At 30.3% G+C, this 144,179-nt stretch overlaps 6 protein-coding genes and 1 non-coding gene across 15 annotated transcripts; 3 read left to right on the forward strand and 4 right to left on the reverse strand.

Moving 5' to 3' along the window:
* Positions 1-27,845: 27,845 nt before the first annotated feature.
* Positions 27,846-66,594, forward strand: LOC129920544 (UDP-glucosyltransferase 2-like). 9 transcript variants are annotated; one of them, XM_056001877.1, is made up of 3 exons: positions 55,092-55,490; positions 55,557-55,882; positions 66,366-66,594. In XM_056001877.1, the coding sequence occupies exons 1-3, from the start codon at positions 55,206-55,208 to the stop codon at positions 66,577-66,579; spliced, it is 825 nt and encodes a 274-aa protein (XP_055857852.1). In that variant the 5' UTR covers positions 55,092-55,205; the 3' UTR covers positions 66,580-66,594. The 9 variants fall into 9 exon arrangements, with proteins under 9 accessions (XP_055857879.1, XP_055857846.1, XP_055857842.1 ...); XM_056001904.1 differs by lacking the exons at positions 55,092-55,490; positions 55,557-55,882 and adding an exon at positions 27,846-28,533 and having other exon boundaries at positions 66,380-66,491; XM_056001871.1 differs by lacking the exons at positions 55,092-55,490; positions 55,557-55,882 and adding an exon at positions 27,852-28,533.
* Positions 66,595-71,928: 5,334 nt separating this feature from the next.
* Positions 71,929-73,754, forward strand: LOC129921313 (uncharacterized). Its single transcript, XM_056003101.1, has 4 exons — positions 71,929-72,399; positions 72,455-72,620; positions 72,881-73,367; positions 73,438-73,754. Exons 1-4 carry the CDS (start codon positions 72,023-72,025, stop codon positions 73,581-73,583), a joined length of 1,176 nt encoding a protein of 391 aa, XP_055859076.1. The 5' UTR covers positions 71,929-72,022; the 3' UTR covers positions 73,584-73,754.
* Positions 73,755-80,882: 7,128 nt separating this feature from the next.
* On the forward strand, positions 80,883-95,635 carry LOC129912090 (vanin-like protein 1). The gene is made up of 3 exons (XM_055990201.1): positions 80,883-81,087; positions 93,940-95,291; positions 95,362-95,635. Exons 2-3 carry the CDS (start codon positions 94,111-94,113, stop codon positions 95,444-95,446), a joined length of 1,266 nt encoding a protein of 421 aa, XP_055846176.1. The 5' UTR covers positions 80,883-81,087; positions 93,940-94,110; the 3' UTR covers positions 95,447-95,635.
* A 2,020-nt stretch (positions 95,636-97,655) lies between these two features.
* LOC129912098 (UDP-glycosyltransferase UGT5-like) lies at positions 97,656-99,364 on the reverse strand. Its single transcript, XM_055990211.1, has 3 exons — positions 98,760-99,364; positions 98,532-98,700; positions 97,656-98,467 (listed from the first exon to the last, which is right to left on the reverse strand). The coding sequence occupies exons 1-3, from the start codon at positions 99,362-99,364 to the stop codon at positions 97,742-97,744; spliced, it is 1,500 nt and encodes a 499-aa protein (XP_055846186.1). The 3' UTR covers positions 97,656-97,741.
* Positions 99,365-102,430: 3,066 nt separating this feature from the next.
* LOC129912107 (UDP-glycosyltransferase UGT5-like) lies at positions 102,431-103,358 on the reverse strand. The gene is made up of 2 exons (XM_055990224.1): positions 103,239-103,358; positions 102,431-103,039 (listed from the first exon to the last, which is right to left on the reverse strand). The coding sequence occupies exons 1-2, from the start codon at positions 103,356-103,358 to the stop codon at positions 102,431-102,433; spliced, it is 729 nt and encodes a 242-aa protein (XP_055846199.1).
* Positions 103,359-105,434: 2,076 nt separating this feature from the next.
* On the reverse strand, positions 105,435-107,297 carry LOC129912112 (UDP-glycosyltransferase UGT5-like). Its single transcript, XM_055990235.1, has 3 exons — positions 106,520-107,297; positions 106,353-106,458; positions 105,435-106,227 (listed from the first exon to the last, which is right to left on the reverse strand). The coding sequence occupies exons 1-3, from the start codon at positions 107,206-107,208 to the stop codon at positions 105,499-105,501; spliced, it is 1,524 nt and encodes a 507-aa protein (XP_055846210.1). The 5' UTR covers positions 107,209-107,297; the 3' UTR covers positions 105,435-105,498.
* Positions 107,298-120,141: 12,844 nt separating this feature from the next.
* On the reverse strand, positions 120,142-120,214 carry Trnav-aac (transfer RNA valine (anticodon AAC)). Its single transcript has one exon. It is a non-coding gene; the product is annotated as a tRNA-Val (tRNA).
* Positions 120,215-144,179: the final 23,965 nt, after the last annotated feature.

Here is a 144,179-nt window from a genome sequence, read left to right on the forward strand (position 1 = left end):
TGCAGATTTTAATAATAATTATTAGTTAGTTTCTACATTTCACTTTTACTCGAAATAGAATTCAAACATGTATTTGAAAATTATCTTATTGATTTTATTTATTTTCGAAGTTATAACTAATAAAAATAAACTAATGCGATCAGTAAACTCATTTACTTTACTTCTGCTTCGATATCAGCTGAAATGGTTTCGAATAGTTTTCGAAAAAAATTAACAAAATTGATCGAAAAATCTATTTTAATCGGATTTTCATTTTCTATTTAATTTTAATTGATTTCTGACACCTATTGTGCACTCAATCCAACTCCAACTGGCTTTCGATTTTTATCTTTGACCATAAAATTAATGTTCTTCATATGAAAATGCTTCAAATAAATGTACAAGACAAAAAATTGTGAGAATAGATAATTTTTGAAATTCTTAAAGACTATAGGTAGGTTTGTTAAAAAGGTATATATGAAGGTACTTATATTTCTTAAATAGATAAAAAAAATATTAAATTGGTTAAAAATTGACGAATCTGTAGTTTTTTTTTCAATGTCGAAGTGAAGTCAAAATCGTGCTTTTTGAAATCATTTTGAATGCTTGAAAACAATATATATTTGAGAAAAATTAAGTTAGGTATATACCAAAAGTTATGTATTTCTAATTCGTCTTAAAAATTATTATAATCAAAACTACATATTTTTGAATAACCTAAATCAATTTGAGCTTATGCGCCGTTACTTGTGTCACTAATTATTAATTAATTAAATCATTCTGTAAAAATGAAATTTTCAAAGAAAATTTCCAATATAGCACGCTTATGGTTGTGTATGTCTTCAAATATTACCGGTGTGTAATCTATATGAATTACTCGTCCGGGCCATGAAAACCGGAAGGTGGGCAAAAAAAGTTACAGAACTTTAAAAAATTGTATAGACGCTTAATCAGTGGCGTAGCAACCGCTGTATCAGCTGTATCCATGTAACAGGGCCCCCGGGATATAGGGGCCCTAAAGATACAGAGCACAAACGCGTGCAAAAACATTCATTAAAATTTATAAGCTTAAAATATTTTATTAATAAAATTGTTATGATAATTATTTTTTGTACGCTCGTCCATGTTTCTTCGCGATAGTTTTTCTTCCCTACTACAACTTCAACATGCAATCACTTTTTCCAATTTGAGGACACGCAAATCAGGACAAAAGTGGGTCTCGCAAGTTCGTCTGTCAGTCTGTATAAGGAACTAAAGTTCAAAAAAAATTATTATCAGCATAAGAGTGGTGGTATATGGAACGGAAAAAATAAATTGCCCACAAACAAATTGGGGGATTATAAAAAGATCTAAAACTTTTACCTTTTTTAAATAACCTCAAAAATATTGAGAAAAATGAAAAAATGAGATTTATTGGGTTTCGATTTTTATCTTTTACAAAAATGGTTTGATTTTAACAAAATGTGGCGAAAAATTACTCTATGTTTTTTACCTATTTAAATGTTGTTTTATCAAAATATTATTTTTCAATAAAAGAGTTATCGAAAAAAGTTTTGATTTTTGAAGTTTTTGAAGTATTTGAAATTCCGTTATTTAGATTAAAACTTTTTTTTAGGCTATGTAGAAAAATTTCACTTTTATTTCAGAAAATATTGAGAAAAATTGAAAAAAAAACAAAAATACGATTTTTAAGATCGATTTTTGCATAAACTCAATTAGGTATACTTTTCTAATGGTCTTTGACATTCTGAATTTGAATCTAGCACTAGAATGCCTCTATCGTGGTCTACAAACCACTAATTCAATTTCAATGAAGTTTTTTATTAAAAAAGCATTATAGTAAATAATGCCACTTGGGCCACTTATTTCACCTATGAGGATGTTTATAACGATGAACAGAAAGCAAATTTGTGATTATTAGATGGCTCATGTACATCCTCATAGGTGAAATATTAAGTAGCTCAATATCTTATAATGAGGGTTACATATTGTACTAACAATCCTATTAATTTGATCCTTTTATCACAAACTGCACAATTATTTTTCATACTTTTACTTTTGCACCTCACTCCTTCAAAATATTAATTTGCATGAAAATTTAATAAAAAATAAAAGCAAACAATTTAAGTTTTGCATAAAAATTCGATATTCCATTTTTTGATTATTTTTGATTCTATACGATGTATAAAATATATATGCGGTTTAAAAAAATGCAAAAAATTCCCATGTGCTGCAATGGTACCATTTCAAAAGTGTTCTTTCTCGCTAAAAAAAACACCCTTTGACCGGAAATTATTTAATGGACATATTTTATTATTTTTTTCTATGGTATATGAAACGTCCACACGAAATTTTATCAACCTTCCACTTTTTTTCAAGGAGTACTTGGTAATATTCTGACTCTTGCTCTTTGAGTAAAAGACAATTCATAAAGAGTCCAATAACTTTTTACATGATGAGACATTTTGGTATTGATTTTATTAGATCGGGCGTCAGAAAATACCTAGAAATCATGTATCATATTAATACAAATGTTTCATTGCCTATACTATGATATGCAACAAATCGAGTGCAACACAGAAAAACTCTTGTATCTACCCTCCTGGATGGAATACAAGGTGGCCCAATATCTCAAAATAACTCTTATATTGAGTACTACCAATTATATAAAGTTCATGCTTTTATCAAGAAGTGCACGATTGAACTCTTTTTTAATGCTAAGCCGCCTCACTAAATCAAAACAAATTTTTTGAACTATGAAATTTTTGAAAATGGGATATTATTTTTTTAGATATTGATTAACATTTGCTAAAAAATTCGATGCTTTCAACTTTTGTATTCCAAAAAATTATATAAGGAGGGGAGGGGACCCCAAAATAATTTAGATACAGGGCCCCCACAGGGCTAGCTACGCCACTGCGCTTAATTCTATCAAATGGTTCTCCAGTGTTTATTGGGTATTGTTTACAAAAAATTCTTTAAGTGTTGCATATATACATATAGTGCTGAAAACTCTTGACCATTCTCAAAAAAAAAAAAAACTCGGTTGAAAACAAACAGAGCTAAAACACGTTATCTTAAAAAAATATGCATTATTTTCAAAGTCCTGGAATCATCTTTTGGTTGGAAAAGACTGCTCTGTTAAGCTAGAGAAACTGCCTCAAATGAAATAAATTGGGTGGTTTCATAGTTGTCAATCATTCCTTATAACTGTGTAAAGTCCAGTTTGTCTCTTAATTGCCTTCAAATTTCAACCAAATGTCCAACTAGATGGAGCATTTTTACCACTGTGGGACGCGTCTCCAAACTATTATTATTTTCACTCACTTAAACTTTTTTCCTCATGTATATTTTATTTCACGAATTTAATATTTTTCACACTTTCCATCGTTTGTTTTACTATAATTTTACGTATCTATTTGTATATTATGCATGTTTTTTTTTTTTTCACTGATTCAAAATAAAAATTTAACCAATACTGTTCCGGACTCGTCGAATGATCGACTTCGAATGCCGATGGTCAAGGTTGTTTCTTGATTGAACTTGTATTTTTAGGACCTAACTAGTATTATTTGGAGATTCGAAAGTCTCAGCCCAGATTAAAGAGCACAAAATTAGGGGACTTAAAAAGTATTTGGTGTTTTAATAGTCTCAAATTAGCTTAAATAGTTTTAATAGCATTAACCAAGCTTAATAAGATTTACAAGTATATAGTAAGGTCTAAAAATTTAGGACATAAATAGAATATATAGGATTAAACTAGTGTTTTCAGTTTTATAAGTCGGCATTCATCCGTCGTGAAGGTTTCTCAGGAGATACTGAGTTTAGTAAGTATACAAAGTTCATATTTAGGTTCATTTTAAAAGGAAAAGTACTTAAATAGATTCTATTAAGTACTTTGAGTAGTAAATTCGTACATAAAGTTCGACTCTGGAAATAGTACGTATACGCCACAGTGACCATTTGAGTTAAATTTTATCAATTGGTAGCTATTATATCGAAACCTTTAAGTTATTGTAGGGTGGGTGAAACTAAGAAACACATTTTTTTCAGAAGAAGTAAAATTAAAAAATAATTAACATTGAAACTGATAAATTAAGTAACTAAACCTCTGATCTCTAGCAGCGAGTTTTTCTTATAGGTCATGCCATTTAAAATGAATGAAGATACTGACCTTGCTTACCTTACGTACTTTGCTCTTATGTTAAAAGTTGCTTTAAATGTTAAATCTAAAGCTTTGTCACTCACATTGGTATTGCGATGACGCTGCTGGAAAAAAAAAATGCCAAAATTAAAAAGGCTATTTTTCTCCAAAACGGTTCTACCGATTTTAATTTAAAAAACACTTACAAATAAAGTACTAGTTTTGAAATAGAAAAAAAAGAAATATTTTTTTTTTTTCAGGCAGAAATAAAAATAACCATTTTTTGTATTTCTGACTTTCTCATAAACGAATAAGCCAATTTCAAAACTTCCGTGAAAGAATCAAAGGTGTGATTTACTTGAGGTTCTGAAAATTTCAGACATTTTAACTCTAAACAATTGATAAATCGTGTATCTACTTGAGGTGAGCATATCAACTTAAACCTTATTTTCATGAAAGCTCATTTAATTTCTGAATAAAAAAAAACCTTCCCTTAAATATGCAATCAATCCAATACATGTAACGAAAGATAAAATTATCCTTAAATTCTTATACACATCAACCCCAAAATGTCTATTATGTGTCAATCAGCATTGATATTTTATTCTATATATAAATCTTCTAAGGTTTAATGAACTTCTAAATCTTTTGTCCTTATTCAAATACCTATTTTCCAAGTATATATTGTATATACCTTATCCTCATTCATTCACAATTTTTAAATTGAAATTCCATCCTGTTAAATAGTCATCCTTTTTCTTTTGAGTAAAGGTAAGGTAAAAGCTTATTCTGCTGTCAGCACTCTCTTTATGCCAGAAAACACAAAAATGAGACAGGTGTTTAAATGCAAAGTTTATCCTCTGACAGGTTAATTCTCAACAACAACAACAAAACATCACAAAAAAAAATATACAATTTTTTTCTTTCTATACTGTTGCTGGTGCTGCTCTGGAATGTAGGTACATAAGGAACCATCATCATCATCAACATCATCCAGGAACCAGCAACAGCACCTAACCTAAACAAATATTTTAAAGAGAAAATATTTTCCTGATTTAAAATACATACGAGAATCAGGATGTATGTTTGTGTGTGTGTTTTTTTTTTTTTTTGGGGAATTTTTGTAGAGCTATGTATATCCTTTTGGTTGTATCCTTTTCAAAAATTCTATTTGGATACACATCGTTTTTTTACGTGCCAGCCTTCGTATAAACGCCACTCTATCAAGCCTTTTTTCGGGCTAGCTTTTTTTTCATACTCGTACAATATAGCAACATTTATTGTGAATCCCTACTAACACCAAATTCAATTTTCGTTGCACCACATATATTGTAGAGAAGGACCATATAGAGAACCTATAGTTTTTTTTTTTTTAATTTTTTTTTTTTGAGTTTTCTCTATAAGACTGAAACGTGAACAGGAATTTAAATTTTTTAAGTTTATGAAATCCAAATGGAAGCAGATTTACATTTATTTATGTTTTTTTTTTCATCCTTTTTTTGTCTGTGACTTTTTTTTTTGGCCATGGCCTAGTCCTATACACATCCTGGTGCGGTGACCGTAGTTTCTTTAAAGTCAAATTTTACAGCCTTCACTGGGACATTGTTATCTTTTTGCATATTGGTAGAATATTTTTGTCGGTACAAATAAATTAAACAGAGTTTGCATAGAAATGGAGCTCGTTCCTTGGAAATAAGGACAATATCCTAGTATTAAATCACTAGAAATGAATATCAAATTTAAAAAGAAACTGCATTTTTTTTTGTTATGATTTATTAACTCAACGCAAGATATGAAAGTTCAATGTATGTTCCCCCATAACTTCGTAAAAGCTTATCATAGTAAAATAAATGAGACTTCGTTTGGAACATCTTACTTGTTTTCTAGTTATAGGCTATATATCGTTCTCTAACATGACGCCCTCTAGTGACAAAAACCAGAAATTATCCAAATTTAATTTTTTAAATTAATTTTTATGTTTAAATATTTTGAGACCTTAATTTGACAAAGTATTTGCATTGCTATTGAACATTAGAAAAAAAAATATTTAGTTCATGGATTTTTCCTCTAGGGGGCGCTATATTAGAGCATGTTTTATATCAAATAATCAAAGGACAAGTAAGACCCTTCTAATCATACCTCATTTATAAAATTTTGATAAGTTGATCAGATGTTATAATGGAACATACATACTCACATACTAACAAATATGATTAAAACATAACCTTCCTTATGATAGGCTTGAGTCAAGCAAAATAAATAAAAATTAAAATATCACGAATATTGTCCGAATAAGTATCACAAGTTGCCACGGTACGTATCAAGAATTTATTGAATTTACCGATTTTTTTTCGGTAAGATTCATTTGTTAAAAATATCATAGAAAGCTTCATTTTACAGATGCTTTATACCATATGACTAACTTACAAGTAAGACGCTTCTAACGATATCTCATTTGTCAAACTATTAGAAGTTGTTTAGAAGTTATGAGGGAATAAACATACCTACTCACAAAAAACAAAAAAAAAAAAACAGCATTAAAACATAGCCTTCTTTTGATAGGCTTCAATCAGTTTAAATAAATATAAAATTAAATATCACGCTTTGCATAAGTAAACACCACGAGATGTCCCAATTAGTATCACGAGTTGTTCGGTATATATCATGGGTGACTCTGGTAAGTATCACGAAGTTTTTTCGTAAGATTTACTTGTTATTTCATGTTTTGCCTGTAAGTATTAGGAGCCAGTAAGTATTAAAAGTTTCCCTAGCAGTTGCAGCTATCACGGGTGGCCGTGGTAATCATCACAGGATGAATCCATAAGTATCACGAGTTTGAATGGGTACGTATCACGGGTTAACCCGTTACGATATTACGACTAAGTATCACGTATCTGTCATGAGTTGCCCTGTAAGGTATCACGTCTTTCGTTGGTAAGTATCACGGGCTTTCTCGGTAAATATCACGAGCTGTTTAAAAATGTATCACATAGTTTCCAGTGAGTGTATCGTCTACTATTTGTAAATATTTTCTATGGTAAGTATCAGATTTGGATCTGGTAAGAATCATAAGATGCCTGGGAAAGTACTACGGGTTGCAATGATAAGTATCACGAGTTGAACGGTTAGTACCACACAAGTTACATAGTAATTATCATGGTTTACTTCAGCATATATCACAGATTAAATCAGTAATTATCACGGCTTGCCTACGAAAAGTATCATAGACTGCCACGGAAAGTATCACAGCTGTCCGGCGGTATCACGGGTAGGTGTCAAGGGATGTCTCGGTGAGTATTTGTTATGGCACAAATCATGGGTTGTCAATATAAGTATCACAAGTGGCAGCGGTAAATATCACGGATTCCCTTTCAAAGTATCACGGTCTTCCAAAATTAACATCATGAGTTGGCCCCTCAAGTTTCACAGTTGCCTCGTTAAGTATCACTGGTTGCCCCCTATTAATATCACGAGTGGCCTCTATAAGGTATCTAAGGGTTTTCCTCGTAAGTATCACGAGTTGCTCCAGTTAGAACTATAAGTCGTACTGTGCAGTATCAGATATCTCCCGGTAAATATCACAGATTGCCATGATAAATATTCTGAGTGGGCGAGATAAATATAACGGTTTTTCTTTAAAAGTATCACAGGTTTCCCTTTCAAAGTATCACGGGCTTTCCCAGTTGCTCTGTTAAGTATCACGGGCTGCTCTGATAAAATATCACAAGTTTCAAATGTAAGTATCATAGCATGGGTTGCCCTGATAAAAATGGTATGTTGACCTAAAAAGTCTAGTTGGTTGTTACAATAAATATCACGAGTTACTGTATCATGGATTGCCCTGCTAAGTATAAAAGGTAGCAAGTAGATAAATGTTGAAAATTGAAAAAAAAAACACTATTTATGAATAAAAACCTTAGGAACCTACCGAACTTTGTCTTTCTTCTTTCAATAAAGTAAATAATTTCCAACCAAAATACCTGTTGAACCATAATTTCAACATCACAAAAGGATTTCCTGGCATAATTCCATATCCTTATCCTACTACAACTTAATGTAGACAAACACAAAGAGGCCTCTCTCCAACAGCAATAAAGTACCTAATTGCTTGCAATTTGGATTTTAATTGTCACACTTAATGCCATAAACTTAGGTTGGCTTTGCAACAATGCGAAACGTCTGATTCAACACCACCATAAACCCCAACAAACCCTTCCTACCGCTACCCTTATATCGTCTCTTTATTCCTTTCTACAATAATTAAGTCATTAGCGAGATAAATTTATACGACTTTTACCCAACTGAATTCAACTGTGGATTGCATAAAATTTATTAGACCCCTACAAACGCAGTTGGTGGATGCAACAAAAAAAAGTAGAAGACATAACTTTTTTATTGGCCACAAAATGCAACTTGAAAAAGTTAAAAATGAGAATTCAACTCTTTCCCGGGTTACACACAATTCCATTGGATTTTATGGAAGATAAAATCCCGTAGTTAAGTTTAAGATTGTGAAAAAGCTACCCTTTCCCATGTCGAACTTGATAGTTTTTTTTTTTTCTCGTCAAAATATCTTTGCCAGTTGTGAAGAAAAACTTTCAATAAATGTCTTGAGAGATAACGGTGGCGAGATAATTTCAGTTAAAATAACGAAAGACCGTTTCATATTACTTTCCTCCCTCAGCCCCATCATTTTGTACAAAAAAATAAACCTTTATAAAGTGTGCATTTAATGAACCATTTTGCAGACCGCAATCAGTGTGCGCCAAACTTTTAATTGCACACTAGACACCATCATACTACCATAGTACACCCGTTGCCATTACCCGGTATATAAACTCGTTTATAAAGTCTAGCGATGAACTTGCACGATATTGGCCATTTGGAAGCTCATAAAAACCGTATAACGCCATAGAAGCTAAATGGTGTTATAGTAGTTTTCTGGGTTATGTGCAATCTGAATTGGTTAATTTGGAGCATTCTTGTATAGCGTCTCGTCTGTGTAGATGCGATTCGATGGTATAAACCAGGTCAACTGGCAAGTTGTGTCTGAAATAAAACTTATGTGCACCTGAACACACAGTATGTAGTACCAAGCTACACCCAAACAACACGTCGTAGTCGTTGTGTAGATTTTCTGTAAAAGGGTTTTAGTCCTTTTTGATGAATTTCACCAGCGATAAAGGTTAATGAAATAAAATGCACGACTGGGTCGCACGAACTTGCTCTTAGAGTTAAAGTTGCTTAAATTTTTAAGACTTTTTATATAGAAATAAAAAAAAAAAAATTAAAATTCGTTTTTAAAAAAAAAACGAAATAAAATCTGAAATTAAATTGCCCTCCAAAACAAGTATGCAGTTTTGATTGATATATTAACATGAATTTTTAGAAAAAAACTTTTCAAAATCGTTAGAGCCGTTTTTTAAAAAACTAATTTTTTATAAATAATTTTTTGGAAAAAAAGTTTTAAAATAAAATTGGTATGCCATTTTGTAGAAATCACTAATCAACATCTAAAAACAAAATTTCAAAAAAATTCAATGTCCCGTTTTCGAAAATTTGATTTTTCAAAAAAAAAATTTCAAATTTTTTTTAAAAATCCAAAAATATTTTTTTTTTTAATTTTATTTGAAATTTGTGCATTGTGGACTTGTCCCGGACATGTCCCAGACATGTCCCGGACGTGTCCCGGACATGTCCCGGACGTGTCCCGGACATGTCCCGGACGTGTCCCAGACATGTCCCGGACGTGTCCCGGACATGTCCCGGACGTGTCCCAGACATGTCCCGGACGTGTCCCGGACATGTCCCGGACGTGTCCCGGACGTGTCCCGGACATGTCCCGGACGTGTCCCGGACGTGTCCCGGACATGTCCCGGACGTGTCCCGGACGTGTCTCGGACATGTCCCGGACGTGTCCCGAACATGTCCCGGCCGTGTCCCGGACGTGTCCCGGACGTGTCCCGGACATGTCCCGGACGTGTCCCGGACGTGTCCCGGACATGTCCCGGCCGTGTCCCGGACGTGTCCCGGACATGTCCCGGACGTGTCCCGGACATGTCCCGGACGTGTCCCGGACATGTCCCGGACGTGTCCCGGACATGTCCCGGACGTGTCCCGGACATGTCCCGGACGTGTCCCAGACATGTCCCGGACGTGTCCCGGACATGTCCCGGACGTGTCCCGGACATGTCCCGGACGTGTCCCGGACATGTCCCGGACCTGTATGGGACCTGTATGGGACAAGTTCTGGTACCTGTTTGTGTTTATATTTTTTTTTTTTTGACTGGCGAAATTCTCATGTCCTTTGAACATGAAAAAAACACTTGAGAACTATGAATCTAGGTCGCACTTCGTGGATGTAGGTAGAACCTCTCCATCTTCAATTATTTCTCAAGAGATTTCTCATAGCAAAGCAACAAAAATAGAGCAAAGAAAACAAAAGAATCGACTGTTTTGCGCAAACCTTTGAACACACAAAAAGAGAAAATCGTACTTTGTAGTTTTTTTTATTTTATTTGAAAAACTTAAATGTTGTTCAAAGGTTTATTTTAAGGGAAAGAGTTAGATTTTACTTTGTAAAATAACGTCTTTTACCTCAAACTAACTCCTTTTTTGTATGAATTTCTTCCCTCCGGCAAAAGAATTGGACGAAAATTGATCGTTAAACTATCTTCTAAAGGTGTTTTGTTTCTACATACAATCTCCAGGGAAAGACAATTTAAAAACAAAATAGAGAAAAAAAACTTACAAGAATCACAAACATCAGTTAATAAAAGATAAATTACAAAGCAAAAGAAAACTTGATACAAAAAAACGCGAAGAGCTCGCAATAAAAATTGCACAACGGCATTCCTTATTTTTTCTGTCCGTCGAAGACACATGACGGGACTGTGTCTTTTAAGTGAAAGACTTCTTTTTAACAAAACCATTGACGTTCCTCAAAAGAAATAACAAAACAATAAAACGAAATAATATACAACAACAAAAAAATAGCAACTAAATTGGAAATGCAATATGATTCAAGACAAGAACACTGGAATCCTTGAGATCATCTCTACAAAGACGAAATGAGAATAAAAACAGATAGAAACCGGATGCTGAGCTTTTGTTTCAAGGCGATATTATGGCAGAGAGGATTTAATCAGATGGGTTTGGAGATGGCCCAAAAAAAAAAGAGGGTTGAATTGAAGATGTTTTTGTTTTTAGCTTCAATTTCGTGTGCGTTTTCTTTCGTTTGTCTATGAAACTAGAAACGCACGTGCCGTCAAGGGCAATCATCAAAGAGATAAACACCGACAAGGGACCGATTAAAGCAATTTATATTAATGCCTCAAGGAGAAGCTCGCTTCCAAATTAGGTATCTACTTCAGATAGTAATTTTTCTTATTCTTGTTTTTTTTTTTTGGAGAAGGTTTTCGTATTACTAAAATGGAATATGATAAAGATGGGAATGAATGTAATGCGAATGCATGAATTAGTTCTTCTTTTCATGATGTTTGTAGGTACTTTGATATGTGCATACAAATCTTATCAGAATAATATATAATATAAAAGGCATTTGCAATAATCTTTGCCACCCAGAGGGAAGTAATTCATATAAGTTCGAGTTATTTTTTGAAAAAAGGATTTGGGGTAAGTTTATACCTAAGGGAATATTGAAAGCTTCTAAAACCGAAAAAAATTTTAAAATCGTCCGAAAAACTCGGCTGATACAGTCAGTAAAAATTCCTTAATTTCAAATAAAAAAAATTTCTTATGAAAAGTTGAATTTTTTTTTTATTGGAGCTTGTAAAAAGAACTATTTTTATTTCAATATAGTGCACAATTTGGAGACTTTTGGAAAGTTTTTTTTGACTTATTTGTTTTACTTTGGGCTGAGTTGCATTGGATTTCTTTGCTACAAAAAAAAATTGCAAATAACAAGCAAAACATAAACAAACAAGAAATTAATTTGAAGACAAGATTCTGCAACACCCTGCTAACAAATTTTCATTAAATAAACTTATTTCTTGAGTTAAAAAAAAAAGTCATGTTTGCAATCCACACGTGGTAGAAGTGAAACCTTAAAAAAATCTCCTTTAAATACATGTTTTTTATATGACAACCTACCTATATTAATTTTATATAATCTGAAAGCTTATTGTTTCAGCTCAAAATATTTATATCGTCCATTTCTATACAATATCTACAAAAAGAGCTTATTTTTTCAAACCAAATCACTTTTCATCAAAAAAAAGCAAAAAAATCAATATTTTTTCTCTTTTAACACCATTTTTTAAATGACAACCTATAGTAAATTTTATATCACCTGAAAGGTTATTTCACCTTTTATATGACGTATGAATCATTTCTACCACGCCTAGAAAAAAAAAATACGAATTTTTTAAAGCTAACTATGTCGAAATTTCAAGCTGAGATTACATTACTTCCTACACTGGTCATCGTCAACAGATCTCCACAGGTGTTTTGAGGTATTTTTCAAGTTTTTCAATTTAAGATTGTGTAACTTGTAGAGCTCGTACAGTTAATTGTGATATATCAAATTAAAGGATATGCTATTAGCATGCGTTTTAAAGTTAAATCAAATGTGCACTAGATCAAAAGATATAACGTGTGTAGAAAAATAACATCCGTTATCTCAGAATTTTGAATATGAAATTAATTGAAGTAATTGTACATTTATAGTTTATTTAATTACCTATTTACAGTACAAATTTCATTCATCCATCTATTAAAACAAAAAAGTTAGAACAAGTTGAATGTTCGTGTCACGTTTTCGTTTCATCTTGTTTCAAATCACTACGATACTAAAGAAGTTTTCACTTCAAAAATTATTTAAATACATGCCAAAAGTTATGAATTTTGCTACGGAATTTAAAAATCTGACCCACTGTGCACCGATAGGTATAATTGGTTGTAAATTTTTGCCTGACACTTGCCATTTTTCCTTCCTTCGATTTCTACTCTATATTTTTAATGTTTGTTGTTGTTTCGAATTTATTTGGGTTTTATCCAAATTAAAAAAAAACTCCGTTTCTGACCTAGTTCCAATTTTAGGAAAAATGATTTTTCAAAACATTTCTCATTTAAAAAATTGTTTCTAGTAATGCTTTTTTTTAATTTTTTTTTTTTTTATTAAATATGTTCTTTGAAAGTTGGAAGCAGTGGCGTATTGAGGGGGGGGGCTCAGGGGGCTCAAGCAACCCCAAGCCTTCCAGATCATGTTATTTTCTACCTAATTTCATTGTAATATATATGCTTGACTGAAACTTGTTCGTAAATCTTATAGATTTAGAGGCAGCTCAGATGCTCGAGCCCCCTCCAAATTCTGAAACGGCTATTTGTGTTTGTTTGAGTAAGAGCCATAGCTGTAGCTGGGGGTTGGGTGGTTTTTTTTCGGATTTAAGTCCAATTCGAAATTCTTCAGATCAGTTTTTAGTATAATACGTACGTCGAATAAAATCACCGTTTAATTTTGCAAAAGTTCTTATGTAATCTCAATAAACACTTTTTTCAAAAATTATATACTTCTCAAAGCTATTGGAAATAGAAATATTTGATATCTCAAAATCTTAGTGGTCATCATATGTAACTAATGGTTTCTTTCAGCAAATGCCAGTTTGGACTTCGAATTCGGATTAAAAAAGGAACATATTACGAAAAAATATATATTTCGAATTAAACATCTAAAATAATTTAATGGAAAATTAGTTTCTAGACTTTCACTTTCTGCATTTTTCACTCATTTAGATTTTCTGATCGAATTCAATTCACATTATTCCGGTTTGTAAATTTGGTGCCTTTTTCAATGAATCTGTAATTTTTGGAAAAAATATTATCATAACTTATTTGTGTCTCTTTATTTTTGCTTTTGAATTCTTCTTTTTTTCCATTAAAATTGCCTCCAGCATCCAGCAGTAATAATTTAACTTCAGAAACAAAATTAAAAAGGATGATCCTGCAGCTATGACAGTTCGAAGCAATTTCGAAGTTTTTGAAATTGATCCAAATGAAGAATATGATATTTTATTTCACGTGAAATTTAAAAGTGATTTCAATTCACTTTCGGTCGAATTGCGGAACATGGGCGTTTATGTCGAAAATGGTGTTTATCACACAAGAACTTTGAAAACAGGAGACAGTAGTACGAAGCTGTCGACGTCGATAGCAGTTAAATGCTACTATAAAACTTTCAGTACCGCAGCACAGAGCTTCACTCTCGATCAAAGGTGAATATATTAGAGAGACAAATTTTTCGTACCCCTCTAAAAAATGTTTGAAAAATTTTTTAGCCCCCTCAAAATTTTTTTCTGGATACTCCACTGGTTGGAAGCTGAAAGCCCAAAGGCCATCATAGTCGAAACACAAGAAAATTGAATTTTGAAAATTTTGTGGCCAATTTCACTGTCTTTTTTTGAACAAAGCACAATAAGCTCAGGTTTAGAAAAAAAAACATTTTCCTGACATAATTTTAATACAAGAACAAAGAAAGTGGAATTCAAATCATGGTTAATCTTTAAAAATACAGATAAAAAACCACGCCTCCTCGTGTAATGTAACTTGCAAGAAAAATGCGAATAATAAGTGCGTTTAAATTTAAGCTAAATTCCAGAATCCAGAAAAATCAGAATCCCACAAATCCAAAATCCCGAAAGCCCAAAATCGGGTGACTAAATCCATTTCCTGGCATTTATTGGAATGGAGTAGTGCTTTCCAAGGTGAAAAGTTAATTATCTGTGTTCTTAGAAATTCTTGCTCTTTAACTGTAGTACAATTTCACAGAATGCAGGGTAAGGATCCCTACAAAAATTAACTGTTGCATGGTATTGTTCAATTATTTTCATTTAAAGTTAAGCCATTAGAGACCTTATTTGATGCTTAAGGATTATTAACAACGTCCTTTTTCGGGACATAGAATCTGAATGTAACAAAATCATCAATTTTTTTTGTCTAAGTCTATTATTCTTCCATCATTACTCTTACTAAAACCTCCTCATCATCAAAAATACCAAAAATCATTTGCCCAAGATGTCAGCCTTAAAATAAGTTATCATCTATCTCACTCTACTCTCTAAATGAAAAATTGTTCTGCTTAACTTCCTCAATCTCAAAAAGTAACTAAATGAAATAACATTTAACAAAGCAACTTAACATTAATAACTTTGCTGTCTTTTATCCTGGAAGCTGGAAGCAGCCGGAAAGAAACTGTTTCACAAAAGTTCTAATTTGACCACAATCCAGACGACATAGAGCATCCTTTCTTTGATTATACTGATGTCGTGATGTCTTCTTTTTAGTTTTTGGTAGAAACGTTTCGCTTTTTCCAAACTAATAACAAAACTTATAAATGAAGTTAAATTGTTTTTCGAAAGTTTTTAGTCTTTCTTGTGTCTGCGGAAGTCTTTTCTTGCTAAATGGAATAAAATGGCCTCAACCAGATTTACTTTGCTAAAAATAATTGAAAACAGAGAAATAATATTAAACAAAAGAAAAACAGCAGCAAAAACCATTACACTATGGTTTTAGTTGTTATTTATGTTTAAATTGCATACTTTTAGGCTGACAAAAAAGAAAATCCCTCAGCAGGGGCATGAAATTTTTTTCTTTTCCTGTCAGAGTGGATAGAAATTGATTCTATTTAGCTTTCACTCAAAGCAACAGACTCAAGCATCAAACTTTTCATACACACACAAAGGAAAATGGAAAAACGTAAAAATAATAAAAGCCTAAGCTTATACACTGAAAATCAATTTGCGCCAAATTCAATAGCTCGCCGCCGCCATCACCATCAGCTAGCATCAGTGCAAATAGGGTTGTTGCACGTTTTAGTCTCTAAGCTGTCTCTGGCAGAAGTGTTTTCATGTTCGTGGTATGAGTTGGGTGTGGGGAGAGACCAAATTCTGTGTTGATGATTCCAAATAACAGTTTCCAAAAATATATTTCACACAAAGTTCCATACTGAAGTCCCTTACCCACACACACATGGTGGAATAAAAAATCCTTTTCGGACAATAACAAACAATAACAGATGATGATGATGAACGAAAAAAATAAAAATCAATTTCACTCCAACAAATCCGGTGGGTTAACTTTTTTGTTGTAAGCCTTGGCTAACAATAACGGCTTTTACGGCACATTGCTTTGAACATCCCGCAGAGTATGCTTCATTATGCGAACAAGAAGGATTTTCAACCGCATCATATAGCCAACACTAATACAACACAATAGATAGAGTAAGAGTGAGTGATAGAGAAGGAGAGGAAAAAAGGGGATGTGGTAGAAAATCTTCGTCAAGTAAATCCGATTTGGGGATGATAGGTCTTTAGGACACCTTTTCAGAAAACACGCAACAAGAAATGACCACCTTTTGTAAAAGCAAACACTCGTAAAGAAAGGAAGTCCTGTTGAAGGATAGATACACTCTACGAGCGGATGGTGAGGGTATTAGGAAGTTCATACAAATTCAATTTGGCATTAATATTGAGGTTCATCGGTCAGCGAGACAGTTTTGGGACTAGACGTCTTAAGATAAGATAAATATTGACAATCTGTGGTTAATTCTAAATTGGATTTTTTTTCAACCAGGAATTGATACTTTTTCTTATCGATATTTTGGAGTTACAAGGGTACATAGCGGATAGTCTTAAATATAAAAATTTCATAGGTATGAGAGTTAGTTATTGATAGGATTCAAGAGTATTAACATTGGTTATAAACTTCATTATAATGTACATTCTTCATTTATAATGACATCAAGACGGGATTCAACCCCAACTCCCATCAGCGGTATGCGGTATTCTGTTTAATTTACCAAAAGCTTATTGATTCGGATCACTACTTTTTTCTTGCAAAGTTTCGGATACAAATATCTATGGCCCCACAGCAAGTATATTGTAGGAAAGTTCGACGTAAAAAGAATTTAAGTGCAGTATACCGCTAGAAACTGAGCTGACCGAGTCCTCGTTATATTTTAGAGGACCCGCCATCAAGTACAATAAAGGAGATCAGTAGGAACAGTTCAAGGGGCCGTCAGAAGTGAAGTAACCAAAATCTCTGTTCAACGAAGAATATATGATAATTTGCTACCAAGAACTAGGCCTATGCTATAAATCTCTTCTTGAAGCAGGAACAAGAACTGCTGAGATCTACGCTCTGATGAGTGAGGAACACCAAATTTTAAAACGGAAGAAGAGCCAATACAAAAAATAAGCGGTCGAGTCTATCGAGGGATAATATCAGAAAATTTTATCTACAAAAGACTATCAGTCCAAAAAAAAAACCTGCGCCGGCCGTCACGAAAACCGGCATATAGTAGAGATACGGAGACGGTGTTGAAGATTAGGAAAGGCCACTTTTCCAAACCGTTAAACGGTGTGGAATTTTCTGAAGAATTGACTTAATTTGGCCAAAAACTTTGTCCTGGATCTTGTTTTTACCGACTTACAAAAAGGAGGAGGTATTCAAATTCTTTTTTTTTTTTAAGCTATTGCATAGATTTTAACGCAGGCCTGGCATGGGGAGCTAACCAAGAAATTTCGTAACGAAAAATTAGTACACCCCACACATAGATAGTTCGCTATACGTGTATGGTATGGTGTGTATGTATTTTATTATTTTCTTATGATTCTTGTTCAACTTCCTTAAGTCAGACAGAGAAGGTTATAAAAATTGTGTTAGACAACAAAGAGAGGAGTAAGGAAGAAGACCATAAAGGCTGTGTCTGTGTGTCTGCAGAATAAATCAGAAGCAAAAAAAAATTATCTCTATTTTCTTTTCTTTTCTCTTCCCATTCTTCTGTTTCTTGTTCAACTTCTTGTGATTTGTGAATTGTGGACGAGTAAAGCGTTGCATTACGCTTGCGTTATTTAATCAGAAGAGAAAAAGTATTCTTGTGTTTTCTTATTTTTTTTTTGTCTGGAGAAGTTTATGATATGAGATTGTGTGTATGCATGTTTTCAAATGTGAATGTGACCTTGTTGTCATAGCCGTATTTAGGGGGGGGGGGGGGGGTTGGGTGTTTAACCCCCCCCGAAATTTTTTTCATAAAATCAAAAGATACCTATATTATAAACATATACAAGTCTAATATGTGCAGCACTAAATGATTTGTTTTTGTATTTTAGTGATTTGATTACCTATATGAAAATCTCCCTTAAAATCACTACCAATTTTGCATCGTTGCAGAAGCTGTCGATGAAGTTTGTATAAAGGAAAACAAAAATTGTTTGGTCCATCACAAAGAGTTTTTATCTCTTTGACCATTTCCTTAGGCACTATGTTAATACCTTAAAATGCTCTTTTAAGAACCCTTTAAATACCACAAGTACTTATGCAGGGTTTTTGGTGCCGAGACTAAACTATGCTTTTTCAAAGGGTTTTGGTGGCCGAACTCGAATCCAAAGACGGACTTATTCGATCACATCTCGTTTTTGAAATATTACCCTTAAATCTATTTAAATCTTTCAGACATCTTTTCTACTGTCCGAGATATCTTCAGTTGCTTATTACCCACTTTTGTTTTATGTTAACCTTAAATCCAGTATGTAAGCGAAAATAAATGTATCGATTTTTTCAGAGACTGTAGTACCTACCAACGCCAGGAAATAACCTCGAAAACTGGTAAAAAGCGGGATTTTCGATTGTCTAACGGAAATATCTCAAAAACGCGATGTGATAGAATTTTTCTGAGTTCGGATTCGAGCTCAGCACATAAAAAACCTTTAGAAAAGTATATCTTGGTTTTTGTAACAAAAACCTTGCTGGCCATACTCAAAATAAAAAAAATGTAATTATACTTTTGCAATGGAAGAAAAACTTGTTTTTATTTCTAAAAATTATAAGAGAAAGTAACAGGACATTTTGTTCTTCTCAATATTCTTGTTTTTTGATCCCCTTTAATAAAAAAATAGTAGGGTGGCGCTGCAATACTCGGTTTTATATAAATAGCATTTTTATATGGTGCGATTATACTTTTGCAAAGCACTGTATTTACAACATTTCGTTATTATTTTGTTTCAAATTATATATATTAAACAATTTCAGTTTATTAAAATTTTCAAAGTGAAGTATAACACTGGTCAACAAAATTAAACTTCTTTTTTGTTACAGAAACCAGGGTATACTCTTTTATAGGTTTTTTTTTTTGTGTGCTGAGCTCGAAACCGAAGTCAGAAAAATTCGATCACATCAAGTTTTTGAGATATTCCCGTTAGAAAATCGAAAATGCCGCTTTTTACCAGTTTTCAGGGTTATTTTTTAGCGTTTACTTATTTCTTTTTAAATTGAATTTGTAACAGTTTCTAAAAGAATTAAGTTTTGTCTCTCTAAATCCGTTTAAATCTTTTAAATGTCTATTTTCTTCCTCGGGAAATCATAACTTGAAATCAAAGTGCTTGGGGCATCTCATATTTATTTGATTTTAATTGCAAATATCGAAAAGTTCTGTACCAATCGCTTTCAAATTTTGACACAATTCTTTTAGAAACTGTTACAAATTTTATTTAAAAAAAAATAAGTAAACGCTAAAAAATAACTTTGAAAACTGGTAAAAATCGGCATTTTCGATTTTCTAACGGGAATATCTCCAAAACGTGATGTGATAGAATTTTTCTGACTCGAATTTCTCGGATTCGAGCTCAGCCTATACCCTGGTTTCTGTAACAAAAACCTTGTTGACCAGTGTAATTAGCTCATGTCAAACAACTTGGATTATTTAAAATTTTGGTTTTTAAGTATTGCTAATTTCATTTAGAACTCAATAGATAGAATGTACCTGTCAATTTTCTGCTACAAAATTTCAGTGCAAGAAAAAGTACATTTTTCAATGTTTTATATATTAAATTTTAGAAATAATTTTTTTTATAAAGCCTTAGATTGGTTAAAATTTGTTTCTTAAAAAAAATTTTCTTGCTCGCTAACGCTCGCAATTTATATCAACCAACTTATCCCTCTTTGTACCTACAAAACTAGAGATGCCGCTGAATATTCGGCCATTTTTAAATTACGTTTACCGTAAGCAGGGCTTTTTTAAACTTTTAACTACAAATTCCTCTCCTAAAAATACTTAAAAAGGATATTGGCAAATTTTTCGCTTCTACACAGTTCAAATGACTATTTGATTTAGCGGGATTTAGAATCGACTGCAGTTACATATAGTTGATACAAAGTATTGTGATTTCTAAAAAAATTTTTGTTTGGGCTGAGCTAACCCCCCCCCGAAATGAAATCCTAGCTACGGCTATGCTTGTTGTTGTATATGAATTGATAGGTAGATAAAAAAAAACATAGTCATTGGTTTTGTGTAGTGTAGGTAAATAAATTATAATTGCATAAGTCGATAAAAAATGCAATGCAATAGCTTTACCGCTGCAGTCCTCGAGTGACACAAGTCTTTTTTTTAACTATTCAGTCTATTTCTGTGTTTCAAGCTTTTAAGTTCAAGTTCACAACACATCTCAATTATTACGAGTTACCTCATGTAAATCGACCCGATTGTGACGTAGATAACAGATTTGTGAATTTTGATGCAATTTTTAACTCTCAACTTTGGATTCAAAGAATTGGAATTTGGTCTTACGTTTATAGACCCCCACCTGGGAATTCCACGCTAAACACTTCAACAGTCCTTTAAAACTTCTGAAGCTGTCGATGTTATTATAAATAATAAGGTAGCTGCGTTTGATGACAGAACTATTTGCCCAAGAATATACATATTTCAATTGAGTATATCGCTGCTCACGATTTTTTTGCTGCTGCTGAAGTCGCTGCTATTGATTGCTGTAAATTATGTCTTCTAGACGTGAAAGTTATAATATTTACTACCAAAACTTAGGAGGTATTCGAACAAAATTAGATGATGTATATTCTTACTTTGCTTCTCGTGATTATGACATTATTGTACTAACGGAAACCTGGTTGAATGATAGCCACTATAAGAGGGATATTTTTAATACTCGACAATATAAAGTGTATCGTAAAGATCGTTGTTTCAAAACAACCGGTGCCAAACGGGGTGGTGGAGTATTAATTGCAATTAATACAAGGCTGGTCTCACAAGAAATATATTTATCATCTGACTACGAATCTCAATATCATGATATTGATCAATTAATTGTTAAAGTAACTTTCAAAAACGGTGTTAAAATTTATTTAAACGTGAGTTATATTCCACCAAGAAGTCCCCTTGAATTGTATAAAATTCATTTAAAAAATCTTCAACCAATCATTCGTAATTTACGTCCTTCTGATCATATTATTTGCCTAGGTGATTTTAATATTCCAAAAGTTGATTGGAGATTTCATCCACCGCGTTATGTTACAACTAACATTGAAAGATTCGTTGTTGATTATTTCAGAAAATACAATTTAATTCAGGAAAATACTATCGAAAATGATGACCAACGTATTCTAGATCTTGTTATTGTTGATAATGAACTTGAAGTTTTTATTAATGAGATAAAATCTCCTGCTGTTGATAATTCTTTGCACCATGTGGCCTTATCAATAAAATTTGATTTACAAGTTTTTGCTTCAAATCGAAATGGTAACTTTGCTTCTTGTTCTTCTTCTTTGACAAGAAGAGAACCTCCTTCTCAGAGAAGAAGAAAAAGATTTTCTCCTCAGAGAAGAAGAAGAAGATTTTCTCCTCAGAGAAGAAGAAGAAGATCTTCTCCTCAGAGAAGAAGAAGAAGATCTTCTCCTCAGAGAAGAAGAAGAAGATCTTCTCCCCAGAGAAGAAGAAGAAGATTTTCTCTTCAGAGAAGAAGAAGAAGATTTTCTCCCCAGAGAAGAGGAAGAAGATCTTCTCCTCAGAGAAAAAGAATATCTCCTCCTCAGAGAAGAAGAAGAAGATCTTCTCCCCAGAGAAGAAGAAGAAGATCTTCTCCTCAGAGAAGAAGAAGAAGATCTTCTCCTCAGAGAAGAAGAAGAAGATCTTCTCCTCAGAGAATAAGAAGAAAATCTTCTCCTCAGAGAAAAAGAAGATCTTCTCCTCAGAGAAGAGGAAGAAGATCTTCTCCTCAGAGAAGTAGATCACCTTCTTCATCTTCTTATTCTTCTTATACTTCTTATACTTCTTCTTCTTCTTCTTCTTCTTCTTCTTCTTCTTCTTCTTCTTCTTCTTCTTCTTCTTCTTCTTCTTCTTCTTCTTCTTCTTCTTCTTCAGATTATTAAATTATTTTGTAAGCAGGGTGTCCAAGAGACACTGTATGGTTTTGATATAAGCGCACTTCCCAGAAATAAAATTATTTGTTGATTATCTAATAAAATAAAAAATATATCTATAATCTACGAAATAAAGTTGTGTTTACATCACATATCTGAATAATATCATACATATCTCGTTTTTGCTTCATTATTCTAGACTTATTAAGTTTCTATTGTTTTTTAGGAGTTGCTTCTTTAAACAGCTCAGTTTTACCAAATTAATAAATATATGTATTTGAATAAATTTTGTCTTACAATTTTTTTCCATTTTTTTTTTTTTCTTCTGATTATGAAGTATCAATTTATAAATTAAAACAACAAATATAATAAAATTAAAAAAAATAAATTTATGAAAAAAATGCTGTTTTTATTTTTAAATACATACATAGCTCAGTAATACAAAACAATACAAACAAACCACCTTTGGGAGATCATTTGCTGACACCAGCCACCAGTGAGGGAAGTACTGTAATCTCAGTTTTGATTTTGACATGGTCTTTAAAAAATGTAACATTTTTTGTAAGTGTCGTTCTAATATAGTTGAGGCATTTTTCTAAAGGTAAAATAATGAGCTTTCCAATGATATAAAATTTATTAAAAGTTGTCAAATAAAAGAATGGACCAAATCGAAATGGAAGAATAAAAAGTTTATTTTGTTTTTTATTTTTTTGATAAAAATTTATTGCATTAAAAAAATTCCTTTTTTTTTATTTTTATTTTTTTTCTCTTGTTTGTTAGGGTCAATGTGGGTAAATGTAAACATGGGTAAATGAAAACATGGCTCATAACAAGCTTCAGTTGAATCTCTTTGATGCATACATAAGTACAAATCGCGGACGCATGTATCTTTTAACATATACGTCAAGCTCATTGCTGTCAAGAGAGAATTCATTCGACGAGCGTATTTTCCGTGAAAGATAATTTTTTAAAGTGGCAAACAAGTCGTTAGTCTTTCAGAAAAATTAAATATTTTTGCAGATTCAATTATGTCAGTATAATTTGCAAATACTTTTTTGTTTTTAATTTTGATGTAGATTCTATGTGATACAAGCTAATTTTAAAATACAGGACATTTATGTCGATTTGCATGTGTTTACATTTACCCCAGAATATTTTTCAAAATGGGTAAATGTAAACAACGTATTCTGGGGGTAAATATAAACAAATATTTTTGCTGAAATTATTGGTTTTTAATAAAAATAACGTATTTTAAGTCAATTACTATTGCTAAAGTGCCGCGGAGTCACATTTTAAAGTAGCCAACAACATCATTTTCAGTGGATGATGTTGCAAAATCGGTCTTTGACGTAAAAAAACAAAAAATTGACGTTCGGAGGTGCTCAGGATGCATATTGAGCGCCTATATAAAGAATCAAAGGAAGAAAATAAAAACTTTTATTGGAATTTGAAAAAGTTTTTGTCAAATACCTTCTTGAACGTTTTTCAAGTTGTTATCCATATGATAAAGAGGAAATTCTAAATTTTAAACCACGGTTTACATTTACCCCAAATTTGTAAAAAAACACAAACATGGTGGGGTATTTGTAAACATGCCATATTTGACAGTAATTTCAACAATTTGGGAAATATTTGTTTATATTTATAAAGAAGAATTGCCATCATTTCATATTTGCATTTGAAGATACCATTCAAGTTGTTCCGTGAAAACATATAAAAATCTAAAGTCGAAAGAAAAAAAAGACATGAAATTGTTTACATTTACCCACATTGACATTACCTCATAACTTTGGACTGAGTGAACTAATTTTGATAATTCTTTTTATAAACCTGGTGCCCGCAGTATTGTCCTATTTTAATGTCGTCCGGTTCTAGCTACATAAACTATGAGAAAAACTATAAAACCGTCGGTTTTGTTTTTTTCATAAAAATGATTATTTTTTAAAGTATGAAATATTTAAAAAAAAAACTGATTTTCAAAATAAAATAAAAACAAAAATTGGAAAGAATTTTAATAATTAAATACTATACCCTAATTAAGTTCAATGCTCTTATATGTTTTGAAATTAAAACAGAAAAACATATGCAAAATGTTATGTCGTTTTCGAGTAATTAAAAAGAACATACCTACCTACCGAAACTAGTTTTTTCTATGAAACCACTTTATTTTTTGTTTTACTATGACTAAGGCGCCTGCCGCAGATAAAATAAAAAAGAATTATCAAAATCCATTCACCCAGTCGAAAGTTCTGAGGTGAAAAACATATTAAAATTAATAACGAAGAAAAATAACAAAAATAATAAAAAATTACCTGGGCTTAACCCTTTATAAATTTGAAGTTGAGGTCACTTGAACTTCAAAATTGAATTATATTAAAATTTATTTATTTATTTGAAGTCATACACATAAAAAAAATGCAGATGAATTTAGAAGAGAACCTTCTCTTTCTTGGAAGGCGTGCGCGTGCCTTTGAACCAAACGGAGGGAGGGAAGGGGACGCTGATAGACCCTATCATCCCATAAAATTTTTTCGTATCTCAATTCAACCTACACGTTTTACCCTATATTTGAAAAACATGTGTTGTGAGAGGGAACGCTAACTCGTTCAAAAGCTTTATATAAAGCAAACATAGATATTTAATAGTTCTTCAACTTCTAAGCAACAATTTTTTGATAAACCAAAAAAAAAATAAAATAATGGTCATTGTAAGAAAAAGAACTGATCATAGCACTTTACGAAATTCATTATAATTCCTAAATGGTAGGTTTTAGACAAAAAGTTATTCAACATATTTTGTTTTTCTTTTACCAAAACTAAGCGAGCTACAAGCAAAAATCCAAAAAACGGTGCAAAGCAAAATAGCGCCCAAAGTTGTACATACCAATTCTTTGTGGAAAATGTAATAATTTTCTGTCATAATTATTTATTTTTCCTCGGACCTCCATGCAACCAAATCTAATTTCGACTTCACAGAACATCACCGAAGCCTTGCATTCTCTATCCATTAGGGTAAAAGCGGGTGAGATGGCGCGGCGGGAGGGATGGCGCACTTTAAATATCTTGTACATTTATTGCTCTAAAAATGTATGAAAAATATTTTTAGCTTTCTTTAAATATTTTAAATCGAAGTAGCCAGTATTAGTTTCTTTGACTGTGATACAAAAAATTAAAAAAAATTTCAAAGCAAATCATGTGATGATTTTTTTCGAATTTTTTTTTTTTTGCTCTTTTTTTTGTTCCGATATTTTGTGAGTCGTTGGGATCTTAGATGCCCTTGATACACTAATACATACAAGAGAGTATAAGTTATGCATTGCATGTGAAATCTGAGCTGTAGTTCTATCTGCTTTTTATGTGTGCTTACAAATAGGAATTATGCGAAAAAAGGTGAAATGGCGCAGTTTTTTGCGGGTGAAATGGCGCATTCCGTGCTAAATTTTTTTACTTGAGTATAGTGTCAGCATGTGCCATATCACCCTCAAAATATTTTTTTTAAGTATACTCGTAATTCAGCCAAGTTCAAATTTTCATTAAAACACACAATTTAGAATGAGGTTGTGTATGTGAACTTTTTAAACGTTTGCATTGACATAATTTGTACTTAAAAAACAAGTAAAAACTAAATAGCTTCAAATTTGAAGGAAACCCAACTTTTTAATACTACATTTTTATAAAAAAAGACGACTAGTTGCAATCTATTATATGGCATGCATTGGTGCTTCACTCCTGCATATCGGTTAACTATTTGTGGTTTGTGCAATGAATGTGGCAATAGAAACCTAAAACAAACTCGTGCACCATCTCACCTACCAAGGTATGCCATCTCACCCACCCTAGAGGGGGAGATGGTTTTTTTTAAGCTCTTTTGCTTTATTAATTTAAAAATATAAACTAAAAATATAAAATTCTCTAAAACATAATTATACGTTGCATATTGAATATAGTACATTTTTGCGTTGTTAGAAATATGAAATGTGGTTTAATTTGAAAAATATGCCAAAAACAAAAAAGGTATGCCATCTCACCCGCTTTTACCCTACATAGACAAAAGGGTGGACTTTTTCAGGATTTCTAGACCTAGTACTGCTGTCGTATGCTGTTTTTAAATCAATATGAACGGGGCGTAATCGATTGAAGATTTTAATTTTTCTTATTTCAAAAGTTATCATGTTATTGAATAGTAAATATAACCCTCTTATTGATCAGACCTTTCAAATTTCACAATATAGAAAATATATAAGTAATGCTAAAAATTTGCTTGTTGGCCCATACATTAACAAAAAAAATAAAATGCACGACTGGGTCGCACGAACTTGCTCTTAGTTAAAGTTGCTTAAATTTTTAAGACTTTGTATAGAAATTTGGAAAAAAAAATAAAATTCGTTTTTTTAAAAAATAAAATAAAATCTAAAATTAAATTGCCCTCCAAAACAAGTATGCAGTTTTGATTCATATATTAACATGCATTTTTAGAAAAAAAAATTTCAAAATCGTTAGAGCCGTTTTTAAAAAAACTAATTTTTTATAAATAATTTTTTGGAAAAAAAGTTTTAAAATAAAATTGGTATGCCATTTTGTAGAAATCACTAATCAACATCAAAAAACAAAATTTCAAAAAAATTCAATGTCCCGTTTTCGAAAATTTGATTTTTCAAACAAAAATTTTCAAATTTTTTTTAAAAATCCAAAAATTATTTTTTTGGAAATTTTATTTTTGGTTTATATTTTAATTATATAAATGTTTTTTCACAAAAAGTTTCGTTGAAATCAAAAAAGCAGTTTCGGAAATAATCGGATTTGAAAAAAACCGTTCTATGGCAGGTACCGTTAATAATCATTTTCAAAAAAAAATTTTTTCATTGAAAGATAGACCTTTGCTAAAAACTAACAATTGAATTTTTTAAACAAAATCGTTGGAGCCGTTTTCGAGATATTTCAATTTTACCTAAATCGGTATATGACAAGTACCGTTATTTTTGGTCCAAAAAAATTAATTCCAAAAACCCCTCTGGAGAGTCGCCAAATAACGCTACATACCGAGTTTGACATTAACCGGTCCATTCGTTTAGGCTGTAGCTCCTTATACAGACAGACAGACAGACAGACTGACAGACTGACAGACAGACGGACTTCCGGGACCCACTTTTTTGGTATTGTCTACCATCGTAATGTCATGGAAAAATGTTATCTCAACTTTTTTTTTTTTGTACGAATGCATAACTTGATATATAGTACCTATATCGCAAGTAAAAAACCTGCATGATAATAATTTTCGATAATTGTATTGCCTACTACGTCAATATTAATTTAAATATATTTTAATCAATAAAGTACTTAGCTTATCATCAATTAACCTGTTTTCTGGAATAATAAAACTAAGTAAAACAAAGATAAATAAACATAACCACCACTTGTCATATTCAGTTCATTTGCTTATCAAAATTGTCATTATCGATAACGATAATATCAGAAAATTTATTGTTAAGTGATAAAACAATAGTTTATTATCAGCTTATCTAAATTTTGAGTCAGTCTACAATCAGTAGCAGTGCCGACAATGTCCAAGCATTTTGCATTACAATTTATAATAATTTTCTCAACACTTATTCGGCTAAATAATTCAGCAAATGTTTTGTGTATGTTTACAAGTCCGGTTAAAAATCAGATTTACATATTTATGGGAGTAGCCAATACACTAATCGAACGTGGTCATAATGTTACAATTGTAACAATTATTCCAATTCCCAATGAATTGATAAAAAGTGAAAAACCATTTCGTCATATATTTTTGAAAACACCACCAGAATCTATAAGGACTTTGAATAATCAAATGATGGAATTGGATGAATTCGCTTCAAAATTCAAGATTATAAGAAATATTATTCTTATATTTAATTTATTTCCAAGGATTCAAGAAAATGCATTGAAAACGGTCATTTTTCAGGAATTTCTCAAAGAGGATAATCATTTTGATTTAATGGTTTTGGGATATTTTCATAATGATTTTATTGTGGGTGTGGCTGCAAGGTATCGGTGTGCTATTGCTGTTGTTAGCTTAGCAGCACCTTATGGTGCAATTAATCGAATGGTTGGTAATCCAGCTGAAACATCCTACGTGCAAATACCATTTTTTGGAAAAAGTCAACCAATGAGTTTTTTGGAAAGGACGAATAATGTCCTTTGGTCAGGATTGGAGCCGTTGTTGGAGATCTATGTGAATTATCAAATGGAACAAAGTTATAGGTAAGATTTGTTAAGCTTCATGTCGGAAAATGGCCCTAAATTATTGTTAATTTTAATTTAAACCAAAAAAAAAAAAAACATTGATAAAAATTTTTACTAATTTATTGAAAACACTAAAGATAATTTTATCTTATCTTGTATCTTGAAACCAACACATTTACAAGTTGAACCACAATCTACGAAATAATTATTATGCTATTAGTAAGCAATCGGTCGCTAGCTAAACCATGTCGGAACGTTTTTCATTTTTGCTGAGTCAAATTTTCATTCTAATGTGTCTTTTTCAAGTGAATCATTCAGCAAATGTTTTGTGTATGTTTACATCGCCACATATAACAAATTTAAAAATCTTCATGGCAGTGGCAAATACACTTATCGAAAGAGATCATAATCTCACAATTGTAACGACCATTCCCATTCCCATTGGTTTTATTCCGAAAAAGAATTTCCGACATATTTTCTTAGAAATCCCATTTGAAAGCGCAAGGGTCTTCACAGATGTTAACACGCAATTGGCAATTGATCCACTATCAAAAACTAATGATTTTAAGAGTTTTTTTCAAACTGTTCATATTTCAACTCGAATTCAACGGAATGCATTAATGCAGAGTGAATTTAAAGAATTCTTTGCGGAGGAGAATAAATTTGATTTAATGATACTTGGATATTTGTTAAATGACTTTATGGTTGGTGTTGCACCAAGATATGACTGTCCAATTGCAATTATAAGTTTAAGTGGACCATTTGGTGCAATAGGTGAATGGATTGGAAATCCATCAGCAATATCTTATGTGCAAGTGCCATTTGTTGGAAAGAGTCAACCAATGAGTTTTATTGAGAGGTTTCAAAATTTGATGTTGCATGCTTTTGAACCAGTGGTGCAGGCTTATTCAAATCAGATTATGGACGATATTTACAGGTAAATTTATTATTTTTGAAGTTATACTTCTTATGGGAGGGTGGGTATGAAAATTTACTTTTTGACAAGAATGTCAAAGGGATTATGACGCGATCACCCTGGGTAGCAGGGCTGTCGTTTCACCTTTAGAGTACGCAGTACTTTAGTATTTAAAAATGCAGTACGCCACAGTACGGCAAACATAAAACACACAACACGTAGCAAGTTACATGTTTCATGTGGCAAGTTGCATGTGGCAAGTTGTATGTGGCAAGTTGCATGTGGCAAGTTGTATGTGGCAAGTTGCGTGTGGCAAGTTGCATGTGGCAAATTGCGTGTGGCAAGTTGCATGTGGCAAGTTGCCAGGGTTGCAAAAAGCTAACATTTCAGCTCAGCTCACAGCTCAGCTCAAATTTGAGCTAGGTACCATAGCTTAGCTCATTTGAGCTGAGCTGAAAGTGAGCTGAGCTGAAAGTGAGCGCCCCAACTTCCAACGCCTATATCTCGGAATTTTGAAAAATATGAAAAAAATTTTTTTGATGCCAAAAGGTAGCGGGGACTCTAACCTACATTTGGGTACAACTTCCATCCCTGTAGGTACACGCGTTCTCAAACCAGGAGAACTTAAAGGTAAAAAAAAAGTTAAGCCCGATTCTGAAAAAATAGGCATGATGTGGCGGTTTAACATGCAAGGCGATTTTTTAAAAATCTGATAATGTGCAAAGCGTAGGCCCATGACACAAGCTATCATTTGGCATCACTCCCAAAAATTGCTCTCAGGCGGCTTAGCTTCCAGGAGCGTTCAAAGATTCGGGGATTTTTCGAAAAAAAAATTTACCCCAACCTTCAAACACGATTTTCTCGGAATTTTGAAAAAAATCGAAAAACCGGATTATACCACTTTCGGGTAGCTGAGAATATAAGCTTTCATATGGCACCACTCCCCTGTCTCTAGATCAAAGCCTTCCAACGCCTATATCTCGGAATTTTGAAAAAAATGAAAAAAAAATTTTTGATGCCAAAAGGTAGCGGGGACTCTAACCTACATTTGGGTACAACTTCCATCCCTGTAGGTACACGCGTTCTCAAACCAGGAGAACTTAAAGGTAAAAAAAAAGTTAAGCCCGATTCTGAAAAAATAGGCATGATGTGGCGGTTTAACATGCAAGGCGATTTTTTAAAAATCTGATAATGTGCAAAGCGTAGGCCCATGACACAAGCTATCATTTGGCATCACTCCCAAAAATTGCTCTCAAGCGGCTTAGCTTCCAGGAGCGTTCAAAGATTCGGGGATTTTTCGAAAAAAAAATTTACCCCAACTTTCTAACGCGATTTTCTCGGAATTTTGAAAAAAGTCGTAAAACCGGATTGTACCTGATTTTTTTTATGATTAAAAAAGAAATATTTTACTAAAAAAATAGAAATATATTTACTATTAACCCTAGAAAGATAATCTACGTCTGTAAGACGTATGGCGTGTAAAGAACTGTTTTATCTAATTCAATTCAAATTTCTGGGTTTTTGTTAAATTGATTTGATTTATTATATCACTTCTTTAAAATAATCTAAGTAATGAGTTAAATAAATATGACAAAAAGTGTTAACATAAGACCAAAAATCTTTTTTAGAATCATACGTCTCTGAGACGTATATTATGATTATCTTTCTAGGGTTAAAAAAACCAAGAGAAAGATCACGAAAAATTATCTGTTTTATATATAAAAATATCCATGTGTTAAAATAATTCCATTAATAACTAGAACCAAACATCTTAAGCTATGGTGTTATATAAAAGTTTAAAATATCTTCAAATTTCATTATACTTTCCAAATAAAAATCAATGTATCCTCTCACCCATCACAGCTCAGCTCAGCTCACTTTACTTTAGCTCACCCAACAGCTCAGCTAGCTCAAAATTTGAGCTGAGCTGTGAGCTGAGCTCAGCTCACTTTTGAGCTTTGTAGCAACCCTGCAAGTTCCATATTGCTACTACTAGTGCTGAAGCACACACAATTCTCATAAAATAACCATATCGCACATTTTATGCTCAATTCATTTAGTTTCAGCGTATACCGTACGTTCTGAACCGCACAACATGTGTAAATTTCACAGAATAAATTGAAAACTACATGGACGCAAGGAGGATGAAAGAATTAATTTATTGTTCACTTGATAAAAATGTAAAAAAACGATGTGTGGATTAATTAATTTAATAATAGAAATTAAAAATATCAAATGAAATTCATTTACATATACTGAATGAGAAGTATAACTTCAGTCGCGTGTACATGTGTAGCTAGAGTGACCGCAACTCCCATAGAAAAAAATTTTTGTCGAATTTTTTTCGGGGGAACCCCATAAAATGTTCCGCCTTTGCAGATTTTTAGATAGCCAAAATTTCAGCTCGATTGGATAAGTCTAAATGGTGCCGACACTCGCTCAAAGTATCAAAAATCTCTGTTTTTTCACTGTTTTTCGAAGAAAATTAGCTCTAGCTCCCAAACAGATCGGGTTATTTTCACTTTTTATATATTAAATGAAATGTAGTGTTATTACACATAATTCAGATTCAAAATTTGTTTAGTTTTACAAAAAAAAAAAATATTGTCATCAATTTAAATTTTCAGTACTTACCTCAAAAAGAGCTGAAGTGCAAACTCGATTTAAAATAAAACTTTCTATGTTATAGATTGATGTTACCTATCTAATTGAAATGCTTCTCGTATTATATATAATAATATATAATAATTTTATCAATTATAGAAGCACAGAGTAAAATTGACTGAAAAAAAAACAAAACAAAAAGGGCACCCAGTGGGGGTTGAACCTGCTATGCCTGGATTGATAGGCGAGCGCTTTAACATCGGGCTAACTCAATGTTGACAATTGTCGTGACAAACTAAAACAAATCTTAAGATATTCAACGAAGTGTTATGGAATTTTCAGGATTTAAGCTTTTAATAGAAAAAAAATTAAATTTTAGAGAAATAATTTTTCTGTTTATTTACGTTTTTTTTTATAGAAAAAAAATAATATGCAGTTGTAAAATACATATTTGTTGTTTTTTTTATGAAGTTTAAGCTTCACGAGTCGTTTCGTTGGTAGTTCAATAATTTTATTAAGATAAACTCTCGCTTTTTGCTAATTTTCCTTTGTATATAAAATAAATTAACTTAAAATAAAATGTGAGTATTAATTCTGTTGCGTTTTTGTTTTAAGATTAAAAGAAGTTTTAAGAATTGTTAGTGTTTTCCAGATATATTTTGTGTTCGTTGATATGGCATTGGCAGCAAACACCCGAGAAAAAATTTTTCTTGTAGGCTATCCGTCTCATCAAATTACAGGGTGTAAATTACCCTCAAATCGTCAAGTTTTGTCAACACTATTTTTTAATTTGCGAATTGTAAAATTTAATTTAAAGGAATCTGCAAGACTTGTCATTCGAGAGGTACTTATTTTTTGGGAAAAAGCCAGAATTCAAACAAAATATGAAAAAGATGCCATTGTTAAATTAGAAAAACTTTACAATGAGTGGAGAAATCACCAACGAAATAAAAACAAAACGCTTGAAAGCACCAAAAATAAAATAAAAGAATTTGCGTTGAAAATGGACGATCTCTTTGATATAGCACATCGAGATGCCTTGACCATTACATATCTGCGTTTTCATCGTAAAAATTTACTGCAAGGCTTGGTTTAATGCCCCAAGAGCTTATCTGGCTCCTAAACAAGATCTTGATCCTTTGCGTGATTTCATTGAATACCGCAAGATAGACAAAGACATTTCAGAGAAGGCTCTTGCTAAATTCTCAAACCATTTATGGTATTTGAGTTCAGAGCTGGTAGGTCTGGCGTTCTTTGACCCAACTTTACCAGATGGCGAAAAATCAGAAATGGCCAACATAATTTTAAAAAACAGCGAAACAGAAACCAACAGAATAGTAAATCCAAAGCTACATCCACATGAAATTGAACAATTTGTCACAGCAGGGTTAAAAAATATTGTGAACAAAGAAACATTGAACTTTTTCGGCCGATTGAAAATAGACACAAGTTTTCTCAAAGAACCCCCATTTTAAAGAAGGCTTTAAGAAAGTGAAAACACTTAAAGTCGTAAATGACATGGCAGAAAGAGGAGTCAAGTTAATAACCGATTTTAATAATCTTTTAACTAAAGATGAGGAACAAAAACAATATGTACTTCAGGTAGTCAGTGAGTGCCGAAAATTATATCCTGATGCTTCCAAAACTACTTTAAGTAAGTCACTTGATTAAATTTTTTAGTATTTACTTCAATAATTATGTATAAGAAATTAAACACGATGTTAAGTATTTTGTTTTTTAGAAATCTGTTAAATGTTTCGATTTTTTTTAAATAAAACAGTAAAAAAACAGTTTCATTTTAAATCGAGTTTGCACTTCAGCTCTTTTTGAGGTAAGTACTGAAAATTTAAATTGATGACAATATTTTTTTTTTTTGTAAAACTAAACAAATTTTGAATCTGAATTATGTGTAATAACACTACCTTTCATTTAATATATAAAAAGTGAAAATAACCCCATCTGTTTGGGAGCTAGAGCTAATTTTCTTCGAAAAACAGTGAAAAAACAGAGATTTTTGATACTTTGAGCGAGTGTCGGCACCATTTAGACTTATCCAATCGAGCTTAAATTTTGGCTATCTAAAAATCTGCAAAGGCGGAACATTTTATGGGGTTCCCCCGACCAAATTTCGAAAATCGATTTCTTGCGGACACTCTAATGTGTACACACACTCTTTTTTTTTCACTTTTAAAGCCTTAATTAACAAATATTTCAACATGGGCAATGCATTATCAAACTAACATAGAATGTGACTTCTGTAAAAGAATCTGTAAGCTGTTCCAGAAGCTTTCTATATTCAATTTTGGTAAAGTTATATACATTTTAGCTCAAATAAAAAGGTTAAAAAAGGTTTTAAAGATTTTAAAAGTCTTGTAGAAAATGTTGCCAAGTAAATTTTTCTTATTCAAATATCAAAAATATCTTTTGGGTATGTTTTTACATACCCACATTTTATAAAATTTTCGAACAAACTAAAGAAAAGGTGATTTATTTTTACTTGCTCTATAGGGCAAGTATTGGTGTCGTGTCGAAAAAAAAAAATTGAGGTTTTAATCAAAACCAACATTACGATGATGGAGAAGTGGGTCTCGCAATTCCGTTCGTGCGTCTGTGCGTCCATCTGTACACATTTCCACAGCCTAAACGGGTGGATGGTTTTTCTTCAAATTTGGTACAGATGATTTTTATGGGATTCTGAACGTTGATTTTTTTTTTGTTTTTTTATATCTCGTTTAGAACGTATACCTCCCATACAAAAAAAATACGATATTACGAATTTCACGAAAACGGCTCCAACGATTTTGATTAAACTTTTTATACGTAATATTTAAAGCAGTGGCAATAAAACTGCATTTTTATTTACAAAAAAAAATTTTTTATTAAACAAAATTTTGCCCTAAATGTCGGCTCTTCCCCAATATCAATTTTTTTTTTTAATTTAGATCCAGCTTTTAAAATCTACAAGTAGACTAACATAAAAGTGCTTTGAACAGCAAGAGCAAGTACGTGCGACCCCAGTCGTGCATTTTATTTTTTTTTTTGAAGTGAAAACTTCTTTAGTATCGTAATGATTTGAAACAAGATGAAACGAAAAAGCGACACGAAAAATCAATTGATTATAACTTTTTTGTTTTAATATGTAGATAGATGAATGAAATTGTTACTGTAGATAGGTAATTAAATAAACTATTATTGTGCAAAATTTCAATTAATTTCATATTCAATATCCTGAGATAATGGTAAAAAGATGTTGTTTTTCTAAACACGTTATATCTTTTGATCTAGGACAAATGACAAAAAAAAAAAAATTGTTACACTCATGAAACTTGGCAAAAAGTTTGCTTTTGGGATAAGAACCAAGGACAAAAAAGTCTATAAAAAAAAGTTGGGTGAAAGGGTGTTTTTTCGCGGACAAGAGGGAGGGGGAGAAGGTCAAAAATATACTGAAAAAAATTGTTAGTCGAATATCATCATATGACACATGTTTTCAAGGTATTTTTTGATGCTGAATCTAATGACATAAAAATAAAGTCAATACGATTGCTTTATGAAAAGTTATTGCCGATTAAAAAAGAGTGTGTGTACACATGTACACTCGACTGAAGTTATACTTCTCATTCAGTATACATATATAAATGAATTTCATTTGATTTTTTTAATTTCTATTATTAAATTAATTAATCCACACTTCGTTTTTTACATTTTTATCAAGTGAACAATAAATTAATTCTTTCATCCTCCTTGCGTCCATGTAGTTTTCAATTTAATCTGTGAACTTTACTCATGTTGTGCGGTTCAGAACGTACTATATATGGTTAACGAAAGTAAATGATTGCGCATAAAATGTGCGATATGGTAATTTTATGAGAATTGTGTGTGCTTCAGCACTAGTAGTAGCAATATGGAACTTGCAGGGTTGCTACAAAGCTCAAAAGTGAGCTGAGCTCAGCTCGCAGCTCAGCTCAAATTTTGAGCTAGCTCACTTTTGAGATATCTACCATAGCTCAGCTCATTTGAGCTGAGCTGAAAGTGAGCTGAGCTGATGGTTGAGCTGAGCTGTTGGGTGAGCTAAGGTAAAGTGAGCTGAGCTGAGCTGTGATGGGTGAGAGGATACATTGATTTTTATTTGGAAAGTATAATGAAATTTGAAGATATTTTAAACTTTTATATAACACCATAGCTTAAGATGTTTGGTTCTAGTTATTAATGGAATTATTTTAACACATAGATATTTTTATAAATAAGACAGATAATTTTTCGTGATCTTTTCTCTTGGTGTTTTTGATAGTAAATATATTTCTATTTTTTTTAGTAAAATATTTCTTTTTTTATCATAAAAAACAATTCCGGTACAATCCGGTTTTTCGACTTTTTTCAAAATTCCGAGAAAATCGCGTTTGAAAGTTGGGGTAAATTTTTTTTTCGAAAAATCCCCGAATCTTTAAACGCTCCTGGAAGCTAAACCACTTTAGAGCAATTTTTGGGAGTGATGCCAAATGATAGCTTGTGTCATGGGCCTACGCTTTGCACATTGTCAGATTTTTAAAAAATCGCCTTCCATGTCAAACCGCCACATCATGCCTATTTTTTCAGAATCGTGCCTATTTTTTTTTACTTTTAAGTTCTCCCGGTTTGAGAATGCGTGGACCTACAGGAATGGGAGTTGTACCCAAATGTAGGTTAGAGTCCCCGCTATATTTTGGCATCAAAAATTTTATTTTCATTTTCTTCAAAATTCCGCGATATAGGCGTTGGAACGCTTTGATCTAGAGACAGGGGAGTGGTGCCATATGAAAGCTTATATTCTCAGCTACTCGATTGTGGTATAATCCGGTTTTTTCGATTTTTTTCAAAATTTCGAGAAAATCGCGTTTGAAAGTTGGGGTAAAATTTTTTTTTCGAAAAATCCCCGAATCTTTGAATGCTCCTGGAAGCTAAACCGCTTGAGAGCAATTTTTGGGAGTGATACCCAATGATAGCTTGTGTCATGGGCCTACGCTTTGCACATTCTCAGATTTTTAAAAAATCATCTTCCATGTTAAACCGCCACATCATACCTATTTTTTCAGAATCGGACTTAACTTTTTTTTTACCTTTAAGTTCAAACGGTTTGAGAACGCGGGGACCTACAGGAATGGGAGTTGTACCCAAATGTAGGTTAGAGTCCCCGCTATCTTTTGGCATCAAAAATTTTATTTTCATTTTCTTCAAAATTCCGCGATATAGGCGTTGGAACGCTTTGATCTAGAGACAGGGGAGTGGTGCCATATGAAAGCTTATATTCTCAGCTAGCCGATAGTGGTATAATCCGGTTTTTCGAATTTTTTCAAAATTCCGAGAAAATCGCGTTTGAAAGTTGGGGTAAAATTTTTTTTCGAAAAATCCCCGAATCTTTGAACGGTCCTGGAAGCTAAACCGCTTGAGAGCAATTTTTGGGAGTGATGCCAAATGATAGCTTGTGTCATGGGCCTACGCTTTGCACATTTTCAGATTTTTAAAAAATCGCCTTCCATGTTAAACCGCCACATCATGCCTATTTTTTCAGAATCGTGCCTATTTTTTTTTTTACTTTTAAGTTCTCCCGGTTTGAGAGCGCGTGGACCTACAGGGATGGGAATTGTACCCAAATGTAGGTTAAAGTCCCCGCTACCTTTTGGCATCAAAAAATTTTATTTTCATTTTCTTCAAAATTCCGCGTTGGAACGCTTTGATCTAGAGACAGGGGAGTGGTGCCATATGAAAGCTTATATTCTCAGCTAGCCGATAGTGGTATAATCCGGTTTTTCGATTTTTTTCAAAATTCCGAGAAAATCGCGTTTGAAAGTTGGGGTAAAATTTTTTTTCGAAAAATCCCCGAATCTTTGAATGCTCCTGGAAGCTAAACCGCTTGAGAGCAATTTTTGGGAGTGATACCCAATGATAGCTTGTGTCATGGGCCTACGCTTTGCACATTCTCAGATTTTTAAAAAATCATCTTCCATGTTAAACCGCCACATCATACCTATTTTTTCAGAATCGGGCTTAACTTTTTTTTTACCTTTAAGTTCACCCGGTTTAAGAACGCGTGCACCTACAGGGATGGGAGTTGTACCCAAATGTAGGTTAGAGTCCTCGCTACCTTTTGGCATCAAAAAATTTTTTTTCATTTTTTTCAAAATTCCGAGATATAGGCGTTGGAAGTTGGGGCGCTCACTTTCAGCTCAGCTCACTTTCAGCTCAGCTCAAATGAGCTAAGCTAGCTCATTCAAATTTGAGCTGAGCTGTGAGCTGAGCTGAAATGTGAGCTTTTTGCAACCCTGGCAACTTGCCACATGGAAATTACCACATGCAACTTGCCACACGCAACTTGCCACATGCAACTTGCCACACGCAACTTGCCACATACAACTTGCCACATGCAACTTGCCACATGAAACATGTAACTTGCAACATGTTGTGTGTTTTATGTTTGCCGTACTGCGGCGTACTGCATTTTTAAATACTAAAGTACTGCCTACTCTAAAGGTGAAACGACAGCCCTGCTACCCAGGGTGATCGCGTCATAATCCCTTTGACATTCTTGTCAAAAAGTAAATTTTCATACCCACCCTCCCATAAGAAGTATAACTTCAAAAACAAGGGTGCTTGTTTTTTGACTTCAACAGGTAAAATATTACCAAAATCAATGTGAAAAACATGCTACACTGATGAAATTAGGGATGAAGGTTTTAGATAATGCAGGGACGAAGGTTTCATAAAAATTTTAAAATTATTTTTGGTGAAAGGGTGTTTTTTTTTATAGGTTAAATTGTGTGTGAGAAAGGTACATATCATAGCAGCTAACTTAAACTTTATTAATTTTTAAAACTTGGTGAAAAAGCTTTGATTGGTATATGAATTAAGAATCTATAAAAAGTACAAAATTATCTTGAGTGAAAGGGTATTTTTTTTTTTGAAGTTTTACTTCTTTTCCGGCGGTGGACTGTGAAAATTTACTTTTTGACAAGAACTGTCAAAAGGATTAGCAAGTAGCGCCACCTAGCTCTATTACAAGTACCAATCTTAAATAACTTAGCAGCTACATGGGCATAATTATTGCGCACATTATAATAATTAATGTTCACACGGTAGAAAGTGAATTTCTGGCCAAAAGTCCAGTATACAAATCGCGCTTTACTAAATTTTATCTCTACAATTGTAAATCGGAAATGCAAACAATTTAAAGATGATAATTTCGTTCAATTTTCTCAATTATATTTAACAATTAGATATTTCCTTATTTTTTAAATGAATTCAAAATTTGTTTAAGTTTGTGCTATTTGGTGTGCTTTTTTGTTTTTCTATATAGAGTTTTGCTCAAAAAAACGAAATCGAGACATTTGAAATCAAGACAATTTACGCATTAAAAACAACAACAACAACAACAACTTTAATTGTATAAATATTTGAAAAATCCAGATCATTATCCAGATTTTACTATTAGGTGTGTTTTTTTGTTTATCTATATAGATTTTGTGCAAAAAAACGACATCGAGATTTTTGAAATCAAAACAATTTACGTGTTAAAAACAACAAAAACTTTATCTGTATAGATTTTTGAAAAATCCAGATAAATATCCAGATTTTACTTTCTCTCGATAAAAACAGTAGTGCCAAGGTAGTTTAATTGTTGTGTTCATACAGAAATATCTGAAAATATTAACAAAAAAAAAAGCGGAGAAAACGAGGTTTGAAAAAAACTCTCATAGAAAAAAATAATCAAAAATTTGTTTGACATGGTTGCATTGAAATGTTAATATCTCGAGATATACGCAATGCACTTTTCAGATAAAAGTCTTAAATGGATCCTGATAAGATTGTTGAACAGATATGTATGTTAAATTACCAAAGTTTTTTCGAAAAATTAGAAATAATAATAAAAAAGTTTTCACATTTGATTTTTTAAAAATCGAAAAAAATTCAATATAGCTACCTTCAAACGCTTATAACACAAGAACGACGCAACTAATGTTAATGGTCATGGTCTTAAAATGTAGCTAAGAATATACAGATAATTTTTGGTTTTTTGTGAAAAAAAAATTTTTTTGAATCCAACATGGATGCCATGGCGATATGAAAATTTTTGTTTGCATCCAACATGGATGTAATGGCCTTCCCACTTCGGAGTTAAAGTAAAAAAAAAACAAAAGCAACATTTTTGACAGACAGCTGCCAAAGTATATGTACAGTGGTGCCAAATGTTTGCATGGATTTCAAAAATCTCGATGTCGTTTTTTTGCACAAAATCTATACAGATAAACAAAAAAACACAGCTATTATCTCGATGAAAACAGTAGTGCCAAGATACTTTATTTTTTGTTACCAATACCCAACTAAAATTTCAGCTTCGGTTAAGATATTACAAAAGCTACATTTCAGCTTCTTTTAAACTTTAGTAAGGTTGTTGGGCATGGAAAAAGGAGAACGTTATACAAGTTTGAAACTCTTTAAGAAGTTTAAATGAAGCTTTACCGAAGCTGTGAGATTTGACAGATAGCTTCGGAAGAACTTGTATAGCTCTTTAATACATGTCTTATCGAAATTTAAAAAAAAAACAACTACAAAAACAAAAAAGAATTCTTTTTTACTTTCGGCCATCCTAGTATATTCATTAATGAAATCAAAAACTTAATCAGTTCAAATATCAGAAATGTCAAAAAAAAATGTCTGAGCTAAGTTATTCAATGTCAAAACCAAAAAGTGTCCGAGCTAGATTATTCAATATCAAAACCAAAAATCAATTACTAAACTTGGTAATTTCTGTAAAGCTTGTATAAATTCATTAAGCAGGCTTTTCCGACAACAATTTTTTTTTTCGTTTAAGTTTCTTTAACAGTATTTAAACAACTTATTAGAAGTTGTTAAACAAGTTCGAACTTCTATAAGAAATTAAATTCTGAAGCAAGCTCAATACAAGCTGTATAAAAAGTAGTATTAGTAGTAGAGATCTCAATTTATAGAAGCTGTTGTGCTAGTTGGGCCTAGCTCCTCAGATAAACTTTATAAAAATAAATTAATACTTAAATAAAAATCAACATAAATGCAACACAATTCAATTTCTTTTTATTTCTCCTCGTTTTATTTCCACTCCTTTTATATCCTCACTCACCTTTTATTTCTCCTCCACTTGCGTTTGTTGATGACAAACTTTACAGTAGTCTTACAGTGTACTTCTTCCCACACTTATAGGATCGAATACCACTTTCGGCTACTGATGAGAAACTTTACAGGAGTATTTCATTGCACTTCTCATAAGTTTAATAGGAGTGAAAAAGGGGGCCTTTTTGATGATAAACAGGGTTATATGAGTCTTTTAGGTGTGAAATTAGTCATGACGAGAAGCTTCTCACCATCGTTATAACATCGAAATAGTTAGTTGGGTGGCCGTCGGATGTGTGTTCCCATTATCAAAATACTATCCGATCAGACCAAATGGCAGCTAGTCTGTCCGGTAAGTTGGTCAATGTGAACCCCCCTATTATGACATTTTTTTCATAAGTTGTCAAAAAAGAAAATGAGTGCGTTCAGCACATCAAAATCTGTGTGTTTGGGTATGTTTGATTTCCTCATTTTCGATTTCGATTATAAGGCCGTGTGTGAATTGGGTTAAATATTTAACCTCTGTTAAATTTTTGACACTATTGAGGTGAATAAAAAAATTTTCAGTTGTATAGCTTATTGTTTAATATTTTTCTCTGCCTCTTTCTACCATGATACTACTCCTTTTCAATAAAAAAAAAAACATCTGCCAACAAAATTTAACCTGGTCCCAGAGCCCATTAAATTTTTAACAACTTAACATTTTTATTCACCATATTCAAAAATTTAACAGAGGTTAAGTATTTAACCCAATTCAAAATCGGCCTAAATCTTGTTTTGGGTAGATTTAAAGGCTTGGCCACACCGAAGGGTACATGCGGTAGCGGTACGGGTATTTGTATGAAAGAAATTCCACATCTGAACGTTGATGTGTCAGTTTGGAATTTTGTTCATACAAATACCCGTACAGCTACCGCATGTACCCTCCGGTGTGGCCAAGCCTTTATATTTGTATGGTAAATCAAGTGATTTACCCCCCTATTCTGGCAAACCTCACAAGTCACAAAAACCTCACAAGGTGATCATAACTCGATTTTGTAAGAATTTATTTCTCACAAACTTCTTACTAGCAAAAATCCAACTTGTGAGTTGTGACCTCCTTCAGAGCAGATCACAAATTCGAAAGTTTTTGTGACGCGAAAACCTCACAAAATCAAAATCAGCTCACCTTGTGAGGTCCTCATAACTTGTGAGGTTTGCCAGAATAGGGCCATTAGAGGCCGTAGGCAAATCACCCAATTTTTTAAGATTTTTTCGGAAAAATAAATTTTTTAACTCACCACAGCTGTAAACCAAAATCGAAAAAGTGAATACGGTGGCACTACGGTAGGGAAAAATTCCAAGCCGGAACAGTTCCACACGGGAAATTGTATGAAAAAAAAATCCAAACCGGTGATTTACGTCAACGTTCACGTGTGGAAAAATTCCAAGCTGGAACGGCGACGACCGACGTTTACATGAGAAACTTTTCCACACGTGAACTTTGACTTTCTGGTTTGGAATTTTTTCATACAACTACCCGTTCCCGTAGGTACGCATCTCTTTCTGGTGTCGTCATTCCATTACTACTATTTGCCAAAAGAGAAAAGTGCAAATTTACAAAGTCATTTTGTGACAAAATTTTAAACAAAGATGCAAAAAACATAAATTTGGTTTCAAAACCATTTTTATATTTTTCTTTAAACATAAAATGAAAAACAAAATACGCAGAAGTAATTCTTCACGTATGATAACCCTAGACGTTCTTCACGTGTGAACAGGCACAATAATGCACACAAAAATAATGCACATGTAGCTGCTGAGTTATCTACGCTATAGGAAAATGTCATTTTGACTTTTCCAGTAGTGTTTTTTTTTATTTGAATTTTGACATAAGATTCTTGTTTCTTGTAGTTTATTTGAAAGTACACACAAGTTGTTGTTGTTCACTCAAAACCTTCAATATAAATTGATTACATAGGCAGCTTCCCTGCAAGAATGAAAAGCCATACGGGTAATTCCATGAAAAAGTGGACACGAATTTTGAACAAATTATGCAGTCATTTTTACTTTTTTTATTAGAAAATTACTATTTATAAATAGCAACATAAAAATTCAGGGAGTTTAATAATCTTAACTGGTAGACCAGAATGTGTGTCTGTGGCTTGTGTCTTGTGTCGCTGTCAAAGTTAAAAAGTATGAAATTAGTATATTGGTGCCAGAATACGTAGCTGTGGCTGTGGCAAGGAAATTCGCTGTGGTACAAGTCGAGTCGACTTTTACTTCAAGCTACAAGCGGAATGACTTTTGACGTTTCTAATGTGGTTACTCAGTTAAAATTATTTTTTTTTCAAGGCAATTGACATTTTTGTACGCCACATAATTCTGTTCATCTTTTCTACATTTTGAGCGAATTTATTTGACATCTTGTACCACGACGTTTTTCTTTGCTACAAGCGAATTTTCATTCTGTTCAACCAGTAAAGCATTTTTATAGCATAAGCTTGCCAGCAACAGAAGAATTTCACATGAAAATGACGGAAAAACAAGCAAACTGAAAATATGATGTAATAGTGACGATGACAATATCCCCTGGTGAGTGCTAAAATAAGTTAACATTTAAGCAAGCTTCGTTACACACTATTCGATTAAAACAAAACTTGAGTGAAAATGCATCTTTTTTTTACTTTTGGAACCACAAATCGCAGGTAACATGAGTTACCAAAATAATGTAACGTGAGTTACCTAAATATTTAAAAATTTTTCCTTGAAATATTGAAAAAATGTTTGGTTTTGTCACTAATATTAAAAGCTTGTAATTTTGTATGTATGGAATCTTCATTGAAAACAAATTAAGATACTTAATTTCACATAAAAACTTCATACTGTCGGACCCTTAAAATTCGTGTCCGATTTTTGTAACGTGAGTTACCATCAAACTTTTATTTTTCCCAAGTAAATGTTAAAAATAAAGACAATTTTTTTAGTGAATTATAAAAGTAATAGTTATGCTCCATTCATGGATAGTAATTTCGTATCAATTTACATTAAAATTGAAAAAAAAATTATTTATGTGTTGGAAATTTTTGTGAATGTAACGTGAGTTACCATGGAATTGCCCATACACAAACTTCTTCTAAAATCGAATTAAAATCGATCTCATTGCGTTTTACTTGTCGTAAATAATTCGCGAAGTCTGTTGTACTGAACAAAAAATCGATTCTTTTTTAATCTACATAATTATGTGAAATAAGATGTGAAATTTTTGAAGAGCCTAGTCGGCTTTCTTTAATCAGAATGGTATTGTTTTCTATTGCAATATCATTAGTCCTGAACTTATTAGGTAGGGTAGAGTTGCCTATTTTCGGCCGTCTCCAGTTTCCGGCCACCTTTTGGAAAATCGTTATATCTAGGGATTTCATAGGGTTTATTCCAAAATTTTGTTCTTATGCTGTTTTCTTATTTGTTAGAACAGCATACGAGGGAAAATTTGGAATAAACGCCTTCGAAATCACTAGTTATAACGATTTTTCGAAAGGTGGCCGGAAACTGGAGACGGCAGAAAATAGGCAACTCTACCCTATGTTATTAGAAATTAATGAATGTTATTAGAAATAAAATTTGTAGTTTTGCAAAAAAAAAAGTGAGAAGTAAAACTTCAGTCGCGTGTACATGTGTACACACACGTTTTTTTTTTTAAGAAATGATGAAATTCGGAATTAGTACCACAAAAACTGGGAAAAAATTGTTACACCAATAAAAATTGTAAAAAAATGTTTCATTTATAACAGAAACCAAGAGCCTACAAAGTCTATACAAATATTTTAGGTTAAAGGGTGTTTTTTTTGGGAAAATAGGGAAAATCCGCGATAAGTCCAATAAAATCAGTGGTATAAAAGGTACCCTGCCTAAGTTCAATAAATATGTACTCTTTCTCATGGGTATTACGAATAAAAGAAAGCTATACATTTTTTTCATGTGAACAGTTGTTTTTTTTAGGTGTAGAGAAAATATGGGTATATTTGGAAAAGTGTGCAATACTAGAGTATAGTACTAGTGGTACCCTATTGAAATTCAGGAATTATGTTACTTTTGAGATAAGAAACAAGAATCTAAACTGTCTATACAAATAATACGGTTAAAAGGGTGTTTTTTTTTTTTTGAGTGAAAACAAAAATGATGGATCACCCTAATGAAATTTGGTGAAAACGTTGAATTTAGGATAGAAAGCAAGAATAAAGAAAAATTAGGTGAAAGGGTGTTTTTTTTTAGAAGAGACAGTAAAATCTGTAATTGGTCCCAAAAAGCCAATGATTCATTTTATTTTAAGTTTTGATGACAATTATGCCATTTACAAGCAATGAGCAAAATATCAATTTTTACACTTTTGACAAATTAGTTAAAATAATTATGTAAGTATTTTAAAAACAATAATTATATCAGAAAAAAGTTGATAACAAAATAGTGCAAAAACCATATCAAAGTATACCATGGAACATTTTCTTTTTTTATTTTATTAATTTTCCGCAAACACCAGAGGCGCTTAAAAATCTGAATAATTAAAGTTGTAGGTATTTAATTTTGAAAACATATATTTGGGTCTTTAAGAATATTTAACAATTTAATTTTTCAGAAATCCTTTTTTCTAAGCGGTTTTTTTTTGTATTAATATTTTCCTTAAAAATTCATGCTAAAATGTGTGTTTCAAAAATTTTCAAACATTTTTTCATAAAAGTTTTAAGCGAAGAAATATATTTTTGACATTTTCAATTACTTTTAAAACCCTTATTTGGATTTACTCTGCAGTTTGCGGCCACACTTTTCTGATCATTTTTCCTGAACTATGAGTAGAAGAAAAAAACTTCTTATTTTATTTCATAAAATGCATTCAAAACATTTTTTTTGAGACACTCTTCGCCAAATACATCGTCGTCATTGCCGTTTTCAATCCAATGCATTACGTAAAAGTTTACACAGTAAATGCTAAAGAGTATGACAAAACAAAGTTCAAAATTCAGCCATTGTTGATAGATTAATTATGATAGATATATTAATGAAGTTTATACTGTAGATAGGTAATTAAATAAACTATTATTGTGCAAAATTTCAATTAATTTCATATTCAATATCTTGAGATAATGGTAAAAATATGTTTTGTTCTAAACACGTTATATCTTTTGATCTAAAGCACATACAAATTAGATTTAACTTTATTAAGCATGCTGATAATTTTACCTTTCATTTGACATATCACACATAACGGCACGTATTATACAAGTTACACAACCTAAATACCTGTGGAGATCTATTGCCATTGACCAAGCCACCAGTGTAGGAAGTACAGTAATCTAAGTTTGAAATTTCGACATGGTTGGTTAAAAAATTCTTACTTTTGTTGTAGGCATCATAGAAATATGATTAAAGCGTCATATAAAAGGTGAAATAATAAGCTTTCAGATGATATAAAATCTATTATAGATTGTCATTTAAAAAAATTAATTTAATGGTGTTACAAGAAAAAAAAAACGATTTTTTTTTTGCTTTTTTCATAAAAAATCATTGTTTTGAATAAACTATTTTTATACGTTTTGTGCATTGTTAAAATTTAAGAATGGCTTTATTCTTTAGGAAAACTTGTAAGATTTTTATGGCGCAATTTTTTTTTTCAAGACAAATTATTTTTTAAGGTTTCACTTCTACCACGTGTGAATTGCACACATGATTTTTTTTTAACTTATTTTGTTTTTATTATTAATTAAAGAGAACAACCTGTCCCACTGTCCTTCGAACCGTAGTTGAACTATCCTTTTTAATTTCTCAAATTATCGCTAACATTGTCCTTTAAATATTCAGTTGGTTAATATAATCTAAATAAACAAGATTATAAAGACTATCGATAAAAAAAAACCATTGATTTAGTTATTGAAAGCACGAACATAAGAAGACTCTATCTTATCTAGAATTTTGATAACTAAAAGTAAGAGCAAGAGTGTTTCTACGTTTATTTACAAAAGCTAACATTTAGTAAGCAATCGGTTGTTGTTTTTCAAACACATCATGTTGGAACGTCATAAAGTTTATTTTCCTTTGATTTTCGTAATAAGTTGTCTTTTCCAAGTGAATAATTCTGCAAATGTCTTGTGCATGTTTACATCTCCTCTTATTCCAAACTTAAAAATCTACATGGCCGTGGCAAACGCTTTAATTGATAGAGATCATAATGTCACTATTGTAACAACTATTCCAATCCCATCGGACTATATGCCGAGAAAGAATTTTCGTCATGTCCATTTAATAGCCTCGTTCAAAAAGAGGGAAAAGAGGATCAACCAAATTAATTCGGAAATATCAGATGAAGGATTTTTTTATGGTATTTTCGAAAGTGTTTATATTCTAACAACTCTTCAACGTGATGCACTTATGCTGCCTGAATTCAAAGAATTCTTCGAGGAAGATAACAAGTTTCATTTAGTGATTGTCGGATATTTGTTGAATGACTTTATGGTTGGTGTTGCACCAAGATATGATTGCCCAGTTGCAGTTATAAGTTTAAGTGGACCATTTAGTGAATTGGCTGAATGGATTGGAAATCCATCAGCTATATCTTATGTGCAAGTTCCATTTCTTGGCAAAAGTCAACCAATGAATTTTATGGAGAGATTTCAAAATTTAATGATGTACGCTTTAGAACCATTGGTACCTACGAACTTATTCGAATCGTGTTATGGAAAATATTTACAGGTAAATTTTATTGTTTTCAAAATTTAGTTTATTATCAGGATAGAATTGCAATCAATTAAAAGAAATTTGCATTGTCAAACTAAAATTTCACATAATTTTCGCAAAAACGGCAACGCCATATTTCCGTTTCAAGAATATTGTATTTTGTTATATAATGGGTCATATGCATAAAAAATAGTAAATGCTTTTACTTGAAAAATTAAAAAGTATGAACGTTTTTTATCCGCATTTTGTGCATATCAAACCTAGTTTATACTTATTAATTTCATATTGCTAGTATTTACTATTTTTTATGCATACGGGCAAATGTGTTTGGTTTTCTAAAAGAACTCAATTTTTTCTTTCTAAATCCGTTTAAATCTTACATTCCTGTAAGTTCTTATATTGTTTTTAACAAGAAAAAAGTTATATTTTTCTCACAATAGTAAATTATTTAGTATAACAGTCTGACACGGTCACACTTTGATGTATATCGCCGCGATTCACCACTTTCACCAATATAAAACCTGCCAAAATTTTGAAAACTTAAAAAAAGACAAAATTTAGTCATTTAAGAAACCGTTACAGATTTATTTAAAATAAATAACCAAACGCTAAGAAATAATCTCGAAAACTGGTAAAAAGCGGCATTTTCGATTTTCTAACGGGATTATCTCAAAAACCTATAGAAAAGTATATCTTGGTGTCTGTAACAAAAACCTTGTTGACCAGTGTAATTTGGGGGCGGGTCAAAACGGCTTCAAAATTCAGCTTTTTCAAGAAAATTCTGTTTTTTCAAAATTCTGCTGCTGCCGGGGTCAAAATTTTTTTGTCAAAATTCTGCTTTCAAAATTCTGCTTTAAAAAATTCTGCTTTTAAAATTCTGCTTTTCAAAATTCTGTTTTTCAAAATTCTGCTTTTCATAGTTCTGTTTTTCAAAATTCTGCAAAAAATTAAAAAAGGTTTTGGAAAATGTTAAAAAGCGCGCGCTTTTTACCATTTTCCAAACCCTTTTTTAATTTTTTGCAAAATTCTGTAAAATCATCTTCTTGAAAAATTATCTACTTATTTGATAACTTACCTACATAATTTGACATTCTTTGAATGCATATTAATTTTTGTTTTATAAATAAATAAATTAAATAAATATAAATAATTAAAATTTTTGTAATTTATCAAATAAAGATGAATATTCAAAATTTTGAATAAGAAAAGGAATATTTTGTATCAAACAAAATCAATTCCAATAAGTTATAGATTTTATTTGAAAGAAAGTCAGTCTATGCATTTTAAAAAATATTTGCGACACTTAAACAAAAAATTTAGGAAAGTACCAATGTGGAATTACATTAATGAGGTGTATTTTTCTTTAATGCAAAAAGCAGAATTTTGAAAAAGTAGGCACCAAACTTAAATTACATTAATGAGGTGTATTTTTGTTAAGTAAACGCATATGCTATGAAAAAAAAAAGAATTAGCCGAATTTTTTTTTTTTTTTTAAATGCTGGCAGAATTTTGAAAAACAGAATTTAAAAAAAAAAGAATTTTGAAGCCAAAATTTTGACCCGATCCCTTTTTTATATTCTGTCTTTTACTTTCTAGAAGACTGACTTTTTCATAACTCACATCTATGTATATACATATCATTGAAAACAAATTAGAAACGATGAAGAATATTCCTTTTCTTATTCAATTTTGTATTGATTTATTAAAAAATTTTCAATTATCATTTTTCGAAGATATTTATCATTAAAGACCTTTTCTCAATATTTTTAAATTTATTGATTTATCAAAAAAATTAATACATACATATTACAAAAATTGACATAATAAACTACTCGTAAGCAAGTAATCTCAAATAAGCAGCAAATTTTGCGAGATGATGATTTTACGGAATTCTGAAAAAAATTAAAAAAAAGGTTTGGAAAATGTTAAAAAGCACGCGCTTTTTAACATTTCCCAATCCTTTTTTAATTTTTTTCAGAATTTTGTGAAACAGAATTATGAAAAACAGATTTTTAAAACTGAATTTTAAAAAGCAGAACTTTGACCTCGGCAAAATTTTAACCCCAAGCCTAAAAATTTCAAAAGAAAAATGAAGGATTTTGCAATAGATGAGAGCAAAATTTGTCCAGTTTTAGAAATAGATTAAATTTCAGTTGAGTTTTGTAAAATTCATGGGAAATTTTTGTAAAATTGCGTCAAAAAGAACTTGTCAAAAGTCTTCAAATTTTATTTCAATTTATTAAACAAAAAAAGGATCATATACCTACATAATTTTAATAAAACTAATCCATTTTACAAGCTTCAAAAATAAAATTTTTTTGAACTATGTTTTAATTTTGTACTTAACTTACGAGTTACTTTCATACAAACAAAAATATTTTTTTTTTATTTTAACCGATTTTCAAAGGTGCTTCGGTTTTTGAAGCTTCTAATATTCCTTAACCCAGCAAATAAATTAATTTGCACCATTTTTTGTCATACATTGAAAAAAATTCTTCCGAACAAAAAGTTCTGCGAACATGAAATTTAAATTTTGTAATTTAAGAATTATTTTAAAATCTTGTTCATTAGAAAAACTTTATTCGAAAAGAATTTTTTTTAAATTCTTTTTAACGCATGGCAACAATAATACCTACATATTATTTATTTCATTTAAAAAATGTGCAAAACAAAACTTTATGACGGAAGGTCGATGTATGGCGGAGTCTTCAACAACCTGCTTGTTGGTTATAAATAATTCATATAAATAAAATAAAAAACCATCGATAATGCCATTGATATAACTACTGAAATCTCGAATTTTAGTTATAAAGATAAGGTGAATAACAAATATTTAGAAAATCTAACAATTAGTTGGGAATCGCGTCGTTGTTTTCTAACCACTAACATGTCGGAACGCCAAAAAATGTATTTTCCTTTGATTTTTGTAATATGTTGTCTTTTCCAAGTGAATTATTCAGCAAATGTTTTGTGTTTGTTTACATCTCCTCTTATTCCAAATTTAAAAGTTTACATGGGTGTGGCAAAAGCTCCAATTGACAGAGACCATAATCTCACAATTATAACAACTATTCCAATTCCATCGGATTCAATTCCGAAAAAGAATTTTCGTCATATCCTTTTAATGGACCCGTTCAAAAAAAATGCAACAAAGGATCAATCAAATCAATTCGGAAATAACTGACGATGGATTTTTTCATGGTTTCTTCGAAACTGTTGATTATTTAACAAGTATTCAAATAAATGCATTGATGCAGCGTGAGTTTAAAGAATTCTTCGCAGAGGACAATAAATTTGATTTAATGATCCTTGGATATTTGTTGAATGATTTTATGTTTGGCATTGCACCGAGATATAATTGTCCGATTGCTGTTGTAGGTTTAAGTGGACCATTTAGTGAATTGGCTGAATGGATTGGAAATCCTTCAGCTATATCTTATGTGCAAGTTCCATTTCTTGGTAAAAGTTAATCAATGACTTTTATGCAAAGGTTTCGAAATTTAATAATGTATGCTGTTGAACCATGGGCACGAGCTTATTCCAATCGTATTATGGAAAATATTTACAGGTAAATTTAAAGTTTATTTAAAAAAAAGTTACAATTCAGTTATTAGAGCTATTAAAAACAAAAAAAAAAACATAAGAAATACGGTTGATTCTATTAAAATATTAGATAATATTTGAAAATGTTCAGAAAATTTCAGTTTTTAACTAAATTTTCAAACAGATCTTATACATATAAACCAAAAAAAAAAAAAATGGGGTGATTTGAAATCCTATTTCTATGATTTTGAACTACACTAAAAACCAACAACACCAAATATTTGGCTTTAGGTTTAAATTTTATTGAACGACGTGACGTATTTGTTTTTCACTATTTTTACCGACTTCCAAAAAGGAGGAGGTATTCAATTCGTATTCATTTTAAACTAAAACTAAAACTATTTTAAAAACCAAAAAACCCAGTTTTTATCCATGGAAGTCGGTTTTGTTTTTTTTCTAAAAATTATTATCCAAATTTGTTGTACCAAAACTAGATCGAATACGGTAGAGACGTACCAAATATGGTAAGAAATGCTCTTGAATTTACAAAAAATTTACAACTCTGCTTTTAATTTAAAAACAACGACAGCACTTTCAAAATCAAACTTAATCTTTTCTATTAGCCAAAACTTTAAAGCTTATTTTATATAAAAAAAAAAATGAATTTGGGAACGTGTCGTCATTCAAAAATTCTGCATGACCAAAATTCTGATTCTAAATAAAAAGTATGTACTAAATTATTCTGCTTTTCTTTTATTCTGTATCTATTTCAAAATTCTATAAATTAAAAATTTTGTTTTTCAAAATTCTGCAAATCCATTATTCTGCTTTTTGTAATTCTGTAATTCCAAACCTTTACATTTTTATTCATACAAATAAAAAATAACAAAAATCAGAATGATGAAATATACCTAAAGAAGATTCTTGGCTAAATATTACTAGTATCTTAGTATTCAAGGTATGTCATTCAAATTCAATGCAATAGCTGTAAGCCATATGCAAATTAATTGGGGAGATACCTACTTAATTTCAAAGTTATTTTCTGCAAATAAAATAGCAAAAATCTGTACTCCATTTTCTTCGTTATTGTTATCATTAGCATAATTTTGGAATACAGAATTTTGAAATTTACTGAATTTTCGAATACAGAGTTTTGAATCTACAGAATTTTGAATCCACAGAATTTTAGAATACAGAATTTTAGAGTAGGTACAGAATTATAGAATTCGAATTTCGGCACATATTCAATTTTGACTTAAAAATTATGATTTTAAAATTTTAAAGAATATTTCCTTTCCATCGCACTTGTAACAGAGAGTCCCAAATTAAAAAAAATTGTTTTTTTTTGCAAAGGCTCAAAATAAAATTAAATGCTTATATGTACCTAATTGCTCTTATCTTAAAATCAGCCAATCTTGTGCACAAAAACGTTTTTTGACGCCATAGATTCTTACAAATATAGAGGTTTGTTAGTTCTAATTTTCTTAAATATTTTAAAACATCTTTGTAATTATTGATTTTGACCACCAACTTAAGTATGTTGTTTGGTTTCTTGTACATCAAAGAATTTTTAGAAAAAAATATTCAAAATCGCTAGATCCGTGATTTTAAAATAATTTTTATGTATCTACCTATAGACGTGTGGATCAGAAACAAAACCCATTTTATCCACTTTTTTTGATTTCGAGTAAATCGAGAAAAACTTGTATCTCGTAAACGAAACATTTTTTAGTACTTTTTTAAATGCAGGATTGATTCAATTAGGATTCCCTACACTTTAAGTCCAGAAATCGTGATCTGAGGGTTTTAGTTTTGGAGTTATACCCAAAACAAATATGGATAGAATGGATTTTGAGAATCACCTCTGAATTTCAGACCAAATTATGAAAATATGGCATTAAAAAAACTCAATTAAAAACGAGAAAACTTTATTTCCTTTTTTTTAACTACGCCTACTTTCTTGAACAAATAAATTCAATCCTAAATGCCGAAAATTTTTTTTTCAAAAATCCGTATAAATTTTCGGATATTCCCATCTAATCTCATCCCAAGGATAAAATGGTTTTTGAATTTCAAATTTATTTTAGAAATAATATTTTGAATGGATATAATGGATTTTGATGCGAATAAAATTGTTTGGATATAATGGGTTTTGAAACAAAAACTCAAGTGGATAAAATTGGTTTTGAAATTAACCTCTAACTTTGTGGTCTGATTTCTATGCCAAAAAATGTAATTAGAGACTCAAACTTGGGCGCAACGTATGTATTTGAATAATAGAAACAAAACCTCATACCTAAGTCATTTTTTTTTGAAAAGTGGATATAATGGGTTTTGATTCTGATCCACACAGACCAGGGTCGATAATTGTTGAAACCAAAAAAAATCATAGTAGAATGAAACCTATTGTAAAAGGAGGTGAATATGATGAAAATTAAAGGAAAAATAAGTTGAGTTTTTAATGGTAAAAAATGGTATATCTCGATTTCCGGCAAAACTACTAATCCTATAGAAAAAAGTTGTATGGCAAAGTTGTAGGTAATAAAAAGATCTACAACTTTTGTTTCAACTATTTTTTCACATAACCTTAAAATTTATGTGAAAAATTCAAAAAACCGAGTTTTTGGTTTTTTATTTTTATCTTTTTCAAAAACAAAAAATTTTTCTACGAAATTTGGTGAAAACATACCTTATTATGTCCCAAATACACTGTAATTTATTTGATTTATAATATTAATTTGTTTACCTTATTTTGACCTAATACCAAAAAAACACCCTAATTTTCAATCGAAAATTCGTTCGTTAAAATGTCTATTTTCTGATGGTGTACAAAAAAATTTACATTAGAATACTATAGAACATGTTCTCGTAAAATTCAAAAAATGAAAAAAGCTTGAATTCGAAAAAAAATTTTTATCATTGTTTACAATTTTGGCCTATTTATTCAAATTTACACTTTAATTACTCAAAAAACGTAAGATTTATTAATGTTTCATTCTACTATGATTTTTTTGTTCTTTTTAATGTTTTTGAAGGCATCGGCACTTGTCTACTATAAAAATTTTCAATAATTAAAAAAAAATCATGTGACATTCATAAGAAAATATTAATCAACACTTGAAAACAAAAAATGTTAAAAACAAAAATCTAGGTACAAACCGTTTTCAAAAACAAAAATTTCGAAAAATATATTGAAATATTTTTAAAACATCAAAAAATGTGTTTTTATAAGAATTTATAATTTTTCGCTCACTAAAACACTTTTGTACCTATACCAATTTTCGTTCAATTCGTCAATCCTTTCGGATAAGTCGTACTTTATTTAGTACCTACGACCTTATTTGCGAAAGTATACGCACTAAAAAAAAAATTAATCAAAATTGTTACAGCCATTTTTGAGAAAAGTAATTTTGGTAGCAAAAATAAAACTTTGTTTAAAGAAAACACTATTTTTAATGGACTTTCATCAAACCTTGCAAATGCTAAATTTGTATTGGTTGAATTTCATTCTGATTCTAAATACCTACAAAAATTATAAGGGAATAGCACGAAAAAGATAAGAAGGTACCTTTAAAATATAAACATTTACCTACATATATTTGTTGGTTATTGTAATTTAAATTAAATAAAATCATAAAAGATAATCGACAAAATTATTTATTTAAGAAAAAAAACCTTCAAAGATAGAGAAACTTATTTTATCTTATCTGGAATTTAAATACGTTTGATACTAACGTGAGAATTAAAAAAAAAAGTATCAAATAATACTATTAGTATATAATCGATCGTTAACAGTAAAGGTATCATGTCGGAACGTTATGTCTTTCAATTAATCCTAATTTTCGTAATAATTTGTCACTTTCAAGTGAATCAATCGGCAAATGTTTTGTGTATGTTTACATCTCCTAATAAACCAAATTTAAAAGTCTACATGGCAGTGGCTAATACACTAATTGAAAGAAATCATAATCTCACAATTGTTACAACTATTCCAATTCCATTGGAATATTTTCCCAGAAAGGATTTCCGTCATGTCCTTCTTAAAATCCCGCTGGAAAAAGTTAAAATCCTTAACTATAGAAATGCAAGAGTTAGTGAAGATTGCACGTTTTATAGTTTCATGCGACATGTTGAGATTCTATACGATATTCAACAGGATGTATTGAAACAGAAAGAATTCCAAGAGTTCTTCAAGGAAGACAACAAATTTGATTTAGTGATCCTTGGATATTTGTTGAATGATTTTATGGTTGGAGTTGCACCAAGATATGGTTGTCCAATTGCTGTTATAAGTTTGGGTGGACCGTTTGGTGAAGTTGCTGAATGGATTGGAAATCCATCAGCTATATCTTATGTCCAGATTCCACATACTGGAAAAAGTCAACAAATGAGTTTCATGGAGAGATATCAAAATTTATTATTGCACGCATTTGTACCATTTGTTGAAGCTTATATGAATCGTGTTATGGAAAATATTTACAGGTACATTTACAAAGCATTCAAAATTTTAGATTGGTAAAGTCACCCCATTTGGTGAATGATTATGTAAAAAATATTTTATTTATATAGATAAAGACAAATTCTACAAATAAGATCGTTTTTGCTATAGAAGAATGTTTATCAGGTTCAAAATAAAATTAATCTGCAAGTGCAAAACAAGTGGGAACCTATCGGGCATACAACTTTTAATCTAAAAATTCTCTATCTTAAAGTCTAATTAGTGACAAATATCTCCTTATTGAATAATTTTAAAAGATATTCAGATAGATATTGCTTACAGTACGGACATACAAAAAGTTTCTGTTTTCAATTTTCCCTGAATTATGTTTTTTTTTTAATCTTACAATTCACATTCAATTATGACATTAATTAGCTTCAATCCTTATTTGCTTGGCTTAAACTTTGCTTTGTAAGACTATTAGTCTTTGTTACTTGATTCCATCTTTGTTTATTTCATAAAAAGTTAAAAAAAAATGGTTGTCTGTTAGGTAAGTCGTTTTACAAGAAAAAGTTAAAAAAATATCATTTTGTATGTCTTTTCTCATTATATCAATTTTTTATGAAAAGCTTACAAAAAATTACATATTTCTTCTAAAGAACAAAGCTTTACTTACAATTCGTAAAAGGTATAAATATAATTTATTGAAAACAATCATTTTTCATAAAATAAATTGAAAAAAATCAAAATATCAAACCTTTTAACACCATTAAATCTATTTTTTGTATACGACAACCTATCTGAAAGGCTATTGTTTCAGCTCAAAATTTTCACATCAACCATGTCTGTACGACATCTACAAAAAAAGCAAAAAAAAATCAATATTTTTTGTCTTCCAACACCATTAAATCCATTTTTTTATACGACACTCTATAATAAATTTTATATCATCTGAAAGCTTATTATTCCACCTTATATATGAATCTTCAATCACATTTCTACGATGCCTACAAAAAGAGTACGAATTTTTTAAATCAAACCATGTCGAAATTTCGAACTGAGATTACGGTACTTCCCACACTGGTGGCTGGTCATTGGCAACGGCGTATACAAGGGGGGGGTCACGGGGTCATGACCCCCCCCAAGAACTCAGAACTTAAAAAAGAATTTTGTATGTGATACTGAAATCTCTTGAGTAAGATTACACCGGCACACAAAATAAAAAAAGTGTCATGTACCAGGAACCAGACCTATGTTTCTATATATTTTTAGGCACGCTGAATCCGAATTTCAAGTCCGTTTGGCCCGGTCACCCTCCAGTTTTGAGCTGTGACTGCATTTTGTTTGGATTTTTATGACTTTCTTGGAGTTTTTTGCATTTTTCTCAAAACTGAAGGGTGTTCGGGCAAAACGGACTTGAAATTCGAATTCAGCGGGTCCAAAAACATATAGGAAGATATGTCTGGTTCCTGGTACATGGAACTTTTTTTTTGTGTGCCGGGGATGTAAGCGACATTTCGCGACAGTGAAAGCACACCAAAAAAAAAGTTGTATGTACCAGGAACAAGACCCATCTTTTTATATGTTTTTGGACCTGCTGAATCCGAATTTCAAGTCCGTTTTGCCCGGTCACCCTCCAGTTTTGAGAAAAATGTAAAAAAGACCCCAAAAAAGGCAAAAAACTTTGTTTTTTTGAGTTTTTTGCATTTTACTCAAAACTGGAGGGTGACAGGGTCAAACGGACTTGAAATTCGGATTCAGCGTGCCCCAAAAAAATATATAGAAAGATAGGTCTGGTTCCTGGTACATGACACTTTTTTTATTTTGTTATTTTCAAAATGTTGAAATTTTAGAACATGAACGAAAATTAAAAGTAAAAAAAGTTTTTGGTATTCAAACAAACTATTTTACCATATTTTGGGGATGTGGTCATATTTTTAGCGAACGCTATGCTGGATTAGGATTATTTTGATTCGTTCGATAATATTAGTTGAGCTGTGCTGTAGAGTTTTGTATGGAAACAAAATCCGGATACGTACCTATTATATTCAAAGCTTTTTAAAAGAAATTGAATCTGGTAGGTACACAAAAATAATATCTTAAGGGCAAGACACTGCTAACCAGCAAATAAAAGAAGCAGCCATTTCTTCTATTTTTTTATATGATGAAGTGAATAAAATATGTTTTAAATAGGGAAGCTTTCTGTGGCCTTATTATCTAAGGCAATTTAAATATTATTATTAAATATCACTTAGGGCTAATTTTTTGAATAGTTAGATAAACCTTAGTTAGAGCTTATTCCTAGGAATAAAAGTTTTTTTTATAGTGACATTTATTCTTCTGATATCTGACGATTGAAAAAGCAGGGCTTAATCTAATAAATACAACTGAATGTTTTTTATATTGTAAATCGCTGATTAATACCTGAAAACGGACGAATTCCAAAATATCGCCAAAATAATTTTTTTTGTCTTTACTATTTTAATAGAGGTAGGGGAGAGTGGGGCCAAATGTAACACTTTTTTCTAAAATCGATGGTTCTCCTACATATTTGAAAGTGGGTCAACCAGACCTTTTTTAAATTAAAGACCCATGTTTTAGCTCCAAGATCCATCATAAAAACTTAGCAAAACATAACGGTAATGTTGAAAAATAAAGCTTCCAAAAAAAAAATCGTGTTGTTTCAACTTACCCCACATACGGGGCAAAGTGTAACACATACCGGGGTAGGTTGTACCAAGAACTAAAAATAAGAGAAAAATACCTTTATTTGTTTATATTTATTTATTTTTAATTAATAACAATAAAATCAAACCTCAGTCATGAAATTTTGGTGCAAATTTGTAAAAAGTGGAGCAAATCCAAGATTTCCAGAGAAAATTTGACAGTAGTCTTAAATAAAAGTTATTCGAATTCATAAATTGTTTTATAAGCTTTAGGAATTCAAGTGGTGGTTCGAAAATGTGTTTCCAATTTCAAAATAAATACAAATTCAATTACAAGCATTCATATTCAGGGTTGTTAATTATATTAGGTAAACAATTTTTCAGTAGAGGTAGGTTTTTACATGGTACAACTTGCCCCGGAAAAATGTTACAACTAGACCAAGCATGAAATTTGGCACATAAAATCAATTTAAAAAAAAAGCGAAATTGATGTAGACATAACATATACACGCAAATTGAGCCAAAACACAGTTGCATATAACAAAAAAACACTTAGCACTCTATCTTTTTCGGGTAAAGAGGTAGACCAAAAATAAAATTAAAAAAAAAAGTTACAAACATGCATTTTTTGGGCACCACTAGTGTAACTTCTCACCCTGTCGTCTAATCTTCACCTGAAGAAAATGTGCCGGTAGATATGCAAAAATTGAGCATTTTTCTCCTTTACGCGTTTCTTAATATTGAAAGGAACATCGCTTTTTTTAGCTGTTAATTCTTACCCCTGTTACATTTAGCCCCACTCTCCCCTATTTTAAATTCCCATTCAATTTTAAAACAAAATTTAAAAAAAATTATATTTTCAAATGCAATTTTTTTTACAAAACTTTGCGATTCGTTTGCCTGAGGTTAGGAAGACTTTTAATTCAAAAGTTAAAACTGTTAATAAGTAAAAACGATTTTTATTTTAACTTTCTGGGCTAGCGGAAAACAATGAACAGTTGTTTTAAGGCAAATTATTTAATCGAAGTACTCGTACAGTACATTTTATTTTTAGGAGAGGATAGCCTCAATTGGTCAAAGTTAAAGCCTAGTACGCTGCTGATAAGAAACGAAAAATCCCATACAAAAATGAAACAACGAAATGGTAAACCAAAAATTTCGTTCAACTTTTCGTTCTGTAGTACGCTGTTCGGCACAACGAAATTGAAAGTCTAAACTTCTTTTTCGCACACAAACAATTGCCGGGGACATTCATTGTGTGTGGAAAAATGACATTTTGATTTTTTTTGTTTGTTTTTGTTGTTCATTTTGTCATTGCATGTCTTTCTGCGATGCGTGTTTACTTTTTTTCACTTATGTTTTGCAATTTTTGAGTATTTTTCGGTCCAGATTTCGCAAGCATTTCGTTGTCCTCGTGGAGACCGACGAAAAATTTCGTTTCACATCAGCAGCGTTCTAGGCTTTAAGGCTTAACGCTAAACTTAAACGAATCTCATACCGTTTTTGTTTGGTTATTTTTAGAACTACATTCGGAACTTTTCGATTCGAAATGCAAGACGCACAAATTTTAATGTTTAATAATTCAAAAAGCCCATTTTCAGGTTTATGCCTGCTATCAAAACTTTTGAAAAAAAAAAAAAAAAAATTGGCATGACCCCCCCCAAGAAGCAAACCTGTATACGCCCCTGGTCATTGGCAACAAATCTTCACAGATGTTTTCAGGTATATCTGAAGTTTTTTTAATTTAACATTGTGTAGCTTGTAGTAAATGTACCGTTAGGTATGCTAAAAATCTCAGTTGGAACTGGAGAAAATGGCGTCACTTTTTCGTGCATGCTACCATGGTTTATCGATTTATAAGACGTTATTACATTAAAAACTCACTCCTAAACACTTTTCCTAAAAAATTGTAATACATTTTTTCACCCGACTGTAAATAAAGCGCAAATTAATTAATTGCGTAATAATACACTTCAATATAACATATTTTGTTTTTAGATTAATTTATTTATCGAACAGTAAAAACAACCGATAGCAGCACTTATAATTCAGTTTAACTTCAAAAGTGGTCTAGTTATCAACATGTTGTGGAAACATTCCTCGCTCCTTCTAATTACTATTTTATTGTGTCTTTTTCCAATAAATCATTCAGCAAACATATTGTGTATGTTTACAAGTTGTGTTCAACAAAATTTAATAGTCTTTATGGCTGTTGCCAATACTCTAATTGATAAAGGTCATAATGTAACAATCGTCACAACAATTCCAATTCCAACACAAGTTGCACCCAAATCTAATTTCCGTCATGTATATTTAGAAAATCCAATTGAAAAAATACGTAAACTCAAAGCCGTTCATATAATATCGTACAATGAAACAGCTCCATCGACAGACGCGTCTACAAATTTTTTCATAGCTAGTCACATGCTTACTTATATGCAAAAGGATGCTCTACAACAAAAAGAATTTCAAGAATTTTTTCACGAGGATAATTCATTTGATCTAATGATTATGGGTTATTATTATAATGATTTTATGGTTGGTATTGGTGCTAGATATCAATGTCCAATAGCGATTGTTAGTTTGTGTGCTCCGTTTAGTACATTAAGTCGATGGATTGGGAATCCTTCGACAACTTCGTATGTGCAAGAAGCTTTTTTTGGAAAAAGTCAACCGATGAGTTTTATTGAAAGATATCAGAATTTTTTTATAAACGCCATTGAGCCTTTAGCACAAATGTATACAGAATTTGTGATGGGCTCAATTTACAGGTAAATATATTTATCAAATTTGATAAAATTTCAATATGGAGCAAGACTTGGTTACACATAGTTGCTTTAAGTGATCAATCACAACTTTTAATATTGTACATAATTAAGTACCTACATTTGAATTTCATTGCTTTGAATTTTTTTTTTATTTTCATTTTCAATATTTAAATTCTTTTTTTATCTCACTTTTTTTATTTTTGATTTTGCCCTTGTTTTCTTTATTTCAAATTTAATTTTTCCATTGTTTCATTTTTTTTTTCATTTTGTCCAGATTTTAGTTTTTTTTTTCATTTTTTTTTTTTATTCTCAAGTTTTATTTTTTGATTTTCGGTTTTTCATTTAATTTTTTCTTTTCAATTTTTATTTTTATTTTTTTTATATTTTTTTGTCAATTTTTTTTCATTTTTATTCAATTTTTTTTTATAACAAATTATTGATCTATTTAATTACGTGACACCAAGTGATGGCAGCACAAAAACTTTTCTTTAAAAAAGGTCTATTATTTGCCTTTAACAGGGGGAATTAGGAGTTTGCGATTGTAAAACTTTTCTTTGTTTTCATTTTTCCATACCTATACTTTTTTTCAAATTAAATATTTTTTTTTTTAATTTTTTTATGTTAACAGTGATTTATGTTTGCCCTTTTTTATTTTCTGACTTTTTTTTCATTTTCTAAATTTTTCATTTTTCTCATGCCATAATTTGTTTGAATATTTATGTATGTTCTTATTTCTTATTTACCTATGATTTTATATTTTTCTTTTTTTTATTTTTTTTTTCATTTTTCAATTTAGGCACAGTAATATTTCCATTTTGTTTTTTTTTTTTTTTTTTATTTTATCGATTTCTCACTTTTAATTCTGTAAAATTTTTCTGTTTGTTCATGTTTATTTTTTTCCTTTTCTTCAATTCATTTTTGATTTTTTTTTAGTCCTTGGTGTATCTTTTCTTTATTTTTCATTTTAACTGTTTTTCATTTGTTTTTTTTTTTTTTTACTTTTTTAATTTTTCATTTAATTTTTATGATTTTTCTTTTTTTTTTTATTTTTTCATGTTTCCTTTTTTTCCCTTCCTTTTTTCCTCCATCCACTTCTTTACGGTTTGCTTTTTTCTTTGTCAATTTCCTATACCTTTTAGATATTTTTTCACTTTTATTTTTTTTTTTCTAATTTTTTGCTAGTACCTAGTGATTTTCCATTTTTTTTTCTTTCAGTTTTCTTTAGTTTTAATAAGATTAAAAATTTAAATTTTGTTTTATTAATTTTTTATTGAAGTTTTAGTTTTTATTTTTTTAAAGGAGAATGGGCAATTTTGTATGGAACTTGGTCGTTCCGCGGCCAAGAACAATTTTGTTATTTTTTGATGTAGTTAAGTCTTACATACATTGTTCAGAAGTTTTATCCTTCTAACGCTCTTCACAAACCGATAAAATGAATATTTGCATTTAAAAGTTAATGCAAATTGTCTCAATGTTTAAAATTGAACGTGTATTTTAAGTGCAAGATATGATAATCTGTCATTTTCCCTGAGCCTGAAGACCTTTATCTTGGATATCCAACCAATAGAACCCAAAATATTGGCTTTTTAAAACATCAATTTCGAGTCTGTTTTAAGACTTTTTTTCTCAATTTATTTATTTGTTTTTTCCTTTTGAAAACTCAAAAACAAAATCTTGAAGTGGTTGGCTTAAAAAGCTTATATTTTGAGTTCCATTGGTCAGATATTCAAGATTGAGGAGGTTTTAAATCATAGAAAAAATGACATAAAATCATATTTCATAATTTAATTCAAAAAGTAATTCAATTTGCCCTTCGCATATTGCTCGATGCATTAACAACACTAATATTGCAATATCTTCCATTCCAAATGCAATACAACGAAACGGCCATAGTAAAAATTTTTCTTACGTTATAGTTCTTTCATTTGATACCAATTTCATTACTGGCCGCCAAACGTCCAATATGCACATTCTCCTTTCAATTTACATTTTTTGGTAGGTATTATTTTTCCATTATTCATTTTTTTTTTTACTTTATTTTTATTATAATTGTTTTTTTTTTTTATTTTTCAAGAATTATAATTTGTCATATTATTTAATGTTTTCCATATTGTTTTATTTTCATTTTTTTTTTAACTTTTTCTTGTTCGATATTTTGTTTTTCGTAAATTTTTATGGGTCTCCTCTTCTATTCATTTATTAATCTTTTTAAATTTTGGATATTTTCATTTTGTCATTTTTTCAATTTTTCATTTTTTTTTGTTGTTTTCTCATTTCATATTTGGGTGTTTCGAACTCAAATTTATTTAATTTTTTCTTTCAACGTATTATTCTATTTAATTATTTTGTTTTAGCCTTTTATTTTTTTCATATTTTACTTGCGATATAGGTACTATAGGGCAAGTTTAGGATTCGTAAAAAAAATCGAACTCGAGATAACAATTTTACATGACATTACGATGATGGAGAAAGCCAAAAAAGTGGGTCCGGCAATTCTGTCTGTCTGTCTGTCTGTCTGTCTGTCTGTCTGTCTGTCTGTGTGTCTGTCTTTATCTGGAGCTGCAGCCTAAACGAGTGAAGTGATTTTCTTCAAACTTGGTAGTTAGCAGTTTTTGGTGATTCCCTAGAGGGGAAATTGAAATTTTTTTTTTATGACCAAAACTAACGGTACCTGCCATATAACGAAAATAGAAAAGTTAATTTTTTTCAAAAACGGCTCTAACGATTTTGATTAAAATGTTTGTGTGTAGTACTACACATAAAAGCCAACTTTTTAAATAAAAAAAATATTTTTTGTACCGTTATTAACGGTACCTGTCATAGAACGGTTTTTTTCGTTTCTGAATATCTCGTACAACATTAACCCGATTTAAATGAAAATTTTTATACAAAAGTGTGTAAGTAAAGATAATATTAAAATTTTAGAAAATTTTCAAAAAACGCATTTTTGGTTTTTTAAAAAATATTTCAAAATTTTTTTTTGGAAAATCAATTTTTTGAAAACGGATCAATGAAAAATTTTGAAATTTAGTTTTTATGTGTAAATTAATTATTTCTTCAATATGGCACACCAACTTTTTTTTTGAAAAATGTTAAAAAATTTTTATATATAAAAAACTATTTTTTTAAAAAACCGCTCCTACAATTTTCGAAAATTTTTTTCTAAAAATACCTTTTTTTACGAGAAATAAAATGGCATATTTGTTTTTTTTTTTTTAAGATAATTTAAAACGGAGTTTAATTAATTATAAAAACAGATTTAATTTTTTTATACTACTTATGAAATTTCTTCAAAATATCAAATTTTAAATTTTTTGAATAAAAAGCTTTAACATTATAGTTACATTAAGCATAAGAGCAAGTACGTGCGACCCCAGTCGTGCAATTTATTTACTTTCCTATTTTTTTTTTTTTTTTTTTTTTGAACTTTGTTTTATTTCTATTTTTCATATCTACATTCTAATTTTCATTTCCTCATTTACAACTTTTGTTTTATTTTTTTATTGTTTGCTTATTATGTGTTTTCATTTTTAAATTTATGCGGTTATTTTTCATTATTCAATTTTTCCTTTAATACATTTTTTCACATTTTCATTTTTCTATGTCCCAATTATTGTTTTTGCCAATAATTGGGACAATTTCATTGTTTTTTTTCACTTTTTTAATTTTTCTGTTTATATTTTTTAATTTTTTTTAGTTTTTTTCTTCATTTATGATTTTTTGTTTTAAATTAAGCCATTTTAGCCCAGGGTCGATAATTTTTGAAACCAAAAAAAAAATCATAGTAGGATGAAACCCATTTTTTTTATCATTATTTTCAATTATAGCCTATTTATTAAAATTTACACTTTAATTAATCACAAACCGTAAGATTTTATGTTACATTGATTAATGTTACGATTTTTGAGTAATTAAAGTGTAAATTTAAATAAATAGGCCAAAATTGAAAATAATGATAAAAAAAAAATGTTCGAATTTAAGCTTTTTTCATTTTTTGCATTCTCCGAGAACATGTACTATGGTATACTAATGTAAATTTTTGTTTACACCATCAAAAAGTAGAGATTTTAAGAAACAAAATACCTACCGATTTTTTGAAAAAAGCTTTTATTTTGACACGTGAATATTCGATTCAAAATTAGGGTGTTGTTTTTGATATTAAATTAAAATGGGGTTAAAAAATAAATATTTTAAATCAAATAAATGACTTTGTATTTGGGACATAATAAGGTAGATTTTCACCGAATTTCGTAGAAAAAAAAATAATTTTTTTTTGAAAAAGATGAAAATAAAAAACTAAAAAATCGTTTTTTTTTTTAATTTTTCACATAAATTTTGAGGTTATGTAAAAAAAATTGTTAAAACATAAGTTGTAGATCTTTTCGTTAACTACAACTTTGCCGTACAGCTTTTTTCCATAGGACTTGTAGTTTTTCCGGAAAACGAGATATACCATTTTTTACCATTAATAACTCAACCCTACCACTTCCCGAACTCGGCTCGCCCGTAATTTATTTTCCCTTTCATTTTTATCATATTCACCTCGTTTTCCAATGGGTTTCATCCTACTATGATTTTTTCTTACTTTTTAATGTTTTTGAAGGCACTGGTCTATTTTTCATTTGAGTTATTTTTTTTTTTTATTTTTTCATTTTTTTTTTCACCCTTCTATTTTTTAATTTTTTAATCCATTTTCATTTTCCAGTTTTTTATTTTACTTATTTTCCATGTTACATTTGCAATTATTTTAAAGTTTCTCGATTTTCTATTTTTAATTTTTCATTTTGTTCTTATTTTTCAAATTTTCGTTTTTTATTTTTGATTAATTTATCTTTTAAATTTTGTTGTCATAATTTAGTTAAAAGGTAATTTTTTTTAAAATATTTTCTTTTCATTTTTCATTTACCCTCACCTGAAGCTCGGAAATCTGTTAGTCTCCAAAATTGTTTCTCTCTTGATTTTCTCAAGACATAGAAGTCTAGATTTCAAAAAAGATATATTCAAATTGTTTCCATTTTACCAGTTTATAAAAATATTCTTTTAAAGAAAAAATAATAAATTCTTTCGAAAACTTAATATATAAACTTTGATAGAACCTTATTTACAGATGAATCTTATCCACCTTATTCAGATGTAATATCGAACATCTCGTTGGTATTGTACAATAGACATTTTTCGGAAATGCCAGTTCGTCCATTAGTTCCGGCTCTTGTTGAAATTGGGGGAATTCAAGATGAAGATCAATCAGAATATCTTCCACAAGTAAGTTTTTCTTCGATGAAATATCAACAAATTTGTTATAGTTGACATTCTTTTTACAGGACATTAAAGAATTCATTGATTCAGCAGAAAACGGTGCAATCTTTTTTCGAGTAGGTTCAATTGCCCGAAATACCGAACTAAAACCCGATCAACTGAAGATAATCCTAAATGTTTTATCAAAACTTGATCAAAGAATAGTTTGGGAATGGGAACTTCCTGAAAATCCCCCAACCGGATACCCGAATATCCTGTTTCGTCCTTTCATTACCCCGAACACAATTTTACCCCATCGAAATATCAAACTCTACATCACCGATGGAAGACCATTAGCTATTCAAGGAGCCACCTATCACGGAGTTCAAATGCTTGGTTTACCCATTTTTGGTGAAGAACCATATTCCGTTGCAGAAATGACAAATAGTGAACTTGGGGTTTCGCTAGATGTCGCGACAATGACTGAAAAATCATTCAATGAAACATTGTCGAAGGTCCTTCATAGTCAATATTATGCTGATAAAGTCAAAAAGTTCTCACAGCTGTTTCGCGATCGACCGAATACTGCCCGGGAGACTGCAGCTTTTTGGTTGGAATATGTGATAAGGCATCGAGGAGCTATGCACATGCAGAGCCCTCTGGTGCATATGAATTTTGTCAAACGATGGAATATTGATGTTATATTGGCATTGATTATAACAGTTTGGGTTTTTGTTAAATTAGCTCTTATAACGGGATTTATTGTTAGAACTATTGTTGATCGAAGAGCTGCTATACGGTTGAATACTGAATATAAACTTAAGTTGCAATAAAAATGGTTTTAGTTTGGTTTTTATTCACTTTTTTACAGGAATCAATTTGCCATAGAAGAATTTTGAAAATTTTTTTGTCTGTATGTTCCAGTGCAGAGCTTACAATTCTTATCGGATTTGAATAAAACTTGGTGGGGAGGTATATTTTAGTCCGAGGATAAACATAGGGTAGCAACCAAAGCTGTACAACCATTTTGAAAATTTATTTGCTCCTATGTTCCAGCCCATAGCTTAAAATACTTATCGCATTTCAATGAAATTTGGTGCGGAAGTATATTTCAGTTCAAGGATGAACATAGGCTTGGAATCAAATCTGTAGAAAAATTGTGAAAATTTGTTTGTCTCTTTGTTCCAGCCCATAGCCTAAAATACTTATCGGATTTCAATGAAACTTGGTTAAGAAGTTTATTTCAATCCGATAAAGGACATAGACTAGCATTTTAGACCGTACAAGAATTTTGAAAATTTGTTTCCCTCTTTGTTCCAGCGCATAGTCTACAATAGTTATCGGATTTCAATAAAACTTGGTGGAGGAGTTTATTTAAGTTCGAATTTGAACATAGGCTAGGAATCAAAGCCGTACAAAAATTGTGAAAATTTTGTTATCTGTTTGTTCCAGGGCAGATTTCTATGAAACTTGTTGGGAAAGTATATTTTAAAATGAGGTTGAACTTAGTAGGTTAGCAACAAAAGCAAAGTAAGTACGGCTATGCTAGTAAACTTCAAATCAAAACACATTGTAAGGTTAATGGTTCACTTAGTTCCTTCCAAGTTACCTACCTACGCTATTTTCCCTTCGAAACAATTTGCTATTTTGCTTAATTTAACACCCAATTAGGATGTTTCCCTCGAATTTCTCAAGAGATGAAATAATATTTTCCCTATGCATAGCTATTTTCGTGCTCTCAAGTCATAAAATCCTATCCTATCTCTATACCCGGGGAAGACTTGTTTGAAATTCTTGGCATAATTTTATGAGATACTTCATATCTTAAACATGCAGCGGGAGTATAGGTAGTAGAAGTAAAGGTATCTATGTTTAAAGCTTGCGATACTTGCTATATAGCTGCTGTGAAAATTTAATCCTCGTCATTGGAACACACCGTGTGCGCACCTGATGCGATTTAGTGAAGAAGAAAATCCCTAGCACAACATTCTTAAAGTTGTGTTGCAGAATGTAGTGCTGCTGCATTGGTATGCAAAAGCTATTCACAAGCCCACTCACACTTTGCAGAAGAGATATATTACACTACTACTGTTGGAACTGCGGAGGAGGTGTAGAATGAAGAAGGATGATCCTAAAGGTTAAGGGTGATAGAGGAAAATGACGTTCCAAAGATTACTCAGGTGCCATAACTCAGGAAATTGCTTGTGGCTGGTGATGGTTTGGTGGTGGTAGAGGTGGTGGTGGCTTGTGGTGGTATAAAGTGTGGCTTGGTGCTGCTGGTAGCTGATGATGCCTGATGGCTGGTGTGTGGCTTGTCCGTTCTTATTACATGCGAAGCTGAAAATCAGTTACCTAATTGAGAATTTATATCGCCGTGTGCCAGTGTGCTGGTGTAGAGTAGATAGAGATGAAGGGTTTTCTTATACTTTTCTCGGTGAAAGAAGTGAAAGTGAAATACAATTAATCACTCACAATGTCAGATGCAATGCAGTGCAAGGATATAGTGTAAAAGTGTATTAGACGATGTTGATCTGAATAGTTACACATATGGAGTAATCCTGTTACAAAGGAGTTATGTTGATATTATTGTTTTGATTACCCCACGCTAAGGAGATAGAATGTGACGGTTGAGATTGCTGATTAGATGATTTAGCTCACAATTGTGTGAGACTGCAATATGTGCTATTTAGATTATGACAAACCAAGCGATAACACCAACAGACCGATAAAATAATTACGAAATTATGATACAGTGATGGATTTATGATTCAAGCGTGTTGGTGACAGAAATACTCGCAGTTTGAAGTTAATTGTATTTGAATACAGGCAGAGATATGACACATGAAAACATTTGAAAGAAAAAAGTTAGTAAGATTTACTCTACGGTTTTAATTCGAAACATTATATAAGAATTATAACAAACTTAAAACCACATCCGGTTTGCTTCTGTTGTTATTTAACACTATTGTTAGATAATTTAAAGATCTAAAACTTCTGTTTTGATCAATTTTTTAAAAAACTTCGAAAATATTGTTAAAAAGACACTGATCTTTAATTTTAAGGTATCCCAAAATTCTTCAGAATACTTGTACAAGATTTTTAAGCACAGAATATAGACCAACAGAATTTTTGAAACCGAATATTGGCACTAAAAAAATTGTGGTTTATCTTTTGTTTTTTTATTTATATCTTTAACAAAGTTGTATTTCGATATCTAATAATGTTGATCTTTTTAAGCTTTAATTTCGGTTAAGGCAAAATAAAAACTTTTCGATTAATTTTATTTTTTTTTTTGTAAAAAAAAGTCAATGGGGAAAAATTGTGGAGGAAACCGTATTTTTGTTATTAAAAATTCATATTTTAAACTTCGTTGAAACTATCTGAATGTTTTTTTTTTTTTAATAGGCAAGATCATAGAAATCAGTTGTAGTTATTAATTATTTTTTCATTAGAAGTTTTGTAATTTCTAGGGTTTTTTATGATGTGAAATAAAAAAAATTATGAAACAACACAATACCTTCAACTGGCATTTACAGAAAATGCATCCCAAAAACCAACGTTAATTTTTTGTTTCGTTTTTATCAAATTTTTTTACAAAAGCAGCTAAGTTCTTCTTAAAGTTCATCTTAAAGTATAAATCCTAATTAAGAAAATGCTATGCGAAGTTTCCAAAACTCAAAAAAAAATTTTTATTGAAAATTAAGTACGTAATTTTTTCATTTTTTTTTTTATCTCACTTAAAAAAAGAGTTAAAAAAACTGAATTTTTCTCATAATTTGTTGGTTCTGTCTTACAAAAACTGATCCAAATAAAAGTTTGAAATCTTTTTAATACCATCTACCATCGACGTACAACTTTACACAGCTCTATTGTTTGTAGGGTAGAGTTGCCTATTTGCGGCTGTCTCCAGTTTCCGGCCACCTTTCCAAAATTTTGCCTTTATGCTGTTCTCTTATATGTTAGAACAGCATAGGTACGAGTGAAAATTTGGAATAAAAATATAACGATTTTCCGAAAGGTAGCCGGTAACTGGAGACGGTCGCAAATAGGCAACTCTACCCTATTCGATAACAATAAAGGTACTTTTGTCAGAAATCGTTAAAAACATCGATTTTTCTTTGAATAATTTTTTGCCCAAAAGATAAAAATTTAAAAAAAATACAGATGAATTGATAACATCCGCCTTAATTTTCATTTTCTTCCAAAAATTGATTTTAAAAAAAATTATTTCCCATACCTACATAGGTATAAAAAAAAAAAAAAAACGGCTCTTACGATTTTAGTTAGAATTTTTGTTTGTAATGTCGCAAATAAGTTTGCACCGGTAACCGGTACTAACGGTACGTGTCATAGAAGCATTTTCTTCATTTCCAGGCTAACTCCTTATGCAACTAATTTCAACCAATATTTCTACACCAAAGTGTTTTAGTTACTATATTGAAAATTAATAACATTTGCGAAAAACACGTTTTTTTTTTAATATTATAAGGAAAATTAATCATTTATATTACATGTATGTCGATTAGTATCTAAATTGCTGTCTATCATGCATCTTTCATCAGGTTTTGCCTAATTTTTTGAAGCAATTTTCTACAAACTTGGAAATACAAGGTTTCGAGTGATTTTTTGAAGGGGAAATTGAAATTTTTTTAGGCCCAAAATTAGCGGTACGTTCCAACACAAAAAGTTATTTTTTATTAAATATTGAAAAATTTTCACAAAACAAAAAAATATATTTGGATTTTGACGATCTTATTTTGAAAGTAAAACTTGTTCTTTAACAAATTAGGTGACTTTTCTTATATTTAAAATAATTTTTTTTAATGTAGGATTAAAGTCTACATTAAAAAAATTTATTGTAAAACTTGTTCTAGAGATATTGATACCCACGTATTTTTCAAAATGCTGAAAGTTCCAAGATTTCGAACCTGACACGTAATCTTGAGAATCACCAATTTTTCAATACTTCATCCAAATCTCTCAAATTTACGAGAGGTGACTCCCTATCAGATGCACTACACAAAGCTATTCGTACAAACCATTGTTTGTTTCAAATTCGGGGAACCCCTGCCTAAAATTCGTTGTGAGTTATAAAATTTCTAAAAAAAAAAGCAATAACATAACATACTTTTCATCAAGCGTTTGTTTATATCCAAAATATAAAAATAATACATTTGCATAAATTTTATATGTCTGAAGTCAAAATTATCAATAACAATTAATCATAAATGTAGACTCTGGAAATAACTGAACTGGTGCTGCAGAGACAACAACACTGTTGACCGGCTGTTGCTCTCTTACTCACAAACAAACCATTAATCCATTAGAACGATCGCGTACACAAGTATTGAAGAGCTTTTCATATAAAATTTGTTTGTTATTTATTATGGAAAAAAGCTTTTATTCAGTACATTTACATTCATTTATTTCTCAGTTGCAATTTATTCGCCGCCGATGAAAGTAAGCGAAGCGTAACGAAATTTTTTTTAATATACCAAATAATAAAAAGAATACCATGAGTGAACCAACTGCATTTGAGGTATTAAACACTCCATCTTGGATGAATAAAGAATTTTTTACCGAAGTCTTGAAAAAAAGTGAAAAAGACGATGAAATATTGGTCAATAATATTTTTGTAACACCTTCTAACAACCGTAGTAATGACAGTCTTCATTTCGAATTAATTGTGTATTATAGTGCAAAAAAATTGAAAGACTTATCAAAATCATTGATAGTCAAAACAGCTCCAGAATCGGATGAAGAAAAACCAGAAAGTACTTCCACTTCATTAACTTTTGTTTCGAAACCAAATATTTCAATATGTTCAAAAATATTACCAACACTTGAAGAAGAACTTAGAAAAATTGATGAATATAATATTTTTGCTTCAAGGTAAAAATTGGGGTTTTTCAAAATTGAAAATCTCATTGAAATTGTTATTGTTAAGAGTACTATTTCAGTCACTAGAACCGAAAGAATGTATTGTTTTTGAAAACAATGTACCCAAAGGCTATGAAGTAATGCGTGCGAGACACTGCAACATGGAAGAAGTGAAGGCGGCTTTTTTGAAATTAGCCAAATGGCATGCTGTTAGCTATAAAATTGCTAATGAGGTAAATTTATTTTTTATTTTTTGAGTGGCTAGAATGGATTTCTTGGAAAAAATTATCAATATGCAATGAAATTCTATTTTTGTATACAGAAAACGAACGTGACTCAGATTGCGTTCGTTTGTTTATGTGGATATTGTGAGTAGACAAACAAAGCTTTTTGTTTATCAGTAAAATTCGAAACTTGAACTTGTGTCTTGTCTCTTGTTGCGGTTGTCGCTGTAGCGTTTCAAAGTTCTTAAATTTTTTTTGAATTTTTTCAGGACAACACTGCTAATATGAGTGCACATTTTAAAAGCATCGAAGAGATGCCTTCGATAATACCAAAAATTCAAAAATTCATCGATAAACTCGAGACACTTGATGCATCGAAAAAAATGATACTCAAAATGTGCATAACATCACTCAAACCAATGCATCGAACTGAAAAATCACCATCAAAAGGAATATTTGTGTTATGCCATGGAAGATTTCATCGAGAAAATATTGTTTTCAAACACAATTCCAATGGCCAATTGGAAGATGTTAAACTGATCAATTTGCAAGATTGCTTTTATGGACCAGCAATGTTTGATGTGATATATGCAAAATATACAATAATGGATTCAAATATTCGTACAAATTATATCGATGAATTAATTCATTATTATAGTTTGAATTTTATTGAGACTTTGAAGAAATTAGATTTTCAAGGAGAAATTCCGAAAGTATCAGATTTTTATGATGATATTTTGAGGATACAATATCCTGGTATGAAAAAACTTTAAATATTCAATTCTTTCTAGTTTTATTTTTAATATTAAATAATTTTATTTTTTAGAACTATTTCATATGAAAGATGTCATTATTCCTATTTGGCATGCTTTTGCAGTTGGCGATAGTGAGAGTGGAGATGTTGATGCGATCGAAGAAGCTATTGATAAAGAAATGGAAACACTTGTGCCAACTTTGTATGGAATTCAATGAAAATTAAATTTATAATAATTGTAATAAAATTAAGTATTAGACACTTGTTCCGGACCAAAAAAAAGATTATGAACAATAATCGATTAGTGGACTGTAATATATTTAATAGTAAATAATAAATAAAAGACAAGTGAATATTTTGAATAGGACTGTACGTCCTGTTTATTGCGAGATCTTGTTACGACTGACAGTTTTGGTTGAGGAAGAAGGAAGGAATGAAAAAGGAGATACATACACACACACAGTTGTTCGCTGATCGCCTGTTAGACGTTGTGTGTGTTGCAGTGGCGTAACTAGCCCTTTGGGGGCCCTGTATCCACATTTTCTTGGAGGCCCCCTTCATCTTCTAGACTTGGATACAGCCTTAAGCCTTAACAACATTGCATTGGTTCCGACTGTTTTGCAGAAATTTGAAGTAAGATAAATGTGGATAGATAAATGTGGATAGATAAATGTCGCTAGATAAATGTCTCTAGATAAATGTGGATAGATAAATGTCAGTAGATAAATGTCTCTAGATAAATGTGGATTGATAAATGTGGATAGATAAATGTGGATCGATAAATGTGGATCGATAAATGTGGATAGATAAATGTCGCTAGATAAATGTCTCTAGATAAATGTCGATAGATAAATGTGGATAGATAAATGTGGATCGATAAATGTGGATAGATAAATGTGGATTGATAAATGTGTATCGATAAATGTGGATAGATAAATGTGGATAGATAAATGTGGATAGATAAATGTGGATAGATAAATGTCGCTAGATAAATGTCTCTAGATAAATGTGGATAGATAAATGTCAGTAGATAAATGTCTCTAGATAAATGTGGATAGATAAATGTGGATCGATAAATGTGGATCGATAAATGTGGATAGATAAATGTCGCTAGTAAATGTCTCTAGATAAATGTCGATAGATAAATGTGGATAGATAAATGTGGATCGATAAATGTGGATCGATAAATGTGGATAGATAAATGTCGCTAGATAAATGTCTCTAGATAAATGTCGATAGATAAATGTGGATTGATAAATGTGGATAGATAAATGTGGATCGATAAATGTGGATCGATAAATGTGGATAGATAAATGTGGATCGATAAATGTGGATAGATAAATGTGGATAGATAAATGTGGATAGATAAATGTCGCTAGATAAATGTCTCTAGATAAATGTGGATAGATAAATGTGGATAGATAAATGTGGATCGATAAATGTGGATAGATAAATGTGGATAGATAAATGTGGATTGATAAATGTGGATCGATAAATGTGGATAGATAAATGTGGATAGATAAATGTGGATAGATAAATGTGGATCGATAAATGTCGCTAGATAAATGTCTCTAGATAAATGTGGATAGATAAATGTCGCTAGATAAATGTCTCTAGATAAATGTCGATAGATAAATGTGGATTGATAAATGTGGATAGATAAATGTGGATCGATAAATGTGGATCGATAAATGTCGCTAGATAAATGTCTCTAGATAAATGTCGATAGATAAATGTGGATAGATAAATGTGGATCGATAAATGTGGATAGATAAATGTGGATAGATAAATGTGGATAGATAAATGTGGATAGATAAATGTGGATTGATAAATGTGGATCGATAAATGTGGATAGATAAATGTGGATAGATAAATGTGGATAGATAAATGTGGATCGATAAATGTCGCTAGATAAATGTCTCTAGATAAATGTCTCTAGATAAATGTCTCTAGATAAATGTCGATAGATAAATGTGGATTGATAAATGTGGATAGATAAATGTGGATCGATAAATGTGGATCGATAAATGTGGATAGATAAATGTCGCTAGATAAATGTCTCTAGATAAATGTCGATAGATAAATGTGGATTGATAAATGTGGATAGATAAATGTGGATCGATAAATGTGGATAGATAAATGTAGATCGATAAATGTGTGTGTCGCTAGATAAATGTCTCTAGATAAATGTCGATAGATAAATGTCGATAAATGTCGATAGATTAATGTCGATGGATAAATGTGGATTGATAAATGTCGATAGATAAATGTCAAGATAAATGTCGATAGATAAATGTCGATAGATAAATGTGGATTGATAAATGTGGATTGATAAATGTGGATAGATAAATGTGGATCGATAAATGTGGATGGATAAATGTGGATCGATAAATGTGGATAGATAAATGTGGATAGATAAATGTGGATCGATAAATGTGGATAGATAAATGTGGATTGATAAATGTGGATCGATAAATGTGGATAGATAAATGTGGATAGATAAATGTGGATAGATAAATGTGGATAGATAAATGTCGCTATCGATAAATGTGGATCGATAAATGTGGATAGATAAATGTCGCTAGATAAATGTCTCTAGATAAATGTCGATAGATAAATGTGGATTGATAAATGTGGATAGATAAATGTGGATCGATAAATGTGGATCGATAAATGTGGATAGATAAATGTGGATCGATAAATGTGTGTGTCACTAGATAAATGTCTCTAGATAAATGTCGATAGATAAATGTCGATAAATGTCGATAGATAAATGTCGATGGATAAATGTGGATTGATAAATGTCGATAGATAAATGTCGATAGATAAATGTCGATAGAGAAATGTGGATTGATAAATGTGGATAGATGATTGATAAATGTGGATTGATAAATGTGGATAGATAAATGTGGATCGATAAATGTGGATAGATAAATGTGGATAGATAAATGTGGATAGATGATTGATAAATGTGGATTGATAAATGTGGATAGATAAATGTGGATCGATAAATGTGGATAGATAAATGTGGATAGATAAATGTGGATAGATAAATGTGGATCGATAAATGTGGATTGATAAATGTGGATAGATAAATGTGGATAGATAAATGTGGATCGATAAATGTGGATCGATAAATGTGGATAGATAAATGTGGATTGATAAATGTGGATCGATAAATGTGGATAGATAAATGTGGATAGATAAATGTGGATAGATAAATGTCGCTAGATAAATGTCTCTAGATAAATGTGGATAGATAAATGTCGCTAGATAAATGTCTCTAGATAAATGTCGATAGATAAATGTGGATTGATAAATGTGGATAGATAAATGTGGATCGATAAATGTGGATTGATAAATGTGGATCGATAAATGTGGGTCGATAAATGTGGATTGATAAATGTGGATAGATAAATGTGGATCGATAAATGTGGATAGATAAATGTGGATAGATAAATGTGGATGGATAAATGTGGATTGATAAATGTGGATAGATAAATGTGGATTGATAAATGTGGATAGACAAATGTGGATAGATAAATGTCGCTAGATAAATGTGGATAGATAAATGTGGATCGATAAATGTGGATCGATAATGTCGATAGATAAATGTCGGTAGATAAATGTCGATAGATAAATGTGGATTGATAAATGTGGATTGATAAATGTGGATTGATAAATGTCGACAGATAAATGTCGATAGACAAATATCGATAGATAAATGTGGATTGATAAATGTGGATTGATAAATGTGGATAGATAAATGTGGATCGATTAATGTGGATAGATAAATATGGATAGATAAATGTGGATCGATAAATGTGGATTGATAAATGTGGATTGATAAATGTGGATAGATAAATGTGGATCGATAAATGTGGATAGATATATGTGGATAGATAAATGTGGATCGATAAATGTGGATTGATAAATGTGGATCGATAAATGTGGATAGATAAATGTGGATTGATAAATGTGGATAGACAAATGTGGATAGATAAATGTGGATAGATAAATGTCGATAGATAAATGTCGATACATAAATGTGGATTGATAAATGTGGATAGATAATATGGATGGATAAATGTGGATAGATAAATGTCGATAGATAAATGTCGATACATAAATGTGGATAGATAAATGTCGCTAGATAAATGTGGATAGATAAATGTCGATAGATAAATGTCGACAGATAAATGTCGATAGATAAATGTATATTGATAAATATCGACAGATAAATGTCTCAAGATAAATGTGGATAGATAAATGTGAATAGATAAATGTGGATTGATAAATGTCGACAGATAAATGTCGATAGATAAATGTCGATAGATAAATGTGGATTGATAAATGTGGATAGATAAATGTCGATAGATAAATGTCGATAGATAAATGTGGATAGATAAATGTGGATAGATAAATGTGGATCGATAAATGTGGATAGATAAATGTGGATAGATAAATGTCTACAGATAAATGTCGATAGATAGTGGTATAATCGGGTTTTTGGATTTTTTTCAAAATTCCGAGAAAATCCAGTTTAAAGTTCGAGTAAATTGTTTTTTTCGAAAAATCCCCGAACCTTTGAACGCTCCTGGAAGCTAAACCGCTTGAGAGAAATTTTTGGCAGTGATGCCAAATGGTAGCTTGTGTCATGGGCTTACGCTTTGCACATTGTTAGATTTTTAAAAAGCTCATCTTCCATGTTAAACCACCAAATCATGCCTATTTTTTCAGCATCGGGCTTAACTTTTTTTTTAACCTTTAAGTTCTCCCAGTTTGAGAACTCGTGGACCTACAGTGATGTGAGTTGTACCCAAATGTAGGTTAGAGTCCCCATTACCTTTGGGTATCAAAAAAATTTTTTTACCCTTTTACAAAATCCCGAGATATAGGCGTTGGAAGTTGGGGGTGCGAAAAAGCTTCTGGGAGCTGGATTGATAAATGTGGATAGATAAATGTCGCTAGATAAATGTCTCTAGATAAATGTCTCTAGACAAATGTCTCAAGATAAATGTCGATTAATAAATGTCTCTAGATAAATGTCGATAGATAAATGTCGACAGATAAATGTGGATTGATAAATGTGGATAAATAAATGAGGATTGATAAATGTGGATAGATAAATGTGGATAGATAAATGTCGATAGATAAATGTCGATGGATAAATGTCTCAAGATAAATGTCTGAAGATAAATGTCTCTAGACAAATGTCTCTAGACAAATGTCTCAAGATAAATGTCTCCAGATAAATGTCGATAGATAAATGTCGATAGATAAATGTGGATTGATAAATGTGGGTAGATAAATTTGGATAGATAAATGTGGATCGATAAATGTGGATAGATAAATGTGGATTGATACATGTGGATAGATAAATGTGGATAGATAAATGTCGATAGATGAATGTCGATAGATAAATGTGGATTGATAAATGTGGATAGATAAATGTCGATAGATGAATGTCGATAGATAAATGTGGATTGATAAATGTGGATTGATAAATGTCTCTAGATAAATGTCGCTAGATAAATGTCTCTAGATAAAAGTCGCTAGCTAAATGTCGCTAGTTAAATGTCTCTAGGTAAATGTCGCTAGATAAATGTCGCTATATAGATTTCTCTAGATAAATGTCTTGAGAGAAATGTCTCAAGAGAAATGTCTCAAGAGAAATTTCTCAAGAGAAATGTCTCAAGAGAAATTTCTCATGAGAAATGTCTCAAGAGAAATTTCTCATGATGAATGTCTCGAGATAAATGTCTCGAGAGAAATGTCTGGAGAGAAATGTCTGGAGAGAAATGTCTCGAGAGAAATGTCTCGAAAGAAGTGTTTCGGTAGAAATGTCTCGAGAGAAATGTCTCGAGAGAAATGTCTCGAGAGAAATGTCTCGAGAGAAATGTCTCGAGAGAAATGTCTCGAGAGAAATGTCTCGAGAGAAATGTCTCGAGGGAAATGTCTCGAGGGAAATGTCTCGAGAGAAATGTCTCGAGAGAAATGTCTCGAGAGAAATGTCTCGAGAGAAATGCCTGGAGAGAAATGTCTGGAGAGAAATGTCTGGAGAGAAATGTCTCGAGAGAAATGTCTCGAAAGAAGTGTTTCGGTAGAAATGTCTCGAGAGAAATGTCTCGAGAGAAATGTCTCGAGAGAAATGTTTTGAGAGAAATGTCTGGAGAGAAATGTCTGGAGAGAAATATCTCAAGAGAAATGTCATGAGACATTTCTCATGAGAAATGTCTCATGAAAAATGGCTCATGAGATATGAGACATATCCCATGTCTAATGAGACATGTACCATGAGACATTTCTCATGAGACATGTCTCATGAGACATATCCCATGAGACATGTCCCAAGAGTCACACTTACCGGTGCCAGGAGCTGACTGTCGATGTTATTTCGTTGACGACCGCAGCCAAACTGAATATTGTGAGTGGTGTGTGGCCCTATTTATAGCTAAATATGATCCTCCCGCAGAAATGTTTAATTCTATTTCCTTTTTTGTTAAGTAGTAGGTAAACTCCGCCCCTGGGTGTTGTGTTTTAAGTTGTTGATACAGCTGATACAGCAGCAGCTACGCCCATAAACAAAAAATACCAAGATTGGAAAATTTCCTACGTCTTCCCCCCCGAAACCCTTTTGTGTACAGTGCTGTCTGTGAATATATGTGAAAGCCACCACGTTGGTAAATGACGTTAACACGCACACATTTATAGATTCACGACATTCACCACACATTTGACACGAACACAACGATAGGTTCACGACATTCACCACACCTCGCAGCTTGTAGGCAAACGTCAGTTGACCGCCGAGTTTCCAGTCTTGGTATTTTTTGTTTATGGCTACGCCTCTGGTGTGTTGAGAGGCTTCTCTTGCGAGTAGGCACGGTTTATTTAACAAATTATAATTAAAAAATCATTGCTTAGTTAATTATAAGTTAGTTATAAAGGTTCTAAGAAGCAAGATGCAGACAAAAAATTATTAGAAATTTATTTTAAGATCTAAGAATAATGGCCAACAAATCTCAGATGGAACACGAGCGTAGATAGAGTAGATACGTGCGAGAGTCGAACCGAGATCAAAACAGGGCCGAATGAAAGAAAGAAAATGAAGAAGGAAGAAACTACATTGTTGGAAGAATGGAAGAAGAGTAGAGTTTGAACTGGATCATTTATAAGTTAATTACAGATAACGTTATCGTTTACAATGCATCACATAAGTCTAATATTGTATGGAAAGTCACTTGATTACTTTCTATCCTAAAAAAGTTTCCCGGAGTCAATTAGTTCTTGATTTCCCTTTCCATAGCAAATTGAACGTACAGACAAAAATTCAATTTAAATTACCTGCTTTTTGGAATAATAACAACTTCCTACTCATTAAAAACGCCCTTTGGCACTGATGAAAAAAACGAAATCTTTGCTGCAATAAAAATAAAACTATAAAAATTTTACAAAGTATGCAAGGAATTAATTTTTTGATTTTTTAAGAACTATCAAAATTTTGTTTTTATAAAGTAAAATTTTTCTAAATGACAATAATAATAATTTTTTAAAAATTGCATACCATTTTTTGTGTTAAAAATCTTGGAAAATGTTTATATAAAGTAAAAGTTCAAAAGATTTCCATTCCTTCATCTTCCTTAAATTTATTGTTAAGCAAGGAATCAAATGGCAAAGCTATTTCGTGTGGATATCAGAACCATTTAAAAAGATGTTTTGGTAAATATTGAAAAAAAATTGGTAGGTATATATTTTGCTTAGTATTTTTTATTATAGATTTGGTTATTTAGTAACCAAATATCCCCTTCAAGGATTTTTGGCTTTTGAATACACAATTTATTTTTTTTTTTTTTTGAAAATTTTTAAAATAAGAAGAATAAACTAGGCTGAAGAAATATTTTTAAGTTTTTATTTTTGATAGGTTTTTGTTTTTTCTGTTAATTTTTTAACACTGAGGTCAAGATGATGAAAATTTTGTTAAAATATTGATTGCAAGTGTTTATTAAATTCCAAAAAATAATTCAAATATTTCAATTAGGGTTTGTTAGCATTTAGGCCAAAATTGTAATTAACATTATTAACACGTGCACTGTGGTGTATACGTACTTTTTTTCTTTTTAAAACACATACATATGTAAGAGTAGGGGGATTGGCTTTTTTTTTATAAATAAATTTTTGGAAACAAAATTATGTATATTGGACAAGTTCCGTTCTCTTTGGGTATAAGTATACACAATATTGCTGAAAAAAAAATAACGCTTGGGAAAATATCAATGTCACTTGCATTATGTTTAATTATTCAATGTACGCTGCTGATGCGAAACGGAAAATCTCATTTCAGAAGGTACATATTTCCATTGTCTAGACGGGTGGATGGATTTTTGAAGTGCATAATTGAAACTTCCTCGAAAACGAATTTAACGATTTTCAATCAATTTTGCACACTTATAGCGTGGTAGGCTTTAATTACCAATTTTAAAAGTTGAAAACTGGCCTAATTACCATACAATTTTGTGCCAGATAAAAAGTTTTCAGATAAAAGGAAATTCTTCATAAATATTCTGGGGATCTTGTTTTTGGCTAGTTTAACAAACATAGCGAGTTTAAAATTTATAGAGTTTTTGTTATATGTATGTATAAATTGGAGGGGTCGAATATGGTCCGAGTGATTTTTGCAATTAATGGTGTTTTGTCCCTTATGTTTTAAATTAGACACTTAACCTTCTATATTATGTTGTAAATGATTAACACATCATTACACAAAAATATAAACATAATTGTCTAAAATTTGTGTTTCAATTATCACCAGCTATCACCAAGTCCCTTTTCAAATCTCACCCCTTCCCTATACCTAAATTATATTCAAGTAGTACTTACATTTTATCGATGTTCTACGATCGACTTACCGTAATGGATTGAAGGGAAACTTTGGATAAAATTTTTGTACTGAATTTTCACGAGTTTACTAGAAAACTTGAATAATTCATAGCTGTTTAATAAGAAATAGGTACTAATATTTATTTACTCTTAATAGCAAGGCAAACAAACTTACAACTGAAAATAATAATTTTGAAGAAGACACTTACAAAAAATTTAAGCTACATAAATATAAAGGTTTTTCTTAACAAAAGAAAAAACAATATCAAGAAAAGGAATTCAGGATATGACAACTTTTTCAGTTCAAAAACCAAATTTCCAAAGATCTTTGTTTGAAAATTAAATTTTCTATAATTTCCCTCAAACCACATCTTTCATTTTAAAGGACTCGTGTTTGATTGTTCATATAATATTGCTTTATAATAATAACCAAGTAGGTGGAATAGGTATGAGTTAAGTACATACCTTTAAAAAAATATATATTCACTGAACTGTAAATGAGAAATAACATTAAATTTCCCCTAATGGCATGCTATAAGGTGTAACAAATAAGAATAAAAGACCTTCATTCAATTAAGCTTTTGTATATGCGTGAAAGGAAATCGCGTGAATGAAATTGTATACACTGTGTAAGTATATATTTCCAAAAATATTTATAAGTGTCTTATATATATATTTTTGGGTGTATGTTTGTCATGTATTTATGTATGCAAATTTGAAAATTGAATTGTTTTGTTAAGCACTCTTGACAATGAGGGGTTGTTGTTGTTTCTTCTTCTTCTTCTTCTTGATAAATATTATACCCTCCTATAAACTTCTTTGTGTCAGAGCTCAATTCAAAAATTTTACATGGATGAGCACTCATATAATAATATATCATAAATTCCGGGTATCTATCAATTTTTGAGATGAGTTTACATTGTTTCGTAATCATGTACTTAAATAAACATAAAAATTGTTTTAACCCAGAGAGCGGAAGAAATAATTTTTGAAATGACTTCATTTTATTAGAATAAAAAGGTTAGAGGTAAATAGTGTTAAGTTAGAGAAAGTTTATTTCTTCACAAGGGAAAAGTCAAAAAGAATGAGGTTAAACTTCAAAATGGAAAACTTTAAAGCATGAATTTAAACAAACACTTAATAAGGAAAAGTTAAAAGTATTTCTAAGTACCTACCAACTGGAGATACTGGTTTAAAAATTATGATCTTTACCTGTACTCAATTGGGTAATTAATCAGCTGGTACAATCATTGACTCAAAGATAAACAGATCTGACTGGCCTTAACACCAAGCACTATCTAACTAATTTCCGGATCAATTATTATTTTTTCTTTATCTTCTAACGACTAATTAAACATCAGAACAATATGATAAATTCGTTATCTTCAGATGAATAAAGATGGAAATTTTCAAGAGTTTCCTGCCAAACGAATCGAACAGGCCTCAGAAATTGTACCAACATTCTTTATCATTTTATCAATTAATTAACAATTCAGCATTAAACTTTCTTTTTCAGCTGATTTTTGTATATAAAACAATCGTCATTCGAAGTTGATATTCAGTTTTTCATAAAGTTGTTTATTGTGTAAAGCTTTTAATAAACGTTCGATAACATGGTTTCAATGCGTTTCTTTAGTTTGTTGCTCTTAATTGCATTAGCAATTCCGTCATTCAAAGTAAGTGATTGCAATTTTACTATTTCTAAAAGTAAGTTGTAGAGGTAAAAGTTGTTTTGTCTGTGTGAGTGTTTAGACTAATTTTATGATTATATATATATATATATTATGATGTAAACAACAGTAGGTATTGTTGTTTCTAGCTATTTAACTTTACCTGTTTATGAATAATAAAGATAGGATTGAGTTGAGAAAATGATAAGAAATATTGCACTGACAATTTCTAATATGAAATGGGGTTAAAATTCACTTTCAGCTCCCATTATTGCCTTTTAGTATAGTAACTAAAGCTAAAAAATTGGCAATATTAGGGAACCCGGCCGAACAGCTTAGATTTTGATGATCTTTTTTTTCAAACGTCGGTAATTAAAAATACTTTAAGGTCTATAGATTAAAAATTGCCGGTGTTGCCGTTTTGATTTTTTAAATTTAATTGAAGATTTTTGTGAACAAAAAAATTTTTTTTTCAAAAATTTTTCTTAAATTTCATAAATTAATTGATGCCAAAAGATTGTCTTGGAAATTCAAGAAAAAAAAATATATGGGAGTGAGGGACAATCTTTCATAGTTCAAGCGATAGATGCAATTTTCTTATTAATTGACTTCAAACACAAAAAAAAAATATTTGAACACAACGGCAACACCTACAATATTTAAATGTACATTTTTAAAAAGCTAGAAGCTTAGTCATATTTGTAAAATTAAATTTAAGTTAGTTGAATTAAGGGCTTTTGAAAGAATATTAACTCAACTCCGATTTTTGAAAAAATAATTATTGAAAAAATTTTAACATGTGGTTTTTAAAACTTTTTCGTAATATAAAATGCATTTTTTTTTTCAAATTTTTTTGGCCACATTTATTATGATTTGAAATTATAAAAGGAAATGTCAATATGTATTACGGTTTATGAAAAAAATTAAAAAGTATTTCATTTTCGAAGAACTTTTTTGAATAGAAGTTTTGGAAAAAATTTTAACTTATTTTTTTTTTTAAAGTTCGACTTCTAAATATAAAATTATTTTTTATTAATTTAATAACCCTTACTGTTGAAAGTTAGATAGCAAAAATTTAAAGTTCTAATTTTCCAAAGTCTTTGAGAAAATCAATTATTTCAATGCAAAAATTCAGTTTTTATCAAAAAAACCCATTGAAATTGAAGTAATTTTTAATTTTTTTTTTAAACTGTAATAGATATTAGATATAATATTTATGGCCAAAAATTTTTTTAAAATAAATTCATATTTTATTAGAAAAAGTTTGGAAAAAAGTCATTTAAAATTTTTTTCTTAAACATTTTTTTTTTTAATTCTGAGTTTGAGTACCATTTTTTCAAAAACTCTTTATTAAATTTAGTGGATTTAAATTTAAGAGATAAAAATGAGCTTCTGGCTTTTAAAAAATGTATTTAAAAATATTGTAGGTGTTGCCGTTTTTTTCAAAATATTTGTTTTTGTGTTTGAAGTCAGATTGTGAGAAAATTGCATTTATCGCTTAAACGGTGGAAGATTGTCCCTTACTCCTTTATACTTTTTTTCCTTAAATTACCTAGAGAATGTTTTGCTATCATTTGTTTTATGAAATTTAAGCAAAAAAATGGTTTTGTTCAAAAAAAATTTAATTTTAATTTTAAAAAACAATACGGCAACATCGGCAATTTTAAAGTATTTTTAATTACCTACGTTTGAAAAAAAAAAATCGTCAAAATCAGAGCTGTTCGGCCGGGTTCCCTAATAATTTGCTTTAGTTACTCTACTATTTATGTCTCTGAGAATATGAAAACTCTCAAATAACCAGTTGAGAATTTGATTTTGTAATGAAATAAATTAGTATTGCCGGCTTGTCAATCGAAAAGTTCAAGAAAGTGATTTTTGTCACTGCGTGTGTCAGTTTGTGTGTTTTTGCTTTAGTGCTTCTTTGTTTTTATATTTACATCATTTTAACTCAACATGTAGGTGAACTAAAAACTAAACAGGTTTCAGTCAAATTATTCTTACCAACATCATTTATATGTATTTTTTGTTTGTTATTACATCAAAAAATAGGTATATTCTTATGATTTTATTCAAATTTATTCAAAATTCAAAACTTTTATTTTGAAGGAAAATTTAATCTATAACAAAACATTTGACTGCACGCATCACTGCGTTATTTAAACACTACTTTTTTGACGTGATAACGTCTTATAAATCGATGAACCATGGCAGCCACCACAAAAAAATTACGCCATTTTCTAGCGTTACACTCTCGCACTTTCGCAGTGCGGCAAAAAATTTAAATTCAAAATTAAAAATAAATTATTAGAGATACAAAAATCTCCGAAAGCTTATTTGAAGGATTTTTAAAAGTTCCGTCATTTAATAGGGTAAACAGGGGTAAGACGAAAAGATGAAATTTGGGCTAAAATCTAAACGCGTGGTCGTAGAGAGTTGATTTTTTTTTTTGTTATAGATAGAGGAGACTGATTTAAGGATAACTGCATTTAAGAAAAAATTTTAAAAAATTCTGGAACTCCGCTATAACGTTTTGTTTGAACATTGATCAGGTGTTGTGGGTATGACAAAATGTTGATTGTGGGTAGGGGAAATTTTGTTTGACAATTCTAAAGGTGCCAGGTGAAAGATGAAGGAAAAAAAATTAGGCGTTTCATACGGATTTTTTTCCAACACTCTGCGTTTAGAAATATGAATTTTTGAAAAATACTTACTTTTTTAGGGGTATTTTTTGGTAGTTTTTGATTATTAGGTTTTTTTTGAGCGTTCAAAAAATCTCAAGTTATACAATTATACAGACATATAGGGCTGATAAATGCGCATACATGTGCAAAAAATTGGAATCGTTAAAAGAGTTTTGACTGAATAAGGAGAAAAATAAGTTTTTAAAAAACAGGTTTTTTGGCCGTTTTTAACCGATTTTTATCGTTTTTTATTTTTACCTTTTTTTCTTTAATAGATAGAGGAATATTATATATAAAATAATGATAGACCATGACTACGACTATATGTGTGAGAAATTTCAATCATTTTCGTAAACACAATTTTGAGATAACGGTAAAATAAAATTTTAGAATTCAACAGGTTATAACTTTTTACCAAGAGCAGATAGAAATTTGATTAAACATTTATGAGCATTCTGATACAATTATCTTTCAATTGGTATATCACGCATAACGCTAGACTAACTACAAGCCATACAATGTTAAATCAAGAAACTTGCGAAAAACATCATACCACCAGTGGAGATCTGTTGCCCAATTTGTTTTGTGTCTTGTGAAATATATTCAATTTTTAGCCCTCTACTGCATGAATTAATATTAGCGGACGAAAAAATTAATAACTGCTTTACATGGGTTCTTTGGGTTGTTCCAAACGGTTTACATAAAAAAAATTGTTTAAATTAATTTGTTTAAAAAATTTGTTTATAAGCCAAATTTGGTTTCGTATGCATAAAGGGGTAAGAAATTTTACTAATTTTATTTATTCAGATTATGTAAAAAATACAATTAAAAATATCAAAAGATAAATATTTATCATTTAAAAACAAAACAAAGTAAAATAAATACATTGCATTACAAAAGGTTAAGAATTAATTCAAATTTGGCTCATTTTAAGACATAGAACCGAGAAAAGCAATTTGTTTTTGTCCGTTATATATATTTTTTCTGGTTCACTTTTTTTCCACTGTCGAAGTTAGTCTTGCTCCAACATTTTCACCCACTCCCAGATCTTACAATAACTAAAAAGTAATTAAATGATTGAAAAATATTATAGGTGAGCCCCCCTCCCCCTAAAATTTTTGTGGTTACGCCGCTGGAAATGGGGTTAACATGAGAAAAATGTTTCTTAAAGCGAAGGGGCTCCATTTCTGAAGTAAAACATAGCTTCCAAGCAAATTAACAATGTTAAGAAACAAAATTTTCCAACAAAAATTTTTTACAAATTGTGTATATTTACAACCCCTTAATGCAAATATGGCTTCCGTACTTTTTGCCCTCCCAAGACCAGGCCAATAATTTTTTTTCAATCAAAATTGGTTCATAGCATACACAATTAGACAATCGATCAAAAATAAATTTTTAATTCCACTTTACTTTACAAACAAACGCAGTAATTAACATTTAAAGTATGAATATATTCTACACTTTCGATTTCAATGCACAAGACTGATCGGCTCACCTGTGATCATAAAATACACCTTTATTTTGTATCGGACACACGAAAAAACTATCTCTATGGGTTCTCAGAAACACAAAGAAGAGGATTGTATTTAATCTTAACCATTTTTTTGTGACAGAGAAGAGAAAAGTGCATAAAAACAGACAAAACCATATTTGGCTTCGTATGCAGTAGAGGGTTAAAACAAAATATAAAATCGAGTTTTTTGGGAGCAATCAACTGAAAATATTTTGAATTTAAACTTAATTTTAAACCAATACTTAAATTTAGTGTTTGTGTTTACAATTTTTTAACTCGAGCAGGAAAGAGTTTTTAAAAATGTTTTCGGTCACTTCAGAAATTTTTACTTTAAAATACCAAGACTGATTCTGAAAAAAAAAAAAAATTAGGAAAAATTTGTATTTCATAATGGTACAAAAATTAATACAAAAACATACAAAAACAATCACATTTTCCAAATTTTTGTTTTCTTATATGTATATGTATATTAGTTTTTTTTTTTTTGCTCTAAAAACCCGTTTTGTTGGATTATCTTTCGTTCTTACTTCAACTTTGGAAACTTACCTATATACTTTTTGAAAACTGCAATAACAGAAAAAAAAATTTTTTAATTTCAACCTGTGTCGCACAAACAAACACATTTTTTGCGAATCGTTTCTCTCAAATAAAAGTAAGAAATTAAGTTTTATATAAACCTGGAACTTTAAATAAGTTTATAGCGAGATGGTTTATTAGAATTTTTAAATTTCAATCGAAACCCGTATGTATTTAGGGTGAACAAGTTTTCAAATTCTTAAAGTCTTTAAGTTTAAACCATTTCATTGAGGAAATCTGTAGATAAACATCTAAAACCAAAATTAAAAAAAAAAACAAGGGCAATTTTTTTCAAAAAATTGTTTCTTCAAATTTTTTATATTTTTATTAATTCTTTAATGCTTTAATGTATAAAAAAAATAAAATTTTTTTGTACCTAAAAGAAAATACCATTTTATCAGGGTTTTTTTTATCTTTTTAAGTGCAAACAATCTTTTTAAGTACAGATTATTTAAATATTGATATTAAAAACTTCCTTTAAATGTTACGCATACACCCCACTGACCTACATTTGGAAAACTCTTTTAACGAAGTTTAAATTTGATTTGCAAACCACATTCGAAATTTAGATATTTCTTATTCATGCTATAACACTTTTGAGATCTACATATAAGAATGGTGTTAAAAAACCCTCAGCTAAAGCTCGGAGGCTTTGAGAACAAAACTATTTTTACTTGCGATATATGTAGGTATACTATAATAGGGCAAGTTTAAGATTTTCTCTAACGATTTTAATTAAAATTATTATACATAAGAGCCAACTTTTGAAATAGAAAAAAATATTTTTTGTACCGTTATTAACGGTTCGTGCCATAGAACGTTTTTTTTTTTGGCTTCTGAATATTTCGTTCAAGATTAACCCGATTATTTTTTAAAAATTTATATATATATATATATATATATATATATATATATATATTTTGTCAAAATGAGACAACAAAAGGTACAAAAATTTGTTTTTAAATTACAAAATTAAAAAAAAGATAAATAACAACATACATTATGTATATAGATAACAAGAATATAAATAAGATTTGAAAATAAATTAAAATATAAATGAGATGAAATAAATTGTTAATACATTTTTAAATTACTAAGAAAACGAATAACTAGGTATATGAAATTATTGACTTTAAACAATGAAAATAGAAAAACGACAAAGGCAACGTATCACGAAGATTCTTCATCTATCATTTTTTGCAAGATTTTTTTCTTAAAGCATTCTCTACTTATGTCAAATGAGAACAGGTCAGAGTATTTATTAAAAGTTTTTGAACATCTATTAAATGATTCATGGGAGGCATAATTAGTCTTTGAAAATGTTTCCTTTAAAAATCTGGTATGTCTTAGAGTGCGCACATTAGAATTGATTGTAATTTTAGAACATAAGTACGAGGATTCAATATTTTCTTTGAGAAGATCAAACGCGAATAGAGCCTCTGATAACTTCCTTCGATTAGCAAGACTACACATATCAATGAGCCTTAGACGATGAGAGTATCGAGGTAGCACATACGACTCAGTGCTCCATCCAAGACCTCTTAATGCAAACAGCAAAAATTGCTTTTGGACAGATTCAAGTTTTTTAACATCAATATCATAAAAAGGAGACCAAATAACACTACAATACTCTAACAAAGGGAGGACCAAAGAACAGTAAATTGCTTTAGTGATATAAGGGTCATTGAATTCAATTGATCTTCTTTTAACAAACCCTAGCATACACATACTTTTAGAGTGTATTTTGTCAATTTGTTCTTTAAAAGTGAGTTTTTTGTCTACAATAATGCCAAGGTCTTTTATTTCTTCCTTTCGAACCAATATCTGTCCAACAATGGTGTAGTTGAAAATTATTGGATTTTTTTTCCTTAAGAACGAAATAACGTTACACTTATCAACATTAAGTGACATTAGTTAATATTTTATCATACCAAGGAGGTATTTTACTAGAAGTCACTATTTTTTTTGGAACAAAATTTTCGAAAATAAAATTTAAAATAGCAGAAAACTCAAGCGCTTTCTCATCAACCGTTAGCGAATCAACAAACCAATCATAATCACTCAAAAACAAGTTAATTTTGACATAATCAGCATTTTTAAAGTCGAATACAAATTTTCTCTCGTTAATGTTTGGACGAGTTTTATCACTATAAAAATATGAAAGTTTAAAAGTTTTATGGAAAATACTAGTTTTGTTTATAATAATAGATGAAGTCTCCTCTAAAACAAAATTATCATATACATTGGTGAAGACAAGATCAAGAATATTAGAAAAATTATTTTTTAAGCTACAAATTTGATTAAATCCATAATTGCTGTAAAATTCTATAACAGAAGATTGCTGTTCAGTATTAATATTAACTGGGTCAAATATTGAATTGTTTTCATCGCCAGGAATCCATTTTAGTCCTGGGAGATTAAAATCACCAAATAAGAAACAGTCATCGGCATCATTTAGAGTCAACAAAACAGACGAAACAGAGTTACTTGCTGCTTCATAAATTTCAACGGGTTGGCACGGATGTATATAACAACAGCCAATATATATATGTTTACCTTCGGCAGCAATCTTAGCCCAGACTTGTTGGTGTAAATTAAAATCCGATGAAGAGGATTGCACGTTAACAGGAAAACAGGAAAGCGAAGTGTGAATTGCAAGTAAGACACCGCCACCTTTGCTTTGACCAGATAAAAGAGTCCGGTCGCATCTAACAACCATCCAAGAAGGGTCAAAAATTTCTGCATCAAGATGATCATTTCTCAACCATGTTTCGACGAGTACAATGGCGTTGTATTCACAAGAACACGTTATCCGCCGCAGTTCAGTTAAATCTCCTCTCATTCCTGACATATTTTGGTAGTAAATCCTTAACTCCTTTCGAAGCTGCGTCTTGTTTTTTGAAAATTTGATTTAGGGCCATGGGGTTTGTTCAACAAGAACTCTCGTACCAAGCATTCTTTGGGCCATTTTTTAAAGTTAAGAAGCAGGGAACAATAAGTCTCGGGCACACTGACTTTGAAGTTAAGATAATTTAGCTCAGATCTTTTTTTGTTCCAAGGAACAATCTGATTACAGATGACGTCAGAGCATTTGAAGTTTTTTACAATAAAATTGACAATATCTATTTCGGTGGTTCCACGTTCAGCATTTTGTATGTAGATCTGCTTTCTTTTTATGTCTATAGTTCTGTTGCATAAAGGTGTTGTTGTTATCATTGGCGGTGGTAAATGTAGCGGCGGTAAAATGTCTATAGTTCAATTGCATAAAGGTGTTGTTGTTATCATTGGAGGTGGTAAATGGAGCGGCGGTAAAAGGGGGAGTTGTGTATGTGGTTGTGAAGGCAGTAAATGATTGGGTATCGTAGTTGTAATAGAATTAGAATTTGAAAGAGGTTGTTGGGATTGTGTTGTACTATTACGCTTAGTAGCATTTTTGTGTTTTTGTTTAGTTGATTTTTTGTGTTTTTTAGAAGAAGAAAGTTCATTCGTTTGGCTACTTATGCTTACATAAGATTTTTTTCTATTTTCACAATCCACATTACTTCTTTCAGCAAGTTCGGGTCTGGTATTTATAATGTCGGACTGAAATAGCTGCTCATGCATTGTAGTGGCTGAATCAATAATAGACGAGAAGTTGTTAACGTTGTATTTGCTAATCTAATTTCGTCGATAGCTTCATTTATTAAAGTTTTTGTTGCACATACTTCATCAGTTATACAAATCAAACTATCATGGCATAAATCGTTACGAGCTGCGTTTGTCATCGTAGTTGATAATATTTCACTATTTTTCTTAGTATTTGATACCAAAGCGTCAAGTTTAAATGCATTATTTTCTATGTTTTGTTTAATTGCATTTAGATCTGCACATTCGTTTTTGCCTTTAATAATGCCAGTTACCTTTGTAAACTGATTTTTTAAATTTTTAACATCGTCAGAGCAAACATTAATTTTTTCAATTAAAACCGAATCAAGTTTATCTATGGATTTTGTTAATTTATCATATTGATCATTATTTTTGTTTTCTAGGCGAATAATTATACTGGATAGCTCATCAATGTATTGGACCAGTAGTTGATGATTCTCTCTTTCAACATTTGCTCTTTTATTATTTAAAGCATCTAGCTCTTTTTTCCAAGTTGAAAACTGATCCAAAAACTCATTAGGGTTCGAACAAAAATATATGTTCCGGCAATCATCACATAGAAAATAAAATATATTTGAAAATTCGTGTGTGTATTTAGAAGCTAATCTGGTCAACCCAATGCAATGTGGGTGAAAGCTTTTTGTGCACGTACTACCTTTGCATTGAATTAACTCATTGTGATTTGTGTATGAGATTGATGTTTCTAGGCAACCATTGTGATCGCACTTAGCCATGACACAAACGAAAAAGAGTGTCGGTATTTGAAGGCAATACAGTTTAGTTTAAAAGCTCCAATCGATCAAGTTTTGTGTTTTAGCATGGAAAATAGAATCATACAATTTTTTTTTTGTAGTCGCAGTAATATTTCTGGCAGAACATGTACTAAAATTGTACTCACCGGGAGATGAGACAGATAGTCTATATTTATTCCTCCAGAGAAAACACAAATTAATATGGGTTTCTGTTGTGTGTATTACGATATTTCAAGGCAGAATGAGAAAGATGATTTTGATAATTTATTTGTGAAAGGGCGAGAAAGACTGCTTATAACAATGAAAACACTCAGACAACATGCATAGGCTTTCCCTTCCCCACAAATACAAATTAAGTTATCAATAAATTTAAAACAAAAAAATTCTGGGGATTTTACGTGATGATCATTAGTTTTCAATAATATATAAGCACAGAATTTTATTCTTAACAAAATAGGCAAGGTTGTAATGTTAAATACTATAGCTTTAAATAAGAATTATAAATTATAAAAATTTTCAAGAAACACATTTTTGGATTTTTAAAAAAATATTTAATATTTGAAAAATGTTAGAATATTTTTATATATGTATAAAAAAATTATTTTTTTTTAAAACGACTTAACGATTTTCAAACATTTTTTTTCTAACTTTGGTTTGTGATCAAAATCATTGAAAACAGTTTTTAATTAATTTTATTAACAAAATAGATTTTATGTATTTTTTACATTATCGGAAATACCATTATTTTTTTAAATTCAAACCAAAAATTTGTAAATTGTTTTCAAACTAATTTAAGAATTTCTTTCATATTTATTTTTGTTACAAATAACTTTATTTAGCTATCCTTTTTTAAGGCTTCTACTTCTGCTGATACATTCTATGCAGCTGGTGTTGTTGAATTTGAACCAGCTAAAAACCATGGATCATCATTGAATCAACTCAACAACAATCTTCGTGACTACATAGCAATTATCAATTCCGATGAAGCTGCTAATTTAGACATAATTGTCTTTCCCGAATTAACTATGAACAATATGCAATATCTAACATACATCCCAGAACCCAAAGAAAAACAAATTCCATGTCAAAATAACAAATTTGAATCATTTCTACGAGATCTATCTTGTGCAGCTAAATATTCTCGAAAATATATTGTAGTGAATCTTTTGGAAAAAGAAACTTGCAGTCCTGCTTCGCAAGCTGACAAAAATGATCCTAGACCATGTGCGCCAAATTTTTTAAACTATTTCAATACAAATGTTGTATTTGATCGAAATGGTGCAATAATTGCCAGATATCGTAAATTCAATTCCTACGATTTGGCTTTGAATGTGACGTACCGACCAGAATTGTCAACTTTTGACACTGATTTTGGTGTCAAATTTGGAATGTTTATTTGTTTTGATATGAATTTTTATTCACCTGCTAAGGAATTAGTCGATTCGGGTGTGACAGATTTTATATTTAGTTCGTTTTGGTTTTCGGAACTGCCATTTTTGACAGCTGTCCAACTACAACAATCATGGGCATATGCTAATAATGTGAATTTGTTAGCTGCAGGAGCAAGTAATCCTTCAGGAGGAACCACAGGATCTGGTATTTTTTCAGGCAAACAAGGTGCTTTGGTATCAGTTATGGCAGAAACACCGGAACGAAAATTATACATTGCAAATGTGACAAAAAGCTCAGAATTTAAAACATCAGAAAGACTTACCAACGAACCGAATTCTAACCAAATAAGAAAAAAATCAACCGGAGGAATTCGTCTAATGCGTGAATACCGTATGGAAGCATTTACTTCAGAGCTTTTGGAACCAAATAGCAACTCAATTATACAGAAACAAATATGTCATGATGCATTTTGTTGTCAATTTAATTTGAAATTGCAGCAAAAATCTCCACTACCTGGTACCTCAACGTATAAATATCATTTGGCTGTTTTTGATGGTGATCGTAATTACTCTGGTTTTGGATACACAAAATATAAGTTTTGTTCAATTTACGCTTGTACTGATACAAATTTGGACTCGTGTGGAAAAGTTTTTGATAATAAAGTTGAAGTAAGTCCTGAAATAGTCTTTGAAAGCATTTCAATTAAGGGTGACTTTCCAAAAGCTGATAAGGCTTTAATCATGCCAAATAGTTTGGATCAAAATTTGATGCCTTTGACAACTGATCGTTTTGAATTTAATATCAAAGATGATAAGTAAGTATCTGAAGATTCTATTCGTCATTTTGTATAGAAATCATTCATTTAACCAATCTTTTTTTTTTAGACAAAACGAACAAGTCAAGTTTACACTCGTAGACAATGCAGATGATTTGCTTACATTCGGAATATATGCAAATTATTATAACTAAGGAAGACTATGATCGTTCGAAGCTTCATCAAAATGTTGATAAGTTCTTTCATCTTCTTTAAAACAAAAAAAAAAAAAACAAAAATAACTAAAAACTTACTAAAATTACAAATTGTTTTAAGAATAATATATTGTTTTAATTTTATAATTTTTTGTTTTATTTTTTCATCTGTTCCTTAAAACATGTTTGGCAACAATATAACACCAAAATCGTCAAAGGTAACTGGCATTATGAAGAAAATTTTGGAAAATATTAATATAAAATAAAATTCTAGAAATTATCATAATAAAAGGTATAAAAATATGTTTTACGAACTTAGATCTGAAAAAAAAATTACCCACCATTTTTAATCGATTTCGCAGGTTTTTCGTGTTCTTAATACGGTACCAAACTTGATATGTAGCATTGTTTGGAGACTCTTCAGAGGGGTTTTTGGAATTAATTTTCTTAGACCAAAAATAACGGTACCTGTCATATAAAAAATTCGGAAAAATTTAATTTCTCGAAAACGGCTTCAACGATTTTGTTAAAAAAAATTCAAATGATAGTTTTTAGGCAAGGTCTTTCTATTGATGAAAACATTCTTTTTTCAAAAATCATTAGGTATTAACGGTACCTGCCATAGAAGCGTTTTTTTTTTTTTTACCGACTTCCAAAAAAGAGGAGGTATTCAATTCATCTGTATTTTTTTTTTTTTTTTTTTTATGTTTGTTAACTCATAACTTTAGACTAAGTGAACCAATTTTGATAATTCTTTTTGTATTACAATTTCGTTCAGTTATTGCCACAGGAACTATGAGAAAATCCATAAAACCCAGTTTTGATCCATGGAAGTCGGCCTTGTTTTATTAATTTTTAAAATGATTTATTGTTCAAATTTATTTTTCTGTCAAGAATTACTACATCAATTTCATTGAAATTTTTTATAAAAAAGCACTTATTTAATTTCAACACGAATTCAAAATAAAATTTTGAAAAAATCATTTTTATTTTGAAAAGTCAAATTTTCGAAAACGGGATATTGATTTTTTTTTTAATTTTGGTTTTAGATATTAATTAGTGATTTCTACAAAATGGCATACCAATTTTATTTTAAAATTTTTTCAAACAAATCATTTGTACAAAAATTAGTCTTAAAAAAAACGGCTTTGATGATTTTCAAATTTTTTTTCTAAAAATCTTAAAAACATAATATCAAATAAAATTGCATACTTATTTTTTCGGCAATTTGACTTCAGATGTTGTTTTATTGCTTTAAAAAACGAATTTTATGTTTTTTCTTAATTTTTTTGTTGTTATTATATACCTACAATTCCCAAAGTTTAACATAACTTAGGGGGAAGAAATAGTAGAACTTAAGGGTTTTATGTTTTACTTAAAGTATTTTATTGACCAAAACAGAATGAACGCGGCTTCAAAAATTGATGTATGTGGTAAAAAAGGAAATAAATTATCAATTTAATTTATAATTTACTCACATTCATTAGCATTAACCATCTACTGATGGTAAAATTCACAACACACATTTTTGGAACACTGTTCATTTTTTGTTTTTATATTGGTCATACTAATTTATGACAAACAAAAATATTAACAAAACAAATTCTGTCAAATGAATATTCTTTCAATTAAATTTAACACACTTTTATAGCCACTTTCACTATTTTACACTTTTTTTCTGCAATTAAAATTGCCAAAATAATAAATTTGTTAAATTATTCCCGGTAAATTGCTCAAAAACAGTTCAAATTAACTGACGTTTGTGTCGTTTGACATTTTAATTTGAAGTTCTCAGCGATTTATCGCATGAAAGTTAATCGTTGCTAGGTTTAACATAAATATTTTTTTAGAAACTTAGAATAAACTAAGTAAAACATAAGAGTTATGTTCGACCTATCTAAGATTAGAATTTATGACTAGTATGAGCAAATGGGCCTTGAGCTAGTTCGTGCGACCTAGTATATTTTTTTTTCTTTAACTTAAAAAAATTGGAATGTGTTTGTTTCCATTTAATCCATATAATCTACCCAAAAAAAAAGCGTTCCCGGAAAACATCCATTATCCATATCAAAAAAAAACCTTATTTTAAGTGGCTTAAAAACGCATTTTAGTAATAATAATTTATTTTTATTCTCTCTAGAATATTATAATTTCTTACAAAAAAAAAATAAATAATATTGTTTATTTTTTAATAAGAGCTTGTCGAAGAAATATGATTTTTTGTAACAAAGTGTGTCTTAAAGTATAGAAATTTTAATCATCTTAAAGGAACTTCGAGGGTTTACTGAAGTATTTTCAATGTTTCTTAATTTTTTGCAGCTTTGCAGAGATCTTTTTAAACACAAACTTAGTTGTAATAGTAACTGTCTTATAAACTAAAAATATAACTAAAACTAGAAATCCAATAACATCCAAGCTTAAATATTGGAAACTATTCAAATGTACCATAGGACTCTGCATGTGATAAGCACCTTTATGTCTTAGCACATACTCCAACCAAAATACAGCAGTATCCTTAGCATTCATTGGTCTATCCCGGTAAAGTTTTGAGAATTGTTGGGCCTTTTTAACATATTTCGGATTCTCCAGTACTTCCAAAACTGCAGTTCTTAATACCTCTGCTTTCAATGTATGCTGATCAAGTTCTAACCCAAATCCGTGTCTTTCGACTTGAGCAGCATTTGAAACTTGATCAAAAAATAATGGAATTGCTACCATTGGAACACCATGGTATTGTGATTCAATGACACCTCCTTTGCCAGCATGTGTAATGAAGAGTTTAACCTTTGGATTGGCTAGTAGATCATCTTGAGGTAGCCATTTTTCATAAAAGATATTTGGAGCATTTCCTGGTTTTTCAGCATCATTCCATTTCCAAAGAACTGTCTGCTTGAGACCAGCTAAAGCTTTGAAAATATTTTCATTAAGTTGGGGGTTTATGTCAGATGGTTTGATGTGTGATCCAAAACTGACATAGATAACTCCATGCTCTGAGGAAGCGTTGATGATTTTTTGAAGATTCTGAAGAAAAATGAAGAAGAAAATTGAAGAAATATTTCGTTATAGATATCTTTTCTATTCTAACCTCTGGTAAAGGATCAGGTTTCTGTTTGATCTGAATTCCGCCAACTTCAACAACAGCTGGAACATGAGGACGAATGAAACCATCAGTGAAGTGGGAGTTCAACAATACCAGCGACACCATTTTCTTCGTTTCTTCAAACGGAGGATATTTTGAAGGAGGGAAGATTTCACTAAAAAAATGGTAAGATCTTAAAACCTTTACCTTTTAAAGGAGTCAAATATTTCTTACCTGTACAAAGTTTCTGAATGCCGCTGCAAGAAATATTGCAATATTTTCCACAAAAAATTTATCATAAAATTGGTCAATCTTCCAGTAAATTTCATTGGATCTGGTGGCGCAAACAAAGATAATGCCGTAACGTAAGCTACTTCTGGTGGATTTCCAATATAGCGATCCTGTAAATTATTTGCTGCCGACGTAAAACTTAAAACTATTGGACACTTAAAATGTGCACCAATTCCCAGGTGGAAGTCATTGGAGAAATATCCAATTATAACAAGATCAAATTTATTATCCGGATTATTCATTAAATCTAGAAAAAGTGGATTTCTAAGTGGTTCAGCTTGCTCTTCCAATAGATAAAACACAGAATCTATAATCTTTTTTTCTTGCGGCAAGTAAATATGATGATATTTTGGGTTTTTATCCTTTAAAGGTTGCGTAGTTACCACTGTCACATTATGACCACGTTCAACCATTGCCTTTATGTATTCTATGTGGACAATATTATGAGATGGACTGGTACTGGTAAACACACCAAGAATGTTAGCTGGTTCAGCAACTCCAACGAAGAGGGCCAATAGGCCCAGGAGCACCACAGGTGTGATTCTCATAACTTATCTTACTTGAACTTTAATCGAAACTAAAAAAGTTTCTCATCAGAAATTGGTTTATATACTCTTCTAAAGATTTTACAAATCTAATCCTCCTTCATAATAATTTATCGAAGCAAAACAAATTAATTTTAAAAGAAAAACGTATTATTGCACGATCATTGATTTCCATCTTTGTTTTTATTTTCAAGGCATAATTTAAAGATTACACAAAGCAAAACAATAGAAACATTTTAACTTATTAGTTTAATGTTGCTGATAAAATGATAAGCAATTAACCATTGCAAGAAATTTGTATCCACCATCTATTTTCCTACTCAAAGCTTGTGTCATTCAATGAGTCTAGAAATCTAACAAGTTATCGATGTCTGTTCGAAAATTGATGATAAGAAATAAAATTTAGTTTTTTTTTTTTTATTGTTGCTTTTACTTAGATATAATTCAATAAGAGTATACAAATCTTCCTCTAGAAATAAACTTTTAAGTTACAATTACACTTTATAGTCCAAGAGCTAGTGGCACATTTGACTAAGGTAGCTCTTGTAAGGCTGAAAATTTGTACAGTGGTAGTTTTTAGCATGCTAAGTAAGAAAATCTTGGTCTGGCAGGCCTCAGCGGTGCACATCATATATATATATGACCTTGAAAGTTTAATTTTCAACTTTTTTTGCCCAAAATTTGACTTTGAAATCCATTATTTCAAAAAGTATTGATTAAAATAACTTGATTTAAAAACTAATATTAAGTGTAATATTCTGCCTTTTGAAAAATGTATCAGTCATACCTGTAGGTGTTGCCGTCGTTTTTAAATAATTTTTTTTTTATTTTGAGTTACTTTTTTAGAAAATTGCCCCTCCCTCCTAAACGGGGGGAGATAGACCCCCCTTTCCATAGTAAAAAATGCTTCTATTTAACTCCTCTACAAGAATCCGTTACTAATTTTCCCCGCCTAAGTTATCGTAAATTCCTCAAAAAATATAAATTCAAAAATAAAAATCTGAACCAAAAATGGTTTTCTTAGGCGGAGAAAATTAGTAACGGATTCTTGTAGAGGAGTTAAATAGAAGCATTTTTTACTATGGAAAGGGGGGTCTATCTCCCCCCGTTTAGGAGGGAGGGGCAATTTTCTAAAAAAGTAACTCAAAATAAAAAAAAAAATTATTTAAAAACGACGGCAACACCTACAGGTATGACTGATACATTTTTCAAAAGGCAGAATATTACACTTAATATTAGTTTTTAAATCAAGTTATTTTAATCAATACTTTTTGAAATAATGGATTTCAAAGTCAAATTTTTGGCAAAAAAAGTTGAAAATTAAACTTTCAAGGTCATATATATATATGATGTGCACCGCTGAGGCCTGCCAGACCAAGATTTTCTTACTTAGAATGCTAAAAACTACCACTGTACGAATTTTCAGCCTTACAAGAGCTACCTTAGTCAAATGTGCCACTAGCTCTCGTACTATTAAGTAAGACCAATTTTGGAAATCACAGCTGGAAGCTAGTGTCTCCCACGAGATGATCTACTAAACAATCTAAAAAATGTGAAACTCTTGATCACACATTTTGGCAAAAGAATACAAGCTATTCTAGCAATACCTTTAAAGCGGCTTTTTCTGATACAGATGATGAATAGGTTAAAAATGTGTTAGTCGGAGATCCCGCCATACGCCATAGCCATAGGACGACCTACCCTGATCGTTATACCAGTTGAGAGTTATATTTTCTGAAAGATAGTGAAAGGGTTGCCTAGCGATATCCTGTCAAGCCATAGGGTTACCACGCTTTAAAGTTCATATTTTGACAACGTCACCCTGCTTATAGGTATGGTAAGTGATAGAGTTGTACAAAAAAATTATGTCAGAGAAAATTAAATTTTAAAATTTGAATATTGAGGGTTTTTAGAAATTTGACATTTTAGAAGGGGAAACTAAGGTAAATTTAGAAAAAGGTCAAAAAGCTATTTCTTTAAAAAAAGTGGTAGAAAAAAAATTGATACTGGAATCGATAGATATTGTTAAATTACACATACCAACTAAAAATGTAAAAAATCTGCTACTCGAGATATATGGACGTTTAAAAGTCAAATCCGTGAAATTCGATGTTTGAGAAATTATTCAATAAAAATCAGCACGAGAGGTAAAGGTATTAGAAATAATGTTTTATTAGAAAGCAAACACAAAATAACTAGACACTTATCCGACAAATTTTTGATTTGACTTAGTTTTTGGATCCTGTGTATTACAGATTTTTACAATTCAATTCACCGACTTGCTCTTATGGTAAAAATTACTCTTTGTTCAAACTTTTTACTGAACAAAATGAGTGAAAATTTGATATTTTTAAAGAGTTAAATAGTAGTGAGAAAAAAATAAAATCTGTTTTTATAATTGACTAAACACGGTTTTAAATGATCTTTTACACAAAAAACAACTATGCCATTTCATTTCTTGTATAAAAAAGAACTTTTAGAACAAAAATTTGGAAAATCGTTATAGCTGTCGTTATATATAAAAATTTTCTAACATTAAAAAAAAAATTGGTATGCCATTTTGAAGAAATAATTGAATTACACATAAAAACAAATTTTCAAAATCTTTCACCAAACCGTTTTCAAAAACTTGATGTTTCAAAAAAAAATTTGAAAAATTTTTTTAAAAATCCAATGTGTTTTTTGAAATTTTTTAAAAATGAAGTATTACCATTACCTAAACGCTTTTGTATTTAATAACGGTACAAAAAATATTTTTCTTATTTCAAAAGTAGGCTGTTTAATACTACAACCAAAAATTTTCATCAAAATCTTTAGAACTGTTTTTAAAAAAATATTAACTTTTCTATTTCCGTTATATGGCACGTATCTACCGCTAGTTTTGGTCGTAAAAAAAAATTCAATTTCTCCTCTAGGGAATCACCCAAAACTGCTTATTACCAAGTTTTAAGAAAATCACTTCACTTCATATTTTTACTCATACATAGTGGAACTATTTTTGTTAAGACAGTAGATTTCTATACAGACAGGCAGACGTAAAAAACTTTCTTTATGATTAATCACAAATTTTTAGTTTGCCTTAATTTTAGGTTGCTTCTTTGCGAAGACTTTTCTATAAATAAACTTAGTTGGAATAGTTATTGACTTATAAACTAAAAATATGACTAAAACTAGAAAACCTATAACATCCAAACTTAAATATTGGAATGCATTCAAATGCACATTAGGACTCTGCATATGATAAGCACCTTTATGTCTTAGCACATACTCCAACCAAAATACAGCAGTATCTTTAGCATGCATTGGTCTATCCCGGTAAAGTGTCGAAAATGACTTAACTTTTTTAATGAATTTCGGATTCTCCAAAACTTCCAAAACTGCAGCTCGTAATTCTTCAGCTGTCATTGTTTTCTGATCCAGTTGTACACCAAAACCGTCCCCGACGACTGCAGCAGCATTTGAAATTTGATCAGAAGCAAATGGTATGGCTACCATTGGAACTCCATGATATTGTGACTCGGTAACACTTCCTTTACCAGCATGTGTGATGAAAAGTTTCACATTTGGATCGGCCATCAAATTATCTTGGGGTAGCCATGACTCATAGAAGATATTTGAAGCATTTCCGGGTTTCTCAGCATCATTCCATTTCCAAAAGAACTGTTTGCTTAAGACCAGCTAAAGCTTTGAAAATATTTTGATAAAGTTGAGGGTTCATGTCTTTGCTTTTGATATTCGATCCGAAACTGAGGTAGATTAAACCATGTTCTGACGAAGCATTGAAGATTTTTTTGAAGATTCTTAAACAAAAAAAAAAAAAAAACAATTGAGAAGATTGAAGAAGAAGTTCCTTATTGAAATCCTTTTCTATTCTTACCTCTGGCAAAGGATCAGATTTCTGCTTGATATGAATTCCGCCAACTTCAACAACTGCTGGAACATGAGGACGAATTATAAAATCAGTGAAGTGAGAGTTCAACAATACCAACGACACCATTTTCTGCGTTTCTTCAAACGAAGGATATTTTGAAGGAGGGAAGATTTCACTAAAAAAAATGGATAGTTCTTATGCATATTTTACTGATTCGATTAAACCCCGATTAGGCTTTTAAGCATTTTCCTTGGATTCAGCTTTTCCTTCTTTTCTTTGTTCGGTTTGTTCAATCAGGATATGATGATATTTTGGGTTTTTATATCCTTTAAAGGTTGGGTAGTTACCACTGTCACATTATGACCACGTTCAGCCATTGCCTTTATGTATTCTATATGAACTATATTGTGAGATGGACTGGCACTGATGAAGACAAGGTTCAGCAAGTCCAACAAAGAAAGCTAATAGGTATCACCGGAGGTGTGATTCTCATAACTTATCTTTGTTAAACTCTATCCGAAACTAAAAAGTTTTTCATCTGAATTAGGTTTATATAGGTACTGCGATCCTCCTCCGATCCTCCTTCTTGCACGATCATTGATTTCCATTTCCTTAATTCTAAAGGTCATTTAAAGATTACATTAAGCAAAATTATTTATAAATTTTAGTTAAGTGATAAGCAATTATTATCATCCATTGCAAGCAAATTTTTAGATATCCACCATTACTATGGATTTTCAAGGAGTTATCGAAGTTTGTCCGAAAATGAATGATAAAAAATAAAATTTAATAGAGATTTGTTATAAAATTTGCTTTTTCTGAATCATTGTTATTTAGATCAGTTTTGGAATTCACAATTTACCCCTAGTCAATTGAAGCTAGTAAGAATTAGTGATTGGAATTGTCGAATAATTATCGATTGTTGTAAAATATTCATTCATTCGATAGTTTTAAATCATTCATTTATTCATTCATTCTTTTAATTACTATTTTCATTCGAATAGTTTTTTCATTCGAATAGTTTTTTTATTCGATAGTTTTTTTATTCAAATTGTTTTTTTTTTTTTTATTCGATAGTTTATTCGATAGTTTTTCTTCGATAATTTATTCGATAGTTTTTTTCCGATAGTTTTTATTCGAATAAATAAATGAATGAATGAACTAATCGATAGTATTATTCAGTTACCAACTATCCATAGTTCAAATCATTCGATAGTTCCCATCACTAGTTAGAATAGAAATTTTATTAAACGGACATAGATGTGCATTTAAATAGCGGGGCGGATGTAAATTGTTAGTACAAGGTAAGGTATTTATATTTCTGAGCTTTAACTATCACTTACACTAGTGAAAATGCAAAATGAATTTATACCTTCTGATCTTGAAAATCACATTTTCAAAAATTTTATTGAATAGAAACATTAAAATATTACTTTTTGGTGTCAATTCAAAAGTTTGAGTTCCAAAAGTCAAACATTTTTTTTGTATGCACTTTTATTTTAGAAAGAAAAATCAGACTAAATAAAAAAGACCCTGTTTAAAATACATATATACAATATATATCAGAGCTTTAAGTAATCAAAACCAGATCATTTTTGTACTTATAAAACCTGATTTTTTAAAAAAGATTTTAAATAAAATTGGTAGGTATGCTATTTTGTAGAAGTCACTTATCAACATCTAAAATTTGATTTTTCAAAAAGAAATTTTCAGAATTTTTTTAATAATCCAAAAAATAATTTTTTCAGAACTTTATTCTTGGCTTATATTAAATTTATATAAATGTTTTTTTTTACAAAAAGTTTCGTTGAAATTGAATAAGCAGTTTCGGAGCAAATCGGATTGAAAAAAGCAGGTACCGTTAATAAAGATTTTCAAAAAAAAAAAAAAATTGTTCATTAAAAGATAGACCTTGTCTTGAATCAAAATCGTTTGAGCCGTTTTTGAGCAATTTCAACTTTACTGAAATCGGTATATGTCAAGTACCGATGTTTTTGGTCCAAGAAAATTAATTCCAAAAACCCTCTGGAGAGTCGCCAAATAACGTTACATACCAAGTTCGACATTAATCGGTCTATCCGTTTAGGCTGTAGCTCCTTATACAGACAGACCAGACTTAGGAACTTGATTAAAAAAAAACGAACGTTTTGTTTTTCGTCTAACTGAATTGGTTTTTACGAAACAGGCCTAAAAGTCTTAGTCGCATGTACAAAGCTTTAACAAAGGTTCTCAGAATAAAACAAAAGTTTAGATTAATCACAATTTTTTAATTTGTCTTAATTTTAGGTTGCTTCTTTGCGAAGACTTTTCTATAAATAAACTTAGTTGGAATAGTAATTGACTTATAAACTAAAAATACAACTAAAACTAGAAAACCTATAACATCCAAACTTAAATATTGGAATGCATTCAAATGTACATTAGGACTTTGCATATGATAAGCACCTTTATGTCTTAGCACATACTCCAACCAAAAGACAGCCGTATCCTTAGCATGCATTGGTCTATCTCGATAGAGTGTCGAAAATTGCTTAACTTTTTTAATGAATTTTGGATTCTCCAATACTTCCAAAACTGCAGCTCGTAACTCCTCAGCTGTCATTGTTTTTTGATCAAGTTGTACACCAAATCCGTCTCTAGCGACTGCAGCAGCGTTGGAAATTTGATCAGCAGCAAATGGTATTGCTACCATTGGAACACCATGATATTGTGACTCGGTAACACTTCCTTTGCCAGCGTGAGTGATGAAGAGTTTTACATTTGGATTGGTAAGAAGGTCGTCTTGAGGAAGCCATGACTCATAGAAGATATTTGGAGCATTTCCGGGTTTCTCAGCAGCATCCCATTTCCAGAGAACTGTTTGCTTGAGACCAGCTAAAGCTTTGAAAATAATTTGATAAAGTTGAGGGTTCATATCAGAAGCTTTGATATTTGATCCGAAACTTAGATAAATTACTCCATGTTCTGAAGAAGCGTTGAAGATTTTTTGAAGATTCTAGAAAAAAATAAGGAAATTGAAAAAAAAAGTTCGTAGAAATCTTCTTATGGTTTTTTACCTCTGGCAAAGGATCAGGTTTCTGTTTGATCTGAATTCCACCAACATCAACAAAGACCGGGAACATTTGGACGAATTACTCCATCAGTAAAGTGAGAGTTACACAAAACCAGTGAAACCTTCTTCTTCGTTTCTTCAAACGATGGGTATTTTGAAGGAGGGAATAATTCGCTAAAAACAAAAAAATATCCCATTAACTGATCAGTCTTTAAGGGTTTCAAATATTTCTTACTTGTAAAGATTTCCAGCTTGTTTATCCAAGAAATATGAGAATATTCTCAAAAAGAAATTGGTAATAAAATTACCCAATCTTCCTGTAAATTTCGTTGGATCTGGTGGTGCGAACAATGGCGAAGCTGGAACATAGGCAATTTCTGGTGGATTTCCAATATAACGATCTAATAAATTAGTTGTTGCTGACATGAAACTGATAACAATTGGACACTTAAAATGTGCACCAAGTCCAAAATGAAAATCATTGAAGAAATATCCAATTATAACAAGATCAAATTTATTATCCGGATTATTCAGAAAATCTTGGAAACGTTGATCTTTTATTGGATCAGCTTGCATAGGGGCAAATCCAAATACACCACTTAATCCACTTTTAAATGATTCGATAAAACCTCGGTTAGGCTTCTTAGCATTAGCTTTGGCTTCAGCTATTTCTTGTTTTCTTTGTTCGGTTTGTGGTATGAGGATATGATGATATTTTGGATTTTTATCCTTTAAGGGAAGTGCTGTTAGCACTGTCACATTATGACCACGTTCTACCATGGCCCTGACGTATGACATGTGAATAATGTTGTGTGATGGACTGTTGCTTGTGAAGACACCAAGAATGTTGGCTGGTCTAACAACTCCAACGCAGAAGGCCAGTAGGCCGAGAACGGCCACAAATTTGTAGTTTCCAGGTGCCATACCTGATCTTGCTTAAACTTGAATCGAAACTAAAAAAGTTTCTCTCTAGAAGAACGCTTATATACCTCTTTCGAAGCTTTTATCTAAAAAAAAAACTGATTAAACAACAGCACAGTTCAAAAAAAATGTCTACTAATTTTGTTTCTTATCGTTTATTTTGGGTAGATACTTCGATAACACGTTGGATTCTTAGACTCATTGCCGATGACAAGCCTTGAGAACGAAATTCCATTTTGCTTTAACTTTGTGATGGATCGCATATGTTCTGGTCATGGTTTATCAATTATGCGATAAACTAAACACACTTAAACTGTTTTGCTTAATGTAATCTCAAAAAAACTACGTTTGGAATAAGAATTATGGAAATCAATGATTATGCAAAAATGATTATAATTTTGAATTGTTTTGTTTTGTTTAGATAATATATTTTTGAAATCATGGTCAAAATGATAAAGTTTATGTGTGTAATGATAATTGTGATACAATTTTATTTTTTTATTTTTGGATTTGTTAATAAAGTTTTTGGATGATAGTCTTGTACGTTGAATATGTTAATTGGAATTAATTGTAGTTGAAAAAATGAGGTTTGTAAGAATGATTATTTTATTATTAAAATTGTTATCGTTATTGATTAGTAAAACAATACTAAATAAGCATTACTGTTTTCTTTTTTTAAGGCAAAAACATGTGTATAACAGATAACAGAATATTGCGTACTTTCTAACAGTTAAATACATTTTTTTTTTAATTAAAAAAAGTGATTTATAGGTGAATCGTTTATTTCAGAAACATCATAAGTCCATGAGCACTAAATTTTCAGGAGCAACAAAAAACTGTTTTTTATGTTAAAACTCCACAACACTTCAAATTTAGTGTATGCCGATTTATAATCTAGCTAAAGACGCATTTAAAAACCTTAAAAATATAAACCTTTTTTCAAGTCTTAGCGGGGTTTTAAGCCTTTAAAGTCGCTGGACTTATGGCGTTTCTGCTCAAAACGAATTTTTGTTGGTAAAACTTTTGTTTTCATCTAGCTATAGCTTTTGAAGCCTGCTTCTGATTTTAATGAATAAAATAGCAGTAGATAGAGTAAATCCTCTTACCTCTTCATTGATGTATAATAATAAAGCTTGCGTTACATGAATGCTGCCAAAATAAATAAAAACTGGTAAAATGTCATATATTCAACAGTTAAAAACGCTACCACCGCAAGAAATCTGGCTATAACTTTTGAACCCTGAGTTCAATTTTGAGCAGAAATAATTATGCCATTCACTGTGAAATATACTTATGTAATTTTAACTTTTAAAAATGTACAATTTTTTTGGTCAACAAATTTCAAATTTAATTTAAAAAAACCGCAGTATGGTTTTTTAAAATTGAATTTGAAAAAACAGCGCAAATTTTAAATCCATCAAAAGTTACAGTACTTTAAATATGCCAACGTTTAAAAAAAAAAAAAAAGTAACATCAAAATTAGAGCTGTTTGACTCAAAAATACGATACTAGATGAGTTTTCAAAATGCCTTTTGGTATCTCAAAACCGCAAAACATTACTGCTTTAAATATTTGACTTTGGATTCAAATTAAAAAAAAAAAAAAACTAAAATATTTTCTCCTCTTCCATAGGTTCTGTACACGTTTAAACATTTTGGTGTAGATTCTACGAACATTTGGGTTACATGTGAGACAATTGATTGCTTACATTTTTGATTCTAACACAAAATTTATTGAAATTTAAATATTTTTTATTAAAAATCAAAGAGGTTTTCCTAAATTTTAAATTTCACTTTATTTTAATGATATTTTTTTCTTTTTCTTTCTTATTATTTTAAATATTTTCTTTCTTACTCCTTTTAAATAAAATATAAAATTTTACTCATCATAAATATCTCGACTGAAAAGGTAAAGTAGGTATCTTATGTCAATTTTGATGTTTTTTTAGGAGAGCAAAAAAACACTTCAAAGCTGCCTCCCAAAAATTTTTTCAAGTGTAGATTTAATTGTATAAAACATTAAGATGTCAAATTTTAAGGTCTTTTTTATTAAAATTATTTCAAAAAGATATTTTTAATATTTTTGCTGTTATAAGGAAAAATATGACTTAAGATAGGAAAAATATGGCTTTCCAAAATCTTAAGTTGATATAAGAAGATTTGCCTTTTCACGGAATTTTTTAAAATATTTTATCTTATGTCAACTTAAGGATGACTTTTGTTTCTGCTTGAGCCCGCGAAAATATCTTAAGTCAACATAAGATAATTTAAGATTTCACAATAATAAAAAAAAGTCTTAACCCAATATAATCTTAAGTCTACTTAAGGTTTTGAATATGTGTCTTTTGAACATAAGACGAAATTGTTTTTGTGCATAAAAAACAAAGGGGTGAGATAGAAAGATGCCGATAAGACAGAACTGTAGACCTTTAGAATGACACTGAGGTTCAACAAAAAAACGCGAAACATCTTAAGTCGACTTAAGATACTTTACCTTTTCGGTCGAGATTATAATAATGGTGATATTATTATCTCTTTTATTATTTTTTTTTTCTTCAAAAACTATGTTAATTGAAATCTTATTGCCGATCAAATTTGATCAGTAATTCATACATTTAACATTTTACTTCGAAAAAAAAAAACACAAAGCACCTTCAAAATATTGCAAATTGAGATTTTTTACTTTCCATTTTTTATCAGAAAAAAGGTTACCAAATTCATTTTACTGAACCAAAATATTTTTTTTTATAGTTTCTTTTTAAGGAAGCGATAACCCTAAATCCAGTCACAAAAAAATGTATTTTTTTTTTTTTGAAATGGCTTCCATTTTCGATTACGTTTTTATTCCAGTTTGATTAAAATTTGATTTTCTTGTAGGTGTTAAAAAAAAAAGGAGACGATTATTTTTAATTTTAATTCTTAACCATATAAAGTTATAATTTAAGTGCAAAGGAATTAGTTTTTATTTTAAATTTTCTTATATTTCAATAGGTACTTTTGATTAGGTATATTTTAATTTTTTCTATTTGAAATTAATTAAAAAATTATTTAAAAAAAAACTATATACCTAATAAAATCGCAATATTAAAAACTATTAATTTCTATTTTGAAAAAGGCCTAATTTCAAAGAATGTATTAAAAACTACTTTAGAATTTTTAATAATTCAAACTCTCACCTAAAATATTTCTGAATTCTTTTTAGATTCTTGCTGTATGAAAACTATTCACCAATTTTATTTGGGAAAGATCCCTTTTTCATCATAGTTTTGAAATTGTTAAAATACACAAGCAACTTTGAATTCAAAGGTCAATAAAACAAACCATAGTGTGGCTTAAGTCTACTTTTTGCCGCAAATCTAATAATCCATATTATTTATTCCTTTCTCATCCTTCCTAAGAGAAAAACACTAAACCAATAAGGATTCACCAACTTTAAAATAATGTTAGTTTATTGAATTATTTTTTCATAAATAAAACCTCAGTTCGTCCCTTTTCTAGTTTTTAAGCTTAAGAAAATATATTGCACACTTTCAAGTAGCTATAAGGAATACACTTAACAAAACTAAAAGAAAAAAGTAAACATTTTACGAGCTGCAATCAAATAAATTAACTTTATTACACAAAGTTGTGCAGCTAAAGAATAGAAGGAAAAAGAGGAAAAGGATGCACATTTCACATTTGCACACATAGAAAAAAGTAATACAGGATGCAACCACTATTTCAAGGCGAACATGACTAAAGTAGAGAAGATCCTCTTCGTGTTGTATGCTTGAGGACAAATAATAAAAGCTAAGAAGTGGATTATCCACAAGAGGGCCAGGATAAATTTCTACAATAAAAACGGCAATTTGTCCCGATGGAATTGAATTGCCCCATTTAATATTATATAGCAGGTGAATCGGGGTGTACTTATTGCTTTTTACCTTTGCCAAATGGGAGGACTTATTTTTTCTTTGAGTGGGTGATGTGATATGGTTTTTCTATCTCTCTTTCAATGCAAGGATAGCTATTAAAGTAAATTGCGGGGAGGATTTCTGGAGTCTCTTTATGTTTTTATTGATTTTATCAGGATTTTATTGAATGACTTCTTGACCTAATCGAATCTTTTAGAATTAATGAATGTCATAGAAGGAAACATATCTTCAAAAGACCTCGGATTATTATGTTGAAATTAATTTTAATAAATTTGATTTTATCCTTTAGATGGTTTTAAATGTATTTTATGACAGAGAGTATTGATTTCAAAGAAAAAGCAGGATGTGTCGGACTGTCGGTACATAAAACAACTATGTAACTTTAGATAAAGTCAAGGCTTATTGACTTTTTCTTTGCAAATCAAAATAATTTCTTTATCAAGTTTAAAGTTATGGTCATATGCCTTAACCATAACAAAAAAAGAGGTTTTCTGTAAGGCTGGTTTACGGACGATGATTTTACGTGATAACGTCGTAGGAAAACAGGTTGTGTGCTTTTAAAATGAGCCATTTGAAGCGTTTATTTATTTCAAACAATCATAATTTACAAGAAAAAGCTAAAAAAAATACCTTTTTTCTTTTCTCATTATATTAATTTTTTTATTTTAAAAGCTCACAAAAAAAAATTATACCATTAAAAAGCCAAATATTTCTTCTAAATAATAAAACCATTTTTAAATTTTTACAATGAGCAAAAAGTATTAAAATAATTTATTTAAAACAATCATTTTCATCAAAAAAAGCAAAGAAAACATGTAAATTTATCTTCTCACGCTATTAAATCCATTATTTTTAACAATCTATAAAACTTTTTACACCATCTGAAAGCTTATTGTCTTAGCTAAAAATATATAATATAGATACAGTCTATGAGACATCTACAAAAAGAGCTAGAATTTTTTAAACTCGATGAAATCAAAAAAAGCAAAAAAACATTTATTTTTATGTTCTCATGCTATTAAATGAATTTTTTCCCTATAGCCCAGTCATTTTAGTCATTTTTAAGCCCAATCTGCGGAAAAATTCCTACTGGGCTGAATTTTGGTATACAGCTTAATGACGGCTTTGTTATGAAGATGTGAAAAATCGACATTGATATCGTGTCCGCGTTAAGAGTTATAGGGGTCAAAAGGTCACAAAAACTGGTTTTTCACGATTTTCAGCAAAACGGTAAGTCTTATCAAAAAATATTCAATGCAAGAATTGTAGACCAGATTATTATATATAAAAAGTGTCATGACACTTTTTTTCCTAAGACCCACCGTTTCTTAGGTATAACGATTCAAAAAGTTGAAGTTTAGTTGTAATCGTCATAATCCTATTCCTGAAAAAAAAACTCCTAACTGAAAAGTTCCTGAAATTTCATTATTTTTTTAGCTTGAATTTCGTTCCTCAACTGTTAAGAATATGGGGAAACCAAAAAAAAATGGAAATTTTCGCCATTTTTCCCATTGGGGCCCTTCTCCCGAAACCATTTCCCTGGGAATTTTTGTTTAGAATATGTCTGAAAATATACAGGGTGTGCAATAGAGAATGAACAACCCTAAAACGGCTTATAGCTACACTTATGATTGTTCTAAAAACAGATAGAAAAAAGTTCTACCGCAACCAGTTCATAAAATATGGACTTTTTTTCGTTCAGTGTATTTTAAATTTTATCATCTTATGTTTTCGTTCACTACAACCACGAATGAATGAATTTTATTTATTTCTTTTTTTTATAATTTTCTACAATAATTGGATGAGTACATAAACACTTTAAAAATTTCATAGCTATTGCACATTTTCGTAAAAAAAAATTTGAAATCTGTTTTTTGATGCAAAATGTAAAAAAAGTATTTTATGAAAAATTTTAAACACCTGTGGTATAAAATAAATCTATAGAAACCTAGTTGGCCATCTTTCTTAAAAATATTCTCCTTATACCAGAATATTTTTAAGAAAGTTGGTCACCTAGGTTTCTATAGATTTATTTTATACCACAGGTGTTTAAAATTTTTCATAAAATACTTTTTTTACATTTTGCATCAAAAAACAGATTTCAAAATTTTTTTTACGAAAATGTGCAATAGCTATGAAATTTTTAAAGTGTTTATGTACTCATCCAATTATTGTAGAAAATTATAAAAAAAAGAAATAAATAAAATTCATTCATTCGTGGTTGTAGTGAACGAAAACATAAGATGATAAAATTTAAAATACACTGAACGAAAAAAAGTCCATATTTTATGAACTGGTTGCGATAGAACTTTTTTCTATCTGTTTTTAGAACAATCATAAGTGTAGCTATAAGCCGTTTTAGGGTTGTCCATTCTCTATTGCACACCCTGTATATTTTCAGACATATTTTAAACAAAAATTCCCAGGGAAATGGTTTCGGGAGAAGGGCCCCAATGGGAAAAATGGCGAAAATTTCCATTTTTTTTTGGTTTCCCCATATTCTTAACAGTTGAGGAACGAAATTCAAGCTAAAAAAATAATGAAATTTCAGGAACTTTTCAGTTAGGAGTTTTTTTTTCAGGAATAGGATTATGACGATTACAACTAAACTTCAACTTTTTGAATCGTTATACCTAAGAAACGGTGGGTCTTAGGAAAAAAAGTGTCATGACACTTTTTATATATAATAATCTGGTCTACAATTCTTGCATTGAATATTTTTTGATAAGACTTACCGTTTTGCTGAAAATCGTGAAAAACCAGTTTTTGTGACCTTTTGACCCCTATAACTCTTAACGCGGACACGATATCAATGTCGATTTTTCACATCTTCATAACAAAGCCGTCATTAAGCTGTATACCAAAATTCAGCCCAGTAGGAATTTTTCCGCAGATAAAACCTAAAATTACTGGACTACTAACAACCTATAAAACATTGTGTGGCTTGTAGTTAGTCTAGCGTTATGTGTGATATACCAATTGAAAGGTAATTGTATCAGAATGCTCATTAATGTTTAATCAAATTTCTATCTGCTCTTGGTAAAAAGTTATAACCTGTTGAATTCTAAAATTTTATTTTACACATTTTCGCACACATATAGTCGTGGTCATGGTCTATCATTACTCCATATATAATATTCCTCTATCTATTAAAGAAAAAAAGATAAAAATAAAAAACGTTGAAAATGGGTTAAAAACTGTTAAAAAACCTGTTTTTTAAAAATTTATTTTTCTCCGTATTCAGTCAAAACTCTTTTAACGATTCCAATTTTTGCATATGTATGTGCATTGATCAGCCCTACATGTCCTATATAACTTGAGATTTTTTGATCGCTCCAAAATAAAGCTAAAAATCAAAAAAATACCAAAAAATACCCCTAAAAAAGTAGGTATTTTTCAAAAATTCATATTTCGAAACGCAGAGTGTTGGAAAAAAATCCGTATCAGACCCCTAATTTTTTTTTCCTTCATCTTTCACCTGGCATCTTTAAAATTGTCAAAAAAAAATTTCCCCTACCCATAATCAACATTTTGTCATACCCACAACACCTGATCAACGTTCAAACAAAACGTTATAGCGGAGTTCCTCTATCTATAGCAAAAAGAATCAACTCTCTACAACCACGCGTTTAGATTTTAGCGCAAATTTTATCTTTATGTTTTACCCCTGTTTACCCTATTAAATGACGGAATTTTTAAAAATCCTTCATTTATATTAAGCTTTAGGTTATTATCTTTCAAATAAGCTATAGGCTATAGGAGATTTTTGTATCTCTAACAGTTTATTTTTAATTTTTAATTGAAATTTTTGGCCGCACTGTAAAAGTGCGAGAGTGGAACGGGAGAAAATGGCGTCACTTTGTTGTGGTGGCTGCCATGGTTCATCGATTTATAAGACGTTATCACGTCAAAAAAAAGTAACTTAAGTGTGATTTTGAAGTACAGGGAACCATATTAAATTTAGTGAAGTGCAACTTATGACTAGCGAATAAGCTAGACGCTTCAAACCATATCCCATTTGCCGAATTATGACGAGTAGTTTAGAAGTTATGATGGAACAAATGAACATACACACGAACCCTTCTATTGGCTTTGCCATAGTCGGTTGCAAATAACCCTCTCAAAGTAACAACAGATCATTGGCCCCAATAAATATTTTATAACCAACTGTCCCTCACCAACTTGTTCATTTGACACTATAACTTATCTACATGGAACAACCAGCAGCAAAGGAAAATAGCAAATAAATCGCTATTCTTATATATTCATAACCTCAAAGTCCATATATTATTATAAAACAGATGCCCAACCAACCAAATACTCCCACACAACCTTCAATTATATTTCATAGAGAAACTAGAGAGAAAAAGCGAATATGGCAGGACCTAGGAATAATAGCAAATTGCTGTCAAATGCAGTTGACATTAGAACAGGATGTTGCACCCTTTTCACAAACTGTTGCATACTCTTTATAGGTAGCTATTGTATTTCCTATTCCAACGAAAAATATAATAGTTTTTCAGGTCCTTTTATTGTTTTTACATGAAGTGGATCAAATTGCAAGTTAGAGTCCCTATTTGTATACTATTTATTCGTTTTTGTTATGAAAAATGTCAACTTATACTAAATTATGTTAGTTCGTAGAAATAAAATTATGTTGTCACATTCAGGACAGCGACAGGAGTGACAGAATATAGAAGTTAATATGAAAACTCTATTAATGCAGATTTAGTTTGAAAAATATAATAATTAAACTAACATGCTTTTAGAATTTTAGTGTAAAAATACTTAGTTTTTTGTTTAATCTTCACAAAGGACGAACACCCTTTTTCTCTCTAACCTTTCAAATACTTACTTAAAATGGAAACCATTCTCTTATTATAATCTACACACTATCAAGTGTAATTCCGGTTTAATTGTACCAAAAGTACTTGATCCTTTTTTTAAATGCAATTGCATATAGCACGTCCACATGATAAAGGGTGGTATAAGCTCGTAACCCACATCCTTTCTAACTCAAACTCGTACTACTAATAATAGCGAACTTTGTGCAGAATATCCCAGGAAAATGTATAAAATATATGGGAAAAATGTTCACGACTCTCTATATCTTCTATATACACACAAAATGCAAACTGATTAAAAATTTTGGACACGTTTTGCGTCCTCAGCATAAATTGCTCTAACACATGAAGTTATGAAATCCAGTCACATCCATACATTCTCATGTATTTAGTTATGATGGAGATGTTTACAAAGTTGTTTTTTTTTTTTTGGGATTTGCTGGATTTGTGGTAGGTCGTGGTACACAGTCGTGGTACCTACACTGGGAAAGATTAATTTATCCACAATTTATTGTCACAAGATTTTGTGTTTTTTTTTTGTCAGTTATGATAACTAATTTTTTTTTTTTTTTAACACAAGATAATAAGTGAAAACTAAAGTGTTTAGTGGAGTTTCAAAATACACTAGCCCAAAAAATTAAGGGAACAAAAAAAAATCGTGATTTTTTTAGTGATTTTCGATAGGCTGTATCTCAGTAAAAAATGATCGCATCATGACAAAATAAAAAGCATGTAAAAGCTCTATTCTTCTAGTTTTAGGATTTAATGTTAAAATATTTTTTTTCTAACGGTAAAATATATAAATAGTTGGAACTGTTAAAAAACAAAAATTTTCTAATATTTGTTTGTTTAGACCTGGAGAAATATGGTGTTTTACTTCATCTCAAAAATTCAAACCCTCACAACAGAAAAACTGCTTGATGAACAAGTCTGAAACTTTGCATATTAATTTCAGGTATATTAAGCTTCAATAATTAAGACTCAGTTCAATCTTATCACCCATAGAAATTAAATAGCGGTAAATTTTCTAAAAAACCGTAAAAATGCCTATTTTGATAGCTTTTCTAAATTAATCTAAAAAATAAGAAAAAAATTTGTTTAACAAAGCAAACTTAATTTCTTTGTAGAGAATTGAATGAAGATTTAAAATATGTTCTTGAATATTCTGTACAGTGATCCGTTGTTGAGATATTGATAGTCAAAGTCAAAAGTATGGTTTTTGGTTTGATGACTGATATTGCAGTAAAAAAAAAAAATCGTAGAAGTTTGAAACGAAATAAATCTTAAAGCCAAATAAATAGCCTTTCTAAAAATAATAATCATTTTATCAGAAAAAATTTTCCCACTTTCTTAAGAGAAAAGTAAAGTAAAAACAAACAAAAATTGGAAAATTTTTGTTTTTTAACAGTTCCAACGATTTATATATTTTACCGTTAGAAAAAAAAGATTTTAACATTAAATCCTAAAACTAGAAGAATAGAGCTTTTACATGCTTTTTATTTTGTCATGATACGATCATTTTTTACTGAGATACAGCCTATCGAAAATCACTAAAAAAAATCACGATTTTTTTTTTGTTCCCTTAATTTTTTGGGCTAGTGTATATGTAGTTGAAAGGTTAGGCGAACTTCTAATTCTCTTTTTCCAATATGGCGATTAGACAAAAGCCCACCTAAATATTCTGTGCATACATATTTTCTACGTTAACAGCTTGTGATACTTTCACTCACAATTAAATAACCTATGCCTTTAATTTTCAATTTAAAAAAAAATCAACCTTAATCCAAATAAAAATGCATGATTGTCCTTGATAAAAATATTTAAATTAAAAAAAAAATTTGATTAAGTTTAAACATCGAATTAAGTTGTGTTACGGGTGTGACAGAAAAACACCTGATTTTGCAGATATTAAAATTATTATGTTCAGTTACACAGAATTAAAAAAAAAACAATGAAAACCAACTCAAAATGTTCATTTTAGCATTATTACGGGTGTGACAAGGGTGATAAAAAGCTACAAGTTTTTGTTTTATTAATTAAAAATTTTTAAATTTTTGAAAACAAAAATTATAACGCGTCGTTGATTTTTACTGTATTAGGTATAGGAACTATATAGAGAAAAATCGGTACAAGTGTGTCGTGTTTGTGTCATTGATTGTTCTCGTTAGGTTAGGTTATATGGGCTGACAGTTGATTTTGTTACCGTCACACTTAGATCAATGTATGAAGTATTGTAACTTCATGAAAAAGTGTTAACCTATGAATGCTATGGTTGTTCGAGCCATTTGGAGGACTTGACAAAGTTCAGTAGGCTATTGCCTAAGAGTTCCGATAGTTCTTCTAATTCATTAAAGAAGTAGTTTCCTAAGAATTTTTTCCTAGTGCGACAGGGTGCTGGGCAGTGACAGAGTAATTGAACAGTGTTTTCCTGTTCGTCCTCATTGCCGCAGCCTCTGCATAGATCATCCGTACTAAGCCCCATTTTCATTTTGTGGTATCCTAGTAGGTTATGTCCCGTTAAGACTCCTATTAGGGATCTTAAGGAAGGTTTACTAAGTAGTAAGATCTTATTTGATTTTTTCTCGTCGAAGTTCGGCCATAGTTTCCTGGTGTGACCGCAGGTTTCTAGGAGGTTCCATCTTTCATTGGTTTTTTGTAAAATATTGTTGACGATATTTCGCTTTATTTCACATTGTGGGATTCTGATGTTATGGTCTTGCCTTCCCTTGCAAGCTCATCCGCTTTTTCGTTGCCGAACACATCACTGTGGCCGGGAACCCAGCAGAGTCTTACATTATGCTGCATACCAAGAACCCTAAACTCTTCGCGACAGCTAGAAACAAGCTTTGACTTGATTAAGGTGGCAGAAATCGCTTTTATTGCCGCTTGGCTATCAATGAAAAAGGTGATGTCAGCAGGTGATATCGCCATCATGGATATTTGTTTAGAAGCATTTTTCACTGCCAATATCTCGGCTTAAAAGACACTGCTGTGATCGGGGAGCCTGAAAGAACTGGCAAGGTTGAGATTTTCTGAGTAAAAACCTGCACCAAACTCAGTGTTCATTTTCGAACCATCAGTAAAAATGGCGATAGTCGACTTGATTGAGAAAGGAACACTGTTTTCCCAATCTTGTCTGTTAGGGAAACTGACATTAAAATACTTGATAAAGTCTAAGTAAGGGGTCAAGTAATCTGTACCTACGTTGTTGCCAACGTAGTTAGAAAGAAAAATGGCCGTTTTGACTAGTATTCCAAATGTTGGTTTGGCTGAGTCGTAGGGCACTGTTTGCTGCTAATTCTTGTACAAATAGGTCTAAGGGAGTCAGATTAAGGATTGCTTCCAGACCTGCGGTTGGAATGGACCTCATCACCCCCGTAGTGCTAATGCATGCTGTTCTTTGTACTTTGGTTAGGGTCTTCAAGTTCGTGGATTTCTCCAGAACTTGCCACCAGACTAAGCTGCCATAAGTCAGAATGGGTCTGACAATGGCGGTATACATCCACATGATTATTTTAGGATTTGGTCCCCAGTTTCTGCCAAGAATTCTATTACATGAGTAAAGTGTAAACGTGGCTTTTTTAAATCTTTCTTGAATGTTTGGACCCCAGTTAAGTTTCTTATCCAAGATCACTCCGAGATTGTTCTCGTTAGTGGGGTTTGGTATTGAGTGTGGAGGGTAATTGGTGTCTGTCAGTCATCATTAAAAAATAAAAAGTAACTTTTGAAAAAAATAATTAACTTCATATTTTGTTTCAAAAACAAAATTTAAAAATAATTCTTTTAGAAAATGGGATATTGATTGACATAACCTCGACCTTTTGTCAGCCCACCAACCAAACCTAATACCTACCGACTTTTCACTAGTCAATTTTTGCCGTGCGGCAAAGCGTGTCACTTAAGTGACAATCCCCATAGAAGAATCCTAGTCGACTTAAACTGTGCGACAAAATTATGCGGCTAAAATCGACTCGTGAAATTATGTCGGGATAACTTATCGCCTGCTTTGTTTTAACTGTCGCAGAAGGACTTTTATGTGATAGTTTACGCAAAGGAAATAGTAGAAAATAATCGACTTATGTTGAACTCTTTTTGTAATGGTCCTTAGAAACCATTTGTTTCTTTATGAGAGTTATTTTATCTTTAAAATTTATTAAAAAAGGAGCACAGAAAAAAAATTGTTTCCGCCCGGGATCGAACCGGGGGCCTTACGCGTGTTAGGCGGATGTGATAACCACTACACCACGGAAACACTTGCAATTTAATAAACAATGGCCTCATTTGTCAACTAAACTTCTTAATTTATGATTCAAATCTAACTGTATTTCCCTTTTTGGTCCTTCCTTTCAAATTGTCCTTATTAACCCAGAAGCACCTTTTTTTATTTCTATACAAACCGAATGCAGATTTTCTACTGCATTCATCTTATTTCCCTTCAATTCTCATTTTTAATGTTATAGCCCCTTTATCAAAATAAAAAAATAAACCTTACTACGACGCATTGCATCTTTCTGCTCCTTAAAAATAAAATAATGATGACGATGAGGAATCCTTGTTATCTTCTGTTTCTTGTTTAGATTCCAATATTCTAGTAAACAAGCAAAAATAAAAATAAATTCAAAAAAAGATACAACAAAAAAACGTAGCAATCAATAAAATTCTCCTCAACTTGAACGCGGATCAAATTTATTTTCTTCTTCTTCAAAGAAAATGCCTAAAGGCATCAGCATCAGGCACAGTCAGTATAGAATGTAAAAGGAGATGATGTGCTTGTTTGTTTATTTGTATTTGTTTATTTGTTAGTTGTAAACAGGATCCTTATTTGAAATATATGTATTTGTTCCTTCACTTATTGGAACATATAATATCCTTGAACTAGGAATTTTCCAAAAGAAATCGTATCCGCTTGCAAACAGGATGCAATGTTACACCAAAATTAGAATGATTTTTATGCTTCTGAAGAATGTTGCTGCTTTTCATGGGTTTGAGTTGGTTGGAATTGGGATGTGTGTAAGGATATTATTTGAATTTGATATAAATTTATTTTTACTCCCTCTTAAAGTATTCCAAGGACCCTCACACACACACATATGAGGAAATATTATCATAGAAGAAATTAATTCATCTTAGTTCAAAGTTCGAATTAATCACACACTTGACTGGATGACTAGCTTTTGTGTTCATTCTCCTCATAACATAACTAGGCCAAGCGATATAACGCCTGCTCTGCCCTCCCCATTGATTAAGGAGAATTGTTATATCCTCAAACTATTCTCTCATCATATATGAGTTAAGTTGAGAGCAAGTGAGTATAGGAGAGACCCGATGACGATGAAGACAATGATAAATTACAGTGGGCAGGCATTGAGCGCCCTAAATCTATAAATTTGTCCTAGATTGCACAGTCGGGAAGCGAATGTGATTGATTGTCCTTTTTAAGAGAGGGAGGAGAGAGAGCAATCAGAAGGTACCATGCATCTGGAGCATGTTATAATATGTGTGTTTGTATAACCTTGATGTCGTTTACCTTATTCTTTTAGATAGTATCTTCAAGGACTTAGAAAGAACCTACTTTCTAGAAAAATGGGGAAAAAGATTTTTGTTGAAAACTTTAATTTAAGTGTTCATTTTTATATCAAAGCGTATAGAAGTTAGTACCTACTGCTGTAGAAATAGAGTGTGAGGTCGAATTTAGTCCAACAAAAATTATTTAGGGCACAAAATGAAGGTGAAAAACTCCTTATCAACATCAACATATCCCAAATCGACAGTTTCAAAATACTCAAAATATAGCAATAGGTATTAGTATCAAACGAAAGGTAATTTAATAGTGAAACATGGATTTAAGATTATTATTTTTTTTGAAAATTGACAAGATGGTGGCCAAAAAACGCCATATCCATAATATTAATGATTGACATGAAACATTTGATATGGTGGTCACGTATTTTCTTACTGAAAAAGAATATGTAAAAATTTTGATTCTTTTTTGACAATAATTGGGAAGATCACGGTAAAAAATAAAAATGTTTTTGAAAATTTTAAAACACATTATTTTTTAAAATGATAAGAAATCGTTACAGTCCTTAACGAGATATACGCCAATAACGAAAATGTCAATTTTTAGCAAAAAATGGCACCTCCATTTATTTCCATTATCGGATTTTTTTTTTTTTTTTTTTGAGAAAAGACTGAAAAGGCAGTTTTGTTAGAACAGCGTAGACCATTAAGTACACCAAATATAATCGAAATCGTTTTACTCGTTTTTGAGGAAACTGCCATAAGTCGAAAATTTTGTATGGTAGGTAAAAAATCTAAGCAAAATATTAAAAACTGATGTTTCGATGCATACAGGTCTATAGACATTAAAAATACTTTTAATTTGATACCAATTATGATTTTTTTTACGTTACGCATTCTACGATCAATTGTTTGAAAAAATAGATGAAATCATGATTTTGAGATCAGCCACTTCAATCTCAAATATTTCAACTTTTCAATGAACGATTTTGAAAATATTTTACACAAATAACAAGCTCAGTGCCAACTTTCCTTTGATACCAAACTTATCTCTGTACCCCTTTGTAAAACGATTCTAAAAAGTAAGCATTGAAATTGGTCCACATGATAGGCTGTAGAGAGTTGAAGTTTTTTAATCTATAGATAAATTTATTACGTACAAGAACTGTATGGATAATGGAAAAATTCTATAAAATTTCAAAACTATGTTATAAACGGTTTTCTAAAACAAAAAATGTTAACGACTTTCGACAAAATTGTAGATATTGAACATTTTTCGACAATTTGAAAGATGCCACTAGAAACACAATAAAAAAAAAAAAATATTGGCGTCTAATACGGATTTATTTTTTAAGGCCTCAAATTTTGAAATATCTATGATTTGTTGAAAATCACAAACTTTTTTAGTGTTTTTTTTTTTTCGTTTATATTATCACAAAAATCTTATAGCCCAGGGAAATTAGTAATTTAAATCGCATTTTTCGCGGGACAAAATTTTTTTCATGGAATGTGTTCGGGTGGTTGTCCTTATCATAAAAGTCAATTTGTTGGGATAATTGGAGGTTGGGAACAGCCGCCATCTTGGAAAAGAGATTGGTATCGTTTTTATTGAATAGCTCCATTGTTATTCATTTTAACAAAAAATGACAAAGGTAAGACTTATTTACAATAAAATTATCTAAGAAATGATATACAAAACAATTCCGTGAGTTGATTAAATAAAATTTTATAGTTGGTCAAAGTGCGGGTTTGTATCGCAAGGTTGGGACAAAATGACATTTTTTCATATATCTGACGAACTTTTGATTTGTTTGGATAATTCTTCATGAATGAATTGTAGTACTTATAATTACCTATAAAATGAGCCCACAATCGTTATTGTCGCCATGGTATTGTAGAAGTAATCTAACTCCGAAACTCTCCATGTACTAGTCAAAAGTAAGAAAAAAGCTGTTTTTTTGCTAGTAGGCCGAGAAAATTTTGGGAGTAGAGGTATATCCAAAATATAAGTACGCAGTTTTGCAGCCATACGCGTGTTAATGTCGATTTCGAAGGTCTGACAACTCTAATTTTGTGCTTTATACGGTTTTTGGGGGGGTAAATAACGTAAGTTTTCCAGTTAATGTGAATGGGCTAAATTTATACTATTTGAAATTATAAATATACAAGCTGATGCTCTATTATTTTTCCTAAATCTGAACACCCCAATCTTGAGGATGTGACCAATAGAACTATATATAAGCCGTTTATACGATTATGTTTTAGAAGCTTTTTTTGTTTAGATTTTTGTTTGTTTATTTGAATTGAAAAGCCTGATATGGTTAGTTAAAAAAGCTTATATCGTGAGTTCTATTAACCTCATAGCCAAGATTTAGGTGTCCAGATTTAGGAAAAATAATAGAGCATCAGCTTGTATATTTATAATTTCAAATAGTATAAATTTAGCCCATTCACATTAACTGGAAAACTTACGTTATTTAACCCCCCAAAAACCGTATAAAGCACAAAATTAGAGTTGTCAGACCTTCGAAATCGACATTAACACGCGTATGGCTGCAAAACTGCGTACTTATATTTTGGATATACCTCTACTCCCAAAATTTTCTCGGCCTACTAGCAAAAAAACAGCTTTTTTCTTACTTTTGACTAGTACATGGAGAGTTTCGGAGTTAGATTACTTCTACAATACCATGGTGACAATAACGATTGTGGGCTCATTTTATAGGTAATTATAAGTACTACAATTCATTCATGAAGAATTATCCAAACAAATCAAAAGTTCCTAAGATATATGAAAAAATGTCATTTTGTCCCAACCTTGCGATACAAACCCGCACTTTGACCAACTATAAAATTTTATTTAATCAACTCACGGAATTGTTTTGTATATCATTTCTTAGATAATTTTATTGTAAATAAGTCTTACCTTTAACATTTTTTGTTAAAATGAATACAAAATGGAGCTATTCAATAAAAACGATACCAATCTCTTTTCCAAGATGGCGGCTGTTCCCAACCTCCAATTATCCCAACAAATTGACTTTTATGATAAGGACAACCACCCGAACACTTTTCATGAAAAAAATTTTGTCCCGCGAAAAATGCGATTTCATGCCCATATTTTGACTAAATCCCCTGAGCTATTAAGCTTACAAAACAAATAGGTAGGTATTATTGATGCGAAGAAAAAAAATTTTGATTTTGATGTTAAAAATTAATTGTCTTCAAAAACTTCTAGCTCTTTTTCTAGATGTCGAACAGACATCTAAAGGTAGATTCAAATTAAGAAGTTCAAATGCCATAAGAAAAGTCTAATTTGGTTACTATGGAAAGATATTTCTAGTTAATATTACTGTCATTTACGGAAAAATCGATCTTAAAAATTGTTGTTTTTTTTTTTTTTTGTTTTTTCAGTTTTTCTCAATATTTTCTAAAGTAAAAGTATATAGTTTTTCTACATATCTACTTATCTAGTCTTAAATAAAACGTTTTAATCTAAATAATGACATATGACATTCCAAACTTTTCAAAAATCAAAAAAAGTTTTCGATAACTTTTTTGAAAAATATGTTATTTTTCCTTCAAAAATCCAAAAATTATTATTTTGCTCAAAAAAACATTTAAAATAGGTAAAAAACAGAGGTAACAAAGTATTTTTTGACCAGGTTTTGTTAAAATCCAATTATTTTTGTAAAAGATAAAAATCAAAACAATAAACATCTTATTTTTGCATTTTTCTCAATATTTTTGAGGTTAGGTATATAAAGAAATGGTTTGAGTAGAAGTTGTAGTTGGTATAAAATTTATAGTACAGCGGTCTTCTTATAAAATAATTGAAAAAATGTTGTAAAAAGAAGAAAAATTCAATTTCGTTCGCCTTTTTCCTAAAAATTGTGTGATTTCAAGAAATAAATTTAATACTTTTTACACAACCTATACAGGGTGTCCCACAGTCACCGCCCCAAACGAAAACCATGGATTCCTGAGGTCATTTTAAGTCGAAAAACTTATGAGGTAATTTTCTCGTTTTCGTCCCATTTTCGAGCTACCACGGTTCTTATAATTTTTGCTCTCTTGTCCTTTAACTGGCCTAATCTTTGCCAAACTACGTTTGATTTGAAAGATTTTTTTTACAATTAATCAAGAATTTATTACAGTTTTAGTTTGTCTCAAAACTTTTTTTCCGCGGACAACCGTTTCTCCACAATTTTGCATCAAACACAATTTTCTTCGTTTTTTAAGTTGTTTTTTACACTTTCATATCATTTGAGTAAAAAAAACACGTTAATGAGTATTAATTTTTTGTGCTTTTTATTAAAGCCCAGTTTATTTTCATAAATAACATAAGTTTTATTTCATAAAAAAGGCTACTCAAAGTAATTAAAAAAAATAAACAAACTGAGTGAATTAAAAAAAAAAATAATTTTTAAATACAAAATTAATTTAAATGAACTAAAAACTTTTTCTGAGCTATTGTGGTTAAGAAAAGAACAAATAGATAAAGCTCAGAAAAAGTTTTAATTCATTTAAATTAATTTTGTATTTAAAAATTATTTTTTTTTTTAATTCACTCAGTTTGTTTATTTTTTTTAATTACTTTGAGTAGCCTTTTTTATGAAATAAAACTTATGTTATTTATGAAAATAAACTGGGCTTTAATAAAAAGCACAAAAAATTAATACTCATTAACGTGTTTTTTTTACTCAAATGATATGAAAGTGTAAAAAACAACTTAAAAAACGAAGAAAATTGTGTTTGATGCAAAATTGTGGAGAAACGGTTGTCCGCGGAAAAAAAAGTTTTGAGACAAACTAAAACTGTAATAAATTCTTGATTAATTGTAAAAAAAATCTTTCAAATCAAACGTAGTTTGGCAAAGATTAGGCCAGTTAAAGGACAAGAGAGCAAAAATTATAAGAACCGTGGTAACTCGAAAACTGGACGAAAACGAGAAAATTACCTCATAAGTTTTTCGACTTAAAATGACCTCAGGAATCCATGGTTTTCGTTTGGGGCGGTGACTGTGGGACACCCTGTATAGATTTGAATATGGTTTTATTCTTTAGATGTGATAATAAGGCTTTTCATATACAAAAATTGACTAAATGAGAATGGAATAGAGAATTGCCGGTGTTGCCGTTTTGATTTTTTAAATTTAATTAAAGATTTTTGTGAACAAAATAAATTTTTTTTCAAAAATTTTTCTTAAATTTCATAAATTAATTGATGCCAAAAGATTGTCTAGGAAATTCGATGCAAAAATTCAGTTTTTATCAAAAAAACCCATTGAAATTGAAGTAATTTTTATTTTTTTTTTTTCAAAAGTGTGATATATATTACCTTTTCTGCTTCGGAATTCAACTGATCATATTTATGGCCAAAAATGTTTGTAAAATAAACTCATATTTTATTAGAAAAAGTTTGGAAAAAGTCATTTTTAAATTTTTTTAATAACATTTTTTTTTTAAATTCTGAGTTTGAGGACCATTTTTTCAAAAAATCTTAATTAAATTTAGTGGATTTAAATTTAAGAGATAAGTATAATGTATTTTAAAATATTGTAGGTGTTGCCGTTGTTTTCAAAATGTTTTTTTTTTTTTGTTTTTGTGTTTGAAGTCAGATTGTGAGAAAATTGCATTCATTGCTTAAACGATGGAAGATTGTTCTCTACTCCCTTATATTTTTTTTTCCTTAAATTACCCAGAGAATCTTTTGCTATCATTTGTTTTTTGAAATATAAGCAAAAAAATGGTTTTGTTCAAAAAAATTTTAATGTTAATTTTAAAAAACAAAACGGCAACATCGGCAAATTTTAATCTATAGACTTTAAAGTATTTTTAATTACCTACGTTTGAAAGAAAAAAAATCGTCAAAATCAGGGCTTCCCAATATGCTTTAGTTACTCTACTAAAAATAAAGTATCAATTTTTAACTTAAATATCATGCTTTGACATAGTTTTATTATTGTATAAATTTTTATACATATATGTATATGTAAAAAAGTAATCGAAAAAATTAAACAATTAGACACATATGTTTTATTTTCGGAATATTGGTCTTTCTGGATTTTGAATTTTCCGGATATTGAGTTTTCAGGCCTGTGGTTTTCTAGATTCAGATTTTCGGAATTGTGTCTTTTTCCCCTACATATATACCTACTTAAAATAATAATGAATCTTTTTTCGCTTGACATCAATCAAAACATATTAGATTCTAAACATTTTCAAAAATCAAATAAATTCACAAAAGTGTTTATTCTTTGTTATACACCCAAAATCTACCATTGAGTTGCTTCAAAAACAAAATTTAATTTCAAACATTGTCTGGGATAGGAATTCCTCCTCTACCAAAAACCTTTACTAAATGAAATGTTTATACAAAAGGTAACAACTCCATATATCCGGCTCCAATAAACGAAACCAATTAATTCATTGACAGTCCAATATAAAATTCAAAAAGCAAAAGCAATATTCTTTGGTAAATGACTTCAGTTCCGGTGAATTGATGTCAATATCAGAGAGAATCCATTTTCAGCAGAATCCCAGCCAGGGTATAATATAACAGAGTTTCTCTAAACCTAAAACCTTCTTCTGTATAGTAGAACATACGTATAAACACCATGAAATGACGATATGCTGTTGCTTTTCTAAACCATTTAATTGCATATCTCACCTCATTGTTGTCTCTCTGAAATGGGAAGTCCCGCAAAAGGATATCAAACACATATATACACACACCAAACCATACCCATACAAAACATCAATTGACCAAGAGTTGGAGATGGCAGAACAACCAGAAAACACCAGCACTATGGAAACTTGCCACAAAAGGAGACTTTTGCGGTTTCACACAATCAACTTGCGGTCGGGGTCGATTTCAAAAACCAATCATTGTCAGGACAACGACAAAATTGAATCTTGGATTGGACGACGCGCTCAAACCAAAAAGCATCGATATATACTATGGATAAAGGCATCATATATCTGTATGTCGAAAGGTGATATCTCCAATTGTGGTTTCAAAGCTTTTTTTGGGCGATAGTGTGACAGAAGGAAGAGGTGTGTATATGCAATGCAACAGTATAAGGATATTATTTGTTCCTTGCAACGATGGTTATGACAGAGTTTATTCTTGTTTTTTTTTTTTTTTTTTCTGTCGAAGCCACAATGGTTTTCAATTAATTCTTTGCGGATGATGTATTTCGAAATTTGTGGGATTTCAATTCAACGAAGCCAATAAAGTTAAAAAAAAAAAATAATTCTTTGATTTTCAACCTGTAGATAGTTTTCCTACTTATTTTCAGAAACTTAATTTTAAAAGGAGTTTTGAGTTATGAGGATTCAAAACAAAAACTTTTTATGTGAATTAACTTAAACTTAAAAAGAGTTAAGCTTTATTTAACCCAATTATTTCAAAATGATAAGTTTCGCTTCTGGTTAGTGATGGGAACTATCGAATGATTTGAACTATCGATAGTTAGTAACTGAATGATTTGAACTATCGAATAGGTCATTCATTCATTGATACGGATAAAAATTATCGAATAAAAATATCGAATAAAAAATATCGAAAAAAAAATATCGAATAAAAAATATCGAATAAGCTATCGAATAAACTATCGGATAAAAACTATCGGATAAAAACTATCGAATAAAGGAAACTATTCAAATGAGAAAACTATCGTTTAAAAAAACTATTTGAATGAAAAAACTATCGAATGAAAAACTATTCGGATGAAAAAACTATTCGAATGAAAATAGTAACTAAATGAATGAATAAATGATTTAAAACTATCGAATGAATGAATATTTTACAACTATCGATAGTTTGATAGTTTTTATTCGATAGTTCCCATCACTACTTCTGGTGCCTTTGTTTGTGATATTGTATTTTCATACCAACTAGTAAAAAAACAATCCTTTTTTGAATTCCAAAAATTGTCCAACCTCCAATTAATTAAGCACAATTAATTGCAACTCATTGACATAAATATTTTATACTCTTTAAAGAGTAAGTTCTTTTTTTTGTAGAGTTTTATCTGTGAGTTTGCAGCGACACACAATGAAGCATACCATTATTATTATAATAAAACAATCTACAATCTACACTGGTGTACAACCACAGTCCACCAATTTCATTTTGTGGTTGGGTACAATTAAAATTTATAATTGCATTCCATTGTATATACGCGCAATGCAATATTAAGCTTTGGATGGTCATGGAAAGGGGTTAAAACTAAAGTGGATTTTTCTTTTCATAAAAACTTTGAGAATAACCAGATTCTCCACAATGGAAAATCTATTTAACATAAATTTAACCCCCCCACAACTACAAATTTCACCCCATTTCACATTTTTAGATACGGACCATCGCATCGCCACAACACAGTGAATTCGATAGAACTTTTTAACCAAACAATTAAACTGCATTCTACTTTCAATGGTTTCGTAACAATTTTCAGAAAAGATTTTAGATTAAGAATGAAGGAGTTAAGTTGTATATAGACACGGATACTTACAGGAAGAGAAAATCAATTTTGTGAAAGTTTCATTCTGGAGTAGGCTTTATTTTCTGTAAATTTGTCTACAAAATTCAAGAGGAATCAAAAAGGAAGATAGATAAGTTTGCATTCGAATGAGGGAAACAAGTTCTGAAGATCTTTTAAGGGAAGTGAAATAAAGCCTTGTTAAAAGAAAAATAATGAATTTGTTTTCTCAAAAGCATTTACAGATTAGATCGCCTGTATTCCGATTGTCAACTATAAATAATAACACTGGTCAACAAAATTGCACCTTTTTTTTTTGTTTTATGAAGTTTCTACTCTTTTTTTTTTATTAATTTGGCATCGTTGATTTCAAATCTGCTCTCAGTTTTTTTTTTTTTTTTTTTTTTTTTTCTAACAGTTCTAGTTTGGGTGATACAGGTACTAAGTAAGCTTATCATAAAAAGTAGCAAATATAATCGATTATTGAGATTTTATAACTTGAATATCTGGAAAACGCGAGCTGATTTTTGACTTCGAATTACAGTTCAGCACCTTCGGAAAAGTTTATCAAACTGGGATAAAACAAAACCCTTGTTGTCCGGTGTAACTGATTACTAATAAATACTGAAATTTGTTATTTTAAAAACAAGTTTATGTTAAAACTGATGAACTTTTGAATTGAATTTATTTATTACTACAGTTTACAATTGTTATTATCATTCTGTGTTTTCAAAACTATGGTAATTAACCGAAATTTAACATATTTTATATTATTTTATTTTATTTTATTTTATTTTATTTTATTTTATTTTATTTTATTTTATTTTATTTTATTTTATTTTATTTTATTTTATTTTATTTTATTTTATTTTATTTTATTTTATTTTATTTTATTTTATTTTATTTTATTTTATTTTATTTTATTTTATTTTATTTTATTTTATTTTATTTTATTTTATTTTATTTTATTTTATTTTATTTTATTTTATTTTATTTTATTTTATTTTATTTTACTTTATTTTATTTTATTTTATTTTATTTTATTTTATTTTATTTTATTTTATTTTATTTTATTTTATTTTATTTTATTTTATTTTATTTTATTTTATTTTATTTTATTTTATTTTATTTTATTTTATTTTATTTTATTTTATTTTATTTTATTTTATTTTATTTTATTTTATTTTATTTTATTTTATTTCATTTTATTTTATTTTATTTTATTTTATTTTATTTTATTTTATTTTATTTTATTTTATTTTATTTTATTTTATTTTATTTTATTTTATTTTATTTTATTTTATTTTATTTTATTATCATTTATCACCTAAATCGGAATATTACTAAACGTAACGTAATAATCAATGTGGTTCTAACACATCAATGACTTTCCAATTATTCACTCATTTATTTATTCTTGCCAAAATATTGGCTGGCAACCCTAGCAAATTCGTTTTTACTTGCGATAAGGTACTATATATTATCAAGTTATGCATTCGTACAAAAAAAAGTTGAGATAACATTTTTCCATGACATTATGATGGTAGAGAATGCCAAAAAAGTGGGTCCCGGAAGTCCGTCTGTCTGTCCGTCTGTATACGAAGCTACAGCCTAAACGGATGGACCGATTAATGTAAAACTTGGTATGTAGCGTTATTTGGCGACTCTCCTGAGAGGTTTTTGGAATTAATTTTTTTGGACCAAAAATAACGGTACTTGTCATATACCGATTTTAGTAAAGTTGAAATTGCTCAAAAACGGCTCCAACGATTTTGTTTATAAAATTCAAATATAAGTTTTAAGACAAGGGTATCTTTTAATGAAAAAAAAATTTTTTTAAATCATTATTAACCGTACCTGTCATAGAACCGTTTTTTTTTTTTTTTTTAATCCGATTTGCTCCGAAACCTCATATTCGATTTCAACGAAACTTTTTGTGAAGAAGCCAAAAACAAAATTTCGAAAAAAATAATTTTTTGAAAAATCAAATTTTCGAAAACGAAATATTGAATTTTTTTGAATTTTTTTTTAGGTGTTGATAAGTGATTTCTACAAAATGGCATACCAATTTTATTTTAAAACTTTTTTTCCAAAAAATTATTTATAAAAAATTAGTTTTTAAAAAAACGGCTGTAACGGTTTTGAAAATTTTTTTTTCTAAAAATGCATCTTAATATATCAAATAAAACTGCATACTTTTTTTGGAGGGCAATTTGATTTCAGATTTTGTTATATTTAAAAAAAAAAGAATTTTTTTTTATATAGGTACTTACCTACATTTCCTAAATTTCTATATAGAAAGTCTTAAAAGTTTAAGCAACTTGAACTCTAAGAGCAAGTTCGTGCATTTTATTTATTTTGGGTCGACAATATAGTTTTTTACGTCAGTCACCATGATGGAGTTCGATGTAGTGCTTCTAAAATAAAAAAAAGTCACTACGGCGTATACGCAATTGTTTTTTTCTTACTTGATTTATATTTTTTAGGTAAACATTAGTTAGGTTTCTTGGTTTTATAATGATGAAGAAATCCATAAACATTTCTTTTCGTAATGCATTAAATCAAGACTCTCAATACAAAAATTTATCGAACTGTCAGCAAACAAACATCTACATAAATAATACTAATACAATAATAATAAACAAACAATTTTTTTCCTAGAGCTCAACAGGTGATTCTTTAGCTTCTGTAAAGCATTATAGAATCAAAATTGTTAGTTGGGTTGAAAGAAAACCAAACGTCACATAACCTTTCCAACACTCAACATCATTAAAGAATTTAGTTGAGTAGTTTTAGGAACGAGTTTCATTAAAATTTTTTTTTTTTAATCTCTAAACAAAAAAAAAACATCTCAGTCATGCATTTTATTCCCACCAAAATCGTGCATAGAAAAAGATAATAATTTTTCTTCAGACGAAATAGAGAAAGAATTTAATCGACTAAGTGCTTTTAAATAGTTATGACCTTAAATATTTATGTACAGAACAGAATCCCACTACCAAGGAATTATATATACTCTTATATGAAGCCAATGTCGAAATCGAGTTGAAAATTTAAGATATAGTACATCAAACATTGAAATGGAATTAAATTGGGTTGTTGGACTTGAAATCTTCTTTAAAAAAAAAAAAAAACATTTTTCTTTTAAGTTAATCCGATTACAAGCAAGATTATCGTTTTTTTTCTTTTTTTGTACCTACCAATGTCGTTTTTTTTCGAAGGACATGCAAATTGTGGAAATGTTGTCCCCCCATGTCTTGGACTTAAATCGAATGTATTTTTGTCTAGAGATTTTGATTATATATGTGCATCATAGATAGAAGCTTAGCCAGACGATGGCAGTTTGATGGATTTGGAAAATCTGTTTGAAGTATGAAGTTCACATAAATTGTCAGTACGATAGAAAGGAGGAATATTTAATATTTTTTTGTTTTTTTTTGTTTTTTGAAGTAAAAACTTCTTTAGTATCGTAGTGTAGATATATAATTAAATAAACTATAATTGTGCGAAATTTCATGAAATTTAATATTCAAAATCCTGAGATAACGGTAAAAAGATGTTCTTTTTCTAAACACGTTATATCTTTTGATCTAGGGCATAATGGTACGTGATCTACAAGTTACAAAATCTTAAATTTAAAAACGTGAAAATACCTCAAAACACGTGCGGAGATCTGTTGCCGATGACCAGCCATCAGTGTAGGAAGTACCGTAATCTCAGTTTTCAATTTCGACATGGTTGGCTTTAAAAAATTCTTACTTTTTTTGTAGGCATGGTAGAAACATGATTGAAAAGTCATATAAAAGGTGAAATAATAATCCTTCAGATGATATAAAATTTATTATTATTTAATTTATTAGGTTGTCAAAATATGGGTTTAAAGGTGATGGAATAAAAAAAAGGTAAATTTTTTCGATTTTTATTTTTAGCACGTGTTAATTGCACACACAATTTTTGTTTTCTTGAAGTTAGAACATCTAAAAAACCTTATTCATTAGTTACGAATATTGTTATTCATGTAAAACAGCTTCAATATTTTCCCAATCCTATGCGGTTGCACTGAAACAAAAGGGATTAACTTTTATAACAATATTTTATCGGCTGATTGTTAAAACCCTCACAAGTGGTTTGCTTATCATCAACGGAGGTCAAAATCCCGCAGCCTAAAAATTCCTAGTTAAATCATTATTTTAAGCAAAAAGCCATTTAACCATATTGAAAAAAAGGTTCATGATACAATTCGATAGTCGAGTATGTTCTATAAAGACCTATATAGCAAAAGTTATCCATTCTATAATGCAGTTGAAAATTCATCCAAAATATAACCATAATAAAATGTATTTAATATTTATGCAACAACAATCCTGTGGCTGCTTTATACCATGAAAACATTTGATTTTAAATTTTGTTTTTTAGTTTATTTTGTTGGTATCAATTTAGATGGTTGATGGTCTTTCTAATTGGTTTCTATATTTTTTTTTTTTTTTTGGTCTGTTCGCTTTTTATAAAAGGCAAAATATTCGCAATTCATCTGCAACATCATTTTTAGCCATTAGTGTTGTATAGCAGTGTATAGTGGTAAATTATTCCGGAAAGAGATATGGATGGGTATAGAAATGATGGTTTTATATAAAATAAATCTAACAATGTGTGAAAAAACCACCATCAATAATAATGAATGCAACACATTCACATAGATATACCGGATAAGGGATACAGTGCCGGAATCAATTTGGTCAAAAGGAAATGATGTTGCATATACTCGTATAGTACACGGAGAAAACAGACCACATAGAATTAAGCGGATCGCACCTTAATTTAATTTTTTGCTAAGATGACTTTCACCTTCAATTAAGGTGACAAGTCACATTCATTTCTTGAATGCGCAAATAAAAAAAAAATGGCAGGCACCGGAGATCGAACCTACAACTGTTGAGTTACTAGGCCAGTGCTTTACCACTGTGCTATCTCAGTGTTCTAAATGAGTATGATAAACTGCAAGCAAAGCTAAAGTGTGGTTACAATTTTAAAATTTTTATTTTTAGTCGTTTTTTTAAGATGAACATTCACATAAAAATAAGATGATGTTCACATTAAATTTAACAGAGTTTAAGTGGAATCAGCTTATTTTAAACGGATATCACCTTATTTTAAGATGGCGAAACTTAATCATCTTATTTTAGATGACACTTTTTTCTCCGTCTAGCATCAACCATCTTAAACAATTGACAATATTGAAAAAAAGAAATTATGGGAATTTATATAAATGTTTAATTAATTCATGGAAAAAATTTCACGTGATTTACCAGTTTTAAAGAAAATATTACAGCAAACACAACTTAACGTGCAGGGACATAAGTCCCGATTTTTTTTTTTTTTTTCAGTACTAATGTCCCACTTTACAGGGTTAAAGGCCCATTTCATAGCCAGCGAACGCACATAGGAGTATTTGCAGTAAAAACCTGGTCATAAGTCGATTTTCTGAAAATCAAAATTGACACCAAAAAGTTGTGTGCGAAGTATTTTGGTAAGTGTTATTCTATATGCGATATCAAAGTGTTGTGATAGAAATCTAAAAAAAATTAAATGGAGAATTCTTCTTCAGTTATTTATTAACGATATTAATAAAGTTTTGAAAAGGTTAGATGGTTTTTTCTATTTTAATTCGGGCTAAGAACTAGTATCTAAAAGCTTGATATTTTTGGTAAGTTATTATTTGAACTTTAATGATTTTGTTTTAGTATATCCCGTTATTATGCGATGAATTGAAACTTATGAGTTAGTTTATATATTCTTTAACACAATGCAACAAAAATTGGGTGCTCTTAGGTGCTCTTTAGAAAATTGAGGATCAATTAGTTTTTCACTTTCTGATAGAAAATACTCCTTACTTTAGGCAACGTTTTTTTATTTTTAAATTAAGTTTACTGATGTTATTAGTGTATTTTATTTTGGGTGATCTTAATTAAGGTTGGGGAAAAGAGAATAGTGGAGTAACTAAAGCTCAAAAATTGGCAATATTAGGGAACCCGGCCGAACAGCTTAGATTTTGATGATCTTTTTCTTAAACGTCGGTAATTAAAAATACTTTAAAGTCTATAGATTAAAAATTGCCGGTGTTGCCGTTTTGATTTTTTAAATTTAATTGACGATTTTTGTGAACAAAAACAAATTTTTCTTAAATTTCATAAATTAATTGATGCCAAAAGATTGTCTAGGAAATTCAAGGAAAAAAATATATAGAAATGAGGGACAATCTTCCATAGTTCAAGCGATAGATTCAATTTTCTTATTAATTGACTTCAAACACAAAAAAAAATATTTGAACACAACGGCAACACCTACAATATTCAAATATACATTTTTTAAAAGCTAGAAGCTTAGTCATATATGTAAAATTAAAATTAAGTTAATTGAATGAAGGGCTTTTGAAAGAATGGTAATTGAACTCAGATTTTTGAAAAAAAAAATTATTGAAAAAATTTTAACATGTCGTTTTTTAAACTTGGTCGTAATATAAAATGCATTTATTTTAAAATTTTTTTGGCCGCATTTATTATGATTTCAAATTATAAAAGGAAATGTCAATATGTATTACGGTTCATTTTCGAAGAACTTTTTTTAATAAAAGTTTTGAAAAAAAATGTAACTTATTTTTTTTTAAAGTTCAACATCTAAACATAAAATTATTTTTTATTCATTTAATAACCCTTACTGTTGAAAGTTAAATAGCAAAAATTTAAAGTTCCTATTTACCACAGTCTTTGAGAAAATTAAATATTTCAATGCAAAAATTCAGTTTTAATAAAAAAAAACCATTGAAATTGAAGTAATTTTTCATTTTTTTTTCAAAAGTGTGATATATTTTACCTTTTTTGCTTCGAAATTCAACTGATAATATTTATGGCCAAAAATTTTTTTTAATTTATTTAAATCATATCATATTTTATTAGAAAAAGTTTGGAAAAAAGTCATTTTAAAATTTTCTAATAACATTTTTTTTTTAATTCTGAGTTTGAGGACCATTTTTTCAAAAAGTCTTGATTAAATTTAGTGGATTTAAATTTAAGAGATAAGAATGAGCTTCTGGCTTTTTAAATGTATTTTAAAATATTGCAGGTGTTGCCGTTGTTTTCAAAATATTTTGTTTGTGTTTGAGGTCAGAATGTTAGAAAATTGCATTTATCGCTTAAACGATGGAAGATTGTCCCTTACTGCCTTTTATATATTTTCCTTAAATTACCTAGAGAATCTTTTGCTATCATTTGTTTTATGAAATTTAAGCAAAAAAATGGTTTTGTTAAAAAAAAAATTAATTTTAATTTTAAAAAACAATACGGCAACACCGGCAATTTTTAATCTATAGACTTTAAAGTATTTTTAATTACCTACGTTTGAAAAAAAAAATCGTCAAAATCAGAGCTGTTCGGTCGGGTTCCCTAATAATTTGCTTTAGTTACTCTGCTAGAAAAGAAACTGAGAATTGCTTATTAGGGATGAGGAAAAAAATTTGAGAAAAATAATGTCGACAGGTGGAGTACAGGCCATTAATCAATTTTTTTAGTTTTTGGTAAAAAAAATAAAAATAACAAAAACTAGGTTTATATTGTATTTTCTTGTAGGAATACTCATTATAACCAAAAATGATAACAAAAACCACGAAAAATAATTATGGCCAGGTTTTTGATGACAATACGGGTTTTTCTTCATACGTTTTCAATTTAATAGTGTGAAGGCGCCTAAAAGAACGTGTATCTAGCAATCGGCTATTCGGGCCGTTTACCCGGTTCCCGGCTATGTGTGAAATGGGCCTTAGTCTCTAATCGTAATTTATTGGTTAGTCGAAATTGCATCATGGCAAAATATAAACAAATGTAGAAAGTGAAAGTTTAATAACTGAAATTTATGATAACCGATATGAGTTCTTACCAGAGTGAAGAGGAAAAAAAAATTCTCAATAAAATTACCTACATATTCCAATTTTCGAAAGGCTGCCTTATTTCACTTGGGTGTATTTCATGGCAAAAAAAAAATAATCTTTAGATTACTTCGTACCTAGATGAACATTTATAGTAAAAATGTTTATATTAAATAGTTTTTATTTTATTCGGGACTTAATTCCCATTTTCGACTAAAAATTTTAGGACTTCTGTTTCAGTAGGGTGGGACATAATTCAGGACTTATGACCCAGTAAAATGAGACATTAGTCCCTAAACAAAATTGGGGACTTGTGTCCCGGGGACTTATGTCCCTGAGCCGTCAATTTCGTGTTTCTACAGCAGATCATTTAAAAGTAAATAATTCAATTAAAAAAATGTATTAATAGTAAGCCATTTTGCGGATGTTTAAAAAAAAAGTACCAACGCAAATCCATTAGAAAATCTCCATCTCCCAACTTGTTTTTAATCGAATCCTACCTAAGTTAATATTGATTAACTTTATACCTCACACCCACACCATTTATCAAGTCTTTAATTATATCATGTAACCACACCGTGAGAGTATAATAGTAGTAGATACATCAAATCAAAAAAAAAAAAAAAAAGGTAGTTAAAAGTAACAGTTGGTGTATATCTTTTGTTTGAAGTTGAATGAACATTTTATACATGCCGCGAGAAACGGAAATTCTAACACAATGACGAACAACTTTGGCGCAGCAATGTGTCCCATTTCGAAGAAGAAGTTCTCCCAATCCCATATCCCAATATTATAATATGTAACTTTCTTGAAAACGTGTCCTCGAGGCTTTTCTTCCCTTGGGAGTCATTTCCATTTCCGTCTGCCTGTTACAGCGCACAGAATCATAGACAAAAATGGGAGTGTGTTAAATTTTGGGGAACGAGAAAATGGTGTTGCTCATTTTGTGTTAGGTTAGGCATACATAAACTTTGTGTGATATGTATAAGTTTTTAAGGGGGTAGGTTACAAGAAGAGAGAATGAAGATATGAATAAGAGGTACCTTAGATATACATATTATACCTTCATCTATATTGCTAAACAACTCAATGAACCGTTTCACCAAATTGTACTTTAATTTTCTTATGGGTGATGGAAACAAAAAGCTAGATCATAACTTTTACAACGACAACACGATTTGAGCGATTAAGTAAAAGGCAGCAACGAGTGTGTGGTTAACTTGGTTATATGCCGGAAGATAACGGTAGTTATGGTTTGAGGAACAAAAAAAGAGTTTAGATAATTCTAAACTTTGCAAAAAGTTGAGAAGTTATTTGGAAGGTATATTACCTACCTAAACTGTATGTGTCGTTTGGAATTGACATGAAAATTTAAAGAGAAATGATAAAGGTAAAAAGATAATTAAGGTTTTAGCAGAAAATGGCTGAAATATTGAACCGGTAAATGCGGCAATGAAATTGTAAAAGTTTTTTGAAGTTATACTTCTTATGGGAGGGTGAGTATGAAAATTTACTTTTTGACAAGAATGTCAAAGGGATTATGACGCGATCACCCTGGGTAGCAGGGCTGTCGTTTCACCTTTAGAGTAGGCAGTACTTTAGTATTTAAAAATGCAGTACGCCGCAGTACGGCAAACATAAAACACACAACACGTTGCAAGTTACATGTTTCATGTGGCAAAATGCATGTGGCAAGTTGTATGTGGCAAGTTGCATGTGGCAAGTTGCATGTGGCAAGTTGTATGTCGCAAGTTGCATGTGGTAATTTCCATGTGGCAAGTTGCCAGGGTTGCAAAAAGCTCACATTTCAGCTCAGCTCACAACTCAGCTCAAATTTGAGCTAGCTCACTTTTGAGCTAGGTACCATAGCTCAGGTCATTTGAGCTGAGCTGAAAGTGAGCTGAGCTGAAAGTGAGCGCCCCCAACTTCCAATGCCTATATTTCGGAATTTTTGAAGAAAATGAAAAAAAATTTTTTGATGCCAAAAGGTAGCGGGGACTCTAACCTACATTTGGGTACAACTCTCATCCCTGTAGGTCCAAGCGTTCTCAAACCGGGAGAACTTAAAAGTAAAAAAAAATAGGCACGATTCTGATAAAATAGGCATGATGTGGCGGTTTAACATGGAAGGCGATTTTTTAAAAATCTGATAATGTGCAAAGCGTAGGCATATGACACAAGCTATCATTTAGCATCACTCCCAAAAATTGCTCTCAAGAGGTTTAGCTTCCAGGAGCGTTCAAACATTCGGGGATTTTTCGAAAAAAAATTTTACCCCAACTTTCAAAGGCGATTTTCTCGGAATTTTGAAAAAAAATCGAAAAACCGGATTATACCACTATCGGGTAGCTGAGAATATAAGCTTTCATATGGCACCATTCCCCTGTCTCTAGATCAAAGCCTTCCAACGCCTATATCGCTGAATTTTGAAGAAAATGAAAATAAAATTTTTGGTGCCAAAAGGTAGCGGGGACTCTAACCTACATTTGGGTACAACTCCCATCCCTGTAGGTCCACGCGTTCTCAAACCGGGAGAACTTAAAAGTAAAAAAAAAATAGACACGATTCTGAAAAAAAAGGCATGATGTGGTGATTTAACATGGAAGGCGATTTTTTAAAAATCTGATAATGTGCAAAGCGTAGGCCCATGACACAAGCTATCATTTGGCATCACTCCCAAAAATTGCTCTCAAGCGGTTTAGCTTCCAGGAGCGTTCAAAGATTCGGGGATTTTTCGAAAAAAAAATTTACCCCAACTTTCAAACGTGATTTTCTCGGAATTTTGAAAAAAGTCGAAAAACCGGATTGTACCGGAATTTTTTTTTATGATAAAAAAAAAAATAGAAATATATTTACTATTAAAAAAACCAAGAAAAAAGATCACGAAAAATTATCTGTTTTATTTATAAAAATATCCATGTGTTAAAATAATTCCATTAATAACTAGAACCAAACATCTTAAGCTATTGTGTTTTATAAAAGTTTTAAATATCTTCATATTTCATTATACTTTCCAAATAAAAATCAATGTATCTCTCACCCATCACAGTTCAGCTCAGCTCACTTTAGCTTAGCTCACCCAACAGCTCAGCTCAACCATCAGCTCAGCTCACTTTCAGCTCAGCTCAAATGAGCTGATGAAAGAATTAATTTATTGTTCACTTGATAAAAATGTAAAAAAACTAAGTGTGGATTAATTACTTAATAATAGAAATTAAAAATATCAAATGAAATTCATTTACATAATACTGAATGAGAAGTATAACTTCAGTCGCGTGTACATGTGTACACACACTCTTTTTTTTTTTGTTCTACAGGAGTAAGGCGAAGATGTTGCTTGATTAGTATATCTGAGTTATAGATATGAATTTATGTGAAAAACTAAGAACTTAAAAATTAAAAAACTTAAAAGATTAAACTAATAGTTTTGAACTTAAACTTAGACCACCCTGACTAAAAGCCTGAAGCTACAGTTCAACTTTTAATGTAAAACACTTGCAGATTTGAAAAATTTGGTTAAATTCATGAATTGAAGATGAAGTAATTTGATAAAGAAAAAGACAATTTTATGCAAAATTTTCAAAAAAAGGCTTCTAAGAATAAAAGTTTCAGTGATATACTCGAAACTCTTTTTTGCATCTTTTGATGTTACACAGATCAAAAGACCTCCTGAAATTTAGCGGATTTTTGCATGTTTTTTTTTACCAAGATGACTTCCATATGAAATTGAGCGGAAATCCACTTAATTTATGATAATAAGAAGATTTGTATTTGCAATTAATTTAATACGGAAGTTATCTTTGCAAAAAAAAAAAACATGCAGAAAACCGTTTTGGAGAACATTACGATAGAGAAACGTTAAGTATTTTAATCTTTATAGTTAATCCACTATCCAGTATTTTATACGAGTAGAAATCACTGTTTTTCTGTGTTTTATATGTTTTATTTCATTTCAAATAGTACCATACGAACTCATAATATGGTGCATGTTTTTGAGGTATTTTTTAACGTTTTTGATCTAATTTAACCAAAAGCAAAATAGTTTGGTCATCTTAAAAAAAGGAATTGGCCTTTTTATGAACAAATCCGAATATTATCAATTATTTTTTGATAAAAAGTTGTGGTCAAAATATAATAATAAAATATGCGAACCCCTAAGAATATTCTGGTGTCAAAAACAAAAAATTTTCATTTCGATTAAGAACTAAATTTTGAGAACTGAAAGCTGTATTTTTTTAAAAACATAATAAATATCTGAATTATTTTTTTCCACCGAAAATATCAGTTTTTCAATTTTTACTTTGCGATATAGGTGCTATATATCAAGTTATGCATTCGTACAAAAAATAAAATGCACGACTGGGGCCGCACGTACTTGCTCTTATGATAAAAGTACCTTTTATGTCAAAGCTTTTTTGGAAAAATATTTTGAATTGGTTAAAATTTTATTTTTAAAGGAATTTCATAAGAAATGCAAAAATATGTAATCTTTTTTTTATAATTTCTTACGCCATATTTCCGTTATCCGTATTTTTGAGAAAAACTAAAAACGCAAATATGTTAGATTTACGTACAACATTAAGTGTGTTAAATTTAATCAAAATCGTTAGAGTCGTTTTCGATAAAATTGCAATAACTCTTTAACGATGCACGGGAAGAGCCGACATCAGCGATTTAAAAAAATTGTAATATCATATTTTCACTATATACGTATTTTTTGAGAAAAACTAAAAACGCAGTTTTGTTAGATTTACGTACAGTATAACGTGGGTCAAATTTAATCAAAATCGTTAGAGCCGTTTTCGAGAAAATTGCAATACCTCGAACACTTTGTATGGGAGGTACCTATATGTTTTAAGCGAGATATTAAAAAACAAAAAAAAAACAACCTTGGAAATTACGAAAAAATCATCTGTACCAAATTTCAAGAAAATCCGTCTACCCGTTTAGGCTGCAGCTTCATGTACAGCTTTTTTTGACGACGCACAGACGCACCGACACGCACAGACCGACGAACGTCATGACGAAAACCACTTTTTCGGACTTCTCCATCATCGTAATGTTAGTTTTGATTAAAACCTCGAATTTTTTTTTTGACACGAAACCAATACTTGCCCTATAGAGCAAGTTGAGATAACATGTTTCCATGACATTACGTTGTAAGAGAATGCCAAAAAAGTGGGTCCCGGAAGTCCGTCTGTCTGTCCGTCTGTCAGTCTGTCCGTCTGTCTGTCTGTAAACGAAGCTACAGCCTAAACGGATTGATTGATGTCACACTTGGTATGTAGCGTTATTTGGCTACTCTCCAGAGGGGTTTTTGGAATTAAATTTTTTGGACCAAAAATAACGTTACTTGTCTATACCGATTTTAGTAAAATTGAAATATCTTGAAAACGGCAACAACAATTTTGTTTAAAAATTCAAATGTTAGTCTTAAGCTAAGGTCTATCTTTTAATGAAAAAAAAATTTTGTGAAAATCATTATTAACGGTACCTGCCATAGAACCGTTTTTTTTTTTTTTTCAAATCCGATTATCTCCGAAACTGCTTATTCGATTTTAACGAAACTTTTTGTGAAGAATCATTTATATACCTAATATTCAAAAAAAATAATTTTTAGATTTTGAAAAAAATTTTGAAAATTTTATTTTTGAAAAATCAAATTTTCGAAAACGGGACATTGAATTTTTTTTTAAATTTTGTTTTTAGATGCTGATTTAGTGATTTCTACAAAATGGCTTACCAATTTTATTTTAAAACTTTTTTTTCAAAAAATTATTTATAAAAAATTAGTTTTTCAAAAAACGGCTCTAACGATTTTGAAATTTCTTTTTTTCTAATAATGCATTTTAATATATCAATCAAAACTGCATACTTGTTTTGGAGGGCAAAACGAATTTTATTTATTTATTTATTTATTTTTTATTTCCAAATTTCTATATAAAAAGTTTTAAAAATTTAAGCAACTTTAACTCTAAGAGCAAGTTCGTGCGACCCAGTCGTGCATTTTATTCAAAATAGGAATACTATATGAAAGCTTCCATCCATCATCGCAAAGAAACGCAAACATCCATCATCGCAAAGAAACGCAAACTCTTAACTTTTACTAACTTTTGCAGATGTCATATAGACGGTACATTCATTTGTTGTGCCAATTTTCAGACTGGTGTAAATTTTTTTCATGGTTGCACTATGGCCTAAACTATCAATAAAGTCAAAATAAGGTTTTTACAAAAAAAATCTCATAGTTCCTCGAAAAAATAAAATGCACTACTGGGGTCGCACGTACTTGCT

Source organism: Episyrphus balteatus, chromosome 1 (genome assembly GCF_945859705.1).
Source record: "Episyrphus balteatus chromosome 1, idEpiBalt1.1, whole genome shotgun sequence".
NCBI classification, from domain to species: domain Eukaryota; kingdom Metazoa; phylum Arthropoda; class Insecta; order Diptera; family Syrphidae; genus Episyrphus; species Episyrphus balteatus.

Coding starts and splice junctions, on each gene's coding strand:
- LOC129921313 (XM_056003101.1), top strand. CDS start 72,023: ATGAGTGAACCAACTGCATTTGAGGTATTAAACACTCCATCTTGGATG. Junction 72,621..72,880: donor GCTATAAAATTGCTAATGAG/GTAAATTTATTT, acceptor GAATTTTTTCAG/GACAACACTGCTAATATGAG. Junction 73,368..73,437: donor TTTGAGGATACAATATCCTG/GTATGAAAAAAC, acceptor TTTATTTTTTAG/AACTATTTCATATGAAAGAT.
- LOC129920544 (XM_056001867.1), top strand. CDS start 28,761: ATGTCGGAACGTTTTTCATTTTTGCTGAGTCAAATTTTCATTCTAATG. Junction 29,453..66,365: donor ATTATGGACGATATTTACAG/GTAAATTTATTA, acceptor AAACTTTGATAG/AACCTTATTTACAGATGAAT.
- LOC129912112 (XM_055990235.1), bottom strand. CDS start 107,208: ATGGCACCTGGAAACTACAAATTTGTGGCCGTTCTCGGCCTACTGGCC. Junction 106,459..106,519: donor CAAGCTGGAAATCTTTACAA/GTAAGAAATATT, acceptor TTTTGTTTTTAG/CGAATTATTCCCTCCTTCAA. Junction 106,228..106,352: donor ATGGAGTAATTCGTCCAAAT/GTTCCCGGTCTT, acceptor ATTTTTTTCTAG/AATCTTCAAAAAATCTTCAA.
- LOC129912107 (XM_055990224.1), bottom strand. CDS start 103,358: ATGGTGTCGTTGGTATTGTTGAACTCTCACTTCACTGATTTTATAATT. Junction 103,040..103,238: donor AATCTGATCCTTTGCCAGAG/GTAAGAATAGAA, acceptor TCAAAGCTTTAG/CTGGTCTTAAGCAAACAGTT.
- LOC129912090 (XM_055990201.1), top strand. CDS start 94,111: ATGAACAATATGCAATATCTAACATACATCCCAGAACCCAAAGAAAAA. Junction 95,292..95,361: donor TTTAATATCAAAGATGATAA/GTAAGTATCTGA, acceptor TTTTTTTTTTAG/ACAAAACGAACAAGTCAAGT.
- LOC129912098 (XM_055990211.1), bottom strand. CDS start 99,364: ATGAGAATCACACCTGTGGTGCTCCTGGGCCTATTGGCCCTCTTCGTT. Junction 98,701..98,759: donor CATTCAGAAACTTTGTACAG/GTAAGAAATATT, acceptor CCATTTTTTTAG/TGAAATCTTCCCTCCTTCAA. Junction 98,468..98,531: donor AACCTGATCCTTTACCAGAG/GTTAGAATAGAA, acceptor ATTTTTCTTCAG/AATCTTCAAAAAATCATCAA.